Source organism: Pistacia vera, unplaced genomic scaffold, assembly GCF_008641045.1.
Source record: "Pistacia vera cultivar Batoury unplaced genomic scaffold, PisVer_v2 Contig749, whole genome shotgun sequence".
Classification (NCBI taxonomy): Eukaryota; Viridiplantae; Streptophyta; class Magnoliopsida; order Sapindales; family Anacardiaceae; genus Pistacia; species Pistacia vera.
The window spans coordinates 670,926-792,154 of record NW_022196611.1 but is presented as its reverse complement, the minus strand read 5'-3'; the positions used below and the strand labels follow the sequence as shown (position 1 = coordinate 792,154).

Sequence of the window (121,229 nt, the reverse complement as noted above, 5' to 3'; positions counted from 1 at the left end):
TTTCTAAACCTGCTAATTTAATTCTAGGATCAAATATAGCACCTAAACAATAAAGAAAATGAATGGGTTCCCAATATTTTTTTAAAAAAATTCCATTACCTTTATTGGTGCATTAAAATTACATTATCTTTGTTTTTATAAAATAACTCGAAAATTTTTTAATTGTATGTATTACCAATAGACTAGTAGGATAATACACACCAGAAAGTTGTAAAGTGGATTGGTAAAAAGTTTTAAGAAAAGAATGAAATACTTAGCTATTTGCCATCATGTTCTACCAAATAATGAGGACCTCTATTATTTGCTACAAAAAACTAATTATATTAGCATAAATAAACGAATCAAGTATTAAATAAGTACTATTCCATCTAATAGGTGTGTCTAATGCAAAAGTTCTAGGAGACATATTGATTTTATACAAGCGTCTTGAAATTAACATTTTTTTTATTACTCTAGTAATCCAAGATAAACAATCTCTAATTCTATTAATATTTTCTTAATTATTTTCATACACTTTTCACAATAAATTATAACATGAACTGCACAACGTTGGTGAAAAAACTTCAAATTATATATAAAGGATAATTACTTTGAAAATAATCTATAGCTTTACTATTAGAACTTGCATTATCTAAAGTTAAACTATCACTTTACTAACAAAAATAATACTTCTAAAACTAACAATTTTATTATAAATGTTCACCTCTATGATCAACATCCATTATCTAAATCCTAATAAAGATTTATTTAATTTACATCATATCAAAATAAGACTGTCACACAAATTAATTGTTTAGCTCTACCACTCCAAATATCAGCGTTAGAGCACACTAATATGACAAGTATGAAATTTATTTTTTAATTCTAATTTCATTTTTTTAAACAATTTTATTAAATCATTTCTAGTTGCAGTTTTAGAATAACTTTTAAATCCTGGAAAAAATGAATTTTGAACAAATCTTTCAAAATATTTATCTTCAGCCATATTAATAGGTTGATCAGTTGCAGCAATATATAAAGCTAACTGTTCCCTATATACATCAGAATTATAACGTCAATTAGTACCCATATTAGTTATTTGAGTTTGATTATTTTCTCTATTTCCTTGTTGATTAATATGTTTATTAGCATGCCTTTTTAAAGTACTAGTACCATTACCTGAATCAGTTTTATAAATATTTCCACAGTATTTGCATCTCGTTTTCTTGACTTGAACGCCATTTTCTATCTCGTAAAACTTGTCGAAATGTGCCCAAACGTCTGATGTGTGTCTGTCTTCGCTTTCTACGGCAGTTGATGATCCCGCCTCAGCTTGAGATGAAGTTGGACGAGCACGACGATTATGAGGATGACTTCTAGAACCACCGGAAGCTGTTGGAATCAGGAGCATATTTTGATGTGTATCGGATTCTGAGAATGGGAAAGCAGGACTATTTGAATCTCCTCCTGCATTTATGTTAGTAAAATCAGCGGGACTAGGACTAGGATAGTAGTTTCCTTCATCATTGTAATTGATGGGAGAGAAATATCTATCCATTGTAGTTGAAAAAAAAAAAAATTTGATGTAGAAGAAATAAAAATTAAAGAAAGAGAATTGGAATATGGAATAATGGAAATTGGAATTTGGAAAATTGGAAATATGAATTAAAAATTGCAAAAACTAATAAAAATTAAAATACGAACAAACTGATAACAAAGAGATTAAGAGAATAATTGAATAATTGAGAGATTAGAGATTAGAGAATATGAGAGAATTTGAGTTGTGAGAAAAATGTGAGAGTTTAGGGCCAATTTATAGAAAAAAATGGGAAAGAAAAATGACGAAAAAGACCCTTCAACGGCTATAAAATGGCTATATTCCAAGGGTAAAGGGGTAATTTAAAAAATAAAATAAAATTTTTTATTTTTTTCGGCCAACTCGGCGGGTTGGCGGGTCTCTTTCAAAAGAGACAAAATAGCAACCCGCCCAGTTGCGGGTTGCCATTTTGCAACCCGGCCCGTTCAGGGGTTGCTGCCGGGTTCAACCCGCTTTGTTATGGGCCGGGTTAGGGTTGACCCGCCTAACCCAGCCCATTTGTTCCACCTTTAATCCAGAGGCTTACATCCTCTTGGTAACTTTTCCTAATTCGTAACATGTCATCATCCTATCTATAATCAGCGGATAGATGTTTAATTGGAATCCATACTAGCCTATATAATCCAAATCAATAATATTTGCTTACAATTGAGTCATACAACTAGTCAAAAATTGTATAAAATTCATATAAAAGGATTATTTTGTCTAGTTGTATGACTCAGTTATAAATATAGTATTGTTCATTATCCCATATATTATTATCTAAAATAGGCCCTAAGTTTATTATGTGCCTTAATTAAAGGTTGGAATAAGAACGAAGTGAGGAATAGAGAGAAGAATCAACAACAAACAATGGAGCACCCAATGAACCAAAGAATGATGAATTGATCAAGAAATTAAGCTTAAGTAAAGTAGGAATTTCGTGTCTGTATTTCAAAGTTCATCTACTTCATTATTTACGAATGAATTATTGTTGCAGCACATTGAGATAATATCATTAGGTTTTTTATCTGGTAGCTGAATTAATGTTCAGAATTTAAATAAAAGTTGAATACATCTGAATTAATGTTCTGAATTTAAATAAAAGTTGAATACATCTGAACGAGTATATCTATTTAATTAAGTTGATGTTTGTTAAATCTTTCCATAATTAAAACATAAGATAATGAGTACAAATAAAAATTACCCAATATCATTCATGAAATAAAATATGGGCTCATTGTTATAGAAAACCTCTATTATTTTTTCTATATTTGTTATATCTTGAAACTATTGCACCCGAGGCCTAAAGGTGGCCTCGGTGGCTCCTCGTGGTTTCAATATATATATATATATATATATATATATATATGGGCTCGCCATTATAGAAAACCTCTATTAATTTTTCTATATTTGTTATGAAAAATGTTATCCTTATAAAGACTTATATAAAGAAGGTTACAAAGTGAAGAAAAAAACAAAGAAAAAACGGAAAAAGAGAAAGAGAGAGAGAGAGAGAGAGAGAGAGAAATCATAAAGATCAAGGGTGGGGGTTATCTTTGTATGCTCCCTTTGTATTTGTCTTTGTAAGACTAGCACTCCTCATTTGTTATATCCTGAAACTATTGCACCCGAGGCCTAAGGGTGGCCTCGGTTAGGCCTCGGTGGCTCCGATGCTTTATCTCATGGTTTCAATATATATATATATATATATATGAAGATAATGAGTTTATTATGTGCCTTAAAGGTTGGAAGAAGAACGAAGCAAGGAATAGAGAAAAGAAGCACCCAATGAACCAAAGAATGACAAAATTAAGAAATTAAGTTCAATTAAAGTAGGAATTCCAATGTCTATATTTCAAAATTCATCTACTATATTATTTACAAATGAAGTGTTGTTGCAGCACATTGAGATAATATCTATATCTTATAGCTAAAATAATGTTCTGAATTTGAATAAAAGTTGAAGACATCTAAACGTGTGTAAATCTATTTAATTAACTTGATGTTTGTTAAATATCTCCAACTGATCAATTGTTGTAACTCTCTTACAATAACATCAAAACATTGAGGTTTTTCCGTGAACACCCCTGAGGTTTAGTGAAAGAATAAGAGACCCACATGTTTCAAAATGAAACATATACACCCTTATCATTGATAGACACTTTGTGAAAAGTTAACACAATACTCTTATTTTGTATATTCTCTTACAACAACAACAATAATAATAATAATAAGCAATATCTAACATTTGTCGCATAATCAAAATATTAAATAATCAAATAATTTAAAAATATTAAACTTTAACAATTTGATAAGACATTTGAGAAATAAAAAAAAAAACTTGTTCTTTTTTTCTTTATTGTGTTGTCTATTTTACCTATGAAAGTTATTTTTCACAACCATGTCCTAAAGTGTTGATTAACTTTTAAGTTACAGTAAATTATCAAAATCAAGATTATAAAAAATACAAACATTAAATTTTTTTCAACATATACCAATCAAAAGTTTTCATCACAAAGTTGACGGTGGAGAGTGCTTTGTGTCGGGCAAAAAATTAACAATGAAAGTATGATAAATATATAGTAACCCCTTTTTAATTTTTATTTGAGAAGAGAGGTGACTTAGTCTTCGTATAGAGACAACGACGACGACTTTGTCTCTATTACTAGAAACTACGACGACTCTTCGTCAGCTCATGGTGGCATCGCATCCCATTTTAAACAAATCCATGGCAATTAATAGTTGAGACTTGATCATTCTAAAGTACGTACTTTACCCTCTGTAGCATTAATTGGAGACTAATAAACACTTATGTTTAGATCATGATCATTTATGAAGCAAACCACCGTAGCAAATCTTGACGTCTGGGTGATTACTTCTTTATAGATCGAGTTGTGTCTACACCTAAGACTAGGGAGGTAGTCAAGATTTTGAGTCAATGGGTTCAAAACATCAAAGTTGAGAAAACCCAAAACTTAAAAATCAACTCAAGATTTTTATTGGTTGACGATATGAAATGTGAAATACGATGCTACACATGCATGTTCTACATGTTTTTCTTTTTCATAGAAAATGTCAATTGGGTTTTAAGTCTTCTTGTTTTGTCCTTTTTGGTGGAAATTAGATTAATGCTTGGTTGCTAGCTACTTGTAGTATAGTATATTTTTGTCCTTGGATTTTATATTGGTTTCCCTTTGTGGCAAGCTTCCCTATGTGGCAAGTTGCTTCTATGAATGTACCTTAAATAGCATTATCCATCTGCTTCTTTATATTGGGATCTCTCTCAGGAGCAAATGCATTGTGATTTGTTGAAGAGCTATAGCCAGTTACGGGAAATCCTGAAGCTGGCTCTTCTGATTACCAACCTCAATCAGAATATGAATTACAACCCCCAAGATTATCAATATGAGGCAACTCATGAAGCCATGGCCTCTCAAGATCCACAAGCCTAACAACAATTCTAGCCACCACAAGCACAACCACCGCAACCGTATCCACCGCCATCGCAACCTAACCAAGCCGCCTACGGGGAGCGGCCTGTAAATTTTCCACCCCAAAACAGTCAAATGAATCCACCTAGGCTGAATTAGCCTAGGGTGTATTCGCAACAAGGCCCACCATTAGAGCCGGTTAAACCTACGCAGTTTCCACCACCCGACCTGCAAAATAACCAAACATATGGGCATAATCAGTCGAGGGCTTACTCACCATATAACTAGAAGCCCATGCCAACCTCGCAAAGTCTTGTGAATTTTCCTCCAGTTGGACCCCAAGCTTCTATAGGGACGCAATTTCCGCCCAATAGTGGGCCACAAGCACCATATGGGGTTCCAGTTACAGGCCAGGGAAACGGTTGGCATAGTGAGCTTTTTGATTGTATGAATGACCCAATGAATGGTGATTCTCTTTCTATTACTCTCCAAAATCTTAAACCACAACATTTCTTTTCATTGAAATTGCTTAAATGTTTTAATATAGTTTTGTATATTGAAACAAATACTGATGTTTTTTTCCAACGTTTCAGCTCTTGTCACTATTCTCTTCCCATGCAGAGATCGTCAACGATGGCCACACCTGTAAGTGTATTATTTATTATTTGTATATTGATTGGTTCTGAGGATCGATTCTAATGTTAATTTCATAAGTGTTTAATATTTGATTGTGTTATCTGAAAATTAGCATGTGGGATGAGCGGAATGCTATATATACGGGCGGATTGCGTTTTGCATAGCGTCACCATGCATAATGTCATGCACGTATGAAACCAAGCTCAGGAACAAGTTTGGGCTTCTGGAGGCTCCAACACCCAACTAGGTCACCCATTTTCTTTGTGAATGGTGTGCTCTTTGTCAAGAATATAGAGATCTTCAATCTAGAGGGTAGGATCCTTCCATTGGTAAATAAAATGGCTCATATCTTACCATCAATTGTTCGGCTTTGGTTCTAAAAACCTTACCAAAGAGTTGACTATCTTTTTCTGTGAATTGAAAATGTAAACTAAAGTGTACAAATGCCATTCAAAATGATGATATATTATGAATTTAAAAGATGTCTTCTACTGCTTTATATGTTATAAAAAATTATAAACAGCCCATAACTTTTGGTGTTTTTTGGTTTGATTGATTGCTAGACATGAATCATGTTAATATGATGCCCCCAGGGAACCAAAGAATGATGGGTTGAAGAGAACTTCTGGATGGTGGCTTTCAATTTAGTTTTTTGATTGTAATGTTCCAAGACAAATAAATGAAATCCGCTTTGTATTTATTTGAATTTTCGAAGCTGCCCATTTATTAAATTACTTTACCTTTTTCCTTTCGGAGACCTGTAGTATTTTCTACAAACAGTTGCATTCTCTTGTTACTGCTAATGTTCTTGTTCATTTTAAAATTTATATTTTTACACCACCGCTGGCCGCTGGCGAAATTCATCATATCGGCACAAGATCGACAGGATCTTGCCGGTTGTGTGCCAATAAGGACGTTTTCGGCTATGGATTTGTGATCCATGGCCAGAAATGACCAGATCTGGTCGTTTCACGGCCAAAGATGTGGCCGTGAAATGCCACAGATCTAGCTTTGAAAATGCCAGATCTTTGGCCATGAAATGGTCGTCATTTCACGGCCAAAGATCTGGTCTTTTCACGGCCACATCTTTGGCCGTGAAATGGCCATATTAACGGCCAGATCTAGTCATGAAATGACCATATTCAGGGCCAAATCTGGCCATATTAGGCCTTATCAGCGTACGACTAGCCAGATCTGGCTAGTCGTGCGCCATTACGGCGGCTTCCTATGGTGGTGGTGGTGGCTGTCGGCGGTGGCTTGGGGTGAGTGGGGGTGATTTTGTTATAAATTAAAGTTGTATATGATTGGGGTGTTTTAGTAAAATTTCAAATATAGGGGGGTTAAAAGAAATAATTTAAAAAATAATATTATATTATATTATTATTTAAAAATGAGGGCAATTTAGTAATCTACATAACATACTCACTCATTTATCCTCCAAACCAAACATATTATTATAACATACCCATCAATTTATTTCAACCCACCAAACACATTTCTCTAAGGATTCCCTAGTAATCTATCTTTCCAGTAATACAACATTTCTTAATAATATAACATTCCCTGAACCAAACACACCCATATGAATTACTGTTGGTAATATAGTAGGTAATCTGATTACTTCCATTTTCTTAAGTATTTTAAGATTACTTGATAATTTTATTTTTGTTACAATTTTACCCTTCACTATTAAAATTTTTGAACAATAATGAAAAAATTACAAAAAAATTCAGGGACTATTTTATCCTTATATACAAAATTTTTAGGACATAAATACCCTTGCACTTTGAAAATATTACCCAAGGGTGGTGGCCAAATCTGGCCACCACCACTACCAGCCACCAAAAACCACTGTCGATGGCCGCTGCCGTAATGGCACACGACCAGTCAAATCTGGTCAATCTGGCAGTTTTTGGCCATATATCTAGCCGAAAACTACTAGATCGTCGTAGATCTGGCTAGAAAAGGCCAGATCTACAGCTTCTAGCCGTTAAAGACGGTTTTTGCTAGATCTATCATCGATCTGGCTAGAAATGGACATATCAGCACACGACCGACCGACCATATCTGGCCGGTCGTGCATCGTTACAACCATTGTCGAAGCCGCCGACTATGGTGGTAGGCGGCTGACAATGGCTTGGGGTGGGTGGGGGTATTTTTGTTAAGTTTTAACTTTTTTGCTTGCTGGAGTGTTTTAGTAAAATTTCAAATGTAGGGGTTAAAGAAAATTATTCAAATAATAATAATAATAATAAAATATTAATATTTAAAAAGGTAGACAATTTAATAAATTATTTAACATACCCACTAATATATTCCAATTAATCAAACACATTTTCCTAAATATTTCTAGTAATCTTCAAGGTAATCTATCTTTCTATTAACATTAAATTTCTAGTAATACTATATTCCCTTAACCAAACACACCCTGAGAGGCCTTAAAAATTATTAAATATTGTTCATAAATTTTTATCTTTAAGTTGAATTTATTAAAAAATCTTGAAACCCTATAGTCTTAGTTTCTCAAAAAGAATCCTTATAGTTTGACACAATATTAAAAGAGCCATTATAGGGAAACTCTGTAGTTTGACATGATTTAAAAGAACCCGTACAATTTTGCTTAATCTTGATAAACCCCTCTAGTTTGACACACTAAACGACCCTTTCTATTTTGATTTATACTAGATAAAACCCTATAGTATGACACAAATCAACAAACCCTTATAGTTTTACTTAATCTATTGAAAACCCCTAGTTTGATGAAATTTAAAGAGACCCATAGTTTTATTCTAACTCAGAGAAACTCCTATATTTTTATGTAATAATAAATAACCCCTATATTTTTGGTTTATCGAAGAACTGCTCTATTTTTAGTTTATCTTATGAACACCTATATTGTTACACTATATCAAAGGAACCCTATAGTTTGATGAAATAAGAAACTCGAGTAGTTTTACATTATCTTAGAGAAACCCAAGAATTTAGTACCAAAGAACCCCTATAGTTTGACTCTTTCCAAAGAAACCCTGATTTTTAACTTCTCAAAGTACTCATAATTTGACACTTTTACAAGGAACCCCTAATCTTTGATATTTTGGGACCTCTTAAGCTATAATATAAAAAACCCCTATAGTGTCGTATTTTTCCATGGATGTCTCATAGTATGATGATGTCAGTCCAATTAGATGAATCCAACGGTAATTAAGTATAATCTTAACATAATTTATATTAAGACGATATGGCTATAGAATAAGTAAATATCCAATGTGCATGTATCCTCTAACAGTGGTACAAATATGTAAGCACAATATCCATACATAGACTCATCCACGTCCTTTACACCTTTCTATAGATAGTGTCAAGTAGGGGTGAAAACCGAGTTGAGCAGCTCAAGCTCGGCTCAGTTTTTTTTCGAGCTTGGCTCGATAATAGTCGAGTCGAGCTCGAGTTTGAGCTACTCGAATACTTAGTCGAGTCGAGTTCGACCAGGGTACAACTCAACTCGAAAAGCTCGCTAGTTTTTCCAAGATCGAGGGTTAATTTGATAGTTTTTAAAGTTATAGGGGTCATATAAAATTTATAAGTTTTAAAATTTGCAAATCCACCCCTATTGAAATAATGTAAAACACGTTGGGAATAAGAAACTAGAATCCCTAAATCACAAATATCTCTTTCTCTCCTTCTTCGTTGTTTCACTTTGAAAACCGAAATCGCAACTTCCGTTCGCCATCTTTCCCGTTGCCATTTTCTTCCCTCTCTATCACTAGTCGCCATCTTGCTTCATCTCCTCTCAACTCTCAACTCTCATTTTCTCTACTCCAATTCTCAAACTCTCTTCAATTTCATCCATTATTCAATTTATTATTTAATTTCATCCCTTTTAGTTATTTATTATTTCATCATAATTGATTCAAAAACAAATTTATTTTGACAATGTTAATTTCGACAATGTTAATTTATAATTAAATAAAAACAAATTTATTTAATTATTTAAGTTTAAATTAAATTTGTACATTGTGAACATTAGACTAAAACTAAATTATCTCTTTAAATTAAAACCATTATAAATTTATAACTATCCATTTATATTTATTTAATTGTTTAAGTTCAAATTAAATTTTCACATTGGGAAGCTAAAAGTAAATTATCTCTTTAAATTAAAACCATTATAAATTTATAACCATTCATTTATTTACAAATTAATTAAAAATTTACAAATTAATTAAAAATTTACAAATCACCCCCTAATAGATTACCAAAACCCCCTTACAAAATTATTATTACCCCAAATATATAAAAATTAGGGGGCTAAATGGATATTAATCAAGCATGCATAGGTTTGGTCCTGGAACCAGTCCTATACAGGCTAGGCCTAGGCCCTCACAAAAGTGATAGGTTCAGGACCAGTCCCAGCCAATTTGGGCCCCATTTATCCACCTCTATAGCCAAACATATTTTTAATAAGATTCTCAGTAATCTTTAGGGTACATTTAGTTCAGGGAATGTTGAATTATTGAAAAGTTAAATTACCTTGAAAATTATTGGGAATCTTTAGGAAAATGTGTTTGGTTAGTTGGAATAAATCGATGGATATGTTATATTAATATGTTTGGTTCAGAGGAATAAATTGGTCGGTATGTTATTTAAATTATTAAATTACCCTCTTTTTAAATATTAATATAATATTATTTTTTGAATAATTTGTTAACCCCCAACATTTTAGATTTAGCTAAAACACCCCCGCTTATATAAAAATTTAATTTATAACAAAATCGCCCCCACCACCCCAAGCCATTGCCTACCACCCCAATCCATTGCCCACCACTGCCGAAAGTCACCTAGAGTCATCGTGAGTATCCCATTGTCACCGGAAGGCTCCGATATGGCCGTTTCTAGCCATATTGATGTTGAAAAAGACCATATCGGAGTAGATCTGGTTGAAAATGGCCAAAATAGATCTGGTCAGATTTACTCTGATATGGCCTTTTCGACCATCAATATGAACAGAAACTGTCATATCGGAGCCTCCCAGTGACGGTGGGCTACTCACGACGAATCCAAGTGACTTCCGACAGTGGATGGCGGTGGTTTGGCTGGCGACAAGCGATAGCAAGTGGGTGGGGGTGGTAGCTTGGGTGGACTACAATTTGTTTTGAATTCAAGGATAATTTTGTCTAAAAAGCTAATTAATTGGGGTGAAATAGTAAAAGCCAATTCATGTAAATTTATTTTAAAATAAGGATATTATTGTCCTAAAATTTTATTAATAAGGGATCGAATTGTAACAAAAATAAGATTACCTTGGTAAACTTATAATACCTAAGAAAATTGAGGTTATCAGATTACCTCCAATATTACAAAAAGTAACTACTATTAGTATTGGAATATTACCGGAATCTTATATTACTTGACAACCAAACATAGTAATCAAGTAATATAATATAACATAACCCTAATAATCCCATAACCCCCAACCAAATGCCCCCTAACAATATTATAAGGCAAAACATTTCTCTCTCTCTCTCTCTCTCTCTCTCTCTCTCTCTATATATATATATATATATATAATTGTTTAATGTTTTCAATTGCTTCAATTGATAGAATAAAGACAGGTTGACAAACACTTTTTATTAACTTTCTCTCACAAATACAACGTGACAGTTCGCAATTAATCAACTCGTATTTGGTCAGATGAGATCCATTGTTGAGGAGGTAAAACTCATTATGAACTGATCAATTGCGAGCTACCGCATTGCGTTTTTGAGAAAAAATTAGTGAGAAATGTACGTCATCACCGACATCCATCATTACTCCCGTACAAAGTTTTCATATTTGATATCTCCAACTCCACAGCTACTGTAGCCCCATATCATGCCAATTTTTAGATTTAAGATGTGTGTTTTATCACCGTTCATTTTTTGCCCAGCTGTCATCTATACATTCTTTATGATCATTGTTCAATACCGAAAAACACAGGGAGACCCTTCCAAAATCCAATTAAATTTTTGGCCATAGACTTAAAAATCGTTTGTTAGTGTCGATGAACTTTATAAACACTAAATTTCAGGATTTGTAAACAGAAAAGACTTGTGGAGTAAAAACTAAAAAGTCGGTAATTTTGGTGGAAATAATTTGAATGAAATATGGAATTATATTTTGCCCATATTTTTTACTATTATTAAATTCAAATTCTTGCCTTCTCCAGTCTCAGTCTGCATCTGCACCGCACACTCGCACAGCCACACTCAATACTCATCTCTCTCACTCTCAAATTCTCCAATCAGTCTGCATCTGCACCGCATAGCCGCACTCATCTCTCTCACTCTCAACAGCCGCTCTCATCTCTCTCACTCTCAACAGCCGCTCTCATCTCTCTCACTCTCAAATTCTCCAGTCTGCATCTGTAGTCTCCACTCTCCACTAAAGTCTAAAAATTCTCCACTAATCCACTGAAATTTTTTTCTTGAGACTGCAAATTTTCTTCTTTAAGTTTTACATTTCTATATCCTTTGGAATATATATGATTAGATGTGGTTGTGGTTGTGGTCCATATAAATTTATTATTTGCTTCAGTCATTAGAAGTTTTGTGCTAATTTCTTGAGTTTGTATATATAGGACTGCTGGAATGAAATTATGCAGAATTTTCTTTTTGGTTTCTACCAGGATAGATTCCCCTGTGATCTATTTTGTCAAGGCTCAAAATCGGTGCTCAATTGAAGAAAATAATTTGTTTCCATTCTTCCAATATGATCTGCATCAAAAGAATTGGTCCCAGGGAATATATGATAATGGTTTAGAGATTATTTTTTTGTTGGAATGTGTTTGATTAATGATGAGTATGGTTCAATGATTTGTGTTGGACATTGTCGAATAATAGTTAAGATTGACAAATGACACACATGAATTTCAAAGCGATATAATTCTGCATTCTCCTAATCTGCTATGTAGTTTTAATGAAATTCGGGTAACAAAATCGGATACTCAGTTTGTGACCCGAATTTTCGAGTACCCGCAAAACCGGATATTTTAAAACCAGTTCGATTAACAGGTGCATTTTTGAAGGTACCCGACTATTCAGATACCCGATTTTTGGTCAAAACCAGAGCGGATACCCGATTTTGCACAGCCCTATCCATATGTGACAATGATAAACTAACATTAACATGTGCGTTGAATGGTTCAAAACCAAAGATAATTTTATTGAAATTATCCCTATGTGATATTTTTTTTTTTTTTTTTTTTGAAGAAGAAAGATTTGGTAAATATCAAAAGTTAAGTCTTCTTAAGTCAGCTCATCTGAACAAACAAAACGTTGAAAGCAACAAGGCACTATCATGAAAATTGTGCCAAAAGTAGAAGGTGTAAATTCCATAATCAATAAGGTGTAAATTCCAAACCTTTATCTTTCCGAGATAAGTTAGCAAATGCCAAATAGAGTAGTCAATTTTTTTTCTAAATAAATTTTAGTTATTTTGTCTTTAGCTTATTTGGAGTGTACCAATTCTGTGATGGAGAGTTCTCTGACTAGTCAATTACGTAATTTAATCAATTAATTAAGATGTAATTTCTTGTTGGCTACAATCTTTATCAGGACCATTGTTTTCCATTAGAATATTGGATTCTTGTATTCATTCATTTATGAGAACAAAGAATTGATGGTTTGATTGTCATGCATGAAAATGCCAATGGATTTAATATCTTTCAGTCAATATTAGTTAAACGGACTATTTGTTGAAAAAATTAAAATTAAATTCTAACATGTGCCGGCTGCTTTCAGTATTCCTTTAAACTTTTTGACTGGTTCTCTTGCGTATAAATTAATATAAGAATAATAAGACCATGGATTTTTAGATACAATATATTAATATTTATATTATAAAGTAACTCATCACTAACAATAACAAATTCATAAATCTAGGAATTTAATCTCCTAATTTCAAACTCAAAAAATTAAAATTAAATTTTAACATGTGCCGGCTGCTTTCAGTATCCCTTTAAACTTTTTGACTGGTTCTCTTGTGTATAAATTAATATAAGAATAATAAGACCATGGATTTTTAGATACAATATATTAATATTTATATTATAAAGTAACTCATCACTAATAATAACAAATTCATAAATCTAGGACATTTAATATCCTAATTTCAAACTCATTTATTAACTCTAACAAAACCTATTCATGATCTTTCTCAATTAATAAAGCAAAAAAAAAAAAACAGAAAAAAAAAAAAAAAAGCCCCAAATCTTATAACTCTACTAACCTAGTAAAATTTAACTCATAAACCCATAAAAACTCATCAAATCTAACTCTAAATATCAAGAAATTAACCTATATACAAAATTAAATCAAATCATCAAATCTCTACGACTTAAGGTTTCATCAATTCTTTAAACCCTTCAAAATTAACTTAATAATTAACCGAAATTTATTAAACCTAACTTAAAAAAACAATTAATTAACCCATACCTCAAACATAAACAAGATTAAATCAAAACCTATATCAAAATCTAGGAATTTAATTTTCCAATTTCAAACTCATTTATTAAACTCAACAAAAATTCATAGCTCATAATCTTTTATCCATTAAGAAAGCTAAAAGAAATGATTTTAAAAAAAAAAAAAAAAAAAAATGAGTATGATCTTAATTTGTAACCTTCAAAGGAATAACCTTTCTTCGGTAATCCAATTAAAAGTAGAAGAAAGTATGAGAAAGAATGAAAGGAAATGAAAAAGAGAGAAAAAGTAAAAAAAAATGTTAATTAATTCTAATTTTTGTGAGGTCAAAATTGTAATTTTCATAATATATAAGGACTTTTTTTATTTTTTCCAAAACTTGAGTAGGTTGAATTAAACCCACAATTGTGTATGCAACCACGTGCTTGAACATAAGGTTCGAAGGTCTTTGATGTTAATTAATTTAAAAAAGGTTTATCTTGATTTCAATTATTTAATTGAGTTTTATGAACTTAATATGGGAATTTGATTTGATTATTTGACAAAAGAGAAAATTCAACCGCACAAAGAGAACTGAGAGAACCTACGGGGAAGTTGCCAAAAGATTGTCAAGGGTTTATCTATGATTAATTTATTTGTCTTTATTTTTGGTAGAGAAATGCTAATTTACTAGGGTTAGAATTATCCTCAGTATTAATTTTTTATATCACATTTTGTTTATATTTTTATTGATAGCATCATGCCAAAATTAGAGAACCGGTGTTACATATGATAAAAAATATATATGTACTTTGAATGAACCTTTAGTTTTTTTTTTCAAATGGCTAAAAGTACAAGCGATGAGAAATTTTGACCAAAGAGTAGGTATTTTTATAATACATCAAAGCTAAAATGATAAATTATTTGGCCAAAATTGATTACCGTTTATTTAAAATGTCTTTATTCTTTTCTTAAAATTGGAGAAGAAATATCAAATCTTAGAGGCTAAAATGTAATTTAACTTGAGGAAAAATAATGAAGATGTGCATCTGGAACCTCGTAAGCGAAATGGGTTGGTGACAGAATTAAAAAATAGTTCAAAATCAAAATTATTTTCCAAGAGTTGCTTGAATTTAATTCATTTCCCAATCAAATCCAGTGAATTTGAGAGAGAACAAATTGAAATTTGCAATCTCTTTGGGGAGCTAAGGAAATTACTGGGGTAGACTCCTGTTGAACTCGGAAGACCAAGAACACACCTTGATGCATGCAATTGCATGTGATAGTTTAAAGTTTTGTTTGGTCCATTTTTGTGTGCTAACTGCTCAAGATAGTGGCTTCGTTTGGTTGGATTTTGGGAATACTATTTTTAGTATTCCCAAAAAAGTTAAACAGTAAAATACTCAAAAACTCACAATATTATTCAACTTTATTCAACATTTTTTAAACCCTCTAAATTTGTTAATTCAATTAAATACCCCTAAATATTTTTAATGTTTTTGTTACGGCGACTCCGACCACCCTCCGGCGGTGGTGGCCGGCTGTCCGTATTTGAGGGTGGATTAGAGGTGTTTTTGTTAACTTTTAATGTTTTATTATAAGGGGTGTTTTGTAAAAAAACAAACATAGGGGGTATTTTACAATTTGTAAATCCTACATCGTAATACCCGCCCAATTCAACTTTTTTTTTAACTTTTTTCAAAAAACTTTTCCCAAAAACACAAAATTGTGAACCAAACGGAGCCAGTGATTTCAACAACATAATCATAAAAAAGCTATGAAAATTAATCCTGATTTTCATATTCTCCTTATTTGAGGTGCGGCGACTAAGGTTTCCTAGCTAGATTGCAGGGGTGTGTTTATGTTTTTAAGTTACATACTATGGTTTCATGTTGACGTCAAACTGCCCACCCAAGGACCGGCTCCTTGATTGGGTCAAGGTTCGATCCGGTATGATGTATATATATATAAATATATAAATAAATTAATAATGAATTAAGGTTTAAGAGTTGTTATACATAGCAATGTTATGCTTACAATTGAGTTGTATAACTGAGTAATACAAACAAACAAAAAACAAATGATATAATAATCATTTTACATATATTTTGTAAAATTTTGTATATTTTTATGACTCAATTGTAAGTAAAATATTATTGGTCATATATATGACATACTAGAATAAGATTTTGGTAGTTATCATATATATGACGTAGTGGATTTTAAAAATGACCAATTCTTAAATTTAGGTCACAACCATGGAACTCAAAATAGTTAATATCATATTTAAATAATGACACTTTCTTTTTTGATATCTTACTTTATATAAATATTTAATTTTTTAAAGAGTCAAAAGAGTCAATTTTTTAAGTAATAAACAAAAAAATTGACAGATACCAAACTACAACTAAGGGTGTGCAACAAAAACCGTTAACCGAACCAAACCCGAAAATTCGGGTCGGTTTCGGGTATTTATTATGTGATACCCGAATTTTTTGTTCGGGTATCGGGTCGTTATTTTAAGAGAACCGGGTACCCGGTACCAGTTTATTAAGAAATAAAAAAAAAAAAAAAAACCTAGTTTTTAAACCTATTTTCCTTTAACTTTCAAAGAGCAAGAGGCAAAAACCCTAAATCTTAAGTATTTAAGTTATTAAATTAAAAGTTGATTTAGTATATGAAAAAAATTGTATTCACAAATTGAAATTTGAAATGTAAAAAATTAAAATTCATGTAAAAATATTCAAATTCGGGTCATAAACTAGGTATCCGGTTTTTTTACCCGAATATTAGGGTACCCAAAAAACCAGATACCCTTAAAAGCGGTTCAGTTTGCGAGTACTTTTTTAGAGGTATCCGAATATTTGGGTACCTAGTTTTCGGATAAAACCGGTTCGGGTACCCGGTTTTACACAGCCCTAAATACAACCTGCTGTCCTTATATAATACTGAGCTACCTCTCTACTCTCTCTACAAGCGAAGACTTGGTGAAATAAGAGTCGATATTAATGGAAGATTTGGATGCAGTTTCTGGATCTCCTGCTCAAACAGAAAAAGAAGATGATAGATCAAAGTCACCAGAGACAGACAGAAATTTTTATTATCACTGTTAAAGATTAAAATCTGCATTTTTTTTCTTTTTTTAACTGACTTCATGCTGATGTCAGTATGCTGGCATCAGCATAATGACGTCACCCAGTGGCTTGGCCGGGTTGGCCCCTGGGTCGGGTTTTAACACGTTGGAGTGAACAATGCTAGCCGTCCTTATATAATACTGAGCTTCCTCTCTACTCTCCCTAGAAGCGTAGACTCGGTGAAATAGGAGTCGACATTAATGGATGATTTGGGTGCAGTTTCTGAACCCTCTGTTCAAACAGAACAACAAGATGATAAATCAAAGTTACCAGAGACAGATTTACCGCATCTTCCAGATTCTAATCCAACAGGTCGGCCTGCTGAAGCTTGGAAAAGTGGGCTATGTGCTTGCTGCAATAATCCATGCAATGGTGATACTCTCCCTCTCTCTCTCTCTCTCAAACTCAGTGGTTTCATTTTGAACTGCGTAAATGTCTTATCGCGGCCATAGATTTGTAACGTGTGAACTTGTTTTACTTAAACTCAAGTTTTAGTTATAGTAATACTTCAGCCACCACGGGCGGAGACAGAAAATATTTTTATGGGGCAAAATAATTTTCAATAAATAACCGGGTTAGGAGTGATTGGGAAGTTACATATAAGGGACTAAAGTGTTATGTTCGAAAACTAAGGCTGGCCAGAAAAGTATAAGTAAATTTATAGAGAATAAATTGATATTTTTCTTGATAAATTTTAAAAAAATTTATAGGGTCCAGTGTAGCTATCCGCCACTACTTTAGCTTAGGGACGTAACCATGAATTAACGTAAGGGGGTTGGTTAAGTAATTTAATAAAACTCTATGAATAAAATCAATAAATACAAAATAATTTTTAATTTCTTACATTTCAGCTCTCGTAACTGCTTTGTTCCCGTGCGTGACGTTCGGTCGGGTTGCAGAAATGGTAGATGAAGGCAACATCTGTAAGTATTGAAATATTTATTTTATTTTATTTGTTTGTTTATGTTTCTTATAAATCCAATTTAATTTATAGATTTTATTACCAATTAAATTAACACATGGTTTTCTGCTGCTTCAAATTAATAAAGCATGTTGTACTAGTATTACGCTTTACATGGGGATGTGCTTGGCGATGGGCTTGGGGGTAGGCTTATGCTGCAAGTGGAGGTATGGGATATGTAAACAGACAGCAGACTACCGAGCTAAACTGAGGAACAAGTTCAACCTTCCACAGAGTCCTGCACCGGACTGGGCCGCTCATTTATGCTGTCATTGGTGTGCTCTCTGTCAAGAATACAGGGAGCTTCAATCCAGAGGCTTCGATCCGTCTCTTGGTAACTTCTCCTGACTCATAACATGTCATCATCCTATTTATCGACTTAGTATAAGGTATCAAATCTATAACAAAGTATTCAGGGGCATATATATATATAATAATTAGCATTTATATTAGCATTTTCGAAACTTATATTTGATTAAATGTTATTTAATTCATTCCTAACTTTTAGATTTTATATCAATAAAAATATTTCCATAATGAAAACACAAGATAATGAGTTCAAATAAAAATTACCCAATATCATTCATGAAATAAAATATGGGCTCGCCATTATAAGAAACCTCTATTAATTTTATTATATTTGTTATATCTTGAAACTATTGCACTCGAGGCCTAAGGGTGGCCTCGGTGGCTCCGGTGCTTTAACTCATGGTTTCGATATATACATATATATTGAAGATAATGAGTTTATTATGTGCCTTAAAAGGTTGGAAGAAGAACGAAGCGAAGAATAGAGAAAAGGATCAGCAACAAACAATGGAGCACCCAATGAACCAAAGAATGAGGAAATGAAGAAATTAAGTTCAATTAAGTAGGAATTCTAGTGTCTGTATTTCAAAGTTCATCTACTTTATTATTTACCACTGAATTGTTGTTGCAGCACGTTGAAATAATAGCTGATAGCTAATATTATCTAATAACTGAAATAATGTTTTGAATTAGAGTAAAAGTTGAATACAGCTGGGCATGTGTAAATTTATTTAATTAGTCTGTCAAGAAAATTGTTACTTCATATCCTAATTAAGTTGATGTTTGTTAAATATCTCCAACTGGTCAATTGTTGTAACTCTCCTGCAGTAGCATCAAAACATTGAGGCCCTGAGGTGTAGGGAAAAGTAAGAGACCCATAGGTTTCAAAATGAAACATATACACCCTTATCATTGATAGACACAAAATCTTAGTAGAATGGCTAACTTACTCTTATTTTGTATTTTCTTCTACAATTTAAAAAAAAAAAAAAGGGCAATATATAACATTTGTGAAAATATTAAATAATCAAGGATTTAAAAATATTATTTGATAAGACATTTGGGAAATAAAAATAAAAAAACCAGCACCAATTAATCCACATACAAATTTCAATTGAGAATAGAGCACCGGCACCGTAATAAAACTAAAAAAATGAAAGTCAAAGTCAAAGGACGATACTTGTTTGGTTCCAGATAAGCATTGAAGTGAAAAGAAGGTTGAAAAGCGAAAGAGAATCCAAAACCACATTCCACAATACCAGGAGGCAACGCTGTGGCTGGTTCGTAACAGGGACGTGATATACGTCCTCTTTTATCCATGCGCTTTTCTACTTCACGGAACAATTATATCTCTTTCCATGTGGACGCATAGAGATTACTAGCCGTCGATTTGCGATGATCTGAAGCGTAGTTGGGAAGTGCGTGTGGGAATGTAAATGGGGTTGTGCGTACGATGTGCCGACTCGTCTGAATTGAAAGTCACAACACGTGTTGATGGCTAGCTGTTTATTGCCTTTTCGTACCAACTTGCATCCTCTTGTTCTTTTAATGATACCTTATATTAGGGTGAGCACGGATAGCGGGTAGAACCGGAATCGAGGATAAGAACCGGAATCAGAATCGGAACCTACCCAGAACCTACACTGTGCGGGTAGGTTCCGGTTCCAATTTTTTGGAACCGCTACTGTGCGGTTCCGGTTCCGGTTCTTACCTTCNGATTTAAAAATATTAAAATTTAACAATTTGATAAGACATTTGGAAAATAAAAATAAAAAAACCAGCACCAATTAATCCACATACAAATTTCAATTGAGAATAGAGCACCGGCACCGTAATAAAACTAAAAAAATGAAAGTCAAAGTCAAAGGACGATACTTGTTTGGTTCCAGATAAGCATTGAAGTGAAAAGAAGATTGAAAAACGAAAGGGAATCCAAAACCACATTCCACAATACCAGGAGGCAACCCAGTGGCTGGTTCGTAACATGGACGTGATAGACGTCCTCTTTTATCCATGCGCTTTTTTACTTCACGGAACAATTATATCTCTTTCCATGTGGACGCATAGAGATTACTAGCCGTCGATTTGCGATGATCTGAAGCGTAGTTGGGAAGTGCGTGTGGGAATGTAAATGGGGTTGTGCGTACGATGTGCCGACTCGTCTGAATGGAAAGTCACACCACGTGTTGCTGGCTAGCTGTTTACTGCCTTTTAGTACCAACTTGCATCCCATTGGTTATCTGCACGAGAAATATCCTCAAATTGCGTAGGGCTCGAATAGGTGGATAATTCCTAACCACTCACAAGGCTGGATAAAGAGGGATGGAGGCAGGCTTCAAATCTGCCTCGTCCAATTACATTTTCTTGAAAGCTCGCTGAAACAGGGTATTCACGACACTCCCATTGTCCACCAACATCTTGTGGACTTCGCACCGGCCTATTTCAGGCGCGATGACGAGAGCGTCCTCATGAGGATGATGCAATCACAGTGCGTTTTTCTCAGACAATGTGATCTCCTCCTCTCTGCAAACCTTAGCGAGTCGCGGTGCCGTGTTCATTACACTTATTGGGTCATGACGGGCTTCCCGAACATACCTTTCTTGGGCACCTCGAGAATTTCCCACGAGGTGTGGTCCTCCAAAGATGATCCCCACACAATAGAGTCATTTGCGACCACGACGCTTCTTCTCTGGTTCCTCTTGATCTTTCACCCAAACAGGAGTTAGACCATTGACATATTCTTTGAAGTGCTCCTGCTTGATGAGGTCTTCGATTGCCTACTTGAGAGCTCGACACTCATTGGTGTGATGCCCATTATCCCTATGATAGGGGCAATACTTTTTATTGTTTCTGGTTGAGGGTGGATTCTTCATAGGCTTTGGCTCTCCGAGCAAATCAGCCTCCTTTTACTTATCCACAATGGCTGATACTGAGGCATTCAGAGGAGCATATTGATTCTTGTCGCGATCGCGACGAGGAACTGGGGCATAAGATTTTTTGGGCTCAAATCGCTGCTTCTTTCCTTTCCGCTGATCATCGTTAGCCTATCTATTATTAGTCCTATTCTCCCCTCGGTTGGGGGCACTGCTCGAGGGACCGGGGTCTTGGCAATTGAAAGAGGCCACATAATTTTAAATTCGGAGGTATTTTTTGGTGAGGTTGTAAAAGCAAGTGAGGGAAACATCATCCTGGGATTGCAGTTCCTTTCACAAGTCTGTCTGTGGGCGAACTCCTGCGATAATGAGAGTTCGAACGGATTCTTCGGGAGTATGAGCCACTTTGTGGAGTTCCCTGTGGAATCTGTCTATGTAAGATTGGAGGGACTCATCCCTCTCCTACCGTATGTTGCTCAGATAGCTCAGCGGCATTGAGAACGGATTTTTCGGGAGTATGAGCCACTTTTAGGCCATGAGCTGACTGATCCCACGGGAAGCGACCTGAACCAGCGCTTGGCATGGGCAGTTAGGGTTACTGCTAAGCAACGACATTTTACCAAGTCGGAGACTTGGTAGAGTTCCATGAGGTCGTTGAATTCATACAGGTGATCCTGCAAGTCTGAATTCCCATCGAATGCTTGCATGTCGGGCATTCTGAATCTCGATAGGAAAGGAGCAGCTAACACTACTGGAGAAAAGAAAGACGCCTCTATGACCTTCCCACGATCATTTTGTTGAGCCTTAAGCTGATCCAACGCTCGCTGTAGTTCCTCAATCTGAGGCAGCGGAGCTGCTTGGGAATCACTTTCTGCAACATAGGTTTGACCCTCACGATTGGGATTGAGGAAAAACGGCAAATCGGGCTCTTCTTCTACTCGGCCGGAAGCTCCGACAAACCTTGACACACACTGGCTGGAGCTGTGTGATAGCATTGAGTGATTCAGAGAATTTTCCCAATCTTTGTGATGGTCCACACCGACCCACGGATGACAGGGATCTCTCGCACGACAACGGTCGAGGTCGTCATTTTGGCGATATTGAGAATCTCCCTGCCTTGCACTTTTATGGGAGTGCTCATGTTGCAACATGTCGTCGAGTCGCAATGCCACAGGTATTCTACCCAGTGTGCGACCGGTGTTCGCTGGTCCCTTGGAGCCCTCTGTTCCTCTGTTCGTCACTTGCTTTCCCTTTCTTTGACCCGCTGCAAAGCGCGCTGTATGGGCTTTTGTCCTTTTTCGCGCTTTCACGCAACCTGCAGGTGTTTTTGGCGATGGCACCGCCTAATTAGATTCTGGTGGCACGACCCGATCCAATCGGTCTAGCCTTTGGCTAACCGTTTGGAGAGTATTATTGAACCTCTCTAGGTAACTCATGACGGCTAGGTCGAGCTGCGAGCTTGAAGGAATATCCGCCATGATACTCTGTTGGACTGGCGGCACTTCAGGAGAAGTGTCTTCTTGTACCTAGGGGATTTCCTCATTGTCATAGTCGGTTCGCTCAGGTTCGAAACCGCGGGCCATTTGCTGATTGGTATGATCGATTAATTAGAGATTTCTGATGAAGAGCAAATACTAAATCAGACTCTCCTTCTAGCGCCAAACTGTTGATGCTTGAGTTTGACACCAACAACTCGCATGTGCAAAGTGTTAAGCGGACTTAGAAATCACATGTGATAAGGAAACGTGAAATAAAACAATGAATAAGAAGCAATATTTAAAGTGGTTCGGATGCTCAAAAGCAAATCTTACGTCCACTGCTATTGTATTAATAGATAGGTAAAATCAAGTCGCGTGTAGTGAGCTGAGTTATAATCTAGAGAGAATACAAAGAGAGAGAGAGAATGTGTAAGCTATTTTAGACTAAAATTAGCTAATCTCGTAGATGAGAGGGATGTCCTCTATTTATAGTGGGAGAGTTCAAGGTAATGATTACAAGTCTGCAAGTGGGTAGGTGTCGTGCAAATCATTCTTTATATCCCATTGGTTATCTGCACGAGAAATATCCTCAAATTGCGTAGGGCTAAGACAGGTGGATAATTCCTAACTACTTGCAAGCCTAGCACTCACCTATTACACTGACAGGAACCATAATCCTTGCGTCACTGTGCGACATGGTAACGCCTGTACGGCACAAAACCTTCCTGAACCCTGATTGGCTCTTGCTGATGAAAGTTCACATCAGCCCTAACTTTTCAGGCATAACATTATAAAATCGATACATTGTAGATAACAAACCACATCCATATTCAAACATGCAGACACAACCACGAGCATGCATGTGCACAAACAATCCACAAAAACGAAAGGGAATCCAAAACCAGAGGCTGACGGGGATGAGATCAAAGGGCGCCTATAGTCCTCTTCTAAAAACCGGTGTACAGATTCCACATTCCACAATACCATGAGGCAACCCAGTAGCTGGTTCGTAACATGGACGTGATCAACGTTTCTCACAAGCCAAATTTAAACACGTCCTCTTTTATCCATGCGCTTTTTTACTTCATGGAACAATTATATCTCTTTCGTGGGTCCCAGTGTGCAAAAATGGGTGTGAAAATGCACACTGGAGCGTGAGATTTTGCACACTGCAGTGTGCATTTTCACATTGCAGTGTGCAGAAATGGGTGCAATTTTTTGTAGGTTCTAACTTCTAACTAATAACTTTCATTTATATTATTTAATTTAACTTACATTATTCAATTTAGTTTGTTAAATTTTATATTACATTACTCAATCTAGTTTACAATCAAAACATTTAACTAGTAACTTTATTTTTGCTTGCAATTTTTTGTAGATGCTAGTTATGCTGATGATGATAATGACGAGAACAACGACGAAGATGATGTTGATGTTGATATAAGTAATTTTGCTTCTAAATTTGGTGCCCAAAGTTAGCCTTGAATTAAATGCAAATGTAATAGAAATGTAAGATGTTGGTTTCATTTTGATTATGTTGTTTTAATTTATTTTTAAACTACTTGTTACTTTATAACTTGGTATGTTGTAGACTTGTAGTTTTAATTTCATTTTAGATTTGAATATATTTGTTATAGGAAAATTTTTATTATCACAGTAAAGATTAAAATCTGCATTTTTTTTTTTTTTTTAATTTTTTTGTTTTTTGCTGACATCATGCTGATGTCAGTAATGTCAGCATACTGACATCAGCATAATAACGTCACGATTCGACCTGAAACTTGTGACCCAGTGGCTTGGCCTGGTTGGCCCCCGGGTCGGGTTTTAAAACCACGGTATGAACACTGCTAGCTGTCCTTATATAATACTGAGCTACCTCACTACTCTCCCTACAAGTGAAGAGTCGGGGAAATAAGAGTTGACATTAATGGAAGATTTGGGTGCAGTTTCTGAACCCTCTGTTCAAACAGAAAAAGAAGATGATAAATCAAAATCACCAGAGGAAGAGTTTCTGCAGCCTCCAGATTCTAAGCCAACAGATCAGCCTGACGATCTTGAACCTTGGACAAGTGGGCTATGTGCTTGCTGCAATAATCCATGCAATGGTGATACTCTCCCTCCCTCTCTCTCTCTCTCTCTCTCTCTCTCAAACTCAGTGGTTTCATTTTGAACTGCATAAATGTCTTATCGCCACTATGTATCTATTGCTCAAAGTCAGCCTTGACTTGAATTAAATAGAAATGTAATAGAAATATAGGAATGTTGGTTTCCTTTTGATTATGTTGTTTTAATTTAATTTTAAACTACTTGTTTCTTTGCAATACTTTCATCCAGAATTCCGTTCACAACAAAGAAATTATGTCACACACCTATTAATAATATTTGACTTTTCCTCGGAAACATTTTGCTCTTTACTTTCTCTACCATCTGCCTGCCAACAGTTTCTGTAAAATGAACAACTCATGGCTGAAGATGGATGTTTTTTTTTTTTTTTTTTTTTNCGGTTCGGTTAACCGGATTATCCCACCCCTAGAGGGGAGCCCTCTATTTATAGTAGGAGATTTCAAGGTAATGATTACAAATCTGCAAGTAGGTAGGTGCCGTGCAAATCCTTCTCTGCGTCCCAGGGGTTGCCTGCCCGAGAGATATCCTCAACTTGCATAGGGTTTGGACACGTGGGCGATCTCTAACAACTCGCAAGCTTGAAACTCACCTACTGTGCTGATAGGAATCATCCCACTTGCGCCATTGCGCGACGTGGCCGCGCCTGGACGGCACAAAACTTTCCTAAGCCCTGATTGGCCCTTGCTGACGAGGTTCCACGCTAGTCCTAACTTTTCAGACATAACATTTCTAATGGTATTTATGTTCTACATCAGCAACTTAAGTTAGTAATGGATTCAATCATTTGGGCATTTCGGCACACTGAACGGAATATTGCTGAAACTGGGTTAAATCTTTAATTGGAGATGCTGAAGAACTTCCAGGTATCATTTTTATTGCCGTCTTGCATATTCTTGGTGGATTGAAATATTTTCCATGTGAGACGCTTAACATTTTTTGTGGTTTCAATTTTGCAGGCTTCTGAGTTCTGTAACCAATTCTACCGGACATATTTTTTGACAATCGAGCAAGAAATATTTGCTGTCTTGACAGACACATTTCATAAACCTGGGTTCAAGTTGCATGTTCTAGTGCTCCAGCACTTGTTTTGCTTGGTAATGTATCATACATATAATGCCTTGTTTGTTGTTTTCCATAGCGAGTTGAGATTTTCGGTTGACATTATCTTATTTCAGGCTGAGAGTGGCTTGTTAACAGAGCCTTTGTGGGATGTTGCTACAATTTCTTATCCGTATCCGAATAATGCAATGTTTGTTCGTGAGTATACCATAAAACTTTTGGGTACTTCCTTTCCAAACATGACTGCATCAGAGGTATCAAATATATGATTCATTAGTTATTTGAATTTTCTTTTTCTTTTTTTAATATTTACTCGGTGGTTGTTGACTTGAAAGGACATTTCTTTATAGGTTACTCAATTTGTGAATGGATTATTTGAGTCGAGAAATGACCTTTCCACAGTTAAGAATCACATACGAGACTTTCTTGTGCAGTCAAAAGAATTTTCAGCTCAGGTGACACTTGGAAGTAGTATATATGTCTTGTCTTGTGTTGTGCTGCTCAACTAGTTTCCGATATGTGCTTTACATTTTATTTGAACTATTCTTGGTATCATGAGTCTAATTTTTTATCTCTTCAACTTTTTCTACAGGACAACAAAGATTTGTATGCAGAAGAAGCTGCCGCTCAACGGGAAAGAGAGCGGCAACGAATGCTTTCTATTCCAGGGCTTATCGCNTTCCGGTTCCTTTTTTTGGGAACCTGTACTGTGCGGTTCCGATTCCGGTTCCGGTTTCCCGGAAAAGTGCAGGGTACCCGGAACCGCTCACCCCTACCTTATATTCGAATGTTAATTACCATTTTGCCCACGCCATGGTAATTTCACGAAGTATTAATGACCAATAGAAATTTAAAAGGATGACATAGAATGAATGTCTGTCGACATTAAAAGACTGAAGACTCACGTCTAAAGTATTTGATTTCATCATCTCTGAAATCTTCGCAGAAGGAAGATCCGAGTATCGCCCTTGTTTCAATTGAAAAACTTCATGGAACTTATGTCCAACATGATGTAATAAAGCAGCTGATTGCTCTGTAAAAGGAGGAAAAGTGTGACACATATATAAGCTATTTAAATGGCCAGAAACTCTTTTAAGCTCAGCCCACTGAACCGAACAAGTAGTTGTATCAGTATTTTAGCCATTTTATATATTGATGTTTGATTTTGACACCAACGACTTACACATAAAGAGTGCTAAGTGGACTTAGAAATCACACGTGATAAGGAAACATAAAATGAAACAATGAATGAGAAGCTATATTTAAAGTGGTTTGAATGCTCAAAAGCGTATCCTACGTCCACTGCTATTGTATTAATAGATGGATAAAATTAAGTCGTGTGTAGCGAGCTAAGTTATAATCTAGAGAGAATACAAAAAGAGAGAACATGTGTAACTTATTTTAGACTAAGATTAGTCAATCCCGTAGATGAGAGGGATGTCTTCTATTTATAATGGGAGGGTTCAAGGTAATGATTACAAGTCTGCAAGTGGGTAGGTGTCGTGCAAATCCTTCTTTGCATCCCATTGGTTATCTGCACGAGAAATATCCTCAAATTGCGTAGGACTCGAATAGGTGGATAATTCCTAACCACTCGCAAACCTGGCACTCACTTACTGCACTGACATGAACCATACCCCTTGCGTCACAGCGCGAAGTGGTAGCGCCTGGACGGCACAAAACCTTCCTGAACCTTGATTCGCTCTTGCTGACGAGAGTCCACATCAGCCCTAACTTTTCATGCATAACAGAAGTCCCTCAGTTTTTAAGGTTTAAGGATTGAACCGTAAGAACTTCATAATTATGTCGCGAGTTGACCTATTCTGAATGACGCTTGGTCGAGCTGACCGAGCTGTAAAGAGGTCGCAGCACATATCTTTACAAGTGACTTGAGATGCTCTTCTTCCACAAGGTCGACGACTTGGATCAAGCCCCACTCAGTGTCGTACTGATGTGCTTCAAGTCTCAACCGCGGTCCGTGACCTGATAATATTTAGCATATTTTTTACCAAAGACAAGGAATCACATTGTCTCATAATCAATACACGACAAAGAGTGTTATGCTCTAACGATCTTTTCAGATGTTTATCCGTTGCATTTGACAGCTAATCCGTTTAATAAAATATTATTTATTCTAACAAACGTGTCTAGTGCGCATTAAATGCAAGTCATGCTAAAACGACATTTTATTTCAAGGCATTAAATATAGATGAGGGCGCATTTAATGTGGAGGAGAGAATCGAGTCATCACTTGGTTATTCCAATGGAGGGAGGCGTGGACTGACATTCTCAAAGTGTGGCAGTTACTTCTTCTCGCAGATTGATGAAACGTGGTCGCAATCAATGGCGAGAAACGTATTTCACCCAAGCGTTGCTTAACTTAAGGAAAATCAATCGTCGCTTCCTTCCCCTATAAAACCCTAGGCTCGCCTCAAACATTGTCACAAAACTCATATTTTCAGAGAAAGAATAAAGCTCTCACAAGACCAGTCTTCCCATTTTCCAGCTGGTACACACATTTTGTTTACAGCAAGAAGCCCGTTCCTCATAGCCAAGAGGTAAGGAGGATTTCTCCTTTACTTTTCTTTTTCTACTTTGTAAATAGCTTGTCTTGACGATGATGGTGGGTGTGAACTGTTTGATAAATCTTTGTGGTGCGTGTTTATGGGCAATTGTGAGGAGAAGACTTTTTCTTTCATAAGAAGTAAGTATTTAGGGCACGAATCCTCGGGGGTGGTCCCCAAGGGTTTTTTAGGGTTTGAGGAAGGCACGAAGACTGAGTAATCTCTGCATGTCGCCCCTTTTTCAGACTGTAGGAACAATGGATGCCTCAGCAACCAAGACAACCGAGGGAACGAGCTTGCATGCGCAGGACACCCCAGCAGGTCCCGTGCAAGAGATTCTGTTAGTTACCGCCTAAGATGAAATATAGAAGGCAGTAGACCAATACGCACTTAGCGTGGATGTCTACCAGTACAGAACGTATACAGCTCGGAATCCCCCAGAGGGAATGGCTGCAATCTCCGAGGTGATTTTCAAATGCGGGGCGTTGATACCTTTCCACCCCTTCATTAGGTCAATCCTCGATCACTTCGAGGTTGCACCACTGCAACTGATACCCAACGTGTATATGATAGTTGTTGCTATGTATATCGCATGTGGTGAGAATGGCCTCAGCCAGTTGACTGGACTAGAGCTTGCATACTCCTATTACTTGAAGAAGAGCAAGAACAAAGACTTTTTTTACATCGCGAAACGATCTATGATCGAGGGAGGCATATTTAGTTACCTTAGTAATGTTAGGGCCTATGAAACATAATTTTTCTTTTTTCAATATGATGGCGTCTACCAATTTAGGGAACCGAGTAGGTTTTCCCCTCTTTTACTTTGCGAATTTTTTCTTTTCCTTGAATCTTTGCTCTCTAACGAGCTTTCCGGTCTCTTTGCAGGAAACAAGACAACCAGGTTGTCGACTCTAACTGATTTCAACCGAATAGTAGCATTTGGTAATCTGCCCGAGCAAAGTCGAGACGTGAGACTGCTTGTGACTACCGCCAACCTGAGGAAATACGGTTTCTTCAATTCTAAAGCTTCTCTAGAACCCTTAGTTTGTAAGTGTCCGTAGGCTTTAAAAGTTGTTTCTTTTGCATGTAGTGACCTTTTTCACTAATCATACTTTCATGTAGCGACCATGCCACCTAGAGTCCCAAGACTGTCGATGAGGGCCAGGGGGTTCGTTTTTCTCCGGGTTGCCCCCATTGAGCCAGCCAAGGCAATCCCTGGCGACACCCCTATCAAAGGAGCACAGGTGGGAGCGTGAACACCCACAAAATGACCAGGGGAAACTTCCCGACCCGCGGCTGCTCGCGTCCCTAAGCAAAAAACCATGGGCCAAAAAACTAGGAAGAGAAAGCAACTACAGGCTGAGGAATTAGAGTCCGAGCCAAAGGGCTTGGGGGTGTAGCCTTACCAGGCCTCTCGTTCGAGGGTGACCCCAAAGCCTGCACCTGGCATTACAATAGCCCCAGAGCGCTCGCGCAAGGGACAGGGGGAAGTCATAGTCCTCAAAAGAAGAGTGGACAAAGAGCCGGCTGGCGAGGTGCTAACTCCTTCAAGGGCTGACACACCTGTGTTGGACTCCACGGAACAACTTTCGAAACACTTGTAGCCAGTGGCGTATACCCTGTTAGAGTACCAACTTGATGCGGCTTTTGAAGAGTTCGTGGCTTCCTGACCTATAGACCTGATTACTACAGCGCTCCAGTTACAAAGCTAGGTAAGGCAGCTCATCCTCGTCGAGGATTTTTCAATATCAGTTTGTTTTTATACTCTTTATGTTTTTTCAGAGAAATAGAGTTTAACTCTTGTTTCCTTTCTCATGCAGTCTCTGCTCGCCCTGCACTTGGCCCAACAGAAAACTGACCTGGACTCTACTGGGGAGCTCCACGAGTTGAGGGAAGAAAATGCAAAACTAAAGTCGGACCTAACAGCTGTGGATGCAGAGGCAAAGACATATCACATTCAAGCAAACCAGTACCTAGTAGAGAGGAACTCTGCCCTTTGCACAATAGAGTTCCAGAAGGCCGAGTTCTAGAGGAGAGGAGAAAAGATCAAAGAGCTCCAGAGGCCAGTGGCTAGACTCACCAAAGAGTGTGACGAGAAAGAGCAGGAGCTACAAGCAAACTCCGAACGGGCTATGAAGGTAGAGGAAGAAAGAGCTCGATTGTAGGAAAACACCAAGGAGCAGAAGAGAGCACTGGAGGCGGACCTCAAATTTTCCTAAGGGCGGGTTGCTTCCTTAACTGATCAGATGAAACGGCAAAGCCTGGAAATTGAGAGGAAGGCCACTGACCGGGTGATTCAGGCCATCTATAGCCTGGGGCCAAGGAACTGAGGGTGTTCACGATCCGAGTTTTTAGCTTAACAAGCTCGGCTCGTGAAAAGGGATTAATAATCAAGTCGAGCCAAGTCGCAGATTTTATGGCTCGGCTCGTGAGGGATTTAGGAATATTTTGAGCTGGCTCGCGAGCCAACTCCAAAAAATTCAATTTTTTTTTTTTAAATTTCTTGGGCAGCACGCAGGTTTGAATGTCTGATCATTTGATGCTTTTTGTTAAATTTTCATGATTGATTTTCATTTTTCGCCATCCTAAAACAACTTCTAAATTCTACAGATTGTAATTTTTTTCTTCTCATGTCCTCATACATCACCCAACAATTAAACCTACTTAAAATAAAAATTAAATGAAATGCTACTGATAAAAACAATTTATCATTCAACATACTGTATGTACCACAAATTAAGTTAAGTGAACTAAAAATTTTTTATTTAGTTCACTTGACTTAATTAAGTTTTCATCAAAACAAAATGGGGGGTTAGCATAACTATACATCAAGTGAAATCCCCATCCATCAAAAAATATATATAACAGCAAAAGATAATTGGCTATATGTCCATTGTAGCCCCACTCCTCCTACAAACAAATTAATGTGATACATATTAAGTACAATTGTCATTTTATATAAACCGTAAAGATGAAAATGCAAACCTGAACACAAAACTAATAAATATAGACCTATAGAATCCTACTGCCACAGCCAATAACTCAAGGGTGAATCAACCAATCTGCTGACTCCCATCACCTGACAGAACAGGAAGCTGAATCTCCAAGTGATCCTCCTCTTTCTAAAATGAAAAAGAGATAAAAATAATTTGTAGGTTAGAATAAAGTAATTTTAAATATTGAATTAAACAAAACATGTAATCAATGGAACTTACTTTGCACCCTTTCTTCACTCTATTCAAAGTGCGACACCAGTCACATCCACATAACAACATCTCCACCGTAGCTGGTGACAAAGAAGCTCGGTAGCTATCAATAACCCTGCTCCCAGCATTGAATGCAGACTCTGAAGCAACCGTAGTGATCGGGATGGCTAGTATCTCACGAGCCATCGTAGACAATATAGGATACTTGGTTGAATTTGCCTTCCACCACTATAAGACATCGAATAAGTCATGATCCCCCACACATTTATGACATCCCTTTCCCAAATAACAGTCCAACTCAGACTTACTAGGCTCAACAGTTTCAACCATGTCCAGAAAACTACTAAAATCATCCCAGGCCTCGGCTCCTTCAACCGCATCCACCTCACCAATGGCTCCATGTCCATCCCCTTGTGATGTAGAAGCACGGGCGATAGTCACACCTTGATTAGCTTGAACATACTCCCCATATAACTCATACAATGCATCCCGAACCGTCATCATATTTGCCCGCGCTTCTGCCTCAGAATACATCTTAGGGAATGTCCACTGAATAACCCTCATTTTCAACCGAGGATCCAATACAGCAGCCATAGACATCAACACATTACATTCCCCCCAATATTTATCAAACTTCTCTTTCATTTTCCTAACCATTACTCTAATAAAATCATCTTCAGATTCACATTTACTATCCAACATACATTTCACTACACACACCTCCTTCAAGAATAAATTAGACTTCGGATAATCAATTCCTGAAATGAGTTTGGTTGAACCACTGAATACTTTTAAAATTTCACAAACTTTCTCCACTTTCTCCCAATCCTCGTCACTCGGATTATTATGATAATTGATATCCCTCTCTTTCAATCTTGGAAAAACCTTTTTGAACTTAATTGTTGTTGCCAACATTTCATAAGAAGAATTCCACCTTGTTTTACAATGGAGAATAAGTTTCCGATACGACAATTTAAGTTGTTGAACAATCTCAAAAAATAACTTAAGCCTACTTTCTGAACTGTTAATATACAACACACTCTCATGGATGTCGTCAATAATGTGCCTAATTTGATCAAGTTCATCTTGAACAATCAGGTTCAAGATGTGTGCACAACATCTCACATGAAACAGTTTACCTCCACAAAGGAGTTTCCCGAAACTTCAAAATTTTCCTTCAAAACCTTAATCGCAACATCATTACTTGAAGCATTATCCACATAAATAGTATATACCTTATTTTCAATTCCCCATCTCATTAGGCAGTTGAAAATGTCGTTCGCAATAGCAATACCAGTCCAAGGAAGAGGTAGACGAACAAAGTTGAGGATACATCTATTCAGCCTCCGAGTACTATCTATCCAATGTCCGATCAACATCATATACTCCATCTTTTGATTCCCTTAATTCCATAAGTCTGTAGTCAAACTGATTTTTGTCACACTCTTCAACAAAGTCTTTAATTTGGCCTTCTCACTTTCATGTACCTTCATACAATCTTTTTTACAAGTATGGCGGGAAACCAGAGTCCATCCAGGAATCCCATACTTCATCATATTGTTCAAGCCCTCTTCCTCCACAACTGTAAATGGATGCTCATGCATGAGCACCCAATGGGCGATCAATTCCCTCATTTTCAACATGTCAAGCTTCCCACTTAAAGTTGGCAAAATAGTAGTTGCAACATCATTACCGACACTCGAAAAACTAATATGTTGTTTCCTCATGGAAGCTTTTCTCCTTAAACACCGGCTTAAATGTCTATTAAACTGGGTGGTGCTTCTGGTGGCATTAATACACAACTTTACTTTGCAATTGATACACTCTACCTTTTTGGTACCATTAGGGAGTACCACCTCCTTGAACTCCGTCCATACCACTGATATCTTCGCTCTTCTTTTCTTTTGAATTGGATTTTCATTTTCATCACCATTATTCCGGCTACTAATACTTTGCTCCATATTTATTGTGGTTGCATTCAAGTTAAGGTTACCGCCAAGTGTATTGGTTATCGTATCTTGTATTGTAGGGGTACTTGAGGAATTACCCTCCATTTACAAACCTATAAATGGAAAAAAAAAAAAATCAGCAATTTAATGCAAAACCAATATGAAATAATGTAAAACTATTACATTGCACACACATCAAACCAATACATTATACATTGCATACCAATAGTAATTGTTACCAATACATCCCAAAATTCATTTATTCTTTAATTAGAGATGTTGGTTGAAGAATTAAATGCTCTATTTATTCATTCAAACCCATTTATTCTTTAAATGACTTTGTAGAATCTTATGTCTTATGCCTATTTATTCTACTACATAAATCACAATGTCTTTAATACAATTTAGAATTATATGTTTTATGTCTATTTATTCTACCAAATTAAAGATTCCTTCAAAACGCACAAAGCCCCTAGTCCCCACCACCAAACGCAATTTAGTCTTCACTACTCTTTACCCTTTTGCAATTTAATATATAACAAAGCCCTTTTACCCTTTTGCAATATAGTCTTCACTACCCTATACCCTTCTACAATTTACTGTTCACTGCCCTTTACCATTCAGCAATTTTAATTCCTCAACTCTGTTTAGTCTAACGAGGACTAACATGATTACTAGACCCACCTTTGAAAAGATTCTTTAGAGATTTATAAACCTAAGTTAGTTGGAAAGAGATTTATAAATCTCTTTCCAACTTTGTAGTCCAAGATTTCTCCCCCTAATATGCCCAAATAATTTTATATTTTATTGTTATACTTTTCAAACTATCCTTTCGAACACTTTCCAAGAACACCAGAAAACTTTCTTTTTCATTCTAAACATTATCATCCATGATATTACACTGCCATTTACCCTTTTGCAATTTTACATTACACTGCCCTTTACCCTTTTGCCATTTTACATTACACTGCCATTTACCCTTTTGCCATTTTACATTACACTGACCTTTACCCTTTTGCAATTTAATATATAACAAAGCCCCTAGTCCCCACCACCAAATGCAGAACCACAACCACAAACAAATTTATAAATTGCCCTTCTATTATCTACTGTAAAACAAATTCCCACAAGTAGAAGTCCATAACCACAACCACAACCATAACCACAACCACAACCACAACCACAACCATAACCATAACCATAACCACAGTCCACAAAGAAATTAACAAACTCCTTTGCAATTTCAATTTTGTCCCACAAGTCCACAACACAACCACAACCACAAACAATAATAAATTCAGTAAAGCAATTTAAACAAACAATGAAACAGACTGGCAATTTACACGGCAGACTGCTCTTCACAAACAGTACACAAACATTAACCAGGAATCCAAGATACCAGATCAAGGGCTCAATGATTCTTGTATGGGTTTCACAGCAACAAGACGACGGTCAACGACCACAACACGGCAGACTGCTCTTCCCTAAATTGTTTCACCGAAAAAGCCCCCTGTTATAGACAAAGAATTCACAAAAAACTAACTTAAAATTTCATTGACATCGTTCACAAAAATCAATCACATATGGGTTTCACAAGCAACAACAACCGAAGAACAAAGCCAAAACAAACAACCTTACCTCGAGAAATCGACGGTCGATGGCGTTGCAAATCTGTTTCACGGCGAACAGAGAAATGCAAAGAAATCACGACGAACAGAGAAATCTGACAAAGAAGACAGTGGAAGAATCTAATGACGAAAATCCAATTGGAAGTTGTCCTGATGACGACGACAAAAATCATGATTTGGGATTAGTTTTACGGCACAATTTCATCTGTCGATGAAAATCAACGATTTACGAATTTTAATAATGGGGGCCATTTTGTTATTCTTTAAAACATTGTTGCATAATTTTCAATTCAATCCCATTACTTCATAAAACCTCAAAAAACCCATCGGTTTTTTGAGCCAGGCTCAGCTCGCGAGCCTAACGAGTTGAGTCATGCATGGCTCGAACTCGGCTCGTTTTGTCTCACAAGTCGGCTCGTTATCAGAGAACCAAGCCAGCTCGTTATCAAACGAACCAAGCCGTTAACGAGCTGAACTCGAGCCGGCTCGCGAGTAGCTTGGTTTGTTAAGCACTCCTATAAGGAACCCGGGGATAGACCTTTTTGACCTCCCGATCGAGGACCAGAACATTCTCACTTCCATGGCAAATGCTGATGATGACATGGAGGAGGAGGAGGAACAAGAGCCTCCTTCAAAGGGTGATCACTCAGAGGAATATGTCCCAAAGAACCCAATAGCTCACCGAGTGGTCGGCGACCAATCTAGGGATCCAAGGTCGCACCCTCAAGGTCTGGAGGTGGACGCTAGTGATCGATTCTTCCTGCTTTTGTACAACCTTGCTTTTAACTTTATTTCTGCACTTCCTAATTTTCTCTGTACTTATTTCTATTACATAAATAAAAGAAATATTTTCTAGCCATTTGTGATAGCACTTATAATTTTGCGTACTCCACAAGACTAATATTACATATGCAAACAGAATGTAAAAACATTGCGACAAACAAGATCATACAAGATAAATTTGCTTAAGAGCGATCTTATTTACAAAGTTTATAAGGAAATTAAAAATTAAGAGCGAGTTCAGAATTACTAGTAATAGGAGCGAATATGCTCAACATTCCAAGCTCGGGGTACTTCGAAGCCGTTAAGTCTTTTGAGGTGATACGTCCCTGGTCATATCACCTTGGCAATGTGGTAGGGGCCTTCCCAGTTCGGTCATAATACCCCCGTGCTCGGCTCCCTTGTATCGAGAAGTGTTAGTGTATATTAGTGTATGCCCTAGAAACCATTCGTGTTGTCGGTTTCAGAGCATTTTGTCTTGTATCTATATATATCATAAATAATAGAAGAAAGAGTTCTTCAATTCATATATGTAAATTGCTTCCTTTATTCAGTCATGCATTTAAAATAAAGTATGTATATGAATTGTCCAGATGATTCATTTAATAGGTAAATGAATTATCGAAAAGGGTTCCCTACGGAAGCAATATAAATTTGGGCAACTATATTGTACAGTAGGCATACCGGATGCTTCCGAAAGATATCATGAGTTGATATAAGTACGGATGACGATGATAGTCATGTCACTAGGGCATTGGTATGGATTAACGGTTGGTGAACTGTTTTTCGAACGTGACCGAATAACGACAAATCACTTGGAAAAGCATGTAGTCAATGATTTATCGTTTGGTTATANTTTTTTTTTTTAATTTCTTATTATGTCATGTTCTTTTAAAGTGATTTTTGGCCAATTCTTTTCTTTCTAATCATGGAATTTGTTAGAAGCAATTGAAGTTGGAGAAAAAGCAGATAATTGAATAAGTCAGGCATATGTCTTAACAACTTTCTTTTTTGAGGAGATTAGTCTACTGGGAAGTCAATCAGGCATATGGGTGAAGAAAAGCTAGATATGAATCCGTTCACTTGCTCAATTTGTGGGGTTGTTACTTTTGTTTTGATGTATGCTTAGCCGGTCCAGTGAAGCTGAATCTTTGTGGTTCAACTAGTGACATACAATTAGTTGTAGTAGCATGTATGTAGTTTATTTTATGACCACTGTTCTATCATTTTGTTGGCTGTGATTGGATATTAAAATCTTGATAATACTTGGTAATGCTTCTGGGAAGAAATATTTAAGCTGTTAAAGTTGTGTTGTTACTGTTCTAAGTCATGCTGTGGACTTTGCCTGCAGTGATGGCTGTTTATTGGTATTTACAATATGTATTGTATTGTAAATTGTGATAATAAGAATCTATCTGTTGATACTTTTAACAAGTTGTAAAAGAAACATGTTTCTTACTTTGGGATCTGTGTCTTTGTGATGGTGATCCTTCTTTCTTGGATTGGGGTGAATAAACAGAAATTTTTTTATGACAATTTTACCATTAGTTCCAAATTAAACACTAAGAGTGGATTAGATTCAATATCCCATCTTTGTTCTCTTGTTCTATTTTTTATTTTCTTGATTGTTTCAGTGCTGGTATCCCATTTTGGTTATCCCTTGTTATTTTGTTAGTGAGTAGACAGAATTATATCTAGTTTCTTATTATTTTGTATTTATGTAACCCCTTAAGGTGTCCGTTTGGAGAGTTAATTTTTTGTTCCCTTTGAAGGATATGTCTCTTGGAAATTTTTGAGGCATTAGGATGCACTGTAATGAGTTAAGATGAACGTTATGTTGTGCAGACTTTTCTCAGGAATTTAGGATTTCTCCCCTCCTCTCTAACCAGGAATTTCTTGAATGTCTCCTTTTTTAGTATGACACTCCATTAGACAGTTTTTCATCTCCCTTTTAGGTTATGTGATGAATGATGCATATTAGTCGCTCTATTTTTCATTTCATAATTGATCTTTATAAGCTTGACTCGTATTTGTGTTGATCTACATTTTCTTTATTCTGTTTTATCTTTCTGATGGACAGCATGGAGGGAGCACAAATGCTTTTACGTCTTCTGAGCATACCAACTATCACTTTGACGTTACCACTGATTCTTTTGAAGAGGCTCTGGACAGGTACATGCTACTTTTCCATTTTTTCTAAATAATATATTCGTCTCTTAAGTTTGTGAGTTTATGTGTTTTTTCCTGTGATTTACTGAACAGATTTGCACAGTTCTTTATCAAACCATTGATGTCAGCTGATGCTACGATGAGGGAAATTAAAGCGGTTGATTCTGGTTAGTTATTTATATGTATCTTAGTCTTGTGCATCAATAACAGTACTTTGTGAAACTTGGTTTGTCATCACTCATTCCTCCTTTCTTCTGTTCTTCCTCTCTACTTATCCAGAGAACCAAAAGAATGTACTGTCTGATTACAGGAGAATGAAACAGGTATTAGTTACTTTGATTGCTTATATTTTTCCTGTTAGTATTTGCTAACAGATACAATAATCTTAAATGTGACACTGGTCAGTTATCTGGACAGCATCCTGTTTAACATAAGATGCCGTATTTTATAAGATAGGCAGCTATGAATCTTCATTCTTATATGTTTGTCCTTAGCAATATAACAAAATTGTGCTTGCAGGAATTCTGTGAGCAAATTTTTATTTTTTCTTTTAAATTATTTCTTTTGAATTTACTGCATGCAACCTAGTTCTGTTAGTCTTGGTTTTGAAACATTTTGAAAATTAAATTGGACTTTACTGAAATTTGAGGGTGGAGCCTTCACACTGTGTCAATATTTTAGATTTTGGGAGATTTGTGGTTCTTTAATGCCACAAGGAACAAAACTAGGGGTTCATAACTGAAAGTGTTCAGGGCAATGTAGTATAAGATATGGCTTACTTCCAATTGTGGATACCTGACATTGCATGAGAACCTTGAAGATTGATTATTAGGGATTTATATTCTCTGAATTACTTTTATTTAAGTTATATCACTTTATTGCTTTCATTCATTATAGGTTTTTCGCAGAGGTCCACATTTTGTGATTTTCATATTAATATTTCTTTCATTCTTTTCTATATATAAAAAGGGGAAATCATCACAAAACCTTCTGAGAGCTGACCTCAATCAAACCCAATGTTTTCATAACTGTGAAATATACCTTTCCAAGGGTTTTCAATTACTTTTTTACCCCAAAAATTCGTATTCAAGGGTGTTTTAATAGTTTTAAAAAAAATATTGTGTTTACATCTATATGATGGTTACCAAAAGGCAAACAAATCAAGGATTCATGGGTTTGCTGCCCATTCTAGCATACCAAGAAATTAATAAATTACTCTTATTTTATTTATAGGAGACATAGATATGTAAATAAATTGCTCTTATTAAACTCTTAAAATAAAGAAATTTAAACGAATTCCAAACTTTGAGATTTCTAATTCAGTGGAACATAAATAAAGCTAAATGATAACTTTTGCGGAGTAACAGACTTGAGATGGGCTCCAACAAGCTCGATAGACTAGTCCAATTGGCATGGCCACGTGTTTATCGGCACTACTTAGGACTTTAGTAAATTTCCAAGATTTTCTTTTACTAAGCTAGCAGCTTCTTCTTCTTTTTTGTTTTTATTTTTTTTTTCTCTTATGAAATTATCCTCATTATTATGATTTATTGTAATGGTCATTATCATTGTGATTATTGTGTCATCTTTTTTTTTTTTTTTTAACCACTTTCTTTTTGATGTACTAGTGTTTTTGTGAGAAAACACTTCTTACTGCTCTCTCAAGGTTTTTTTTTTTTTTTTTAAACTCTTACAGCTTCGGAAACATCTAAGTTTGGAAGGCCATCCATATCATAAGTTCAGCACAGGTCAGCACTTTATTTGATACTATTCTTTTGGGTAAAGGATCTATTTTACAGTCTACATTCAAGCTGGCTGTTGCCATGCATACTACCCTCCTTGGGTCAATTTGGTTGTGAAGTATGAGAACCTATATGCATAGCATGGTAAATGTTTGTTGCTTCAATTTTTTCGGCACTGTGTATATTAGGAGGGTTTGAAAATTGGAAGAGGATGGCTGGATGATGGAAAAGATAAGATTAAGAGAATTTTATCTTCCCTCTAGTTGTTTGGTTTTGTGGGGAACAGAGGAAGAAAAGAGGGAGCAATATATGTTCAAATTATCTCCTTACTTTTTAAATGATGGATTCATGTCTCTGAATTTGTAAACCAAAGCTTTCCCTAAGAAATTCTCTTCCTCCTTCCGTCTTCCCATCCAATCTTGGAAGTATTATTTTGGTGGGTTCAAGAAGAGGAGCACTCTGTGGATTGTTCCTTGTCTTTTAATGCAAACATAACAAATGGTTCTCACTGCTCTTTCTATCCTTTCTCCATAATAAGAAATAGACACTCTTGCACTCTGGAAATTTTATCAAATTGATGATTATTCATCTATGAACAAAATGCATATCAAATTTCAAATTACCCTGACTTTAACAACTATCTTCTATTAGATATTTCACAGATCTGCTTTAAAAAGTTATTTGATGATATGGTTTGAATATCCAATGAATTAAGGTGTATTTTTTGGGTATTATATCAAATGGTTTATTTAGTAAAATATGAATTCTATAAACATTTTTCGTTTTGCAAAAAATTCTCAGGTGCTATTTTATTATAAGTTGCTCTCTTAAAGTCCTGATTGGTAATAATTTGCTTGTATTTTGTGTTATGCATACCCTTGCATTTATGTTGTTATGATTCTATCCATTTTAATAGCTAGAAGTTCATGGAAATTTTCTCTAACCTTCCATTCAATTACCTTAATATGAACTCTGCATGGTTTAGGAATTCATCAAAATTAAGTTCACAAACTTCTCCGGTTGGCGAAAATTAAGTGGGTCATTCCAACTTTTGTGGTGATTTTCTTTCAGAACATATATTTGGTTTTGGTAGAGGAGATAAGGCTAAAGTCTTGTGGAATTTTGCTATTTTAGGTGATTCGCAAGAGAGGAAAAAAAGGATCTTTGAAAATAGATGAGAGGAAGACATAATTATTTTGTTGGATACAATTCGATTGCTTACTTCTCTTTAGGCATCGATCACTAAAGTTTTTCTAGATGCTTTTTTTTTTTTTTTCTATGCTTAGATTGGGAAGGGAATAATATTGGCATTCATGTTTGAGTTGTCCATGGCTTCTTTGAGCTGATCAATGTGTATATGTATAGATTTTTTGTGATCCTTTAGATGGATCTTAACTTTTATGGACAACTTGTTCACTTCTTGGTAATTATTTTAATCAATGATATAGATAAGCAGCATATGCTTCTTCTAAAAAATATATATAATAATAGATAATTATAATAAAATAAAATAAAGAATTCATCAAAATTAGGTTTTTGAGGAATTTCAAATATCTATGCAAGTGTTTGTTTTTTTGGGTTTCTTTTTCTACTATTTCTACCTTCATATTTTTGCTTTATTTTCTACAGGTTTTCATCATTTATTTATTTATTTCATTTTATAGGTACTTGTGTTTATATTCATGAATTTGTTGTTGTACAGGGAACTGGGAAACCTTGGCAGTTCGACCAAAGGCTAAAGGACTGGATACAAGGGATGAACTAATTAAGTTCTATGATGCAAATTACTCGGCCAACCTCATGCATCTGGTTGTGTATTCAAAAGGTTAGTAACTAATTTTTGCTGCTATGCATTGATGGCAAATTAAACTATTTTGAAATATCAACACATAATCTCTGTGATGGATTCTAGAAAGCTTGGATAAAATTCAATCCCTAGTGGAGGATAAATTCCAGGAAATTCGGAACACAGATCGGAGCTATTTACACTTTCCTGGTCAGCCTTGCGCATCAGAACATTTGCAGGTATGCATGGTCCTGGTGAAGTTTATATATGCTGAGGGAAAGCATCTGAAGAGATGCTTAATGAAAGTAGGAAGGAAACTCTGTGCTGAATGGTCTTCATGCTGACTTAATCTGGCTTATTTGTTGGGCAAAAAACTCTTTTCTTTTCCTTTTGGTGTCTTTTGATTGCAACCAAGAAAACCTTTTTAAGCAATTAAATTAGTTGCTTTATGTTTATTAGGAGAAGTTCAAAATTTGGGTTTTCCCAATAAGGTTTTTTGAGGTTTTTTTCAAGTTTTGAAATATCATATATGTTCTTATGTTATTCTAGAAATTTTATTTGATCTTCCTTTATATTAAAACTCTTTTTGGTAATTACTGTTAGAAAGCTGTATCACATTTATACAACCAAGCAACTAACTACTTTTTCATGAAAGTTCTATTTTTATAATTCTACATCTACAAGTTCCACTTGAAGGGCCGTACTAAACAGATCCTTATACATTACTATGTTGGAGAGATTATCTTCTTTTCTTTTGTTTTTCTTTTTTTCTCTTATTGGTTATCTTTGCTTCAGATTCTTGTCAGAGCTGTTCCAATAAAACAAGGTCACAAATTGAGAATTATATGGCCAATAACTCCAAGCATTCGCCATTACAAGGAAGCACCATGCAGGTATCTTGGTCATCTTATTGGCCACGAAGGAGAAGGATCATTGTTTTACGTCTTGAAGACATTGGGTAGGTTTTGCACTTCTTTTATGCCACAGAAAGTCAATTTAGTGGCGGATTTCTGTCGCACATTCTTCAAAATTTTCTGGTTGTGTATGTGACCATAATTTACATTAAGTGCTTTGAGGGTTGGGCTGCTTTCTTTTTATGAGATTAATAGGAGCTGTCTTTTATAATTAGCAAGAATACCAAGACTATTAGCAAAGAAAAAAATAACTCACATATGAGTACGCAGATTATAATTAAAGAAACAGCTGTGTCACCAAATATTACAAACCATGTATCTATAGTAGAGTAATGCTAATTGGAATAAAATAACTTGTAATGAGATGGAGAGAAAGTTAAACTCAATGAGATAAAGGCTAGTTAAACTCAATGAGATAAAGGCTAATTCTTACATAGAAGATAATAATAATAGTCATAAAAGCTTCTTACAATAATAATAATAATAATAAAGTGATAATAATAATGATAGAGATTAAAGCGAAATACCGGTGCTAAACTATAACCTTTGATTGGTTTCACTTGGCTAAAATAGTAAAAACTTATGTTATCTACGCTGTCATTATCTTATCAGCACTCAATTTTTAATCTTTGCAAGGCGAATTCATGGTGGTTGCTTTCTTTTCAATTTTTTTCAGGATGGGCTACAGGATTATCTGCAGGTGAAGGGGATTGGACTTCAGAATATTCATTCTTTGATGTTGTAATTGAAGTAACTGATGCTGGTCATGGTAAGTAATTTTGTAAATTGTTACTTGGCATTGAGTTTTTTCAGATATGATCTAATGGATTAAAATTGTCCTGATAAGAGTATGTCAATGACCACAACTTGTAGATCTCTAGACTAAGAATTCTCATTTCCTTTATGAATTATAGAGCACATGCAAGATATTGTGGGGTTGTTATTTAGGTACATCAACCTCTTACAAAAGTCTGGTGCTTGCAAATGGATATTTGATGAGGTATGTCTGCGTGTCATTTATGTAGCTCATTATTTATATTTAACACCTCAAAAGAAGGATTGTATTATTATATTGAATTTACTGTTTTCTTTGTTTGTTTGTGGTTAGTGTGCTGCTTCAATGAATGTGAGTGTTGGCTCCTTCAGTGACCCCGCTGGCCTCGAAGGCCTTGCCCATTTTCTAGGTATTTTTATTTTGTTTGATTCTTAAATTATAGAGCAAGTTGATCAAATGAATAATAACATGTTAAGTTCGTAATTTTGTTTTAATTTTTATCCTAATTTTTTATCAAATTTCTGCTTTTTAGTTAATATTTTTTTTCTTTAATGTGTTCAGAGCATATGCTGTTCTATGCAGCGAGAAATATCATTGGAGGATAGCTATTCAAAGTACATTACGGAGGTATTATTGTTATTATTATTATTTTTTATTTTTAATTTCTTATTATGTCATGTTCTTTTAAAGTGATGTTTGGCAATTTTTCTTTCTAATCATGGAATTTGTTAGAATCAATTGAAGTTGGAGAAAAGGCAGATAATTGAATAAGTCAGGCATATGTCTTAACAACTTTCTATTTTGAGGAGATTAGTCTACTGGGAAGTCAATCAGGCATATGGTGAACAAAAGCTAGATATGAATCTGTGCAGTTGCTCAATTTGTGGGGTTGTTACTTTGTTTTGATGTATGCTTAACCGGTCCTGTGAAGCTGAATCTTTGTGGTTCAACTAGTGACATACAATTAGTTGTAGTAGCATGTACGTAGTTTATTTTATGACCACTGTGATGTTCTATGATTTTGTTGGCTGTGATTGGAAATTAAAATCTTGAATACTTGGTAATGCTTCTGGGAAGAAATATTTAAGCTGTTAAAGTTGTGTTGTTACTGTTCTAAGTCATGCTGTGGACTTTGCCTGCAGTGACGGGTGTTATTGGTATTTACAATATGTATTGTATTGTAATTGGATAATAAGAATATCTGTTGATACTTTAACAATTTGTACAAGAAAAATGTTTTTACTTTGGGATCTGTGTCTTCGCGTTGGTGATCCTTCTTTCCTGGATTGGGGTGAATAACAGAAAAAATTTGTGACAATTTACCATTGTTCCAAATTAACACTAGAGTGGATTAGATTCAATATCCCATCTTTGTTCTCTTATTCTATTTTTTATTTTCTTGATTGTTTCAGTGCTGGTATCCTATTTTGGTTATCCCTTGTTATTTGTTAGTGAGTAGACAGAATTATATGTAGTTTCTTATTATTTTGTATTAGTAACCCTTAAGGGTCCGTTTGGAGAGTGAATTTTTTGTTCCCTTTGAAAGATATGTCTCTTGGAAATTTTGAGGCTTAGGATGCACTGTAATGAGTTAAGATGAACGTTATGTTGTTCAGACTTTTTCAGGAATTTAGGATTTCTCCCTCCTCTCTAACCAGGAATTCTTGAATGTCTCCTTTTAGTATGATACTCCATTAGACAGTTTTTCATCTCCATTTAGGTTATGTGATGAATGATGCATATTAGTCGCTCTATTTTTCATTTCATAATTGACTTTATAGCTTGACTCGTATTTGAGTTGATCTACATTTTCTTTTTTCTGTTTTATCTTTCTGATGGACAGCATGGAGGGAGCACAAATGCTTTTCGTCTTCTGAGCATACCAACTACTATTTTGAGTTACCACTGATTCTTTGAAGAGGCTCTGGACAGGTACATGCTAGTTTTCCATTTTTCGTAAATAATATATTTGTCTCATAAGTTTGTGAGTTTATGTGTTTTTCCTGTGATTTACTGAACAGATTTGCACAGTTCTTTATCAAACCATTGATGTCAGCTGATGCTACAATGAGGGAAATTAAAGCGGTTGATTCTGGTTAGTTATTTATATGTACCTTAGTCTTGTGCATCAATAACAGTACTTTTGAAACTTGGTTTGTCATCACTCATTCCCCTTTCTTCTATTTTCCTCTCTACTTATCCAGAGAACCAAAAGAACTTACTGTCGATGCTTGGAGAATGAACCAGGTATTAGTTACTTTGATTGCTTATATTTTTCCTGTAGTATTTGCTAACAGATACAATAATCTTAACTGTGACACTGGTCAGTTATCTGGACAGCATCCTGTTTAACATAAGATGCCATATTTTATAAGATAGGCAGCTATGAATCTTCATTCTTATATGTTTGTCCTTAGCAATATAACAAAATTGTGCTTGCAGGAATTCTGTGAGCAAATTTTATTTTTTCTTTTAAATATTTCTTTTGAATTTACTGATGCAACCTAGTTCTGTTAGTCTTGGTTTTGAAACATTTGAAAATTAAATTGGACTTTACTGAAATTTGAGGTTGGAGCCTTCATAGTGTCAATATTTTAGATATTGGGAGATTTGTGGTTCTTCAATGCCACAAGGAATAAAACTGGGTTCATAACTGAAATTGTTCAGGGCAAGTAGTATAAGATATGGCTTACTTCCAATTGTGGATACCTGACATGCATGGGAACCTTGAAGATTGATTTTTAGGGATTTATATTCCCTGAATTACTTTTATTTAAGTTGTATCACTTTTGCTTTCATTCATATAGGTTTTCGCAGAGGTCCACATTTTGTGATTTTCATATTAATATTTCTTTCATTCTTTTCTATATATAAAAAGGGGAAATCATCACAAAACCTTCTGAGAGTTGACCTCAATCAAACCCAATGTTTTCATAACTGTGAAATATACCTTTCCAAGGGTTTCAATTACTTTTTTATCCCAAAATTTTGTATTCAGGGGTGTTTTAATAGTTTAAAAAACTGTTGTGTTTATATCTATATGAGGTACCAAAGGCAAACAAATCAAGGATTCATGGGTTTGCTGCCCATCTAGCATACCAAGAAATAATAAATTTCTTATTTATTTTTATAGGGACATAGATATGTAAATAAATTACTCTATTAAACTCTAAAATAAAGAAATTTAAACGAATTCCATTGAGATTCCTAATTCAATGGAACATAAATAAAGCTAAATGAACTTTTGCGGAGTAATAGACTTGAGATGGGCTCCAACAAGCTCGATAAGATAGTCCAATTGGCATGGCCACGTGTTTATCAGCACTACTTAGGACTTTAGTTAATTTCCAAGATTTTTTTACTAAGCTAGCAGCTTCTTCTTTCTTTTTTTTTTTATTTTTTTTTCTCTTATGAAATTATCCTCATATTATGATTTATTGCAATGGTCATTAGATTGTGATTATTGTGTCATCTTTTTTTTTTTTTTTTTTTTAAAAACTTTACAGCTTCGGAAACATCTAAGTTTGGAAGGCCATCCATATCATAAATTCAGCACAGGTCAGCACTTTATTTGATACTATTCTATTGGGTAAAGGATCTATTTTACAGTCTACATTCAAGCTGGCTGTTGCCATGCATACTACCCCTTGGGTCATTTGGTTGTGAAGTATGAGAACCTATATGCATAGCATGGTAAATGTTTGTTGCTTCAATTTTTTCGGCACTGTGTATATTAGGAGGGTTTGAAAATGGAAGAGGATGGCTGGATGATGGAAAAGAAGATTAAGAGAAGTTTATCTTCCCTCTAGTTGTTTGGTTTTGTGGGGAACAGAGGAAGAAAAGAGGGGCAATATATGTTCAAATTATCTCCTTACTTTTTAAATGATGGATTCATGTCTCTGAATTTGTAAACCAAAGCTTTCCCTAAGAATTTTCTTCCTCCTTCCGTCTTCCCATCCAATCTTGGAAGTATTATTTTGGTGGGTTCAAGAAGAGGAGCACTCTGTGGATTGTTCCTTGTTTTTAATGCAACATAACAAATGGTTCTCACTGCTTTCTATCCTTTCTCCATAATAGAATAGAAACTCTTGCACTCTGGAAATTTTATCAATTGATGATTATTCATCTATGAACACAATGCATATCAAATTTCAAATTACCCGACTTTAACAACTATCTTCTATTAGATATTCACAGACTGCTTTAAAAAGTTATTTGATGATATGGTTTGAATATCCAATGAATTAAGGTATTTTGGGTATATATAATGGTTTATTTAGTAAAATAGAATTCTATAAACATTTTTCGTTTTGCAAAAAATTCTCAGGTGCTATTTTATTATAAGTTGCTTCTAAAGTCCTGATTGGTAATAATTTGCTTGTATTTTGTGTTATGCATACCCTTGCATTTATGTTGTTATGATTCTATCCATTTTAATAGCTAGAAGTTCATGGAAATTTCTCTAACCTTCCATTCAATTACCTTAATTGAACTCTGCATGGTTTAGGAATTCATCAAAATTAAGTTCACAAACTTCTCCGGTTGGCGAAAATTAAGTGGGTCATTCCAACTTTTGTGGTGATTTTCTTTCAGAACATATATTTGGTTTGGTAGAGGAGATAGGCTAAAGTCTTGTGGAATTTTGCTATTTTAGTGATTCGCAAGAGAGGAAAAAAAGGATCTTTGAAATAGGAGAGGAAGACATAATTATTTTGTGGACACAATTCGATTGCTTACTTCTCTTTAGGCATCGATCACAAGTTTTTTAGAAAGATTTTATTTTACGTCAGGCCCAATTTGTTTTTGAACTTAAGTCATAAAGATTTTATTTTACGTCAGGCCCAATTTGTTTTTGAACTTAAGTCATGTTAATTTGGGTGAAACAATATGGGCCTCTACGCAGCCATGTTAATCTAGCAAGGCGTTGCTGATGGTTTGTTTTTGAACTTGACTCAGGTTACTTCGAAATTTACACAAATGAATGCACATTCTCTTCCTGACTTCAAGACATTACTAGTGGAATAAGAATTCTTTTGGAATGGCTATTACCCTAAAAATTAGGGGATTGCCCAATTTAAAGGCATTTTGAGGGCCGAAATGCTCACTTTGCCCCTCTTTTAATTTTTTTTTTTTTTTTTTTTACTATTTAAGTCCTGAATTAATTTATTTCAATTTTAAAATTAATAATTTCTAAATTAAATTGTTTTAATAGTTTATTTAAAGTTTGCTTTTCAAAAATTGGGTTTTAAACTGAATTTTGTAAAGGTTTAAATTTTTGTAATTTAACCCATTTGGTAAGTCGATGTGATTCTAGATTTGTTGGACAATGTTGGGTGAAAATGTCAAATTCCAAACTATGGGGGTTAAACTGATTTTACTGAAGTTTTAAAGGTTAATTTAATTTAAGCCATTTGATTAGCTGGATGTGAATCTGGATGGCCGATCGGGTGGAACAAAGAGCAACCTCTATTTTGCTCTATTATCCATGAAGCTAGATATATTATTCAATCAGTTGGATGACTATTGGGAGCAATGGTTATATGTCACGTTGACTCAACTCACTAGATACTTTTATACGGTCGACCAAATACGACAAGCTGCTTCAAACATTTTGGGGCATAATAACTAGTTTTTTAGAAATTTTTCTACTTGGTTGACAAGATATTTTTTTTTTGATTTGTAGTGACTTTTGACACTCTAAACTTGCAAACATTTAATAGCAAAAGTGTTCCAACAAAATTCAAGAGCTTTACTTGTTATTTTTTTACTCTAAATCAAACTTTTGCTACTCCTTTCATTTGTTAATTTGTAACTTGGCTTCTTTGGGTTATACCCTTGCTTATATTCTATTGAGAGAGTTTTCATTGTTATATTTATCATACTCTCGTATTGTAAAAGAATATGTTACACTCTGGGTATTTGGGTATTTCTAATGAGATGAAGTAAGTCTTAGTGTGTGAAGATTTAACATAAGATGGGGTAAATCTATTTGCATTGAATAGTTGGTGGTTCAATGTTGAAACCAAGTCTTAGTTGAAATACTTCGAGGAAAGTTTGAAGAAGGGGACGTAAGCCAACTTGGGGTTGAATTTCTATATATCTATTGCGTCTGATTCTCTCTTTCCTTCTCTCTTTAATTTATGCAATTTACTTTATATTTGTTCATATTTGCTACTCACAATTGTTCACATTCACAATTTATATTAGAACAAACCTCAAGTTATAAAGAGTCAAAATTTGCTTATATTTTAAAAAATGACCCTTTCGATCAACCCCTCTTAAGGCCATTCTGATCCTTCAATTGATATCAAAGTAAGATTGCTCATTAAATAGTTTTAAAAATGACTATTGTTAGTGAACGAATTTTTCTTATTTCTATTTTTTTTAGAGAAAACAATAATGAATGCACTTTCAAATTTTAAAAATGGTTAATAACAATAACCACCCCTTAGGTATAATTAAATTAAAAAATTCCCTGTAATTATAGTAATAACAGGATTCCAATTATCCTAAAATTTTTAGTGTTAAATCAAACAGGAAGGAGCAATTTAGTAGATATATATTAACTCATCGTATTATAAATTTTAACGTCACATTAACGGTTCACTAATGATGAAGAAATTTATGTTATTTTTGAAATTTCAACAGAAATTGAGGCCGAGAAACCGTTTTAAGAAAGTAAAATCGGACATTTTATTTTTATTTTTAAATTTCCCCCCAAAAAAGAAAAACTTAATTCTCAAAATGACAAAATCCAAACGCTTCAAAAGAATTTTATCTTCAAGAAATAATTATTAAAATAAAAGGCCTATTTTCTAATATCATATTCATATACTGTATATTTAAGGTAAATCAAATCAAACCGCTCAAAAACTCAGATTCAGAATAAATTTTACCAATTAAAAAATATCTTGAATAAAATGAAAACCTCCACGACAGTACCGTAACGGACATAGACCCGATCTCAGAGGATCCGCTGTAGACTTAAACATAAGTCTTCCTTTCTGATTGTATATCAAAAGAAAATCAATCAATCGCAAACCAAAAACGATCATTTCTCTCTGGCTTAAAAAATGGCGGTTGGTAGAGACGATGTAGAGATAGTGAAGCCACGTACGGACAAGAGAGAGTACCGGAGGATTGTTCTTAGAAACTCTCTTCAAGTCCTCTTGATTAGCGATCCTGATACAGATAAGGCAATTAATCGTCTAAATTTAAAAGAAATTCAGAATTATACAATCTGATTATTTTGTATGTATATATATTGAATACGTTTTCTTTGTTTGTTTGTGGTATAGTGTGCTTCAATGAATGTGAGTGTTGGCTCCTTCAGTGACCCCGCTGGCCTCGAAGGCCTTGCCCATTTTCTAGGTATTTTTATTTGTTTGATTCTTAAATTATAGAGCAAGTTGATCAAATGAATTATAACATGTTCAAGTTCGTAATTTGTTTTTAATTTTATCTAATTTTTTATACAAATTTCTGCTTTTTAGTATATTTTTTTTCTTTAATGTTGCAGAGCATATGCTGTTCGCAGCGAGAAATATCATTGGAGGATAGCTATTCAAAGTACATTACGGAGGTAATTGTTATTATTATTATTATTATATTATTTTTTAATTTCTTATTATGTCATGTTCTTTTAAAGTGATTTGGCCAATCTTTCTTCTAATCATGGAATTTGTTAGATAATTGAAGTTGGAGAAAAGGCAGAATTGAATAAGTCAGGCATATGTCTTAACAACTTTCTATTTTGAGGAGATTAGTCTACTGGAAGTCAATCAGGCATATGGGGTGAACAAAGCTAGATATGAATCTGTGCAGTTGCTCAATTTGTGGGTTGTTACTTTTGTTTTGATGTATGCTTACCGGTCCTGTGAAGCTGAATCTTGTGGTTCAACTAGTGACTACAATTAGTTGTAGTAGCCTGTACGTAGTTATTTTATGACCACTGTGATGTTCTATGATTTGTTGGCGTGATTGGAAATTAAAATCTTGATAATACTTGGTAATGCTTCTGGAAGAAATATTTAAGCTGTTAAAGTTGTGTTGTTACTGTTCTAAGCATGCTGTGGGACTTTGCCTGCAGTGACGGGTGTTTATTGGTATTTACAATATGTATTGTATTGTAAATTGTGATATAAGAATCTTCTGTTGATACTTTAACAATTTGTACAAGAAACATGTTTCTTACTTTGGGATCGTGTCTTCGCGTGGTGATCCTTCTTTCTGGATTGGGGTGAATAAACAGAAAAAATTTGTGACAATTTTACCATTAGTTCAAATTAAACACTAAGAGTGGATTAGATTCAATATCCCATCTTGTTCTCTTATTCTATTTTTTATTTTCTTGATTGTTTCAGTGCTGGTATCTATTTGGTTATCCTTGTATTTTGTTAGTGAGTAGACAGAATTATATGTAGTTTTTTATTATTTGTATTTATGTAACCCCTTAAGGTGTCCGTTTGGAGAGTGATTTTTTGTTCCCTTTGAAAGATATGTCTCTTGGAAATTTTTGAGGCATTAGGATGCACTGTAATGAGTTAAGATGAACGTTATGTTGTGCAGACTTTTCAGGAATTAGGATTTCTCCCTCCTTTCTAACCAGGAATTTCTTGAATGTCTCCTTTTTAGTATGATACTCCATTAGACAGTTTTTCATCTCCATTTAAGGTTATGTGATGAAGATGCATATTAGTCGCTCTATTTTTCATTTCATAATTGATCTTTATAAGCTTGACTCGTATTTGAGTGATCTACATTTTCTTTTTTCTGTTTTATCTTTCTGATGGACAGCATGGAGGGAGCACAAATGCTTTTACGTCTTCTGAGCATACCAACTACTATTTTGACGTTACCACTGATTCTTTTGAAGAGGCTCTGGACAGGTACATGCTAGTTTTCCATTTTTCGTAATAATATATTGTCTCATAAGTTTGTGAGTTTAGTGTTTTTTCCTGTGATTTACTGAACAGATTTGCAAGTTCTTTATCAAACCATTGATGTCAGCTGATGCTACAATGAGGGAAATTAAAGCGGTGATTCTGGTTAGTTATTTATATGTACCTAGTCTTGTGCATCAATAACAGTACTTTTGAAACTTGGTTTGTCATCACTCATTCCTCCTTTCTTCTATTTTCCTCTCTACTTATCCAGAGAACCAAAAGAACTTACTGTCCGATGCTTGGAGAATGAACCAGGTATTAGTTATTGCTTGATTATATTTTTCCTGTTAGTATTTGCTAACAGATACAATAATCTTAACGTGACACTGGTCAGTTATCTGGACAGCATCCTGTTTAACATAAGATGCCATATTTTTATAAGATAGGCAGCTATGAATCTTCATTCTTATAGTTTGTCCTTAGCAATATAACAAAATTGTGCTTGCAGGAATTCGTTGAGCAAATTTTTATTTTTTTCTTTAAATTATTCTTTTGAATTTACTGCATGCAACCTAGTTCTGTAGTCTTGGTTTTGAAACATTTTGAAAAAAATTGGACTTTACTGAAATTTGAGGTTGGAGCCTTCATAGTGTCAATATTTTAGATATGGGAGATTTGTGGTTCTTCAATGCCACAGGAATAAAACTATGGGTTCATAACTGAAATTGTTCAGGGCAAGTAGTATAAGATATGGCTTACTTCCAATTGTGGATACTGAATTGCATGGGAACCTTGAAGATTGATTTTTAGGGATTATATTCCCTGAATTACTTTTATAAGTTGTATCACTTTATTGCTTTCATTCATATAGGTTTGCAGAGTCCACATTTTGTGATTTTTCATATAATATTTCTTTCTTTTTCTATATATAAAAAGGGGAAATCATCACAAAACCTTCTGAGAGTTGACCTCAATCAAACCCAATGTTTCATAACTGTGAAATATACCTTTCCAAGGGTTTTCAATTACTTTTTTATCCCAAAATTTTGTATTCAGGGGTTGTTTATAGTTTTTAAAAACTGTTGTGTTTATATCATATGATGGTTACCAAAGGCAAACAAATCAAGGATTCATGGGTTTGCTGCCCATCTAGCATACCAAGAAATTATAAATTACTCTTATTTATTTATAGGAGACATAGATTGTAAATAAATTACTCTTATTAAACTCTTAAAATAAAGAAATTTAAACGAATTCCATTGAGATTCCTAATTCAATGGAACATAAATAAAGCTAAATGATAACTTTTGCGGAGTAATAGACTTGAGATGGGCTCCAACAAGCTCGATAGACTAGTCCAATTGGCATGGCCACGTTTTATCAGCACTACTTAGGACTTTAGTTAATTTCCAAGATTTTTTACTAAGCTAGCAGCTTCTTCTTCTTCTTTTATTTTTTATTTTTTTTTCTCTTTGAAATTATCCTCATGATTATGATTTATTGCAATGGTCATATGATTGTGATTATTGTGTCATCTTTTTTTTTTTTTTTTTTTTTTTTAAAAACTCTTACAGCTTCGGAAACATCTAGTTGGAAGGCCATCCATATCATAAATTCAGCACAGGTCAGCACTTATTTTGATACTATTCTATTGGTTAAGGATCTTTTACAGTCTACATTCAAGCTGGCTGTTGCCATGCATACTACCCTCCTTGGGTCAATTTGGTTGTGAAGTATGAGAACCTATATGCATAGCATGGTAAATGTTTGTTGCTTCAATTTTTTCGGCACTGGATATTAGGAGGGTTTGAAAATTGGAAGAGGATGGCTGGATGATGGAAAAGATAAGATTAAGAGAATTTTATCTTCCCTCTAGTTGTTGGTTTTGTGGGGAACAGGGAAGAAAAGAGGAGCAATATATGTTCAAATTATCTCCTTACTTTTTAAATGATGGATTCATGTCTCTGAATTTGTAAACCAAAGCTTCCCTAAGAAATTTTCTTCCTCCTTCCGTCTTCCCATCCAATCTTGGAAGTATTATTTGGTGGGTTCAAGAAGAGAGCACTCTGTGGATTGTTCCTTGTCTTTTAATGCAAACATAACAAATGGTTCTCACTGCTCTTTCTATCTTTCTCCATAATAGAAATAGAACTCTTGCACTCTGGAAATTTTATCAAATTGATGATTATTATCTATGAACACAATGCATATCAAATTTAAATTACCCTGACTTAACAACTATCTTCTATAGATATTTCACAGATCTGTTTAAAAAGTTATTTGATGATATGGTTTGAATATCCAATGAATTAAGGTGTATTTTTTGGGTATTATATCAAATGGTTTTAGTAACAATATGAATCTATAAACATTTTCGTTTGCAAAAAATTCTCAGGTGCTATTTTTATAAGTTGCTCTCTTAAAGTCTGATTGTAATAATTTGCTTGTATTTGTGGTTATGCATACCCTTGCATTTATGTTGTTATGATTCTATCCATTTTAATAGCTAGAAGTTCATGGAAATTTTCTCTAACTTCCATTCAATTACCTTAATATGAACTCTGCATGGTTTAGGAATTCATCAAAATTAAGTTCACAAACTTCTCCGGTTGGCGAAAATTAAGTGGGTATTCCAACTTTTTGGTGATTTTCTTTCAGAACATATATTTGGTTTTGGTAGAGGAGATAAGGCTAAAGTCTGTGGAATTTTGCTATTTTAGGTGATTCGCAAGAGAGGAAAAAAAGGATCTTTGAAAATAGATGAGAGGAAGACATAATTATTTGTGGGACACAATTCGATTGTTACTTCTCTTTAGGCATCGTCACTAAAGTTTTTCTAGATGCTTTTTTTTTTTTTTTATGCTTAGATTGGGAAGGGAATAATATGGCATTCATGTTTGAGTTGTCCATGGCTTCTTTGAGCTGATCAATGTGTTATGATATAGATTTTTTGTGATCCTTTAGATGGATCTTAACTTTATGGACAACTTGTTCACTTCTGGAATTATTTTAATCAATATAGATAAGCAGCATAGCTTCTTCTAAAAATATATATATAATAGATAATTATAAAAAATAAAATAAAGATTCATCAAAATGGTTTTGAGGAATTTCAAATATCTATGCAAGTGTTTGTTTTTTGGGTTTCTTTTCTACTTTCTACCTTCAATTTTTGCTTTATTTTCTACAGGTTTTCATATTTATTTATTTATTTATTTTATAGGTACTTGTGTTATATTCATGAATTTGTTGTGTCAGGGAACTGGGAAACCTTGGCAGTTCGACCAAGGCTAAAGGACTGGATACAAGGGATGAACTAATTAAGTTCTATGGCAAATTACTCGGCCAACCTCATGCATCTGGTTGTGTATTCAAAAGGTTAGTAACTAATTTTTGCTGCTATGCATTGATGTCAAATTAAACTATTTTGAAATATACCACATAATCTCTGTGATGGATTCTAGAGCTTGGATAAAATTCAATCCCTAGTGGAGGATAAATTCCAGGAAATTGGAACACAGATCGGAGCTATTTACACTTTCCTGGTCAGCCTTGCGCATCAGAACATTTGCAGGTATGCATGGTCCTGGTGAAGTTTATATATGCTGAGGGAAAGCATGAAGAGATGTTAATGAAAGTAGGAAGGAAACTCTGTGCTGAATGGTCTTCATGCTGACTTAATCTGGCTTATTTGTTGGGCAAAAAACTCTTTTCTTTTTTTGTGTGTCTTTGATTGCAACCAAGAAAACCTTTTTAGCAATTAAATTAGTTGCTTTATGTTTATTAGGAGAAGTTCAAAATTTGGGTTTTCCCAATAGGTTTTTTGAGGTTTTTTCAGTTTTGAAATATCATATATGTTCTTATGTTATTCTAGAAATTTTATTTGATCTTCCTTATATTAAAACTCTTTTTGGTAATTACTGTTAGAAAGCTGTATCACATTTATAAACAACAACACTAACTACTTTTTCATGAAAGTTCTATTTTTAACTACATCTACAAGTTCCACTTGAAGGGCCGTACTAAACAGATCCTTATACATTACTATGTTGGAGAGATTATCTCTTTTCTTTTGTTTTTCTTTTTTTCTCTTATGGTTATCTTTGCTTCAGATTCTTGTCAGAGCTGTTCCAATAAAACAAGGTCACAAATTGAGAATTATATGGCAATAACTCCAAGCATTCGCCATTACAAGGAAGCACCATGCAGGTATCTTGGTCATCTTATTGGCCACGAAGGAGAAGGATCATTGTTTTACGTCTGAAGACATTGGGTAGGTTTGCACTTCTTTTATGCCACAGAAAGTCAATTTAGTGGCGGATTTCTGTCGCACATTCTTCAAAATTTCTGGTTGTGTATGTGACCATAATTTACATTAAGTGCTTTGAGGTGGGGGCTGCTTTCTTTTATGAGATTAATAGGAGCTGTCTTTTATAATTAGCAAGAATACCAAGACTAAGCAAAGAAAAAAATACTCACATATGAGTACGCAGATTATAATTAAGAAACAGCTGTGTCACCAAATATACAAACCATGTATCTATAGTAGAGTAAGCTAATTGGAATAAATAACTTGTAATGAGATGGAGAGAAAGTAACTCATAGATAAGGCTAGTTAAACTCAATGAGATAAGGTAATCTTACATAGAAGATAATAATAATAGTCATAAAGTCTTACAATAATAATAATAATAATAAAGTGATAATAATAATGATAGAGATTAAAGCGAAATACCGGTGCAAACTTAACCTTTGATTGGTTTCACTTGGCTAAATAGTAAAAAACTTATGTATACGCTTGCATTATCTTATCAGCACTCAATTTTTAATCTTTGCAAGGCGAATTCATGGTGGTTGCTTTCTTTCAATTTTTTTCAGGATGGGCTAAGGATTATCTGCAGGTGAAGGGGATTGGATTCAGAATATTCATTCTTTGATGTTGTAATTGAAGTAACTGATGCTGGTCATGGTAAGTATTTTGTAAATTGTTACTTGGCATTGAGTTTTTTCAGATATGATCTAATGGATTAAAATTGTCCTGATAAGAGTATGTCAATGACCACAACTTGTAGATCTATCGACTAAGAATTCTCATTTCCTTTATGAATTATAGAGCACATGCAAGATATTGTGGGGTTGTTATTTAGGTACATCAACCTCTTACAAAAGTCTGGTGCTTGCAAATGGATATTTGATGAGGTATGTCTGCGTGTCATTTATGTAGCTCATTATTTATATTAACACCTCAAAGAAGGTGTACCTGCTAGATAATTAATTTGTCATTGATTTCATCTACATAGATACATTGGAGTTAGTTTGTTTGGATTATGAGTTGGCTCTATAACAACGCATAACATATGGGAAGATTATTTTTTCTTCCTTAAATTCTTATATATTTTCAATAGTCAGGGTGTGTCTGATTTATGATCTAAAAATTATTTTAAAATTAAAAATACGATTTAAATTTCTAAGTTGTATCTAATATTTTAATATTTGAAAATATGTTTGATATAATATTCAAAAATTGTTTTCAAATTTAAAATAATAGAAAACTGTAGAAAACGCTTTTAATCGTTTTCTGTCTTACACTAGTTTTGGAAACATTTAACTCATTTCTGCCAAAGCGTTTTCATAAACAAAGAATTGTATTTAAATTTTCTATCAAAAAGGCCCTAATTTGTTTCTGCGAATTCATTGATATTTTGTATATAAAAATAGGTTGCATTAATATTATTGAGAAATTGGAATTTTAAGAGATGCTTTTTTTGAAATGGAAAAAATAGAATTTAAGATATGACTGTAGTACCACAATCTATAGGATTTACTCACCTATAATGGAAGAAACAACAATGGTGCCATGCCCAAAAATTGTATGCAGTGGTAAGAAAGTTAAGTTATAACATTCCAAACTATTAATGCAAATGGAGCTGTATAGTTGATTCTCAAACCTTGACAAAGGATGCCAATGAATGAAAAAGGAGTTGCTATGAGCTTATTTGTTGTAGTTGTCAGTAAGAGTCAAAATAATTCGAGGGTTCCATTTTGATCTTCACGTTGTGCATTAAAATGTCTTCCTGTTTATCCACATATATAAGAATATTGTCGATATTTTACTTGATGAATTCTGGTATATCCTTTTACATTACTATAATCTGTATTGCTATACATTGCCTTCCTAGTTAACTTTCTGACATTTACTTATTTTTATGAAGCTGTCAGCATTTCTGAGACAACATTTCATTATCAGGATAAATCCCCGCAATTGACTATGTGGTTAACATTGCTTCCAATATGCAGGTATCTGAAAGGTTCTACCTTTTATGAAGTTTCCCCTGCATTTGTGTTATTCTTTCTTTCTTTCTTCGTTCTTTTTTTTTTTTTTTTTTTTTTTTTTTATTTGATAATTTGTATAGGTAGTTGAAATAGTGTTGCAGAAACAGCTCTGTGAAAGGGTTTTCTTCTTGTTTTGAAGAGCCAAAAAAAACGGGGGGGACAAATCTGAATTACTTCAGTTACAAACAAAGATCCAAGAAACTCTTTAATTTATGCTTGATTAGATGAAAAGTGGGATTACTTACCTGTCTCTTATCATCATATTGTCGCTTAGTTAATGACTAAAAATGATTCTAAATCTTCTTTTGCTCAAACGATATTTATATTAGTGTTATTAAGAGTTTAGAGATTTGTTTTTTCATTCCTTTGCCCAGGGTGTCCAATTTTAAATTCTTTATGTGTATATTTTAGTATAATCTAGAATAGGGATATGATAGCTAAATAATATTTTCTTGGCATATTGTGTTGAAAAATGGACTTTGTGTTTGTGATTTCTTCGCTGCTTTTTTAATTTATTATTGGTCCTTGTACTACAATTATGGAATGTCTGAAATTTGGCTTTAGTTTCTTCTTTTTTCTTTTCTATTCCCGGGTATATTTGTGAACATTCATGGTTTACAAATCATGAATGTTGGCTGATTGATATCTTTCTTTGTAGTTGTCTGTGCTGATTGGGAATAACAAAACTACTGCTTTTTTTTTTTTTTTTTTTTTTTTAAAAATGATCCATGTAATTTTCTCAGATATATCCCCTAAAGATTGGCTAGTGGGATCATCCTTGCCTTCCAGTTTCTGTCCAGAGACTATTGAAAAGATATTGAATGAGCTTTCTCCAAATAAAGTTCGGTAAGTTAGTAAGTGCTAGAGAATGTTTGAATGGGTACATGGAGAGGACACTATCTTCTTTGCATTATTTCATTTTGCTTTCCCTTAATTCTGCTTTGATGTGATTATACTCATCTCTTTCTAGTTGATTTTTTCCTGGGCCCTGGTATCGGAAACTGGGTAGAAGTTATCCAAACTTCATTTAAATGTTTGCTTTTTTCTTTCTTTCTTTTTGTTACGTTTTGGTTTCAGTTTATTTTGAACCAAGCAAATATTTAAACTGTACAAATAGGGGGCAAGCCTTAGATTTATGTTATACTGACTACTAATCTGAGATTTAAAATCTTCCAGGGCTGTATCTATATATTACTACTGAAGCTGCAGCTTTGAACAGAAAATTATGTGAAACTGAAAAGGCAAACAGATATAGAGACAGAATACTAAATATTTGAATATATATATGACCTGTACTCCTGGCATGCAAAATCCAATTTACTTTTTCTTCTGGGTTGCTTTCTTTGAACAAATAGGGGAATCACTCAGTTTTCCTAATTTATCCGATGTTTGTTTTTTAATGTTTCCTCTGGCTCAACTGTGTAGAAGAACTGAGTTATTCCCCTTTATGAGATAAAAAATCCAGGCAAACCGAAGGAAGATATCAATTCACTAAGCAGATATAGGGGTTCCAACCACCCTCAGTAGTACTTTGTTCTGAGCTATATGTGTTACCAAATTGAATTGGAAAATGGTTAGGGTGGCCTTTCTCGCTTCTGTTTCTTCTTCTTCTTCTTCTTCTTCTCCATTAATGGCCATGAAACATCCAAGCTTCTTCTCAAATATTTAGTGTGCTATTTTTTATACATTTATATAACATTTCCCTGAGTATTTATTGTGTAAATAAAAGAATTTACTCGGCATGTAGCATAAAAATCCACGTGCAACTGTGAAAATTTAATTCTTTTTTTGAATAATCAGCTGCAGGCAGGATATATTTTGGTGCTATGTGTGAAAATTTTATTGACTTTCTATTATTTTAGTTTGCTCCTGTTGTGCTTCACCTTCTCATGGCTTTATTGGTGTAACCTAAGAAATCTCATAATACTAGAACCTCACTAATATCTAGTCCTATCAAATTGGGAGCATTGTGATTGACAGGTGATAGTTTTCTAATAAACTTTCTGTTCACAGAATTTTTTGGGAGTCGAAGAAATTTGAAGGACACACTGACATGGTTGAGCCATGGTATGGCACCTCATATTCTGTTGAGAAAATCAATGACTCTGTGATTCAGGTTTGTTGTTTGATGTTGCTTGTGATAAGTTTCATTGTATTAGTAGCAGGTGGACGTATCAGGCTGCAGGGTATCCCAATTGCAGTATGGGTATATTTGCCAATAGAGAAAATGAAGTAGATTACAAGTGATTCTTGTAATGTTTTCTTTTGGGTTGCTCTTTCTGTTTGGGTGAATACATACATACATACATACATACATACATATATTTATATATATATATTTGCAACTACAGTATCTTGAAGAAAAGAAATTTATGATTATTGAAAGCCTTATTTGATTGCAGGAATGGATACTGTCTGCTCCTGATGAAAATCTTCACCTGCCAGCACCTAATATCTTCATCCCTACTGACTTGTCGCTTAAGGAAGCACAAGAGAAGGTTGGATGATTTGGGTTTTTTTTTTTTTTTTTTTTTTTTTTTTATCTACTATTCTCTAAAGCAATGGTTCTGATTTGACTGACCTCTGTACCAGGCCAAATTTCCATTTTTACTAAGAAAGTCATCATATTCAACATTATGGTACAAGCCTGACACAATGTTCACCTCTCCCAAGGCGTTTGTAAGATATCTTCAACTGTCCCCCACTCTAGCAGTTCTCCTGAAGCTGAAGTTCTGACTGATATATTACTCGGTTGTTAATGGACTACTTGAATGAATATGGTAAGATGTTGATGAATGTGGAGGATGTTGAAGTAGGTTAGATGAGATCATTGAATAATTTTTCTATTTAACCGTAGTGTTCGTTGGCAGAGCAGATTATTGCAAAAATATTTATGTACCCTACCTTGTTGGATTTAGGTTTAGTTGAGCTGACAGAATAGTACTGCATGTTTATACATTATATAGTCCATAATCTGCAATTTGATGATGTTTTTCCGACTTGGGATTCTGTCAACGATTTCTATTTTTGGTGAGTTTGAGTACATCTTTTGCTTAACCAATATCTTGTACATTTCACTTACTACGACAGGTTGCTGGTCTTTATTACGGCTTACACCACACAGATAATGGTTTCATTATTATCTTTACTTTTCTTCAACCTTTATTGAGTCTCTTTGATTTTGTCCACATTTCTTGATTTAGAAATTAGTAAAAGGCAGTAAATTCCATTTTGGTTTCTCTTTTGCACGACCTTGCTATGGTTTTTCAAAATTTCTTTTCCTCTGGAGATAAAAATTAAGTCTAGAAAAATTGAAGCTAAAGTATCATCCAGTCTAACATTTTACATTTTATTTGAAGTGACAAATTACTTTGAAGTAGTCATGCCATGGTGCTTTGAATAATCCTTTGATCCCATCATCTTGGGTGGGTAATTTGTGAAATAGAATTTTAAAATTTGGATGAGTAGTTTTTGGTTAAGCCCCTGGGGAGGTCATGATCTATCATAAAAAAACAACACAGATCAGTTGAAGCAATCTCAGAAAGCTTTTATTTGCTATACATTTGTATTGTAAATTTGGTTTGTCGGCCTCCTATGGTTATATTGTGTCCCCCTAAAATCAATACATGTACAAAAACTATAAGAGTGCCTTTATATTGAAAATATTATAATTCCAATGAGGGTGCTATATAAAATTTGTACAAAACTTTCCATACTTGATAGTTGTTTTAGGATGCATTATGTCTTGAAATTTGAGACTTGGTATATCAGACTTTTGAGGATGTACAACTTTGTGTCAACTCATGCACAATACTTTTGCAAATACACAGTTATAGGAGGATGCAATTTCATTTGTCTAAAATGTGTACATTGGAGGGTTTTATATAAATTTTGTACATAACTATCAGATAATTGCAACCTTAATACCAGCTTACTCTCTAAGATTCTTCTTAAGCAGATAGTCATCTGATTAAAATTAAATACATATTTTATGACAAGTGTGTTTGTAAGGAAATTTCTGATTCTTAAGAGTTTCTGAATTCTATCGTCCTTGCCTCGGAGAAAATCTGCCGGTAAAGAGCTAGGGTCATTGAGTTATAATTCCAGGAAGAGCCTCTATATGTTTTAATCTGGATGGGATTTATGAGTGGGTAGAATATTTAAAGTTAATTGGATGCTTTACTAAGAAATACTGAATTGTGGTCTTAACTCTTTAGGCTGCATTGTGACCTGGTACTATGGCAGGGGTTTCACATGTTGTTTGGAGTTCTTTGAAAAAAAAAGGTCCTAGAGAACTTAAGTTGCAGCTTTCTAGTTAAATTGTGCTTGTTGCATGAGACAATTTTTTTTTTTTTTTTGGATAGGAAACAAAGAGAATTGTAATTTTTTTAGTAATAAAGATACAGCTCAGACTTTCTTTTTACTGTACAGTAGATAAATATATTAAGTGTTACTTTTTTAATAAAGAGGCCATTGCCTACTGCTGTTCCAACCTAAGCTCAGTCCTTGGAAGTTGATCTAGATTTCTTTTTGACCATCAGCATTAATGCGTCAAGCAGTCTGATGGAACTCCCTGCAATCAAAGAACCACAGCAACGCATACACAGCACACAACCAAAGAATATGCACAAAGAGAAGGATATGGAAGTTTATATTAATTGGAACTAAGATAGAGTAACCAGCAAAATAGCAAAGAAATAGAAATAACAAGCAGATTCCCAGCAATTCGAGGAGCTGGGGACCTCCCAAACAAGCCTATGAATAATATTTCTGGATGTCCCTCCTCTCTTACTTCTTCTTCTTAAATAGTCAATTCCTTAACTAACTGACAGCTAGGTGTCCATTTCCATAACAAACTTCCCCTGCACGTGTCCCTTTTCACAACAGATTTCCCATGCCTAATCACCCTCCTTGCACACCTTATCATCCTCTACCAGACTCACACTTATTGTACCCTTGCCCCTCTTCCTTCCCCTGCCCTTGGACTCATAGACCTTACGTATGGGGGGTCTAACACAGTCAATACCCGTACAGCTTGTATAAAACTGTATTTATTTATTGATTTCATTTCGATCAAGCATAGGGTGTAATTTTCATCCATTCCCATGGGCTGGAATGATCCTTGAGAAATTGAAGGCTTCGCTGGTCCGTTCGAATGATAACTTTCTGCCCATAAATACGGACTCCATTTGTGTACAGCGAAGACAACAGCCATTAGTTTCTTTCATAGACCGATTTTTGTTTAGCTTGAGGGGAAAACGCCTTACTTAGGTATGCTATGGGTCGTTTGTGTTGAACCAGCACACTCCCTACCTTGGCCTGAACATCCGTCTGGATCTCGATGAAGGTTGAAATCTGGGGTTGCCAGCACTGGAACTGATGTCATAGCCTCCTTCAAGGTGAGAAAGGCCTGCTGGAGCCTCTTGATCCCACTTAAAACAGTTTTTCTTCAGAGTCGCGTGAGTGGTTGGGCTATGCTACCATATCCTTTAACAAACCTGTGATAATACCCCTTAATCCCAAATCGGCGAGACTTTTCACATTGGTGGGTGTGGGCCTGGAAACCATAGCGGCAATTTTTTAGGGGTCGGCCTCACCCCATTTGCTGAAATTAAGTGCCCCAGGTATTTCAGTCTCTGCTGCCTGAATGAACACTTTTTCCAATTCACAACCAGGTCATTGTCACCCGGATTTGAAGGGCTTGTCAAAGGTGTTGAATGTGGCTTCCAGTCATACTGTATTCAGGATATCATCAGAAACCAATACGAACTTACGCAAACCTGTTTGAAATGTTTTCATAAGTGACTTGAAATGTTGAAGGAGCGTTGGTCAATCCGAATGGCATCACCAAGAACTCGTAATGGCCCTCATGTGTTCGGAAAGCTGTTTTGGGAATGTCTTCGTCTTTGATCCTAATCTGATGGTACCCAGATCGGAGGTCCAACTTAGAGAAGATTGTTGCCCCTGCCATTTCATCCAACAGTTCCTCGATGGTCGGATGGGAACTTGTCGGGGACTGTTATCTCATTGAGGGCCCTGTAATCCACGCAAAACCTCTAGCTTCCATCTTTTTTCTTGACTAACAACACCGGGCTGGCAAACGGACTGGTACTTGGTTGGATGATATGGGCTGCTAACATTTCCTCCACTAATTTTGCAATTTCATTTTTCTGGAAATATGGGTACCTAGGGTCTAATGTTAAGGGTTTGGGCGCCTTCTTAAGGTTATGGCATGGTCATGGGGATGGTGTGGAGGGAGTTTGGAGGGCTGGTCGAAAAGATGCCGATACTCATCCAAAACTGCCTGAACTTGCGGACTGATGTCTTCGTCTGTGTGGATTGGCTTTTCTTCAATTGCACAACATTCCACCAGGAACCCTCCCCCATTGCTGTATGGACCGTAACATTGACTTCAGGGAGACACCGGACTTTACCAGAGACGGATCCCCTTGTAAAATGACCCTGACCCCTTCCAATTCAAACCTCATAGTTAATTTCTTCAATTGGCACACACGTCCCCTAAGGAACTCAACCACGTAATGCCCAAAATCACATCGGCACCCCCCAACTGAAAAGGAAAGAAATCTTGTCTATCTGAACTCCTTGCACATCCAGATGGATCTGTCGGCACACCCCCTCCCTTTTTACCGTGACTCCATCCCTACCACACCCCAAATCGCTTCCCTTTTTCCACTGTATTCCCAACCTCTCTACTAGATCCTGTGAAATAAAGTTGTGGGATGCCCCACTGTCAACCACACCACAACCTCAGTATTACCAATTTGCCCCTTTACTTCAAAGTGTGATCGATGTGATGCCCACGATGGAGTTCATGGACAGCTAAAATCGTCACCGGCTAGGATTATCGTCATTTTCCGATGGTTTTCGGCTTTCTCTCACTGTCGTCCTCCAAAGCTAAGGATCTGCAAGGACTTACTTCGACAGCGGTGATTAGGGCCAAATTTTTCATCGCATTTAAAGCAAAGGCCCCTTTCACGTTTACTTTGGATCTTGGCCTCCGTTAACCGCCGGAAACTGCCGCCTGATCCTCCTCGAAGTTCGTCGCTCCATTTCTGGTGCCCTTTCACGTCTACGGTGCACAGAATCGCGAGATGACGCGATCTGACTTGCTTCCGTGGTTTTGAGTGGGCCACCAGGCGGGTCGGGTCGGATCCGGGTGAGAGACTAACTTGGATGGGTTGGACCACCATGCCTGACGGTGTTGGATCTAGGCTGTTGGACACCCTTGAATAATTTTCCCTGGTGACTTGGGTCCTAAACGTTTTGGGCCTCCATTTTTCCATTACCCAATTTTTTTCCTCCACCCGATGGGCTTGTTCAATGACTTCTTGGAGGGAGCTGGGCCTCAACACTCTCAACTCAGCTCTAATTTCTACCCTAAGCCCATTGATGAAACCCCCCATTAACAATTCCTCTCCCAAATCTTTCAACGGTGCTGTAAGGCTTCAAATCTTCCCTGTATTTTCGTCACGGTGGAGATTTGTTTCAGCGCCACCAGCGCCTCGTGTGCAGACCCTTGGAACGACAGTCTGAATCTCGCGATTAGAGCAGCCTTGGCTCTTCACATGTCTTGAAAGGATCTCGTCCTTCTACCCATTGGTACCAATTTAGCGCCCTGCCCTCCATGCAAATAGCCGCTGTCTCCACCATCTCCGATGGCCTATTTGTTGATAGCAAAGTATCGGTCGGCGCGAAAAGTCCATCCAAAAGGGTCCTCCCTACTGAAAATTGGAAGCTCCAGCTTTCGGGTTTTCTTTTCCCTTTTCCACGTCCCCTACTGTGTCTTGTTCTCGTTCGCGGCCATCACTTGAATCTGTATCTCGGACAATGACTGGGACTTCTCTTTTTCACGGTAACGTTTCTCCTCCCTCTTGTCGCTCAACCTCAACAATTCTCTCATCTCGGTCAAGTATTCTTTAAGACTCCCCACATCAGTTTTGACTGAACTCATATCTTCTTGAACTGATTTCATCTCTTTTTCCATATTATCCATCCTATTATCCATTTTTGATTTGACCATTCCCTAGCGTGAAATCTGATGGCAACTTGGCTCTGATCCCAATGTTTTAATCTGGATGGGATTTATGAGTGGGTAGAATATTTAAAGTTAATTGGATGCTTTACTAAGAAATACTGAATTGTGGTCTTAACTCTTTAGGCTGCATTGTGACCTGGTACTATGGCAGGGGTTTCACATGTTGTTTGGAGTTCTTTGAAAAAAAAAGGTCCTAGAGAACTTAAGTTGCAGCTTTCTAGTTAAATTGTGCTTGTTGCATGAGACAATTTTTTTTTTTTTTTTGGATAGGAAACAAAGAGAATTGTAATTTTTTTAGTAATAAAGATACAGCTCAGACTTTCTTTTTACTGTACAGTAGATAAATATATTAAGTGTTACTTTTTTAATAAAGAGGCCATTGCCTACTGCTGTTCCAACCTAAGCTCAGTCCTTGGGAGTTGATCTAGATTTCTTTTTGACCATCAGCATTAATGCGTCAAGCAGTCTGATGGAACTCCCTGCAATCAAAGAACCACAGCAACGCATACACAGCACACAACCAAAGAATATGCACAAAGAGAAGGATATGGAAGTTTATATTAATTGGAACTAAGATAGAGTAACCAGCAAAATAGCAAAGAAATAGAAATAACAAGCAGATTCCCAGCAATTCGAGGAGCTGGGGACCTCCCAAACAAGCCTATGAATAATATTTCTGGATGTCCCTCCTCTCTTACTTCTTCTTCTTAAATAGTCAATTCCTTAACTAACTGACAGCTAGGTGTCCATTTCCATAACAAACTTCCCCTGCACGTGTCCCTTTTCACAACAGATTTCCCATGCCTAATCACCCTCCTTGCACACCTCATCATCCTCTACCAGACTCACACTTATTATACCCTTGCCCCTCTTCCTTCCCCTGCCCTTGGACTCATAGACCTTACGTATGGGGGGTCTAACAATACCCCCCCCTTGAAGTGCCACCTTGTCCCCAAGGTGGAATTGAGGAAATTGAGTATTGATGACATCAAAAGACTCCCAGGTGGCATCAAAATTAGGCAGGTCCTTCCATTTGATGAGTATCTCGGTGGAACCATCTATCAGAGTCTGCACATCCAGCACTGCCTCGGGTTGAACCTGAAGTTCCAGATCTTCTATGAGACAAGATGGCAGAGGTTGTACAGGGACTGAACTATGTAGGCAGTGCTTCAATTGGGATACGTGAAAGACTGGGTGAATACAGGCTGCTGTAGGTAGTTCTAACTTGTATGCCACCTGACCAATCTTCTCGACCACTCGGAAGGGCCCATAAAACCGGGGACTCAGTTTTTCATTCAACCGTGTGGCTAGAGATTTAAACTTGTATGGCTGAAGCCGGAGATAAACAAAATCTCCTGGAGAGAACTGGATGTCCCGTTGGTGGCTGTCTGCTTGGGCTTTCATATGAGCTTGTGCTACTTCCAGGTTATGTTTAAGGTCTTGAAGAAGGGCATTGCGTTCTTGGATCTGCTGGTTTACTTCATCGACCGCAGAGGGGTAATCGGTGAGTTGAAGGAGAGTCGGAGGGTCTCAGCCGTACAATGCTTTAAAAGGAGTCATCTTAGTGGATCGATGGTACGTCGTATTGTACCAAAATTCAGCCCATGATAACTAGTTGGGCCATTGACGGGGCTGTGAGCTGCAGAAACAGCGGAGGTAAGCCTCTAGACACAGATTCACCACTTCGCTTTGGCCATCTGTTTGAGGATGGTAAGCCGAGTTGAATTTCAGAGCTGTACCTGAGATTCTGAAAATCTCCTGCCAAAAGTGACTCATAAACAATCTGTCCCTGTCTGAGATGATGGTTTGAGGGAACCCGTGAAGCTTCACTAGTTCCTTGATGAAAACTAAGGCTACCTCCTTGGCTGTATAAGGGTGTGACAGAAGTAGAAAATGGCTGTATTTAGTCAAGCGGTCCACTACAACCAGTATGGTGTCAAACCCTTTGGTTCTTGGGAGGCCTCAGATGAAATCCATTGTCAAATCATCAAATGCCTGAGCGGGAATCAGAAGTGGCTGAAGTAGCCCTACGGGTTTCAAAGCTGAGTGTTTATTAACCTGGCAGATGATGCAGTTTTTTACAAAGTCCTGGACATCCGTCTTCATACCCACCCAATAAGCCACATTGGCCACCATTTTGTATGTCCGGAAAAATCTAGAATGGCCTCTTGACAGACTTGAATGGAATTCAGTAAGTAGCTTCTGAACAAACCGAGAACCTCTAGGTAAAACTAACCTGTCTTTGTACAGGAGACACCCATGGTGGATTTTATAATGTGGTCGGCTGTTAGGGTCCAAAATCAACGCGTGAATCAACTGCCGCAGCTTGGGGTCCTGGTGGGCTTCGTTGGCTAAGTCCTCATACTCCGAAAACTGAATCTTTGATAAGGACGATAATTCTGGGTTCTCATCTCGCCGAGATAGTGCATCCGCGACCTTATTTGTGATGCCCGGCAAATACTGAATGTCAAAGGAATACCCCATCAACTTGGACAACCATTTCTACTGTTCCGGTGTTTTAATCCGCTGATCCTTGAGAAATTGAAGGCTTCGCTGGTCCGTTCGAATGATAAACTTTCTGCCCAATAAATACGGACTCCATTTGTGTACAGCGAAGACAACAGCCATTAGTTCTCTTTCATAGACCGATTTTTGTTTAGCTTGAGGGGAAAACGCCTTACTTAGGTATGCTATGGGTCGTTTGTGTTGAACCAGCACAACTCCCATACCTTGGCCTGAAGCATCCGTCTGGATCTCGAATGGAAGGTTGAAATCTGGGGTTGCCAGCACTGGAACTGATGTCATAGCCTCCTTCAAGGTGAGAAAGGCCTGCTGAGCCTCTTGATCCCACTTAAAACAGTTTTTCTTCAAGAGTCGCGTGAGTGGTTGGGCTATGCTACCATATCCTTTAACAAACCTGTGATAATACCCCGTTAATCCCAAAAATCGGCGGAGACTTTTCACATTGGTGGGTGTGGGCCTGGAAACCATAGCGGCAATTTTTTAGGGGTCGGCCTCCACCCCATGTGCTGAAATTAAGTGCCCCAGGTATTTCAGTCTCTGCTGCCTGAATGAACACTTTTTCCAATTCACAACCAGGTCATTGTCACCCGAGATTTGAAGGGCTTGTCAAAGGTGTTGAATGTGGGCTTCCAAGTCAATACTGTATATCAGGATATCATCAAAGAAAACCAATACGAACTTACGCAAAACCTGTTTGAAAATGTTGTTCATAAGTGACTTGAAATGTTGAAGGAGCGTTGGTCAATCCGAATGGCATCACCAAGAACTCGTAATGGCCCTCATGTGTTCGGAAAGCTGTTTTGGGAATGTCTTCGTCTTTGATCCTAATCTGATGGTACCCAGATCGGAGGTCCAACTTAGAGAAGATTGTTGCCCCTGCCAGTTCATCCAACAGTTCCTCGATGGTCGGGATGGGGAACTTGTCGGGGACTGTTATCTCATTGAGGGCCCTGTAATCCACGCAAAACCTCTAGCTTCCATCTTTTTTCTTGACTAACAACACCGGGCTGGCAAACGGACTGGTACTTGGTTGGATGATATGGGCTGCTAACATTTCCTCCACTAATTTTGCAATTTCATTTTTCTGGAAATATGGGTACCTATAGGGTCTAATGTTAAGGGTTTGGGCGCCTTCTTTAAGGTTTATGGCATGGTCATGGGGATGGTGTGGAGGGAGTTTGGAGGGCTGGTCGAAAAGATGCCGATACTCATCCAAAACTGCCTGAACTTGCGGACTGATGTCTTCGTCTGTGTGGATTGGCTTTTCTTCAATTGCACAACATTCCACCAGGAACCCTCCCCCAGTGCTGTTGATGGACCGTAACATTGACTTCAGGGAGACACCGGACTTTACCAGAGACGGATCCCCTTGTAAAATGACCCTGACCCCTTCCAATTCAAACCTCATAGTTAATTTCTTCCAATTGGCACACACGTCCCCTAAGGAACTCAACCACGTAATGCCCAAAATCACATCGGCACCCCCCAACTGAAAAGGAAAGAAATCTTGTCTAATCTGAACTCCTTGCACATCCAGATGGATCTGTCGGCACACCCCCTCCCTTTTTACCGTGACTCCATTCCCTACCATCACCCCAAATCGCTTCCCTTTTTCCACTGTAAGTCCCAACCTCTCTACTAGATCCTGTGAAATAAAGTTGTGGGATGCCCCACTGTCAACCAACACCACAACCTCAGTATTACCAATTTGCCCCTTTACCTTCAAAGTGTGATCTGATGTGATGCCCACGATGGAGTTCATGGACAGCACTAAATCGTCACCATCTGGGCTAGGATTATCGTCATTTTCCGATGGGTTTTCGGCTTTCTCATCACTGTCGTCCTCCAAAGCTAATAGGATCTGCAAGGACTTACTTCGACAGCGGTGATTAGGGCCAAATTTTTCATCGCATTTAAAGCAAAGGCCCCTTTCACGTTTACTTTGGATCTTGGCCTCCGTTAACCGCCGGAAACTGCCGCCTGATCCTCCTCGGAAGTTCGTCGCTCCTATTTCTGGTGCCCTTTCACGTCTATCGGGTGCACGAGAATCGCGAGATGACGCGATCTGACTTGCTTCCGGTGGTTTTGTTGAGTTGGGCCACCAGGCGGGTCGGGTCGGATCCGGGTGAGAGACTAACTTGGATGGGTTGGACCACCATGCCTGACGGGTTGGATCTAGGCTGTTGGACACCCTTGAATAATTTTCCCTGGTGACTTGGGTCCTAAACGTTTTGGGCCTCCATTTTTCCATTACCCAATTTTTTTCCTCCACCCGATGGGCTTGTTCAATGACTTCTTGGAGGGAGCTGGGCCTCAACACTCTCAACTCAGCTCTAATTTCTACCCTAAGCCCATTGATGAAAACCCCCATTAACAATTCCTCTCCCAAATCTTTCAACGGTGCTGTAAGGGCTTCAAAATCTTCCCTGTATTTCGTCACGGTGGAGATTTGTTTCAGCGCCACCAGCGCCTCGTGTGCAGACCCTTGGAACGACAGTCTGAATCTCGCGATTAGAGCAGCCTTGAGCTCTTCACATGTCTTGAAAGGATCTCGTCCTTCTACCCATTGGTACCAATTTAGCGCCCTGCCCTCCATGCAAATAGCCGCTGTCTCCACCATCTCCGATGGTCCATATTTGTTGATAGCAAAGTATCGGTCGGCGCGAAAAGTCCATCCAAAAGGGGTCCTCCCTACTGAAAATTGGAAGCTCCAGCTTTCGGGTTTTCTTTTCCCTTTTCCCACTGTCCCCTACTGTGTCTTGTTCTCGTTCGCGGCCATCACTTGAATCTGTATTCTCGGACAATGACTGGGACTTCTCTTTTTCACGGTAACGTTTCTCCTCCCTCTTGTCGCTCAACCTCAACAATTCTCTCATCTCGGTCAAGTATTCTTTAAGACTCCCCACATCAGTTTTGACTGAACTCATATCTTCTTGAACTGATTTCATCTCTTTTTCCATATTATCCATCCTATTATCCATTTTTGATTTGACCATTCCCTAGCGTGAAATCTGATGGCAACTTGGCTCTGATACCAATCTGATGGAACTCCTTGCAATCAAAGAACCACAGCAACGCACACACAGCACACAACCAAAGAATATGCACAAAGAGAAGGAAATGGAAGTTTATATTAATTGGAACTAAGATAGAGTAACCAGCAAAATAGCAAAGAAATAGAAATAACAAGCAGATTCCCAGCAATTCGAGGAGCTGGGGACCTCCCTAACCAGCCAATGATTAATATTCTAGATATCTCCCCTCCTGACTTTCATCTTCTTAAATAATCAATTCTTCAACCAACTGACAGCAAGGTGTCCCTTTCCATAAAAAACTTCCCCTGTACGTGTCCCTTTTCACAACAGATTTCCCATGCCTAATCACCCTCCTTGCACACCTTATCATCCTCTACCAGACTCACACTTATTGTACCCTTGCCCCTCTTCCTTCCCCTGCCCTTGGACTCATAGACCTTACGTATGGGGGGTCTAACACAGTCAATACCCGTACAGCTTGTATAAAACTGTATTTATTTATTGATTTCATTTCGATCAAGCATAGGGTGTAATTTTCATCCATTCCCATGGGCTGGAACTTTGAAATTTGAGGAATTGAACGATATAGAAACTACAGAGTTTTCTGCTCTTATGGCTCAGCTTGAGAGTGTTTCTTTGGACATTCCAAGGGAGGATGTGACACTGTTATTATGCATGACTGTAAATTGTTATTTTTAGTCTATTTGTACCATATTTTGAAACTGTTGAATTAATATGGGTATTTGAATTGTATGGATGCTCATCATATTGTAATCTCTGGAACATTAACATATATGACTAAATAAATAAAAAAAATTCCAGTTTGGGCTTTGTGCTAAGAATCTTTGGAGGGATTCAACTTCGATGAAATTTGTCTTTCATTGTGTTATTATTCCATATTTTGTTTTCTGCTCTTGGCATTTGACCATCTTTCAAATGGTTTCTAAATGTTTCCAAGGCTCATTAACATCTATGGTAAAATTGTAATGGCATATCTCACTCTCTCTGTGGAACAAATCTGTTTTTCATGTCATAAATGGTTGTTGCTTCTTCAGGTGACTCTGGTCGGGTATAACCACAAATTGAGGATCTTACTGGAAACTGTTGTTCAAAAAATTGCGGAATTTAAAGTGAAACCTGACAGATTTTCTGTGATTAAGGTAATGACTGATGGTTCTTATGCCCAAAATATGTCACCTTTATAATTTGAGCATTAATTTCTCAGTACATTCTAAGCATCCAACTGAATTGTAGTGAAATTATTTTATGCTGTTTTGTTGTTCCATAGTATAGCTAGCTTTTGCTATATTGAACTGTTAATGAATCATGTGACTTATGGCTAGAATGGTTTAGGTATATGTTTTTATCTTTTATCTTTCTTCTTCACTCGTTTATTCCATTTACATGGAAAGACACTCATGCATAAACTCCATATGCTACTACAAGCATAATTTGTTTTGTTTATTCCAAGTTCATCTAGGACTGGGGGATTTCTTCTATGATTTGTTCTGTCCCAAGAATTCTCAGGCCTCTTTTCTTATGTCCATTAATGATCTTGTCATGGGTAGCCAACAAGTTAATTGGCCCCTATGGATTACTTAACGGGTTGAATTATTAAAAAGATTCATTTTTTCCTTTCAATATTTAGTCCTTGGCTATTTATTGTAATCATGCTTACTTGGAGACACCTCCTTTCCTTGAGGCTGAGTTTGTAGTTCCTATACAGTTGTTCATGATTGACATCCATGAGACCTTCCTGGATTGCTTACTCTTGTTTGTGTTTTCTGCCTTGACTGATCTCATAGGTTCATTATTAAAGCATATAATTTAGAAAATCCATTTATTACGCAAAGCAGTTAATGCAAGAATATTGTTGTTAATACCTCTATTATTACTTTTTTGGTTAGGAATTGGTAACAAAGGAATATCAAAATTTCAAGTTTCAACAACCCTATCAGCAGGCTATGTACTACTGCTCATTAATGCTACAGGATCAGACATGGCCTTGGATAGAAGAACTTGAAGTTCTTCCTCATCTTGAAGCTGAAGATCTTGCTAAATTTGCTCCCATGATGCTCTCCAGGGCCTTCTTAGAGTGTTACATAGCAGGTTCTTGTGCCTCACTTATTTAAATTCAACTTCAGTCATTCTTTCCTAGTTTCTAATCATTTATTTAATGTTTTCTTTTGTTTTCAGGAAACATTGAATCCAATGAAGCAGGATCAATGATCCAGCACATTGAAGATGTTTTCTTTAAGGGTTCAAACCCAATATGCCAACCTTTGTTCCCATCCCAGCATTTGACAAATAGAGTTGTTAAGCTTGATAAGGGGAAGAGTTATGTGTACTCCAACTACGGCTTGAACCCAAATGATGAGAATTCTTGCCTAGTCCACTATATTCAGGTACTAACATTTAAGAAAAGAATGGAGAGATTTCATTGTAGAACTTTAGTTTTCAGTACACCTGTTTTTAATTAAAATGGAGTGACTTCTTGTGAAAGTTAGCAGCTATTGTTACCCTCAATGTATATATTCTCCTTTGATTTATTCTGATGCTTAAAAGATCTGAAAATACTATTAGGATAGTGATTAAAATTTTTTGGTCAAATTGGGCTACTAATTGCTATTTAGTATCAGATTTATTTCTTTAATAAGAACATAATATTATTTATTCACCATGCTATGACATGCCTGGAGGTTTTGATATCAAGTTATTCAAGATTCTCACAGAAAAAGGATCAAATTGCTTTACTTATTCTTTGAAACTTTTTGGCTATCTGGGTTCCTGTTAGGACCATATATCTTGGCCATTGTGCCCTTTCCAGTCTCAAACATGTTCTGTACGGCCTTTTCCTTGACTACCTTTGACAGAGATTTAATCGACCTTTCCACTGGTGCAAGAGTTAACTTTGTCAAATGACCAATTTAGGATAGATTTATTTTTTCCTATTTTAGTTGACTTCTACACTCATTAAATTAATATCGTTTGCAAATTCATTAGACTGTCACTCAAGTCTCAACTTCCGGTTATATCTATAGATTCTATATTCACCCTATTGGCACATTTATTATAATCTAAAAAGGGAAGTTATCGAAAAAATATCAAAAAATAACCTTTTTTTCTTCTTTTGTTTAGTTATAAGCATGTATTAGTATATATCCTAGATTAAATTGGCACGAAGTTTGAAATGTAAATGTGTTTACTAAAGTGCTGAAAATCTTTAGCAACAAATGGAAGAAGGTTTAAGGTGGAAAGTTCTTTGATAGATGAATTAAGTGGCTCCAATTAGATACAAAATTTTCAGAGCTATAAATCGTCACAACCATGTGCATACATTAGTCCATTGCATGATAATTAACTGTCCTTTTAAAGATTATTTTCCCTGTAAGGATTATGTGGTAACTACTCGATTTCTTCAGTTAATGATAGTTAATTTCTTTCCCATGGATTGTAGCTTTGTCTTTCTACAGGTTACAATCGTAAGACTGATAGGAACCCACTTTAATAACTCAATAATTTGGGTTGGGCCATGGGTCTTTCATGGGCTTGAGTAGAACTCTCCTTGGAAAACCGGCTTGCCAAGGGAGGGTGCCCAAGCCTTTATAACCCACATGCCCACCCTTTTCTCTTTAAATATGGGATCCTAACAAAGACATTTTAGCTTCTTTGAAACTTGTTGATATAGATTATTGCTTTTATCAAGGCCTAGATTCGTAACTACTACTGGTGGTCCTTAGTACTGTGCTTTATAAATAAGTTATTCGGACCAGGTCGTGCAAGATAGAATAAACTGTGATTGGGAAATTTTGTTATTTGATGTGAATTGCAAATCATTGGCGGCAATGGTCCTTCCTTCAATGCATGTCAATGAGGCTCTTAAATTAACCTCTGAGAGAAATAATTTTGTTCATTATCTTGTAACTCTATATGCTGGATTTAAGCAATGTTTCTAATCCTGGAGGCAATACCTGACTTACAGAGGTCAGAATGTTTTGTAACCTTTGATTTTCTAAAGGTTTTGGGCAATAGATGTATATGTCCGACAAAATCATATATATGCAGCCTGACCCCTTGTATCTTTTGGAGACACAAAAGCTGTTATGTTTTGAGAAATTACTGATTTAAATTTAATATGTTATGAATAAAAAAATGATACTTCAATACGTTTCTCAAACCTTTGTTGTGTTGAAAGTCAGAAGTACCATATTTGTTTACCGTACAGCTTTGTTGCTGCTGGTTTTCCATGGAGGATATTGCCTCTCGGAACTGTGTCTCTATGACGTTTTCTACATTATCGATTCTATTTGATGAGTTGTCTCTGTTGGAGGTTTATTGCAGTTCTGACATCAGGTCCTTCGATATTTCAGGTTCATCAAGATGATTTCCAAATGAATGTGAAACTTCAGCTTTTTGCTCTCATTGCAAAACAACCAGCCTTCCACCAGCTCAGATCGGTTGAGCAACTTGGGTACATTACTGTGCTTATGCAAAGGTACAAAAAGAACTTTTAGTTTCTAATTCAACATTGCACTTGGAATATTTTCATTTTAACTTAATTTCAATTTTCTTTTTTTTCACGTAGGAATGATTCTGGTATCCGTGGGCTGCAGTTCATCATCCAATCCTCTGTGAAGGTATATGACATAGTTTTCCTCTTGTAATTTGCAGCATTGCCTCATTGCCTCAAGTGCTTTGTTGATTTTTTAACAGGGTCCAAAACATATTGATACAAGAGTTGAATCATTCCTCGAGATGTTTGGAAGTAAACTTTATGAGATGACTAGTGAACAATTCAAGGTGAGATAATACTTTTCTAATTGACTTCTTTCTTTGTGCTCCAGTGATGAGAATGTTTTCTCTAATCACAATGGAAGAATTTTATTTATTTATTCTTTATGAAAATTGGTAGTGGATATGTATGATTTTTTTCTGCTATGCATTGATTTCAAATTAACTATTTGAAATATCAACACAACTCTGTGATGGTTCTAGAAAGCTTGGATAAAATTCAATCCCTAGTGGAGGATAAATTCCAGGAATTCGGAACACAGATCGAGCTATTACACTTTCCTGGCTCGCCTTCGCCATCAGAACATTTGCAGTATGCATGGTCCTGGTGAAGTTTATATATGCTGAGGGAAAGCATCTGAGAGATGCTTAATGAAAGTAGAAGGAAACTCTGTGCTGAATGGTCTTCAGGCTGACTTAATCTGGTTATTTGTTGGGCAAAAAACTCTTTTCTTTTCCTTTTGTGTCTTTTGATTGCAACCAAGAAAACCTTTTTAAGCAATTAAATTAGTTGCTTTAGTTTATTAGAAGTTCAAATTGGGTTTTCCAATAGGTTTTTGGGTTTTTTTCAAGTTTTGAAATATCAATATGTTCTTATGTTATTCTAGAAATTTTATTTGATCTTCTTTATATTAAAACTCTTTTGGTAATTACTGTTAGAAAGCTGTATCACATTTATCCAACCAGCAACTAACTACTTTTTCATGAAAGTTCTATTTTTATAATTCTCCATCTACAGTTCCACTTGAAGGGCCGTACTAACAGATCCTTATACATACTATGTTGGAGAGATTATCTTCTTTCTTTTGTTTTTCTTTTTTTCTCTTATTGGTTTCTTTGCTTCAGATTCTTGTCAGAGCTGTTCCAATAAAACAAGGTCACAATTTGAGAATTATATGGCCAATAACTCCAAGCATTCGCCATTACAAGGAAGCACCATGCAGGTATCTTGGTCATCTTATTGGCCACGAAGGAGAAGGATCATTGTTTACGTCTTGAAGACATTGGGTGGTTTTGCACTTCTTTTATGCCACAGAAAGCCAATTTAGTGGCGGATTTCTGTCGCACATTCTTCAAATTTTCTGGTTGTGTATGTGACCATATTTACATTAAGTGCTTTGAGGGTTGGCTGCTTTCTTTTTAGAAGATTAGTAGCTGTCTTTATAATTAGCAAGAATACCAAGACATTAGCAAAGAAAAAAAACTCACATATGAGTACGCAGATTATAAATTAGAAACAGCTGTGTCCCAAATATACAAACCATGTATCTATAGTAGAGTAATGCTAATTGGAATAAATAACTTGTAATGAGATGGAGAGAAGTTAAACTCATGAGAAACTCAGTAACTCAATGAGATAAAGGCTAATTCTTACATAGAAGATAATAATAATAGTCATAAAGCTTCTTACATAAATAATAATAATAAAGTGATAATAATATGATAGAGATTAAAGCGAATACCGGTGCTAAACTATAACCTTTGATTGGTTTCACTTGGCTAAAATAGTAAAAACTTATGTTATCTACGCTGTCATTATCTTATCAGCACTCAATTTTTAATCTTTGCAAGGCGAATTCATGGTGGTTGCTTTCTTTTCAATTTTTTTCAGGATGGGCTACAGGTTATCTGCAGGTGAAGGGATTGGACTTCAGAATATTCATTCTTGATGTGTAATTGAAGAACTGATGCTGGTATGGAAGTAATTTTGTAATTGTTACTTGGCATTGAGTTTTTTCAGATATGATCTAATGATTAAAATTGTCCTGATAAGAGTATGTCATGACCACAACTTGTAGATCTCTAGACTAAGAATTCTCATTTCCTTTATGAATTGAACACAGCAAATATTGTGGGGTGTTTATTTAGGTACATCAACCTCTTACAAAAGTCTGGTGCTTGCAAATGGATATTTGATGAGGTATGTCTGCGTGTCATTTATGTAGCTCATTATTTATATTTAACACCTCAAAAGAAGTGTACCTGCTAGGTAATTATTTGTCATTGATTTCATCTACATAGATACATTGGAGTTAGTTTGTTTGGATTTATGAGTTGGCTCTATAACAACGCATAACATATGGGAAGATTATTTTTCTTCCTTAAATTCTTATATATTTTCAAAGTCAGGGTGTGTCTGATTTATGATCAAAAATTATTTTAAATTAAAAAATACGATTTAAATTTCTAAGTTGTATCTTAATATTTTAATATTTGAAAATATGTTGAATATATTCAAAAATTGTTTTCAAATTTAAATATTAGAAACTGTAGAAACGACTTTTATCGTTTTTCTGCTCTTACTAGTTTTGGAAACTTTTAACTCTTTCTTTCTGCCAAATGCTTTTCATAAACAAAGAATTGTATTTAAATTTTCTATCAAACAGGCCCTAATTTTGTTTCTGCGAATTCATTGATATTTTTTTTGTATATAAAATGGTTGCATTAATATTATTGAGAATTGGAATTTAAGAGTGCTTTTTTTGAAATGGAAAAAATAGAATTTTAAGATATGACTGTAGCTACCCACAATCTATAGGATTTACTCAACCTATATGGAAGAAACAACAATTGCCATGCCCAAAAATTGTATGCAGTGGTAAAAAGTTAAGTTATAACATTCCATTAATGCAAATTGGAGCTGTATTAGTTGATTCTTCAAACCTTGACAAAGGATGCCAATGATGAAAAGAAGTTGCTATGCTTTTGTTGTAGTTGTCAGTAATGATCAAAATAATTCGAGGGTTCCATTTTGATCTTTCACGTTGTGCATTAAATGTCTTCCTGTTTTTCCACAATATCTAAGAATATGTCATGATATTATTTAGCTTGATGAATTCTGGTATATCCTTTTACATTACTATAATCTGTATTGCTATACATTGCCTTCCTAGTTCAACTTTCTGACATTTTACTTATTTTTATGAAGCTGTCAGCCATTTCGGAGACAACATTTCATTATCAGTAAATTCCCCGCAATTGACTATGTGTTAACATTGCTTCCAATATGCAGGTATCTGAAAGGTTCTACCTTTTTATGAAGTTTCCCTTCTGCATTTGTGCTAATTCTTTCTTTCTTTCTTTCGTTCTTTTTTTTTTTTTTTTTTTTTTTTTTTTTTTTTTTTTATTTGATACTTTGTTTATAGGTTAGTTGAAATATTAGTTGCAGAAACAGCTCTGTGAAAGGGTTTTCTTCTTGTTTTGAAGAAGCCAAAAAAACGGGGGGATTGTCAAAATCTGAATTACTTCGTTAAACAAAGATCCAAGAAACTCTTTAATTTATGCTTGATTAGATGAAAAGTGGATATCTTACCTGTCTCTTTATCATCATATTGTCGCTTAGTTAATGACTAAAAATGATTCTAAATCTTCTTTTGCTCAAACATATATTATATTAGTGTTATTAAGAGTTTGAGATTTGTTTTTTTTTCATTCTTTGCCCAGGTGTCCAATTTTAAATTCTTCTTATGTATATATTTTTAGTATAATCTAGATTAGGGAATATGATAGCTAAATAATATTTCTTTGGCATATTGTGTTGAAAAATGGACTTTGTGTTTGTGATTTCTTCGCTGCTTTTTAATTTATTATTGGTCCGGTACTCAATTATGATGTCTGAAAATTTGGCTTAGTTTTCTTCTTTTCTTTCTATTTCCCGGTATTATTTGTGAACATTTCATGTTTTACAAATCATGAGGGTTGGCTGATTGATACTTTCTTTGTAGTTGTCTGTGCGATTGGAAAAATCAAAACTACTACTGCTTTTTTTTTTTTTTTTTTTTTTTTTAAAAATGATCCATTGTAATTTTCTCAGATATATCCCCCTAAAGATGGCTAGTGGGTCATCCTTGCCTTCCAGTTTCTGTCCGAACTATTGAAAAGATATTGAATGAGCTTTCTCCAAATAATTCGGTAAGTTAGTAAGTGCTAGATGTTTGAATGGGTACATGGAGAGGACACTATCTTCTTTGCATTATTTCATTTTGCTTTCCCTTAATTCTGCTTGGATGTGATTATACTCATCTCTTTCTAGTTGATTTTTTCCTGGGCCCTGGTATCGAAACTGGGTAGAAGTTATCCAAACTTCATTTAAATGTTTGCTTTTTCTTTCTTTCTTTTTGTTACGTTTTGTTTTCAGTTTATTTTGAACCGCAAATATTTAAACTGTACAAATAGGGGGCAAGCCTTAGATTTATGTTATACTGACTACTAATCTGAGATTTAAAATCTTCCAGGGCTGTATCTATATATTACTACTGAAGCTGCAGCTTTGAACAGAAAATTATGTGAAACTGAAAAGGCAAACAGATATAGAGACAGAATACTAAATATTTGAATATAATATGACCTGTGCTCCTGGCATGCAAATCCAATTTACTTTTTTCTTCTGGGTTGCTTTCTTTAACAAATAGGGGAATCACTCAGTTTTTCCTAATTTATCCGATGTTTGTTTTTTAATGTTTCCTCGGCTCACTGTGTAGAACGGAGTTTCTCCCCTTTATGAATAAAAAATCCAGGCAAACCGAAGGAAGATATCAATTCACTAAGCAGATATAGGGGTTCCAACCACCCTCAGTAGTACTTTGTTCTGAGCTATATGTGTTACCAAATTGAATTGAAAAATGGTTAGGGTGGCCTTTCTCGCTTCTGTTTCTTCTTCTTCTTCTTCTTCTTCTCCATTAATGGCCATGAACATCCAAGCTTCTTCTCAAATATTTAGTGTGCTATTTTTTATACATTTATATAACATTTCCCTGAGTATTTATTGTGTAAATAAAAGAATTTACTCGGCATGTAGCATAAAATCCACGTGCAACTGTGAAAATTAATTCTTTTTTTGAATAATCAGCTGCAGCAGGATATATTTTGGTGCTATGTGTGAAATTTTATTGACTTTCTATTATTTTAGTTTGCTTCTGTTGTGCTTCACCTTCTCATGGCTTTATTGGTGTAACCTAAGAAATCTCATAATACTAGAACCTCACTAATACTAATATCTATTCCTATCAAATTGGGAGCATTGTGATTGACAGGTGATAGTTTTCTAATAAGCTTTCTGTTCACAGAATTTTTGGGAGTCGAAGAAATTTGAAGGACACACTGACATGGTTGAGCCATGGTATGCACCTCATATTCTTTTGAAAATCAATGACTCTGTGATTCAGGTTTGTTGTTTGATGTTGCTTGTGATAAGTTTCATTGTATTAGTAGCTAGGGACGTATCAGGCTGCAGGGTATCAATTGCAGTATGGGTATATTTGCCAATAGAGAAATGAAGTAGATTACAAGTGATTCTTGTAATGTTTTCTTTTGGGCTTTTTTCTGTTTGGGTGATACTACTACATCATACATCATATATTTTATATATAATTTGCAACTACAGTATCTTGAAGAAAAGAAATTTATGATTATTGAAAGCCTATTTGATTGCAGGAATGGATACTGTCTGCTCCTGATGAAAATCTTCACCTGCCAGCACCTAATATCTTCATCCCTACTGACTTGTCGCTTAAGGAAGCACAAGAGAAGGTTGGATGATTTGGTTTTTTTTTTTTTTTTTTTTTTTTTAATCTACTATTCTCTAAAGCATTGTTCTGATTTGACTGACCTCTGTAACAGGCCAAATTTCCAGTTTTAACTAGAAAGTCATCATATTCAACATTATGGTACAAGCCTGACACAATGTTCACCTCTCCCAAGCGTTTGTTAAGATATATTTCAACGTCCCCACTCTAGCAGTTCTCCTGAAGCTGAAGTTCTGACTGATATATTTACTCGGTTGTTAATGGACTACTTGAATGAATATGGTAAGATGTTGAATGATGTGGAGGATGTTGAAGTAGGATTAGATGAATGATCATTGAATAATATTTTCTATTTAACCGTATGTTCGTTGGCAGAGCAGATTATTGCAAAAATATTTATGTACCCTACCTTGTTGGATTTAGGTTTAGTTGAGCTGACAGAATAGTACTGCATGGTTATACATTATATAGTCCATAATCTGCAATTTGGATGTTTTTTCCGACTTGGGATTCTGTCAACGATTTCTATTTTGGTGAGTTTGAGTACATCTTTTGCTTAACCAATATCTTGTACATTTCAGCTTACTACGCACAGGTTGCTGGTCTTTATTACGGCTTACACCACACAGATAATGGTTTTCAGGTATTATCTTTACTTTTCTTCAACCTTTATTGATCTCTTTGATTTTGTCCACATTTCTTGATTTAGAAATTAGTAAAAGGCAGTAAATTCCATTTTGGTTTCTCTTTTTGCACGACCTTGCTATGGTTTTTCAAATTTCTTTTCCTCTGGAGATAAAATTAAGTCTAGAAAAATTGAAGCTAAATATCTCCAGTCTAACATTTTACTTTTATTTGAAGTGACAAATTACTTTGAAGTAGTCATGCCATGGTGCTTTGAATAATCCTTTGATCACATCATCTATGGGTGGGTAATTTGTGAAATAAATTTTAAAATTTGGATGAGTAGTTTTTGGTTAAGCCCCTGGGGGAGGTCTAAGATCTATCATAAAAAGCACAGATCAGTTGAAGCAATCTCAGAAAGCTTTTATTTGCTATACATTTGTATTGTAAATTTGGTTTGTCGGCCTCCTATGGTTGATAATTGTGCCCCCTAAATCAATACATGTACAAAAACTATAGAGTGCCTTTATATTGAAAATATTTAATTCCAATGAGGGTGCTATATAAATTTGTACAAAACTTTCCATACTTGATAGTTGTTTTAGGATGCATTATGTCTTGAAATTTGAGACTTGGTATATCAGACTTTTGAGGATGTACAACTTTGTGTCAACTCATACACAATACTTTTGTGAATACACAGTTATAGGAGGATGCAATTTCATTTGTCTAAAATGTGTACATTGGAGTTTTTATATAAATTTTGTACATAACTATCAGATAATTGCAACCTTAATACCAGCTTACTCTCTAGATTCTTCTTAAGCAGATAATCATCTGATTAAAATTAAATCATATTTTATTACAGTATGTTTTGAAGGAAATTTCTGATTCTTAAGAGTTTCTGAATTCTATCGTCCTTGCCTCGGAGAAAATCTGCCAGTGAAGAGCTAGGGTCATTGAGTTATAATTCCAGGAAGAGCCTCTATATGTTTTATTCTGGATGGGATTTATGAGTGGGTGAAATTTAAGTTAATGGATGCTTTACTAAGAATACTGAATTGTGGTCTTACTCTTTAGGCTGCATTGTGACCTGGTACTATGGCAGGGTTTCACATGTTGTTTGGAGTTCTTTGAAAAAAAAGGTCCTAGAGAACTAAGTTGCAGCTTTCTAGTTAAATTGTGCTTGTTGCATGAGACAATTTTTTTTTTTTTTTGGATAGGAAACAAAGAGAATTGTAATTTTTTTTAGTAAAAGATACAGCTCGACTTTTTTTTACTGTACAGTAGATATATATTAAGTGTTACTTTTTTATAAAGAGGCCATTGCCTACTGCTGTTCCAACCTAAGCTCAGTCCTTGGAGTTGATCTAGATTTCTTTTTGACCATCAGTAATGCGTCAAGCGTCTGATGGAACTCCCTGCAATCAAAGAACCCAGCACGCACACAGCACACAACCAAAATATGCACAAAGAGAAGGATATGGAATTTATATTAATTGGAACTAAGATAGAGTAACCAGCAAAATAGCAAAGAAATAGAAATACAAGCAGATTCCCAGCAATTCGAGGAGCTGGGGACCTCCCAAACAAGCCTATGAATAATATTTCTGGATGTCCCTCCTCTCTTACTTCTTCTTCTTAAATAGTCAATTCCTTAACTAACTGACAGCTAGGTGTCCATTTCCATACAAACTTCCCCTGCACTGTCCCTTTTCACAACAGATTTCCCATGCCTAATCACCCTCCTTGCCACCTCATCATCCTCTACCAACTCACACTTATTATACCCTTGCCCCTCTTCCTTCCCCTGCCCTTGGACTATAGACCTTACGTATGGGGGTCTAACAATACCCCCCCCTTGAAGTGCCACCTTGTCCCCAAGGTGGAATTGAGGAAATTGAGTATTGATGACATCAAGACCTCCCAGGTGGCATCAAAATTAGGCAGGTCCTTCCATTTGTGAGTATCTCGTGGAACCATCTATCAGAGTCTGCACATCCAGCACTGCCTCGGGTTGAACCTGATTCCAGATCTTCTATGAGACAAGATGGCAGAGGTTGTACAGGGACTGAACTATGTAGGCAGTGCTTCAATTGGGATACGTGAAAGACTGGGTGAATACAGGCTGCTGTAGGTATTCTAACTTGTATGCCACCTGACCAATCTTCTCGACCACTCGGAAGGGCCCATAAAACCGGGACTCAGTTTTTCATTCAACCGTGTGTTAGAGTTTAAACTTGTATGCTGAAGCCGGAGATAAACAAATCTCCCTGGAGAAACTGGATGTCCCGTTGGTGGCTGTCTGCTTGGGCTTTCATATGAGCTTGTGCTACTTCCAGTTTATTTTAAGGTCTTGAAGAGGCATTGCGTTCTTGGATCTGCTGGTTTACTTCATCGACCGCAGAGGGGTAATCGTGAGTTGAAGGAGAGTCGGAGGGTCTCAGCCGTACAATGCTTTAAAAGGAGTCATCTTAGTGGATCGATGGTACGTCGTATTGTACCAAAATTCAGCCCATGATAACTAGTTGGGCCATTGACGGGGCTGTGAGCTGCAGAAACAGCGGAGGTAAGCCTCTAGACACAGATTCACCACTTCGCTTTGGCCATCTGTTTGAGGATGGTAAGCCGAGTTGAATTTCAGAGCTGTACCTGAGATTCTGAAAACTCCTGCCAAAAGTGACTCATAAACAATCTGTCCCTGTCTGAGATGATGGTTTTGAGGGAACCCGTGAAGCTTCACTAGTTCCTTGATGAAACTAAGGCTACCTCCTTGGCTGTATAGGGTGTGACAGAAGTAGAAAATGGCTGTATTAGTCAAGCGGGTCCACTACAACCAGTATGGTGTCAAACCCTTTGGTTCTTGGGAGGCCTCAATGAAATCCATTGTCAAATCATCAAATGCTGAGCGGGAATCAAAGTGGCTGAAGTAGCCCTACGGGTTTCAAAGCTGATGTTTATTAACCTGGCAGATGATGCAGTTTTTTACAAAGTCCTGGACATCCGTCTTCATACCCACCCAATAAGCCACATTGGCCACCATTTTGTATGTCCAAAATCTAGAATGGCCTCTTGACAGACTTGAATGGAATTCAGTAAGTAGCTTTCTGAACAACCGAGAACCTCTAGTAACTAACCTGTCTTTGTACAGAGACACCCATGGTGGATTTTATAATGTGGTCGGCTGTTAGGGTCCAAAATCAACGCGTGAATCAACTGCCGCAGCTTGGGTCCTGGTGGGCTTCGTTGGCTAAGTCCTCATACTCCGAAAACTGAATCTTTGATAAGGACGATAATTCTGGGTTCTCATCTCGCCGAGATAGTGCATCCGCGACCTTATTTGTGATGCCCGGCAAATACTGAATGTCAAGGAATCCCCCATCAACTTGGACACACCATTTCTACTGTTCCGGTGTTTTAATCCGCTGATCCTTGAGAAATTGAAGGCTTCGCTGGTCCGTTCGAATGATAAACTTTCTGCCCATAAATACGGACTCCATTTGTGTACAGCGAAGACAACAGCCATTAGTTCTCTTTCATAGACCGATTTTTGTTTAGCTTGAGGGGAAAACCCTTACTTAGTATGCTATGGGTCGTTTGTGTTGAACCACACAACTCCCATACCTTGGCCTGAAGCATCCGTCTGGATCTCGAATGGAAGGTTGAAATCTGGGGTTCCAGCACTGGAACTGATGTCATAGCCTCCTTCAAGGTGAGAAAGGCCTGCTGAGCCTCTTGATCCCACTTAAAACAGTTTTTCTTCAAGAGTCGCGTGAGTGGTTGGCTATGCTACCATATCCTTTAACAACCTGTGATAATACCCCGTTAATCCCAAAAATCGGCGGAGACTTTTCACATTGGTGGGTGTGGGCCTGGAAACCATAGCGGCAATTTTTTAGGGGTCGGCCTCCACCCCATGTGCTGAAATTAAGTGCCCCAGGTATTTCATCTCTGCTGCCTGAATGAACACTTTTTCCAATTCACAACCAGGTCATTGTCACCCGAGATTTGAAGGGCTTGTCAAAGGTGTTGAATGTGGGCTTCCAAGTCAACTGTATATCAGGATATCATCAAAGAAAACCAATACGAACTTACGCAAAACCTGTTTGAAAATGTTGTTCATAAGTGACTTGAAATGTTAAGGAGCTTTGGTCAATCCGAATGGCATCACCAAGAACTCGTAATGGCCCTCATGTGTTCGAAGCTGTTTTGGGAATGTCTTCGTCTTTGATCCTAATCTGATGGTACCCAGATCGGAGGTCCAACTTAGAGAAGATTGTTGCCCCTGCCAGTTCATCCAACAGTTCCTCGATGGTCGGGGATGGAACTTGTCGGGGACTGTTATCTCATTGAGGGCCCTGTAATCCACGCAAAACCTCTAGCTTCCATCTTTTTTCTTGACTAACAACACCGGGCTGGCAAACGGACTGGTACTTGGTTGGATGATATGGGCTGCTAACATTTCCTCCACTAATTTTGCAATTTCATTTTTCTGGAAATATGGGTACCTATAGGGTCTATATGTTAGGGTTTGGGCGCCTTCTTTAAGGTTTATGCGGGTCATGGGATGGTGGGGGGAGTTTGGAGGGCTGGTCGAAAAGATGCCGATACTCATCCAAAACTGCCTGAACTTGCGGACTGATGTCTTCGTCTGTGTGGATTGGCTTTTCTTCAATTGCACAACATTCCACCGGAACCCTCCCCCAGTGCTTTTGATGGACCGTAACATTGACTTCAGGGAGACACCGACTTTACCAGAGACGGATCCCCTTGTAAAATGACCCTGACCCCTTCCAATTCAAACCTCATAGTTAATTTCTCCAATTGGCACACACGTCCCCTAAGGAACTCAACCACGTAATGCCCAAAATCACATCGGCACCCCCCAACTGAAAGGAAAGAATCTTGTCTAATCTGAACTCCTTGCACATCCAGATGGATCTGTCGGCACACCCCCTCCCTTTTTACCGTGACTCCATTCCCTACCATCACCCCAAATCGCTTCCCTTTTTCCACTGTAAGTCCCAACCTCTCTACTAGATCCTGTGAATAAAGTTGTGGGATGCCCCACTGTCAACCCACCACAACCTCAGTATTACCAATTTGCCCTTTACCTTCAAAGTGTGATCTTGTGATGCCCACGATGGAGTTCATGGACACACTAAATCGTCACCATCTGGGCTAGGATTATCGTCATTTTCCGATGGGTTTTCGGCTTTCTCATCACTGTCGTCCTCCAAAGCTAATAGGATCTGCAAGGACTTACTTCGACAGCGGTGATTAGGGCCAAATTTTTCATCGCATTTAAAGCAAAGGCCCCTTTCACGTTTACTTTGGATCTTGGCCTCCGTTACCCGCCGGAAACTGCCGCCTGATCCTCCTCGAAGTTCGTCGCTCCTATTTCTGGTGCCTTTCACGTCTATCGGTGCACAGAATCGCGAGATGACGCGATCTGACTTGCTTCCGGTGGTTTTGTTGAGTTGGGCCACCAGCGGGTCGGGTCGGATCCGGGTGAGAACTACTTGGATGGTTTGGACCACCATGCCTGACGGGTTGGATCTAGGCTGTTGGACACCCTTGAATAATTTTCCCTGGTGACTTGGGTCCTAAACGTTTTGGGCCTCCATTTTTCCATTACCCATTTTTTTTCCTCCACCCGATGGGCTTGTCTCAATGACTTCTTGGAGGGAGCTGGGCCTCAACACTCTCAACTCAGCTCTAATTTCTACCTAAGCCATTGATGAAAACCCCCATTAACAATTCCTCTCCCAAATCTTTCAACGGTGCTGTAGGGCTTCAAATCTTCCTGTATTTCGTCACGGTGGAGATTTGTTTCAGCGCCACCACGCCTCGTGTGCAGACCCTTGGAACGACAGTCTGAATCTCGCGATTAGAGCAGCCTTGAGCTCTTCACATGTCTTGAAAGGATCTCGTCCTTCTACCCATTGGTACCAATTTAGCGCCCTGCCCTCCATGCAAAAGCCGCTGTCTCCACCATCTCCGATGGTCCTATTTGTTGATAGCAAAGTATCGGTCGGCGCGAAAATCCATCCAAAGGGGTCCTCCCTACTGAAAATTGGAAGCTCCAGCTTTCGGGTTTTCTTTTCCCTTTTCCCACTGTCCCCTACTGTGTCTTGTTCTCGTTCGCGGCCATCACTTGAATCTGTATTCTCGGACAATGACTGGGACTTCTCTTTTCCACGGTAACGTTTCTCCCTCCCTCTTGTCGCTCAACCTCAACAATTCTCTCATCTCGGTCAAGTATTCTTTAAGACTCCCCACATCAGTTTTGACTGAACTCATATCTTCTTGAACTGATTTCATCTCTTTTTCCATATTACCTCCTATTATCCTTTTTGATTTGACCATTCCCTAGCGTGAAATCTGATGGCAACTTGGCTCTGATACCAATCTGATGGAACTCCTTGCAATCAAGAACCACAGCAACGCACACACAGCACACAACCAAAGAATATGCACAAGAGAAGGAATGGAAGTTTATATTAATTGGAACTAAGATAGAGTAACCAGCAAATAGCAAAGAAATAGAAATAACAAGCAGATTCCCAGCAATTCGAGGAGCTGGGACCTCCCAACAAGCCTATGAAATATTTCTGGATGTCCCTCCTCTCTTACTTCTTCTTCTTAAATAGTCATCTCCTTAACTACTGACAGCTAGGTGTCCATTTCCATAACAACTTCCCCTGCACGTGCCCCTTTTCACAACATTTCCCATGCCTAATCACCCTCCTTGCACACCTTTCATCCTCTACCAGACTCCACACTTATTGTACCCTTGCCCCTCTTCCTTCCCTGCCCTTGGACTCATAGACCTTACGTATGGGGGTCTAACACAGTCATACCCGTACAGCTTGTTAAAACTGTATTTATTTATTGATTTCATTTCGATCAAGCATAGGTGTAATTTTCATCCATTCCCATGGGCTGGAACTTTGAAATTTGAGGAATTGAACGATATAGAAACTACAGAGTTTTCTGCTCTTATGGCTCAACTTGAGAGTTTTTTTGGACATTCCAAGGGATGTGACACTGTTATTATGCATGACTGTAAATTGTTATTTTTAGTCTATTTGTACCATATTTTGAAACTGTTGAATATATGGGTATTTGAATTGTATGGATGCTCATCATATTGTAATCTCTGGAACATTAACATATATGACTAAATAAAAAAAATTCCAGTTTGGGCTTTGTGCTAAGATCTTTGGAGGATTCAACTTCAATGAAATTTGTCTTTCATGTGTTATTATTCCATTTTTGTTTTCTGCTCTTGGCATTTGCCATCTTTCAAATGGTTTCTATATGTTTCCAACGCTCATTAACATCTATGGTAAATGTAATGGCATATCTCACTCTCTGTGTGGAACAAATCTGTTTTTCATGTCATAAATGTTTGTTGCTTCTTCAGGTGACTCTGGTCGGGTATAACCACAAATTGAGGATCTTACTGGAAACTGTTGTTCAAAAATTGCGGAATTTAAAGTGAAACCTGACAGTTTTCTGTGATTAAGGTAATGACTGATGGGTCTTATGGCCAAAATATGTCACCTTATAATTTGAGCATTAATTTCTCAGTACATTCTAAGCATCCACTGAATTGTAGTGAATTGTTTTATGCTGTTTTGTTGTTCCATAGTATAGCTAGCTTTTGCTATATTGAACTGTTAATGAATCATGTGACTTATGGCTAGAAGGTTTAGGTATATGTTTTTATCTTTATCTTTCTTCTTCCACTCGTTTATTCCATTTACATGGAAAGACACTCATGCATAAACTCCATATGCTACTACAAGCATAATTTTTTTTGTTTATTCCAAGTTCATCTAGGCCTGGGGATTTCTTGTATGATTTGTTCTGTCCCAAGAATTCTCAGGCCTCGTTTCTTATGTCCATTAATGATCTTGTCATGGTAGCCAACAAGTTAATTGGCCCCTGTGGATTACTTAACGGGTTGAATTATTAAAAGATTCATTTTTTCCTTTCAATATTTAGTCCTTGGCTATTTATTGTAATCATGCTTACTTGGAGACACCTCCTTTCCTTGAGGCTGAGTTTGTAGTTCCTATACAGTTGTGTTCATGATTGACATCCATGAGACCTTCCTGGATTCTTACTCTTGTTTGTGTTTTCTGCCTTGACTGATCTCATAGGTTCATTATTAAGCATATAATTTAGAAATCCATTTATTACGCAAAGCATTTAATGCAAGAATATTGTTGTTAATACCTCTATATTACTTTTTTGTTGGAATTGGTAACAAAGGAATATCAAAATTTCAAGTTTCAACAACCCTATCAGCAGGCTGTACTACTGCTCATTAATGCTACAGGATCAGACATGGCCTTGGATAGAAGAACTTGAAGTTCTTCCTCATCTTGAAGCTGAATCTTGCTAATTTTGCTCCCATGATGCTCTCCAGGGCCTTCTTAGAGTGTTACATAGCAGGTTCTTGTGCCTCACTTATTTAAATTCAACTTCAGTCATTCTTTCCTAGTTTCTAATCATTTTATTATATTTCTTTTGTTTTCAGAAAATTGAACTAATGAAGCAGATCAATGATCCAGCACATTGAAGATGTTTTCTTTAAGGGTTCAAACCCAATATGCCAACCTTTGTTCCCATCCCAGCATTTGACAAATAGAGTTGTTAAGCTTGATAAGGGAAGAGTTATGTGTACTCCAACTACGGCTTGAACCCAAATGATGAGAATTCTTGCCTAGTCCACTATATTCAGGTACTAACATTTAAGAAAAGATGGATAGGCAAAAAATTCTCAGGTGCTATTTTATTATAAGTTGCTCTATTAAAGTCCTGATTGGTAATAATTTGCTTGTATTTTGTGTTATGCATACCCTCGCATTTATGTTGTTATGATTAGATCCATTTTAATAGCTAAAAGTTCAAGGAAATTTTCTCTAACCTTCCATTCAATTACCTTAATCTGAACTCTGCATGGTTTAAGAATTCATCAAAATTAAGTTCACAAACTTCTCTGGTTGGCGAAAATTAAGTGGGTCATTCCAACTTTTGTAGTGATTTTCTTTCAGAACATATATTCAGTTTTGGTAGAGGAGATAAGGCCAAAGTCTTGTGGAATTTTTCTATTTTAGGTGATTCGCAAGAGAGGAAAAAAAAGGATCTTTGAAAATAGATGAGAGGAAGACATAACTATTTTGTGGGACACAATTCGATTGCTTACTTCTCTTTAGGCATCGATCACTAAAGTTTTGCTAGATACTTTTTTTTTTCTATGCATAGATTGGGAAGGGAATAATATTGGCATTCATGTTTGAGTTGTCCATGGCTTCTTTGAGCTGATCAATGCGTATATGTATAGATTTTTTGTGATCCTTTAGATGGATCTTAACTTTTATGGACAAATTGTTCACTTCTTGGTAATTATTTTAATCAATGATATAGATAAGCAGCATATGCTTCTTCTAAAAAATATATATAATAATAGATAATTATAATAAAATAAAATAAAGAATTCATCAAAATTAGGTTTTTGAGGAATTTCAAATATCTATGCAAGTGTTTGTTTTTTTGGGTTTCTTTTTCTACTATTTCTACCTCCATATTTTTGCTTTATTTTCTGCAGGTTTTCATCGGTTTTCATCATTTATTTATTTATTTCATTTTATAGGTACTTGTGTTTATATTCATGAATTTGTTGTTGTACAGGGAACTGGGAAACCTTGGCAGTTCGACCAAAGGCTAAAGGACTGGATACAAGGGATGAACTAATTAAGTTCTATGATGCAAATTACTCGGCCAACCTCATGCATCTGGTTGTGTATTCAAAAGGTTAGTAACTAATTTTTNAAAAAATATATATAATAATAGATAATTATAATAAAATAAAATAAAGAATTCATCAAAATTAGGTTTTTGAGGAATTTCAAATATCTATGCAAGTGTTTGTTTTTTTGGGTTTCTTTTTCTACTATTTCTACCTCCATATTTTTGCTTTATTTTCTGCAGGTTTTCATCGGTTTTCATCATTTATTTATTTATTTCATTTTATAGGTACTTGTGTTTATATTCATGAATTTGTTGTTGTACAGGGAACTGGGAAACCTTGGCAGTTCGACCAAAGGCTAAAGGACTGGATACAAGGGATGAACTAATTAAGTTCTATGATGCAAATTACTCGGCCAACCTCATGCATCTGGTTGTGTATTCAAAAGGTTAGTAACTAATTTTTTCTGCTATGCATTGATGGCAAATTAAACTATTTTGAAATATCAACACGTAATCTCTGTGATGGATTCTAGAAAGCTTGGATAAAATTCAATCCCTAGTGGAGGATAAATTCCAGGAAATTCAGAACACAGATCGGAGCTATTTATACTTTCCTGGTCAGCCTTGCGCATCAGAACATTTGCAGGTATGCATGGTCCTGGTGAAGTTTATATATGCTGAGGGAAAGCGTCCGAAGAGATGCTGCATGAAAGTAGGAAGGAAACTCTGTGCTGAATGGTCTTCACGCTGACTTAATCTGGCTTATTTGTTGGGCAAAAAACTCTTCTCTTTTCCTTTTGATGTCTTTTGATTGCAACCAAGAAAACCTTTTTAAGCAATTAAATTAGTTGCTTTATGTTTATTAGGAGAAGTTCAAAATTTGGGTTTTCCTAATAAGGTTTTTTGAGTTTTTTTTTAAGTTTTGAAATATCATATGGTGCGTTTGATTTATTATTTTGGATAGGATTTTGGGAATAATATTGGATAGTTGAATAGGGGAGTATTACGAGGTAAAATTTAAAAATTTATAAAAAACCCCTAGGTTTGCTAATTTAATTAAACACTCCAATATATAAAATAATAAAAACACCTCCACCATCGGCAGTGCCAGATTTCGGCTTCCACCGCCGGAATCTGGCCAGAAAACTGTGTTACGACATAGACCGGTCGGATCTGTGTCGTAACGCGTCGATATGGCATTTTCTGGCCAGATCTACAGCCAAATGTGGCCATCGACTGCCGCAAAGGTTCATCTTTGGCCGTCAACAACAGTCAAAGATATGGCCGTCGTTTTCGGTCAACGATGACCAAGATTTGGCCGTCATTGACCATCAACGATGACATTTTTTGGCCGTCAGCGACGACCAGATCCACTGTAGATCTGGCCGGAAAAGGCCAGATCGGTGAATAACCGGCCAGTTCCAGTCGTGGTGTAAGCCGTTGTGATAGATTCCGGCTACTACCGATGGTGGTTGCCGGAATCTGGCAAGTATGGGTGGGTGGGGGTTTTTTGCTAATTTTTAAACTTTTTTTTTGAGGGTATTTAGTGAAATTAATAAACCTAAGGGGTCTAAAAGTAATTAAAAAAATAAACTAATATTTCTGGAATAATATGCCAAACAATATTTGGGGAATAGGATTGGAAATATGGGCAGAAATATTGAACCAAACGCACCCATATATGTTCTTATGTTATTCTAGAAATTTTATTTGATCTTCCTTTATATTAAAACTCTTTTTGGTAATTACTGTTAGAAAGCTGTATCACATTTATACAACCAAGCAACTAACTACTTTTTCATGAAAGTTCTATTTTTATAATTCTACATCTACAAGTTCCACTTGAAGGGCCGTACTAAACAGATCCTTATACATTACTATGTTGGAGAGATTATCTTCTTTTCTTTTGTTTTTCTTTTTTTCTCTTATTGTTTATCTTTGCTTCAGATTCTTGTCAGAGCTGTTCCAATAAAACAAGGTCACAAATTGAGAATTATATGGCCAATAACTCCAAGCATTCACCATTACAAGGAAGCACCATGCAGGTATCTTGGTCATCTTATTGGCCACAAAGGAGAAGGATCATTGTTTTACGTCTTGAAGACATTGGGTAGGTTTTGCACTTCTTTTATGCCACAGAAAGTCAATTTAGTGGCAGATTTCTGTTGCACATTCTTCAAAATTTGCTGGTTGTGTATGTGACCATAATTTACATTAAGTTCTTTGAGGGTTGGGCTGCTTTCTTTTTATGAGATTAATAGGAGCTTCTTTTATAATTAGCAAGAATACCAAGAGTATTAGCAAAGAAAAAAATAACTCACATATGAGTACGCAGATTATAATTATAGAAACAGCTTTGTCACCAAATATTACAAGACCATGTATCTATAATAGAGTAATGCTAATTGGAATAAAATAACTTGTAATGAGATGGAGAGAAAGTTAAACTCAATGAGATAAAGGCTAATTCTTACATGATAGAAGATAATAATAATCATAAAAGCTTCTTACAATAATAATAATAATAATAATAATAAAGTGATAATAATAATGATAGAGATTAAAGCTAAATACTGGTGCTAAACTATAACCTTTGATTGGTTTCACTTGGCTAAAACAGTAAAAACTTATGTTATCTATGCTGTCATTATCTTATCAGCACTCAATTTTTAATCTTTACAAGGCAAATGCATGGTGGTTGCTTTCTTTCCAATTTTTTTCAGGATGGGCTACAGGATTATCTGCAAGTGAAGGGGATTGGACTTCAGAATATTCATTCTTTGATGTTGTAATTGAAGTAACTGATGCTGGTCATGGTAAGTAATTTTGTAGGTTGTTACTCAGCATTGAGTTTTTTCAGATATGATCTAATGGATTAAAATTGTCCTGATTAGAGTACGTCGATGACCACAACTTGTAGATCTCTAGACTAAGAATTCTCCTTTGCTTTGTGAATTATAGAGCACATGCAAGATATTGTGGGGTTGTTATTTAGGTACATCAACCTCTTACAAAAGTCTGGTGCTTGCAAACAGATATTTGATGAGGTATGTCTGCGTATCATTTATGTAGCTCATTATTTATATTTAACACCTCAAAAGAAGAGCGTAACTGCTAGGATAATTAATTTGTCATTGATTTCATCTACATATTACATTGGAGTTAGATTGTTTGGATTTATGAGTTGGCTCTATAACAATGCATAACATATGGGAAGATTATTTGTTCTTCCTTAAATTCTTATATATTTTCAATAGTTAGGGTGTGTCTGATTTATGATCTAAAAATTATTTTCAAAAATAAAAGATACGATTTAAATTTCTAAGTTGTATCTTAATATTTTTAATATTTGAAATATGTTTGATATAATTCAAAATTGTTTCAAATTTAATAATAGAAAACTGTAGAAACGACTTTTAATATTTTCTGCTCTTACACTAGTTTTTGGAAACATTTTAACTCATTTCTCTGCCAAATGCGTTTTCATAAAACAAACAAATTGATTTAAATTTTCTATCAAACAGGCCCTAATTTGTTTCTGCGAATTCATTGATATTTTTTTTTTGTATATAAATGGTTGCATTAATATTATGGAGAATTGGAATTTTAAGAGATGCTTTTTTTGAAATGGAAAAAAATAGAATTTAAGATATGACTGTAGCTACCCACAATCTATAGGATTTACTCACCCTATAATGGAAGAAACAACAATGTGCCATGCCCAAATTGTATGCAATGGTAAGAAATTTAATTTAACTTCCAAACTATTAATGCAAACTGTATTAGTTGATTCTTCAAACCTTGACAAAGGATGCCAATGAATGAAAAGGAAGTTGCTAGTGAGCTTATTTGTTGTAGTTGCAGTAATGAGTCAAAATAATTTGAGGGTTCCATTTTGTCTTCCCGTTGTGCTTAAAATGTCTTCCTGTTTATCCACAATATCTAAGATATTGCCAGATTATTTAGCTTGATGATTCTGGTATATCCTTTTACATTACTATAATCTGTATTGCTACCATTGCCTTCCTATTCAACTTCTGACATTTTACTTATTTTTATGAAGCTTTCACTATTTCCGAGACAACATTCATTATCAGGATAATTTCCCCGCATTGACTAGGTGGTTAACATTGCTTCAATATCAGGTATCTGAAAGGTTCTACCTTTTTAATAAGTTTCCCTCTGCATTTGTGTATATTCTTCTTCCTTTCTTTTTTTTTTTTTTTTTGTATTTGACACTTTTGTTATAGGTAGTTAAATACGTATTGCAGAAACAGCTCTGTGAAGGGTTTCTTCTGGTTTTGAAGAAGGCCAAAAAAACGGGGGGATTGTCAAAATTGAATTACTGCAGTTCAAACAAAGATCCAAGAAACTCTTTATTTATGCTTGATTAGATGAAAAGTGGGATTATCTTACGTCTCTTAATCATATTGTCGCTTATAAATGACTAAAATGATTCTAAATCTTCTTTTGCTCAAACAATATATTTATTAGTGTTTAAGAGTTTAGAGATTTGTTTTTTCATTCCTTTGCCCAGGGTGTCCAATTTTAAATCTTATTATGTGTATATTTTTAGTATAACTAGAATTAGGATATGAGATAGCTAAATAATATTTTCTTTTGCTATTGTGTTGAAAATGACTTTGTGTTTGTGATTTCTTCACTGCTTTTTAATTTATATTGGTCCTTGTACTACATTATGGAAGTCTGAAAATTTGGCTTTGTTTTCTTTCTTTTCTTTCTATTCCCGGGTTTTTGTGAACATTTAATGGTTTACAAATCATGAAGTTTGGGCTGATTGTCTTTTCTTTTCTAGTTGTCTTGCTGTGATTGGGAAAAATCAAAACTACTGCTCTTTTTTTTTTTTTTTTTTTTTTTTTTTAAAAATGATCCATTGTATTATTTTCTCAGATATATCCCCTAAAGATTGGCTAGTGGGATCATCCTTGCTTCCGTTCTGTCCAAGACTATTGAAAAGATATTGAATGAGCTTTCTCCAAATAAGTTCGGTAAGTTAGTAAGTGCTAGAGAATGTTTGAATGGGTACATGGAGAGGAGCTATCTTCTTTGCATTATTTCATTTTTTTGCTTTCTGCTTTGATGGATATACTCATCTCTTTCTAGTTGATTTTTTCCTGGCCCTGGATCGGACACTGGGTAGAAATTATCCAAACTTCATTTAATGTTGCTTTTTTTCTTCTATGTTTGCTTTTTTCTTTCTTTCTTTTTTGTTACTTTGGTTTCAGTTTATTTTGAACCAAGCAAATATTTAAACTGTACAATATGGGCAAGCCTTAGATTTATTTATACTAACTACTAATCTGAGTTTAAATCTTCCAGGGCTGTGTCTATATATTACTACTGAAGCTGCAGCTTTGAACAGAAAATTATGTGAAACTGAAAAGGCAAACATATAGAGACAGAATACTAAATATTTGAATATATATTGACCTGTACTCCGGCATGCAAAATCCAATTACTTTTTCTTCTGGGTTGCTTTCTTTGAACAAATAGGGAATCACTCAGTTTTCCTAATTTATCCGATGTTGTTTTTTAAATGTTTCTTCTGGCTCACTGTGTAGAGAACTGAGTTTTCCCCTCTATGAGATGAAAAATCCAGGCAAACCCAAGGAAGTTGAATTCACTGAGCATAAAGGGATTCCAACCACCCTCAGTAGTACTTTGTTCTGAACTATATGTTTACCAATTGAATTGAAATGGTTAGGGTGGCCTTTCTCGCTTCTGTTTCTTTTTCTTCTTCTTCTTCTTCTCCATTAATGGCCATGAAACATCCAAGCTCTTCTCAAATATTTAGTGTGCTATTTTTTATACATTATATAACATTTCCCTGATATTTATTGGTAAATAAAGAATTTACTCCGCATGTAGCAAAAAAATCCATGTGCAACTGTGAAGATTTAATTCTTTTTTTGAATGAATCAGCTGCAGGCCAGATATATTTTTGGCTATGTGTGAAAATTTTATTGACTTTCTATTATTTTAGTTTGCTCCTGTTTGCTTCACTTCTCATGGCTTTTATTGGTGTAACCTAAGAAATCTCATAATACTAAACCTCACTATATATATCCTTACAATTGGGCATTTGTGGATTGACAGGTGATTAGTTTTCTAATAACTCCTGTTCTCTAGAATTTTTTTGGGAGTCGAAGAAATTTGAAGGACACACTGACATGTTGAGCCATGGTATGGCCACTCATATTCTGTTGAGAAATCATGACTCTGTGATTCAGGTTTGTTGTTTTGATGTTGCTTGTGATAAGTTTCATTGTATTAGTAGTAGTGGACGTATCAGCTGCAGGGTATCCCAATGCAGTAGGGGTATTTTTGCCAATAGAGAAAAGAAGTAGATTACAAGTGATTCTTTAATGTTTTTTTTGGGTTGCTCTTCGGTTGGTGATACATACATACATATATATATTTTTGCAACTACAGTATCTTGAAGAAAGAAATTTATGACTATTGAAAGCCTTGTTTTGATTGCAGGAATGATACTGTCTGCTCCATGAAAATCTTTACCTGCCAGCACCTAATATCTTCATCCCTACTGACTTGTCGCTTAGGAAGCACAGAGAAGGTTGGATGATTTGTTTTTTTTTTTTTTTAATCTACTATTCTCTAAAGCAATTGTTTCTGATGTGACTGACCTCTGTAACAGGCCAATTTCCAGTTTTACTAGAAAGTCATCATATTCAACATTATGGTACAAGCCTGACACATGTTCAACCTCTCCCAAGGCGTTTGTAAGATATACTTCAACTGCCCCACTCTAGCATTCTCCTGAAGCGAAGGTTCTGACTGATATATTTACTCGGTTGTTAATGGACTACTTGAATGAATATGGTAAGATGTTGAATGAATGTGGAGGATGTTGAAGTAGGATTAGATGAATGATCATTGAATAATATTTTCTATTTAACCGTAGTGTTCGTTGGCAGAGCAGATTATTGCAAAAATATTTATGTACCCTACCTTGTTGGATTTAGGTTTAGTTGAGCTGACAGAATAGTACTGCATGGTTATACATTATATAGTCCATAAATCTGCAATTTGATGATGTTTTTCCGACTTGGGATTCTGTCAACGATTTCTATTTTTGGTGAGTTTGAGTACATCTTTTGCTTAACCAATATCTTGTATATTTCAGCTTACTACGCTCAGGTTGCTGGTCTTTATTACGGCTTACACCACACAGATAATGGTTTTCAGGTATTATCTTTACTTTTCTTAAACCTTTATTGAATCTCTTTGATTTTGTCCACATTTCTTGATTTAGAAATTAGTAAAAGGCAGTAAATTCCATTTTGGTTTCTCTTTTGCACGACCTTGCTATGGTTTTTCAAAATTTCTTTTCCTCTGGAGATAAAAATTAAGTCTAGAAAAATTGAAGCTAAAGTATCATCCAGTCTAACATTTTACATTTTATTTGAAGTGACAAATTACTTTGAAGTAGTCATGCCATGGTGCTCTGAATAATCCTTTGATCACATCATCTATGGGTGGGTAATTTGTGAAATAGAATTTTAAAATTTGGATGAGTAGTTTTTGGTTAAGCCCCTGGGGGAGGTCATAAGATCTATCATAAAAAGAACACAGATCAGTTGAAGCAATCTCAGAAAGCTTTTATTTGCTATACATTTGTATTGTAAATTTGGTTTGTCGGCCTCCTATGGTTGATAATTGTGTCCCCCTAAAATCAATACATGTACAAAAACTATAAGAGTGCCTTTATATTGAAAATATTATAATTCCAATGAGGGTGCTATATAAAATTTGTACAAAACTTTCCATACTTGATAGTTGTTTTAGGATGCATTATGTCTTGAAATTTGAGACTTGGTATATCAGACTTTTGAGGATGTACAACTTTGTGTCAACTCATACACAATACTTTTGTGAATACACAGTTATAGGAGGATGCAATTTCATTTGTCTAAAATGTGTACATTGGAGGGTTTTATATAAATTTTGTACATAACTATCAGATAATTGCAACCTTAATACCAGCTTACTCTCTAAGATTCTTCTTAAGCAGATAATCATCTGATTAAAATTAAATACATATTTTATTACAAGTGTGTTTGTAAGGAAATTTCTGATTCTTAAGAGTTTCTGAATTCTATCGTCCTTGCCTCGGAGAAAATCTGCCAGTGAAGAGCTAGGGTCATTGAGTTATAATTCCAGGAAGAGCCTCTATATGTTTTAATCTGGATGGGATTTATGAGTGGGTAGAATATTTAAAGTTAATTGGATGCTTTACTAAGAAATACTGAATTGTGGTCTTAACTCTTTAGGCTGCATTGTGACCTGGTACTATGGCAGGGGTTTCACATGTTGTTTGGAGTTCTTTGAAAAAAAAAGGTCCTAGAGAACTTAAGTTGCAGCTTTCTAGTTAAATTGTGCTTGTTGCATGAGACAATTTTTTTTTTTTTTGGTAGGAAACAAAGAGAATTGTAATTTTTTTAGTAATAAAGATACAGCTCAGACTTTCTTTTTACTGTACAGTAGATAATATATTAAGTGTTACTTTTTTAATAAAGAGGCATTGCCTACTGCTGTTCCAACCTAAGCTCAGTCCTTGGGAGTTGATCTAGATTTCTTTTGACCATCAGCATTAATGCGTCAAGCAGTCTGATGGAACTCCCTGCAATCAAAGAACCACAGCAACGCATACACAGCACCACAACCAAGAATATGCACAAAGAGAAGGATATGGAAGTTTAATAATTGGAACCTAAGATAGAGTAACCAGCAAAATAGCAAAGAAATAGAAATAACAAGCAGATTCCCAGCAATTCGAGGAGCTGGGGACCTCCCAAACAAGCCTATGAAAATTTCTGGATGTCCCTCCTTCTTACTTCTTCTTCTTAAATAGTCAATTCCTTAACTAACTGACAGCTAGGTGTCCATTTCCATAACAAACTTCCTGCACGTGTCCCTTTTACACAACAGATTTCCCATGCCTAATCACCCTCCTTGCACACCTCATCATCTTTACCAGACTCACACTTATTATACCCTTGCCCCTCTTCCTTCCCTGCCTTGGACTCATAGACCTTACGTATGGGGGGTCTAACAATACCCCCCCCTTGAAGTGCCACCTTGTCCCCAAGGTGGAATTGAGGAAATTGAGTATGATGACATCAAAAGACTCCCAGGTGGCATCAAAATTAGGCAGGTCCTTCCATTTGATGAGTATCTCGGTGGAACCATCTATCAGAGTCTGCACATCCAGCACTGCCTCGGGTTGAACCTGAAGTTCCAGATCTTTATGAGACAAGATGGCAGAGGTTGTACAGGGACTGAACTATGTAGGCAGTGCTCAATTGGGATACGTGAAAGACTGGGTGAATACAGGCTGTGTAGGTAGTTCTAATGTATGCCACCTGACCAATCTTCTCGACCACTCGGAAGGGCCCATAAAACGGGGACTCAGTTTTTCATTCAACCGTGTGGCTAGAGATTTAAACTTGTATGGCTGAAGCGGAGATAAACAAAATCTCCTGGAGAGAACTGGATGTCCCGTTGGTGGCTGTCTGCTGGGCTTTCATATGAGCTTGTGCTACTTCCAGGTTATGTTTAGGTCTTGAAGAAGGGCATTGCGTTCTTGGATCTGTGGTTACTTCATCGACCGCAGAGGGGGTAATCGGTGAGTTGAAGGAGAGTCGGAGGGTCTCAGCCGTACAATGCTTTAAAAGGAGTCACTTAGTGGATCGATGGTAGTTATTGTACCAAAATTCAGCCATGATAACTAGTTGGGCCATTGACGGGGCTGTGAGCTGCAGAAACAAGCAGGAGGTAAGCCTCTAGACACAGATTCACCACTTCGCTTTGGCCATCTGTTTGAGGATGGTAAGCCGAGTTGAATTTCAGAGCTGTACCTGAGATTCTGAAAATCTCCTGCCAAAAGTGACTCATAAACAATCTGTCCTGTCTGAGATGATGGTTTGAGGGGAACCCGTGAAGTTCACTAGTCCTTGATGAAAACTAAGGCTACCTCCTTGGCTGTATAAGGGTGTGACAGAAGTAGAAAAATGGCTTGTATTAGTCAAGCGGTCCACTACAACCAGTATGGTGTCAAACCCTTTGGTTCTTGGGAGGCCTCGATGAAATCCATTGTCAAATCATCAAATGCCTGAGCGGGAATCAGAAGTGGCTGAAGTAGCCCTACGGGTTTCAAAGCTGAGTGTTATTAAACCTGGCAGATGATGCAGTTTTTTACAAAGTCCGGACATCCGTCTTCATACCCACCCAATAAGCCACATTGGCCACCATTTTGTATGTCCGGGAAAAATCTAGAATGGCCCTCTGACAGACTTGAATGGAATTCAGTAAGATTCTGAACAAAACGAGAACCTCTAGGAAAACAACCTGTCTTTGTACAGGAGACACCATGGTGGATTTTATAATGTGGTCGGCTGTTAGGGTCCAAAATCAACGCGTGAATCAACTGCCGCAGCTTGGGGTCCTGGTGGGCTTCGTTGGCTAAGTCCTCATACTCCGAAAACTGAATCTTTGATAAGGACGATAATTCTGGGTTCTCATCTCGCGAGATAGTGCATCCGCGACCTTATTTGTGATGCCCGGCAAATACTGAATGTCAAAGGAATACCCCATCAACTTGGGACAACCATTTACTGTTCGGTGTTTAATCCGCTGATCCTTGAGAAATTGAAGGCTTGCGCTGGTCCGTTCGAATGATAAACTTTCTGCCCAATAAATACGGACTCCATTTGTGTACAGCGAAGACAACAGCCATTAGTTCTCTTTCATAGACCGATTTTGTTTAGCTTGAGGGGAAAACGCCTTACTTAGGTATGCTATGGGTCGTTGTGTTGAACCAGCACAACTCCCATACCTTGGCCTGAAGCATCCGTCTGGATCTCGAATGGAAGGTTGAAATCTGGGTTGCCAGCACTGGAACTGATGTCATAGCCTCCTTCAAGGTGAGAAAGGCCTGCTGAGCCTCTGATCCCACTAAAACAGTTTTTCTTCAAGAGTCGCGTGAGTGGTTGGGGTATGCTACCATATCCTTTAACAAACCGTGATAATACCCCGTTAATCCCAAAAATCGGCGGAGGACTTTTCACATTGGTGGGTGTGGGCCTGGAAACCATAGCGGCAATTTTTAGGGGTCGGCCTCCACCCATGTGCTGAAATTAAGTGCCCCAGGATTTCAGTCTCTGCTGCCTGAATGAACACTTTTTCCAATTCACAACCAGGTCATTGTCACCGAGATTTGAAGGGCTTGTCAAAGGTGTTGAATGTGGGCTTCCAAGTCAATACTGGTATCAGGATATCATCAAAGAAAACCAATACGAACTTACGCAAAACCTGTTTGAAAAATGTTGTTCATAAGTGACTTGAAATGTGAAGGAGCGTTGGTCAATCCGAATGGCATCACCAAGAACTCGTAATGGCCCTCATGTGTTCGGAAAGCTGTTTGGGAATGTCTTCGTCTTTGATCCTATCTGATGGTACCCAGGACGGAGGTCCAACTAGAGAAGATTGTTGCCCCTGCCAGTTCATCCAACAGTTCCTCGATGGTCGGGATGGGAACTTGTCGGGGATGTTATCTCATTGAGGGCCCTGTAATCCACGCAAAACCTCTAGCTTCCATCTTTTTTCTGACTAACAACACCGGGCTGGGCAAACGGGACTGGTACTTGGTTGGATGATATGGGTGCTAACATTTCCTCCACTAATTTTGCAATTTCATTTTTCTGGAAATATGGGTACCTATAGGGTCTAATGTTAAGGGTTTGGGCGCTTCTTTAAGGTTTATGGCTGGCATGGGGATGGTGTGGAGGGGAGTTTGGAGGGCTGGTCGAAAAGATGCCGATACTCATCCAAACTGCCTGAACTTGCGGACTGATGTTCGTCTGTGTGGATTGGCTTTTCTTCAATTGCACAACATTCCACCAGGAACCCTCCAGTGCTGTGTGATGGACCGTAACATTGACTTCAGGGAGACACCGGACTTTACCAGAGACGGATCCCCTTGTAAAATGACCCTGACCCTTCCAATTCAAACTCATAGTTAATTTCTTCAATTGGCACACACGTCCCTAAGGAACTCAACCACGTAATGCCCAAAATCACATCGGCACCCCCCACTGAAAAGGAAAGAAATCTTGTCTAATCTGAACTCCTTGCACATCCAGATGGATCGTCGGCACACCCCTCCCTTTTTACCGTGACTCCATTCCCTACCATCACCCCAAATCGCTCCCTTTTTCCAGTAAGTCCAACCTCTACTAGATCCTGTGAAATAAAGTTGTGGGATGCCCCACTGTCAACCAACACCACAACCTCAGTATTACCAATTTGCCCCTTTACCTTCAAAGTGTGATCTGATGTGATGCCCACGATGGAGTTATGGACAGCACTAAATCGTCACCATCTGGGTAGGATTATCGTCATTTTCCGAGGGTTTTCGGCTTTCTCATCACTGTCGTCCTCCAAAGCTAATAGGATCTGCAAGGACTTACTTCGACAGCGGTGATTAGGGCCAAATTTTTCATCGCATTTAAAGCAAAGGCCCTTTCACGTTTACTTTGGATCTTGGCCTCGTTAACCGCCGGGAAACTGCCGCCTGATCCTCCTCGGAAGTTCGGCCCTATTTCTGGTGCCCTTTCACGTCTATCGGGTGCACGAGAATCGCGAGATGACGCGATCTGACTTGCTTCCGGTGGTTTTGTTGAGTGTGGGCCACCAGGCGGGTCGGGTCGGATCGGGTGAGAGACTAACTTGGATGGGGTGGACCACCATGCCTGACGGGTTGGATCTAGGCTGTTGGACACCCTTGAATAATTTTCTGGTGACTTGGGTCCTAAACGTTTTGGGCCTCCATTTTTCCATTACCCAATTTTTTTCCCAACCCGATGGGCTTGTTCAATGACTTCGGAGGAGCTGGGGCCTCAACACTCTCAACTCAGCTCTAATTCTACCCTAAGCCCATTGATGAAAACCCCCATTAACAATTCCTCCCAAATCTTTCAACGGTGCTGTAAGGGCTTAAAATCTTCCCTGTATTTCGTCACGGTGGAGATTTGTTCAGCGCCACCAGCGCTCGTGTGCAGACCTTGGAACGACAGTCTGAATCTCGCGATTAGAGCAGCCTTGAGCTTCAATGTCTTGAAAGGATCTCGTCCTTCTACCCATTGGTACCAATTTAGCGCCCTGCCCTCCATGCAAATAGCCGCTGTCTCCACCATCTCCGATGGTCCATATTTGTTGATAGCAAAGTATCGGTCGGCGCGAAAAGTCCATCCAAAAGGGGTCTCCCTACTGAAAATTGGAAGCTCCATCTTCGGGTTTTCTTTTCCCTTTCCCACTGGCCCTACTGTGTCTTGTTCTCGTTGCGGCCATCACTTGAATCTGTATTCTCGGACAAATGACTGGGACTTCTCTTTTCACGGTAACGTTTCTCCTCCCTCTTGTCGCTCAACTCAACAATTCTCTCATCTCGGTCAAGTATTCTTTAAGACTCCCCACATCAGTTTGACTGAACTCATATCTTCTTGAACTGATTTCATCTTTTTCCATATTATCCATCCTATTATCCATTTTTGATTTGACCATCCCTAGCGTGAAATCTGATGGCAACTTGGCTCTGATACCAATCGATGGAGAACTCCTGCAATCAAAGAACCACAGCAACGCACACACAGCACACAACCAAAGAATATGCACAAAGAGAAGGAAAATGGAAGTTTATATTAATTGGATAAGATAGAGTAACCGCAAAATAGCAAAGAAATAGAAATAAACAAGCAGATTCCCAGCAATTCGAGGAGCTGGGGACCTCCCAAACAAGCCTATGAATAATATTTCTGGATGTCCTCCTCTCTACTTCTTCTTCTAAATAGTCAATTCCTTAACTAACTGACAGCTAGGTGTCCATTTCCATAACAAACTTCCCCTGCACGTGCCCCTTTTACAACAGATTTCCCATGCCTAATCACCCTCTTGCACACCTTATCATCCTCTACCAGACTCACACTTATGTACCCTTGCCCCTCTTCCTTCCCCTGCCCTGGACTCATAGACCTTACGTATGGGGGGTCTAACACAGTCAATACCGTACAGCTTGTATAAAACTGTATTATTTATTGTTCATTTCGATCAAGCATAGGGTGTAATTTCATCCATTCCCATGGGCTGGAACTTTGAAATTTGAGGAATTGAACGATATAGAAACTACAGAGTTTTTGCTCTTTAGGCTCAACTTGAGAGTGTTTCTTTGGACATTCCAAGGGAGGATGTGACACTGTTATTATGCATGACTGTAAATTGTTATTTTTAGTCTATTTGTACCATATTTTGAAACTGTTGAATTATATGGGTATTTGAATTGTATGGATGCTCATCTATTGTAATCTCTGGAACATTAACATATATGACTAAATAAATAAAAAAAATTCCAGTTTGGGCTTTGTGCTAAGAATCTTTGGAGGGATTCAACTTCAATGAAATTTGTTTTCATTGTGTTATTATTCCAATTTTGTTTTTTGCTTTGGCATTTGACCATCTTTCAAATGGTTTCTATTGTTTCCAACGCTCATTAACATCTATGGTAAAATTGTAATGGCATATCTCACTCTCTGTGTGAACAAATCTGTTTTTCAGTCATAAATGTTTGTTGCTTCTTCAGGTGACTCTGGTGGGTATAACCACAATTGAGGATCTTACTGGAAACTGTTGTTCAAAAAATTGCGGAATTTAAAGTGAAACCTGACAGATTTTCTGTGATTAAGGTAATGATGATGGGTCTTATGGCCAAAATATGTCACCTTTATAATTGAGCATTAATTTCAGTACATTCTAAGCATCCAACTGAATTGTAGTGAAATTGTTTATGCTGTTTTGTGTTCCATAGTATAGCTAGCTTTTGCTATATTGAACTGTTAATGAATCATGTGACTTATGGCTAGAATGGTTAGGTATATGTTTTTATCTTTTATCTTTCTTCTTCACTCGTTATTCCATTTACATGGGAAGACACTCAGCATAAACTCCCTAGCTACTACAAGCATAATTTGTTTTGTTTATTCCAAGTTCATCTAGGCCTGGGGGGGATTTCTGGATGATTTGTTCTGTCCCAAGAATTCTCAGGCCTCTTTTCTTATGTCCATTAATGATCTTGTCATGGGTAGCCAACAAGTTAATTGGCCCCTATGGATTACTTAACGGGTTGAATTATTAAAAAGATTCATTTTTTCCTTTCAATATTTAGTCCTTGGCTATTTATTGTAATCATGCTTACTTGGAGGCACCTCCTTTCCTTGCGGCTGAGTTTATAGTCCCTATACAGTTGTTCATGATTGACATCTGTGAGACCTTCCTGGATTCCTTACTCTTGTTTGTGTTTTCTGCCTTGACCGATCTCATAGGTTCATTATTAAAGCATATAATTTAGAAAATCCATTTATTACGCAAAGCAGTTAATGCAAGAATATTGTTGTTAATACCTCTATTATTACTTTTTTGGTTAGGAATTGGTAACAAAGGAATATCAAAATTTCAAGTTTCAACAACCCTATCAGCAGGCTATGTACTACTGCTCATTAATGCTACAGGATCAGACATGGCCTTGGATTGAAGAACTTGAAGTTCTTCCTCATCTTGAAGCTGAAGATCTTGCTAAATTTGCTCCCATGATGCTCTCCAGGGCCTTCTTAGAGTGTTACATAGCAGGTTCTTGTGCTTCACATTATTTAAATTCAACTTCAGTCCTTCTTTCCTAGTTTCTAATCATTTATTTAATATTTTCTTTTGTTTTCAGGAAACATTGAATCTAATGAAGCAGGATCAATGATCCAGCACATTGAAGATGTTTTCTTTAAGGGTTCAAACCCAATATGCCAACCTTTGTTCCCATCCCAGCATTTGACAAATAGAGTTGTTAAGCTTGATAAGGGGAAGAGTTATGTGTACTCCAACTACGGCTTGAACCCAAATGATGAGAATTCTTGCCTAGTCCACTATATTCAGGTACTAACATTTAAGAAAAGGATGGAGAGATTTCATTGTAGGACTTTAGTTTTCAGTACACCTATTTTTAATTAAAATGGAGTGACTTCTTGTGAAAGTTAGCAGCTATTGTTACCCTCAATGTATATAGTCTCCTTTGATTTATTCTGATGCTTAAAAGATCTGAAAATACTATTGGGATAGTGAGTAAAAATTTTTGGTCAAATTGGGCTACTAATTGCTATTTAGTATCAGATTTATTTCTTTCGTAAGAACATAATATTATTTATTCACCGTGCTATAACATGCCTGGAGGTTTTGATATCAAGTTATGCAAGATTCCCACAGAAAAAGGATTAAATTGCTTTACTTATTCCTTGAAACTTTTTGGCTATCTGGGTTCCTGTTAGGACCATATATCTTGGCCATTGTGCCCTTTCCAGTCTCAAACATGTTTTTTGCGGCCTTTCCCTTGACTACCTTTGACAGAGATTTAATCGACCTTCCCACTGGTTCAAGAGTTAACTCTGTCAAATGACCAATTTAGGTTAGATTTATCTTTTCCTATTTTAGTTGACTTCTACACTCACTTAAATTAATATCGTTTGCAAATTCATTGGACTGTCACTCAATGTCTCAACTTCCAGTTATATCTATATTCACCCTATTGGCACATTTATTATAATCTAAAAAGGGAAGTTATCGAAAAGCTATCAAAAAATAACCTTTTTTTTCTTCTTTTGTTTAGTTATAAGCATGTATTAGTATATATCCTAGATTAAATTGCCACGAAGTTTGAAATGTAAAAGTGTTTACTAAAGTGCTGAAAATCTTTAGCAACAAATGGAAGAAGGTTTAAGGCGGAAAGTTCTTTGATAGATGAATTAAGTGGCTCCAATTAGATACAAAATTTTCAGAGCTATAAATTGTCACAACCATGTGCATACAAAAGTCCATTGCATGATAATTAACTGTCCTTTTAAAGATTATTTTCCCTGTAAGGATTATGTGGTAACTACTCGATTTCTTCAGTTAATGATAGTTAATTTCTTTCCCGTGGATTGTAGCTTTGTCTTTCTACAAGTTACAATCGTAAGACATTTTAGCTTCTTTGAAACATGTTGATATAGATTATTGCTTTTATCAAGGCCTGGATTCGTAACTACTACTGGTGTTCCTTAGTACTGTGCTTTATAAATAAGTTATTCAGACCAGGTCGTGCAACATAGAATAAACTGTGATTGGGAACTTTTGTTATTTGATGTGAATTGCAAATCATTGGTGGCAATGGTCCTTGCTTCAATGCATGTCAATGAGGCTCTTAAATTAAGCTCTGAAAGAAATAATTTTGTTCATTATCTTGTAAATCTATATGCTGGATTTAAGCAATGTTTCTAATCCTGGGGGCAATACCTGACTTACAGAGGTTAGAATGTTTTGTGACCTTTGATTTTCTAAAGGTTTTGGGCAATAGATGTATATGTCCGACAAAATCATATATATGCAGCCTGACCCCTTGTATCTTTTGGAGACACAAAAGCTGGTATGTTTTGAGAAATTACTGATTTAAATTTAATATGTTATGAATAAAAAAATGATACTTCAATACGTTTCTCAAACCTTTGTTGTGTTGAAAGTCAAAAGTACCATATTTGTTTACCTATACAGCTTTGTTGCTCCTGGTTTTCCATGGAGGATATTGCCTCTTGGAACTCTGTCTCTATGACATTTTCTACATTATCGATTCTATTTGATGAGTTGTCTCTGTTGGAGGTTTATTGCAGTTCTGACATCAGGTCCTTCGATATTTCAGGTTCATCAAGATGATTTCCAAATGAATGTGAAACTTCAGCTTTTTTCTCTCATTGCAAAACAACCAGCCTTCCACCAGCTTAGATCAGTTGAGCAACTTGGGTACATTACTGTGCTTATGCAGAGGTACAAAAAGAACTTTTAGTTTCTAATTCAACATTGCACTTGGAATATTTGCATTTTAACTTAATTTCAATTTTCTTTTTTTTCATGTAGGAATGATTCGGGTATCCGTGGGCTGCAGTTCATCATCCAATCCTCTGTGAAGGTATATGGCATAGTTTTCCTCTTGTAATTTGCAGCATTGCCTCATTGCCTCAAGTGCTTTGTTGATTTTTTAACAGGGTCCAAAACATATTGATACAAGAGTTGAATCATTCCTCGAGATGTTTGAAAGTAAACTTTATGAGATGACTAGTGAACAATTCAAGGTGAGAGAATACTTTTCTAATTGACTTCTTTCTTTGTGTTCCAGTGATGAGAATGTTTTCTCTAATCACAAAGGAAGAATTTTATTTATTTATTCTTTATGAAAATTGGTAGTGGATATGTATGATTTTTTTTTTTTTTTCCTTTGGGTAGTTCAGAGTTTGAAAATCTTACAAATAGAAAATTCAATCAATCAGTTGGGTAACATGCTTTTAATAGGGACATTACATTTCTGCTCCTAATTTTAGATCCGTAACAGCTGAAAACAATTTGGTGTATGCTAAGGGTAAATATTTTCCTATTTGTGCTAGGTATATAAAACTAGTATGGTTGTTCATCCTCCTTTCTTTTGCTGTATATTTAATTCTGGATGCAAATGGATCTGTGTTAAATACAAACAAATAGATTGTTGACGTAATGAGATCACAATTCTTTTCACAATTAACTTGAATCACCATTATCAACCCAATCAGTGTGATGAGGGACATTTATGTATTATGTGTCTAAAATTATCTTCAATTGAATCATTCTAACTGATTTAGTGATCATAGAATATGGAAAGGATAGCTCTGAACAATCAGATTTTCTGACGGCTGAGAAATGTAGCAACTGTCTTATTCTCGTTCCATAATCGACCCAGCTACAAGTTTCTTGTGTGCAAAATCTTGACTAGAATATTTCTTGTTATATGCAATTTCTGTGATTTAGTCGATCTGGCCCCCTAAGGATGAAATAATATTTGTGACACAGAGCAACGTGAATGCCTTGATTGATATGAAGCTTGAGAAGCACAAGAATCTAAGGGAAGAATCCGGATTCTACTGGCGAGAGATTTCCGATGGGACCCTCAAATTTGATAGGAGGGAAGCTGAGGTATGAAAATCAATCTCATCTTCTTCCACATGTTCAAAACAAGATTCTTCAAGTATGTTTGGAGACTTACTTTCTTTTTTAGTGGAGAATAAGATGAACTGAGGGACTTAAAGAACATACCCTCTGCACTGTTTGAACTCTTTCTTATCAAACACATGATTTTGAAGGAACTTGAGCAAATTAAAATTATTTTTTCAATCTGTAGTCATGGACTTGTTATTTCGCGAAATAGTTCATTTTTACAACTGTTGAAACTGAAACAGGTTGCAGCTTTAAGGCAGCTTACACAAGAAGAATTGATAGCTTTCTTCAATGAATATGTTAAAATTGGTGCACCTCAGAAGAAGACACTAAGCATTCGAGTGTATGGGAACCAACATGCATCTGAGTACACATCAGACAACAGCAAATCAGTTGAGCCTACTGTCGTTCACATTGATGATATTTTCAGTTTCAGAAGATCACAACCTCTTTATGGTTCATTCAAGGGAGGTTTTGGTCAAATGAAGTTGTAGGAAGTTGGAATCTTCCATCCGAGCTGTTTGTAAAGAAAACTTAAGGGTTGCAGGTGGAAAGATGGCTGCTCCCAACCCTAAACAATAGATGAAAAAAATTGGAGATTTGCAAAAAGCTTCCCATCGATGCTAAACAAAATGGTGGGTGCAAGTGCATCACCCATTCTTGGTCGAATTAAGGTATCTTTTTCGACAACAAAATCATGGAGCTGTTCGTCCCTTCTCCCGGTTTCCAATTGGCCTTTATCTCACTGTGATATTGAAACCTGTCATGGTTTAGACAATTTCATTTTTAACCGTTTTCGATCATCCAAAAGAATTGTATTTGAATGAGTTTCAATTGGGTAAATGAATCTCCGGTTTAAGAGATACAAGCAGGGTTCTCCAAGTACTGTATTTCTGGCTTCTGTAACATATGGTAAAATGTCTGAAACATTGCGTTCAATTTGATATTTTAAGACATGATGAAATGTTCTGCTGTGTATTAGGATGCATCAATTTCTATCTTTTATATATTTTTGCTGAAATTTCCTGTCAAATGAAGCAAGAATACATGAAAATTCTGCCTCTATACTGCTACAAATTTTTGGAAAATATTCCTAAGCGTTTATAAAAATCTTTCAACAAAATTGCAAATTCCAGTATCTGGCAAAGCTAGAAGCATTAAATATTGTAAAACCAGTTTTGTGAGTAATAACACTACTAGTAAACAATGTTCTGAACATCGGACCAGACCGTCCGGTCAGACCGGTTCGACTAGTAGTTGGCAGCATATCTGGTCCTGTATCCTCTAAAAACTGCTATTTTCAATCAAACCAGATTGAGCCGCGGTTGGACCGTTGGAATAGTGACGAATTGCGGTCCAATTGCAACTCAATCCCATCAAATTTCGGCATTGTTTGAGGGAGAAAACATCACCATTAGACTTGATGGCATCTCCACTACAAAACCCAGCCATTTTCAATGGTCATCGTCCAGCCTTCGTCGCTCGTCATCCACCTAAAGTTCACTCGACTGTCGAACTTCTTTCTTGATTCCGACGAGTTCTGGCGCTGATGGAACTCCCTAGCACCACCATCAGATTTGTCGGCACCTATACATCAAAAGCCCCATGATTCCAAACTTCGATTGGCCGTTGATCGTCGCTGCCGCCACCATCACCAGTCTCTTCACGCAACAGGGGTGTTTTGGACAGATTTCAAACCTTAAGGGAGTATTATATGGGTGTTTTTGATGAATTTCAAACATTTAGGGACTAACAATAATTTTACAGAATACAGTCCAACTGACTGATCCAACAGGTCAAACCGGAAATCGGACCCTTGAACGCGTCATAGTCTGGTCTGGTTTTCGGAACATTGCTAGTAAACCATTTGCTATATTGTTATTATTGCGATAGTTGGGGTTGGCAATCTTGTAGGATAAGGTTAAGGGAACAAGGTTTTAAAACCCGGCTTGGGCTGAAACCTAGCAAAGTGGTCGGGTCTCAGGTTGATAGATTGAACCGGTTTGACCGGTAGATCAAATCAGTGACATCTACATGTAAAAAAGTTTAAAATCCAACAAAAACACCCCTAAAATTACTATAAGTCTCTACAAGTTTAAAATCTTACAAAAAAATCTTAAATTACACCATAGCATCAACAACCGAAGCCAAATAGGGCATGTTTCAGACATTGACAACACACTATCACCACGAAAAGTCTCTCCTCAGCCTCTTGACTAAGACCCATCTCGCCTTACCCTTATTTGCCTCGCCAATCATCGACAATAGCCCGTTGTTGTCGTCGATTTATTTTTTTGATTTTCGGTTGTTTTACTCACCGAAAATTACCTTCATTGCCACCTTTCTATCACTGTTTTAAAACCGGGACCGATCGGTCCTACCGGGACTCGAACTCCACTCCGGTCTGGATATTATTAAACCCGTTAATACTAAAAGAGACGCTTTGGACCAGTGTTACAGTACAAACCATTCAGTCTGACCGACCCAAAACTTAGAGGGTGTTTGTCTAAGTTTATTAGCTGGTCAAACTAGCTTATAAGCTCTAAAATTAAGTTAACATATTTGTTTATAACTTTTTAGAGCTTATAACTTGGGCTTATAAGCAAAAAAAAAAAAAAAAAAAAAAATTGGAGAGGAGGTACTTTTTTTTTTTTTGCTTATAAACACTCTATTTATAAGTTAGTTTGACCAAGTATGTTACCACATTATCTTTGTTTAATTTTAAAATTCTATAGTATACCCTTATTTAATATAATATACTTTTTAATCATTTTCTAATAAAATGTACTTATAAACCACATTTTACCAAACACATCAACTATTTATCAGTCACTTATAAATACTTTAACTAAACACGTAATTGCTTAAAATTTCAAATGCTTATAAGTTAATTTGTTGATTATAAGCTAATTTTCATAAGCTCAACAAACACCCCCTTGTTCCAGTCCACCTAATCTTAATTCCCTTGCATCGGTTTCATTCACCATAAGCCATTTCAGTCACCGTAACTTCCATTTTCATCTCCAAACCGCAGCTTCCATTTTCATTTTCTCTGAAGTTCAAAGTTTACACTTACTTCCTCATCTTCTTCATCTTCTTCAACTTACTTCCTCCATCGAAATCCAATCTTCTTCATCGAAATCGAAGACCTAGAATTCGTTAACGAAATCGTGACTACAACAATACGTCAGCTTCACGAATCAGCTCCTTTACCATTGCTCCAACACCCCTTGTTTTTGTATCAAAATCGTTCTTCTATGCATCTCTTTCAACTTCCTCAACCTTCTACTTCTGCACTTGCTCTCTTCTCTCTTTGTTCGCCTCCATCATAGTCACAAATCTTTTGAGTTGTGTGGGAGATGTTCTAGAGTATTCATAGATGCCCTCACCCACACGTGGCTAGAGTTAAGCAATGCCTGCCCTACCTCGCACATGCCAACAATTATGAGCGTACACGTATCATCTGATAATTTAAAATGATAGACAGTGTAGGTGTCATTGAGATTAGGCCTTCATTTTCCAACAAAACATAAAGGCTCCATGAGTTGCAATAAAAACACATTTTGCTATGCGTCCATTACTCCATTTGCATTTTTGAATTCTAGAAACACAATTAAATGGACTCAAAAATTTCTTTCAATCTCATCTCACCGATCCAATCAACGGTCCAACTGATTGGACCGGTTGACCCGCAACCCGGTCACCTTGTCGAGTCTTACAACGGGTCGGATTTTAAAACAGAGCTTTCTATTCATTGGCTCTTCCTCTTCAAAACCCCCAACATCCCAGCTTTCAATTGTTTGTCGATCGTCATCCTAATTTTTAGGGTTTTGATGAACAATAAAAATTGTAACTTGACCCAATGAAGGCCTCGAGTCCCAGGTCCCGGTTCAACCAGTCAGGTTTTAAAACACTATTAGGGAATGTTTTTCGTGTCCCATCCTCCAACACCAAACTTAATGTTCGAACCTGTCTCTATCTAAAATTTGGAGGCCACTGTCTCCATCCCGGGAATTTGGGAGTCAGGAAAAGAGGTGAGTAAATTGCATGTAGGAGACGAAATCCATCCCCGTATCTATACAAATACCTCTCTTTTTTGGAAATTTGAACACATTTTCCTTATTTTTTAAAATAGAAATAAATTAATAATGATTATAATACTCTTTAAAAGTGTATTATTTAGAAGTTTTTGGATTAACTATTGGTCATTGTAATGTACAGGAAAAAAATTCAGCTTTTATAAACCAATATTAATTAAATGTCAAACCCCCACATATGGATCCTCCCCTCATTTAATTTTACTCAACTTTCAATAATCAAAGAATAATGCTACACTCACAACCATTTTTTACAAACTTTTTCTTGTAACCCCTTTACACTTGGTCAGCTCGTAATAGGTTTCACCTGACAAATTGCGGCTAATTAATTGCGAGTTGCTACGTTAGGATTGTGAAAAAAAAATTGTGAGAAGAGGTTGTGGTGGATATAATATTACTCATAATCTAATGACACAAGGCAACAACATAAACAAGAGGCTAAGATTTATTCTCTTCTCAAAATTGTAATCAATTCTTTAATTTCTTATTCTTTTATCAAATTAAACTCAATATTAATCATTTTCATCTAATTTTAATTTATAAATTAAAAAAAAAAGGTATAGAATTCATATGTATGAAAATAACATATATTTAATCAAATAATGATGGGGGTTGAGGAGGAAAACTTCCCTATCCTAGGCCCCAACCCCTGAATTTCTTGGGGATTCCCCAGCCATTGGAGGGGTTTTTACCGCCAGTTCCAAGGCTTCCCCCAACTTCAGATGATTGGCAGTCCTTTGATGAGATCATGGTCGACCACCATCTAAAGGCTCCCAGCTCTTGGGTAGGTCACAATTCCTATATTAACATATCTAGTTAAGAATATATTCCTGTATAAACAATTTAATAGCAGTAAAATTTGACAGCAACCAATAAAGGGAGTGTTTGTTTGTGCTAAATTTTTTATCTTATAAGCATTTAAAATTTTAAGCAATTACATATTTAGTTAAAATATTTATAAATGATTGATAAGTAATTAACATGTTTGATAAAATGTGACTTATAAGTATATTTTATTATAAAATAACTAAAAATGGTACTATATTAAAAATGGTATACTATGAAATTTTAAAATTAAATAAGGATAATATAGTAATATACTTGGTCAAACTAACTGCTTACAATCAAAAAAAAAAAAAAAAAAATTCCTCCCCCAACTTATTTATTTATTTTTTGCTTATAAATTCAAAAATATTATAAACAAATATATCAATTTAATTTTAGAATTTATAAGTTTAGACAAACAATATGGCCATCATAATCAAAAGCTATATTTTTAATTCTAAATTTGGTGGATATATGAACCCATAATATATGGCACATGAACCATGTTTTTTGTTTCAGAATTGACGTCAATATCAAATTATAATAATCAATTCAATAAAAATCTACTCCAGTGGTAGATGTAGATCTGTCCAAGAAACCTAATGTGTGAATCTAAAATTATTCTAAAAACAAAAGTATTCATGTTCACTGAATTGTTCAGATCTCATTCACCAACGGCACCGACTGACAGATAATTTTATAATTCTAAATCTCAACAGCCACACGCTCCAAATCAAAATTATTGGTCACAAGAATTAAATAACGCTTAAAAACGAGTGGGAATCAAAAGAATAAAGAAAAATAATAATGTAAATCCCTTGAACGCAATAAGAATTGTTTTGCTTCATTAACCAATGAGATACAATGAATGGGTCAAAATTGAATTTTGAAATATTCCTGTTGTGTGAATTCTTTTTTTTTTTTTTTTTTTTTCTCTCGACTTTGAAACTTCGCATTCATTCATACAACGGAAAAAAAAATAAGCTGATCTGAAGTATCAAGCGCCCTGACCGCCTTGACAGCGCAACTGGAAATCTCCATCCGTGTTGGATCTTGAACCACCGCGTGAGCGCCACCATGGTGATCCTGGTGGTGCTGATCTTCGTGGTGGCTAGCCGGAGGATGGTAATACAAACGAGCAGTATGTGGGCAGTGAGAATGAAATCTTGCCGCGATTCTCACCCCAGCATCCAATAACTCCATATACTTCCCCATCTCAATCTTGAACTTTCTTTAAACTAAACAAGAAAAGAACAAAGAGAGATTTAGAAGACGACCCAGATGAAAGAAGAGCGCAAGAACGAAAAAAAAAATAGAGACTTTATTTGTTTGAGTGGAGAATGGAGGCTAATGCCATTGCTTTATAGAGCGCCTCTCCCAGGTTCTTGCATTTGACTTTCTTCCGTGTTTCCCCTCCCCCTCTCGTTAGGTTTTTTATTGTGATTTATTTAAATTAATTGGCCCCCATTTGTTTATAGTTTGCACTTGGAGTCGGTGGGTTGGATTTATTTAATTATTTTACCTTAATAAACTATCTTCAAATAACTCTTTATAGTTTATATGATCTAAATTCTTTATTATAAAAAATTTATTTATAGAAACAAGAGTGTAACAGACTTTTTATTATTTAAATATAAATTAAAAGGTGAGTTTGATCTCCACATTTAGGAAATTAAATTTTACTCTTTATCATAATTTTAAATAATAAATTACAAGTTTTTATATATTTTTTTATAATTTATCTTTCATATTAAGTTTTCTTCTTGAAAAAATATATTCTCTTTCCTAAAATTTAAAGAGTCTAATAGATTTGAATAAAAATTTTGTTCTTTATATTTAAAAATAAATAAAAATACTCTTATTTTATATAAAAAATATTATTTAAAATAAAGAGTATTGTTAGAGATGCACTAACATATATATATTATGTTATTTCTTGTTGGGGCACAAGAGATTCTTTTTAGGATTTTATAATTAATTTTGCACAGCACTCGTTCAACACAACAACACAATTTGTGAGAGAAAAGGTTATCGTATTCCATCTGACTTCAACTCATATGATACTAACACTATTTTACATATAATAATAAATAGTAATATGTCACCAACCACTTAATTACTCAAATAGTTTATTTTAACTCCAAACTCTCAAACTAGAAAATAAAAAATAACATATTCGTATGTATAAAAGTAATAAATTTGATAAAAAGAAATGTTTTTTAATTAAAATTACAAAGTCATATAAATTGGATAAATAGTTAATACTAAAACAATAACACTTAAAAGTGATATATAATATGTTACAAAATAATATTGTTTTATTAATTATATGTCATTACCAATTTGACATTGAATATTATTAGAATGACATTACTTATTAACGTATTAATTCACTTATTTACTATAATCAATAAATGCTAAGAAAGATATTGGGATTTAGACTTAAGTATTCATTTAAAGATTATATTTTTTAAATCCTTAGCTTTGGCATGGTAATTAGGTGAAGAAATTAGACTATTTGAGTAGATGGGGGATAATATTGAAAAATACAACAAGTAAGAGGGGTAGTTAAGAGAATATACCAAAGGAACGGTCATTGAATGGCAATTAAAATAATAAAGAAAGAATTGGCAATTAGACTAACTGCGTGTCTGTGTCATTGCCTTTTCTTTTCTCTTTCCTAATTGGAGTCTAAAGAAAGAGGCGTAGGAGGAAGAATGCTTCAGCTTTATTGTTACGCGTTCAACATTCGACGCATGACTTTGACGGCGCTGGTCTTGGTGTACTTTAAGACGCCCTATCATTTATTACATTACATAAATTCAAACAAACCTATCCCTTACAAACTTAGTTCCAACCAAATTATTATTCAATTACAATTATTCTAATATACAATGCCCAACACATTCCTAATTCATGAATGTTTTTAAAGATTCCTTGGACTCAAATCTTTTTGACAAACATTTTTTCATCAAATTTTGATATAGCGTAGAAGGTAAATACACATTCATCTTTGAAGTTAGACTAAGTTACAAGTCTCATTTGTTTTGAGATTTATGAGAAGATAACTCCTCTTAAATCAGCAACAATTTTACTTTAAAATTTCATAAAATTCAGAAGAAATGCACTAGCTAACCATGCAAACAAACTAATATATAGTAAAGTGAAAATAGATGGTGTATATATACTGGTATTCGAGAGTGTCTGTGTCAATTTATGTATACCTCGACTATTCTTCTAGGACCTTGAAATTAACGGTCAAATAAACCTCCAATGAATATTCCTTATTAGTAATAGTGGAGATTTAAACTTAAGATTTTTTTAGTAATATATTTAAAAATCTCAAGTAAACCGCTAAGTTACCCAAAAGTAGTTAGGATTTTTAAATATTATTATAAGCATATTGAATTATTTCCAGAAGGTAGGTTTGGCACTTTGAAAAGTTGCCAATTTGACTAATCTTGCGGTGTGGGATTAGGTCAACAATTGAAGACTAACGCAGTTGAGAAATCATTTGCATAAACAAAGATTAAATTGGGCGAATCTCCGAAATTCCTTGGGTATTTCATGATTACAAGCAAAGCATCGATCATATAAAAATGTTATCAAAGTTGAGGAGGAGATTGTTGATGTTTACTTTTAAAGCAATTGGGTCGCTTACTTCAACGCCAACCCTTTAATTTGCTGCCTGCCTTTTGAATCTCTACTAGGCTTTGCACCCTTTGTCTTTAATATAAAATAATTACAACATAACAAACTTTATAAAATGGCCATTCACCATAAGAAATGGCCGCTCATTCAGCCCGTTAGACTTGGCCCAGGCCTATTGAGAAATCTTATTCTTAGATAGTATTATGAAGAATTCTGATTGGACTAAAATATAGACACAACCTATTAATGAATTTTGTAATGAATCTTTTTGAAATTATACTAATACCATTACAGCTTATAATTAAGCAGTTCTAAGTTTCAATTCAAGTGAATATGTATATCTAAATTGGTTACTTGATCCAGGAATATGTACCAAAGTGAATTTTCCCAGCAGAAATAAAAGAGAAAGCCAAAAATAAATAACTAAATTTCAGCAACACACTAAAATAAGGAAATTGCCATTAACTATGGACAGAC

General features: G+C 36.1%; 2 protein-coding genes, 1 long non-coding RNA gene and 1 pseudogene across 3 annotated transcripts; 3 read left to right on the top strand and 1 right to left on the bottom strand.

Annotated features, from left to right (window-relative positions):
* The first annotated feature begins 25,699 nt into the window (after nucleotides 1–25,699).
* LOC116115667 (protein EXPORTIN 1A-like) lies at nucleotides 25,700–26,270 on the top strand. The gene is made up of 3 exons (XM_031401797.1): nucleotides 25,700–25,805; nucleotides 25,899–26,036; nucleotides 26,118–26,270. The coding sequence occupies exons 1-3, from the start codon at nucleotides 25,788–25,790 to the stop codon at nucleotides 26,268–26,270; spliced, it is 309 nt and encodes a 102-aa protein (XP_031257657.1). The 5' UTR covers nucleotides 25,700–25,787.
* Nucleotides 26,271–50,483: 24,213 nt separating this feature from the next.
* Nucleotides 50,484–112,893, top strand: LOC116115666 (annotated as a pseudogene).
* On the top strand, nucleotides 82,265–90,769 carry LOC116115650. Its single transcript, XR_004125704.1, has 5 exons — nucleotides 82,265–82,302; nucleotides 82,571–82,666; nucleotides 82,757–82,944; nucleotides 83,244–83,305; nucleotides 90,716–90,769. It is a non-coding gene; the product is annotated as an uncharacterized LOC116115650 (long non-coding RNA).
* Nucleotides 112,894–118,061: 5,168 nt separating the features above from the next.
* LOC116115665 lies at nucleotides 118,062–118,316 on the bottom strand. The gene has a single exon (XM_031401796.1). It carries the CDS (start codon nucleotides 118,314–118,316, stop codon nucleotides 118,062–118,064), a length of 255 nt encoding a protein of 84 aa, XP_031257656.1.
* Nucleotides 118,317–121,229: the final 2,913 nt, after the last annotated feature.

Coding starts and splice junctions, on each gene's coding strand:
- LOC116115667 (XM_031401797.1), top strand. Junction 26,037..26,117: donor TCCAGCACTTGTTTTGCTTG/GTAATGTATCAT, acceptor ATCTTATTTCAG/GCTGAGAGTGGCTTGTTAAC.
- LOC116115665 (XM_031401796.1), bottom strand. CDS start 118,316: ATGGGGAAGTATATGGAGTTATTGGATGCTGGGGTGAGAATCGCGGCA.